Source organism: Abramis brama, assembly GCF_963993115.1.
Source record: "Abramis brama genome assembly, chromosome: 4".
In the NCBI taxonomy this organism is placed as follows: domain Eukaryota; kingdom Metazoa; phylum Chordata; class Actinopteri; order Cypriniformes; family Leuciscidae; genus Abramis; species Abramis brama.
Genome location: NC_139966.1, coordinates 53,149,334 through 53,293,512, shown reverse-complemented (window position 1 = coordinate 53,293,512; position 144,179 = coordinate 53,149,334). Strand labels below are relative to the sequence as shown.

The 144,179-nt window shown below is 39.7% G+C and overlaps 4 protein-coding genes and 2 long non-coding RNA genes across 15 annotated transcripts in view; 3 read left to right on the top strand and 3 right to left on the bottom strand.

Moving 5' to 3' along the window:
• The window catches only part of erc1b (ELKS/RAB6-interacting/CAST family member 1b), a 201,136-nt gene extending 171,037 nt beyond the window's left edge, over nt 1–30,099 (top strand). For 5 of the 7 annotated variants that reach the window (XM_084112709.1, XM_084112708.1, XM_084112707.1 and 2 more), the window contains 2 exons: nt 6,226–6,411; nt 23,992–30,099. In XM_084112709.1, the coding sequence (XP_083968835.1) occupies nt 6,226–6,411; nt 23,992–24,129 (324 nt within the window). In that variant the 3' untranslated portion in view covers nt 24,130–30,099. Of the gene's footprint in view, nt 1–6,225; nt 6,412–23,991 lie in introns of those variants that run through there. The other 2 variants (XM_084112711.1, XM_084112710.1) reach the window with 1 other exon arrangement.
• A 4,749-nt stretch (nt 30,100–34,848) lies between these two features.
• On the top strand, nt 34,849–112,789 carry wnt5b (wingless-type MMTV integration site family, member 5b; the record flags this gene model as incomplete). Of its 4 annotated transcripts, none has more annotated exons than XM_084112001.1 (5): nt 34,849–35,638; nt 99,529–99,659; nt 100,206–100,453; nt 102,974–103,266; nt 110,977–112,789. In XM_084112001.1, the coding sequence occupies 4 exons, from the start codon at nt 99,568–99,570 to the stop codon at nt 111,433–111,435; spliced, it is 1,092 nt and encodes a 363-aa protein (XP_083968127.1). In that variant the 3' UTR covers nt 111,436–112,789. The 4 variants fall into 4 exon arrangements, with proteins under 4 accessions (XP_083968127.1, XP_083968128.1, XP_083968129.1 ...); XM_084112002.1 differs by lacking the exon at nt 34,849–35,638 and adding an exon at nt 75,644–75,756; XM_084112003.1 differs by lacking the exon at nt 34,849–35,638 and adding an exon at nt 86,620–86,889.
• On the bottom strand, nt 79,665–82,789 carry fbxl14b (F-box and leucine-rich repeat protein 14b). The gene has a single exon (XM_084111999.1). The coding sequence runs from the start codon at nt 82,156–82,158 to the stop codon at nt 80,956–80,958; it is 1,203 nt and encodes a 400-aa protein (XP_083968125.1). The 5' UTR covers nt 82,159–82,789; the 3' UTR covers nt 79,665–80,955.
• Nucleotides 112,790–115,606: 2,817 nt separating the features above from the next.
• adipor2 (adiponectin receptor 2) lies at nt 115,607–142,770 on the top strand. The gene is made up of 8 exons (XM_084112005.1): nt 115,607–115,755; nt 125,289–125,572; nt 136,175–136,318; nt 137,833–138,004; nt 138,671–138,857; nt 139,137–139,324; nt 141,210–141,403; nt 141,510–142,770. Exons 2-8 carry the CDS (start codon nt 125,525–125,527, stop codon nt 141,636–141,638), a joined length of 1,062 nt encoding a protein of 353 aa, XP_083968131.1. The 5' UTR covers nt 115,607–115,755; nt 125,289–125,524; the 3' UTR covers nt 141,639–142,770.
• Nucleotides 138,671–139,914, bottom strand: LOC311081469. The gene is made up of 2 exons (XR_014605888.1): nt 139,234–139,914; nt 138,671–138,848 (listed from the first exon to the last, which is right to left on the bottom strand). It is a non-coding gene; the product is annotated as an uncharacterized lncRNA (long non-coding RNA).
• Nucleotides 139,965–141,624, bottom strand: LOC311081470. The gene is made up of 3 exons (XR_014605889.1): nt 141,485–141,624; nt 141,187–141,399; nt 139,965–140,132 (listed from the first exon to the last, which is right to left on the bottom strand). It is a non-coding gene; the product is annotated as an uncharacterized lncRNA (long non-coding RNA).
• Nucleotides 142,771–144,179: the final 1,409 nt, after the last annotated feature.

Genomic DNA, 144,179 nt, shown 5'->3' with positions numbered 1-144,179 from the left:
CACCAAGAGCCCCATTCTCAGCCTCTCTGTTTCCTCTGCCCCCTGTCTTTACATGCGTAGCGGCGTAAGTCTTCTGGTGTTGAGTGCTACACAGGGGAAACACTTTGACCTCAGGATGTGGTTCTCCTTAGATCTCTCCATCCACAGCTGTTCTCAAAACTCTTTTTGGCCTCTTGTGGAGCACTGACAGCAACACGAGAGCTATCTTAAAAGTTAGGGCTGTTTGTGCAACAAAACTGCTCCAAGTCAATTATAATACCTGGAGCAAGTTATCTGTTAACATTCCCGTTTCTCATAATGGCAGTTGCTCGGCTATCCAGGCAAAGGAGAGAAGTTGGCAACAAAACAACAGACTACTAAAATAATACAAATAGCTGAAAGCTTTTTAAGACCTCAGATGAAGGATGCCATTAAAAGAAACAGACTCAAGTCAAAGGTCTTCCGTGCATCGTAAGGTTAAACTTAAATGTGACACGTTTATAGTGTTGATTTAAATCTTCCGTTCATGATTTTCTAAGCTCCCTCTTGTTATGTGTAGATCTGGCTTTAAGTCATTAACTCGTCTGGTTTGCCCTCACAGTGGGGTAGATGTTCTGGAGCTTTGCTACATGTTCACCCCTTCCTCTGCTTTCTCTTCTAAACACCCGGTTAATGATGCCCCTCAACCTCAGTTTGAAGAGGTCAGGACCTTCTTTCACCCCAACACCCCTCACCTTCAGGGTGACAACCCCCATGGTCACCCCTCCCACCTCATGGAGTGAAACTACAACCCACACGACAGCTTTACTTCCCTTTTCAAGAGGCTAATTTCTTCTTGGCAGTTTTAAAGTATTTTTTTGCTCATTACGGCTATGGATACACACACACACGCACAAATACACAATGAATGGAATGCTGTCCCTAGACTGCAGCCTTCATGGTCTGTTTAAATGGCGCTATGATGGTGACACTGGGAGTTACTTGGTGTAAAAATTCCCTCCGTCTTTCTCCAGAGTCAACAGTAACCTGCCCTGGCTTTTTGTCCTCCTTTCCCCCACCCTGTGCATTGGCATTGACTGGGCTTTGAGTGAGAGCTTTGGCATGTAAGTCAACAGTCATAAACCCCCCACCGGTATAAATCTAATGGCATTTATATAAAAACCTGCGTAAATAGGTGACGAGGCACTAAGTTCATAAAATGCTGCAGCAACAGAGTCCTGACATGCATAAATCTTGCATCTCTTAAAACATGAGTGCTGTTGTAATTTTGTACCACGCGAGAGAGGAAAAAGTCATTGTAGGACCTTTTTGGTAACCAACTTCAATCTAAAAAATATGTGTGTGTGTTACATAATTTTAAATCTAATTACATTTTTGGTTTTCTTATTAGTAAACTAGTATTATAATTGATTGGAAAATTTGTGAACTAATAATCAAATGACAGCACAAATAAACAAATATATATTTGTTTACAAACAAATATATATTCAGTTCTTGTGTCATGTTGGCAAACCAAGTGATTATTCTGTAATGCTTGAGCAAATTATGGAATTATAAGACTGTGGTTTGTGTGTGTGCGCGTGCGTGTGTGTGTGTACACAGGGGTCTACCTAGATATATTGAGAGTTGTGGATGGAGGTAGTGCGGTCAGACGCTTATGAAATGACAGTATGGAAAGACAAACCAACTCACCTGCTCTTAATCTGCCATCCGAATCTGCTCTCCGCGCTCGGATTACATATGTTTCTGTCTGTGCTCTTTGGGGAGGTATGCGTGCATGTCTTCGCCCCCTTACCCTTTATTTGACAGTCATTATTCTCTCATGTCAGTATTTTTTTGCATGCCATGGAGGTGATTTGTCTCTTTCTTGAAAAGCACTTTACGACGGCAGGCCCACCGGCCTTGTCAGTGTCTTGCAGGTTTGAAGCTTTGCAGTCCCTCCTTATCTTTATCCCCTTAACACTCATGGACGCGTAGCGCAGTGAGACTGAAAGAGGATAGCCCAATAAAACTCTCAGCCACGGGAAAGGATGTGCGCCAGGGCCCGGCTACTGTGAAGAGAGGCTTGTGATCTGCAGATCCTCCCCCACCAGGAGCGAGCTGTTCGAGCTGGGCTTCGAGGCCGCGTCAGGGGCTTCCTGTGCCGCCGGGCCTCCGGAGTCTTTGAGGAAGGAGCCAGTGGCTCGTCTCTGATGGACCGCCTGACTGACAGCATTGATCCAGTCTCCTGCCTCTCAGTGTGGGTATCGAATGGCGCCCGATGAGCTGATAGGTGATAAATGAGAGAGGGAGAATGTGAAGGAGGCCGGTCATTGTTGAGGGGTCTGACTTCTCTTTCCCCCTGGTCTTTTTGAGGAGGGGTTCTCGAGCTATGAGAGTGCCAGGTAGGAGTAGAAATGCAACACACCACAGCATCTGGTGAAGACAGCTTCTTTTAGAGGAGACGTAATGAAAGGGAGCAGATGGACAGATTCCTCGGTGAACCTTTTCCGAAGTCTTTTGGCAGGAGCTGGAGTGTGAGGTTCAAGAAGGTGATCAATGTTGCAAAGAGCAAGAGAACAGCCAAGGGTCTTTGTGGTCAACACTCCCAATCTATTGGTAATTTTGTCCTGATAGGTTCAGTGGAGGGTCCCAGGAGTCCTGACTCGTTTGAGCTTTTTGTTAGAGGATCCACTTAGCATTGTTCTGATTAGGAACCTGGGATGTGAAAAATCAACTACAGTATATATAACAGTACAATTAGTTTTGATGGAAAAATTTAGCCTCAAAATTATTAAAATAGTGATGTCTCTTTTGTGTGTGTATGTATATTTTAATATAAATATGATCATTTTTTACTTAATGGAGGTAAATCAAAAAAATATTTATAAATGAATTAATAAATCTGAAAAATTGTGTAACACTTGAGTTAAAACAAGATTCATAACACTAATGCATTATAAAATTTGACTTCATGTGCCACATTTGAAGCTAAATAGCCAATATATGAACAATTAGATGTCTTTGACAGAGAGTCAGAGAGTGGATTACAGACTGGTCTTATGTTCAATAATATGGAAATAAAGCAACCAATATGTCTGCATTGACTTCTAAAGCCACTTAAGCTGTATTCAGTGACTTCATCCTCCACAATATTGCAATGGCTTGAATTATCTTAATTGGGGGCTTTCAGCAAATATTAATATATGTGATTAAAATCCATTTGATTAATTAATCGACCTATGTGATAACTTAGAAACATTTTGGAGAATTTGAAGAGCTGTTGAAAAGATCATTTTTCCGAGACGTCAGGTAAGGCATGATGGGTAAACAGGGACCACTTCCATCCATCGTGTGCGTCCAAAGCAAGACGAGACAAATGGCGCTTTGAGTGGAAAATTCCCCTGTTGTAAATCTGTCACCTGGGCATGATATTTGTTTCTGTTATTGTTGCATTATTTATGATCTCAGTCTACCACAGGACTTAAAAAAAAAAATTAAACAGCAACACGGCACAAGCCAAACAGTTATGACAGCACCCAGTTGACAGAAAACATCACCAGCTACGACAAGACGGATGTTAGCGCTGTGCTAACTAGCATTGGGCTAACTGTGACCATCCACGAACCTGCCATCCCCATTTCTTGACTATACTACTAATGTGATTACAGATGATCATGCGGGACACTCTGTGAGGTTTTCATGACTGTTTATCAGCATTCTGTCACCAGAGAGGTATTGACTTAGCCTTTAAAACCAGAGGGTGAGGGATAGCGCCGTGTTTGGGCATTTGTCTAAGGCCCAGAACCGGAGTCCATTCATCTTTTTTCATAGCAGATGGGGAGGAAGAGAAGGAAGAGAGGGGAATAAATGTCAAATCCCATCATTGGTTAGGCATTTTAAAAGCTTATTAGCGCACAGCATGCTTTCAGTCAACCATATACGTAGCAAGTCTCTGTGTAATGGTGTGTGTGCACGTTTATGTGGCACCATTGCTAAGGCCGGGTTTATTTTAACTCAGCTGTTTTTCCGAGCATATCCACCCAGCCGTTCTGTCACAGCGGTTTGGAGGGCTTCTATCAGACCGCCTTTTTAAGGCCTCGTCCCTCTTTTTGTGGCTGCCAGTCAATCCGGAGGCCCCATATATCCTCCAGCAGCGGCGCTTGGCTGAGATACAAGACCTGACAGAGATGCGGAAGGAGGTATCGCCCCTTACAGCTGTTTCAGATCCGACTCTGATACAAAAGACTCCGCTATTGGTCTGCTGTGTGTCACGTAGATAAATGTAGACTTTTTTTGTCACAGCTGATTCAACAGATGAATTCCTGCCTTATTATTCATTCACCATGAGGCAGGGGTTTGAATTTTGGCACCCAAATGTGCTTTAGTAGGTTTTGGAGACGGGGCTGCGCTAGACCATAGACTAACGAGAGCATGATGTAGGTCTCCGTGCGTCTGCTGCTCCGGTTCTTTGCAGAGACCCAGTTTGCGCCGTCTAATTGTTTCCAGAATCAGGGAGAACCGTCGGCCCATTTTATACATTCCTCTATTCCTTGACTCTCTCATCCTCTCTTTCTCTCTTATAAGCTCTTCAACCTTGGTCTTCCTCCACCTTCCTCCATCTCGTTCTTTCACAGTTTTGTTTGATGGCGCTCTGCGGCCAGGGTCCGCCCAAGAGAGCCTTCATTGCCCCCGGTGAGCCAACGAAAACACAATAACATTCTGCCCTGGAAAGATACAGATGGGGTTAATAAGAATTAATAAAGTGTGGGGACACAAATGTTCTTGCAAGCTCAGGCTGCTTCAGACCAAAGCAGACTCTGTCCCTGTCTTTTCTTACATCTCTCTCATCACTCACTCTTTCTTTTTAGCCTCTGTTTCCTCTCTCCGCTTCTTGACAATCAGGTAACTGTATTTGCTTTCTGCTATTGAGCGATGAGGAGTGTTCACAGAGCTCCCTAAGCCCTACTATGTTCTCGGTCCTCTTTGAGAGGGTATTTATATGGGAACATTTCAATAGATCTTCTGCTGTCTTGTTTTGTACTGTAGTATTTCAAAAAACATTGCTCACCTCTCCCTTCCCAGAATTTATGGGTCCACCATTGCAGCCCAAAACCAGCTTATGTAACATCTTGATTCATACAAGAGAATGTGACCAGGAAAGGAAAAAGCCAGCCTTAGATTGAGACCTGTCCTTTCATTCAGCTTACTCAGCTTTGCATCATTGGGCATTGTATATTCCCATTGATAATGGTGAACACTTTTTGAGAAAAATTGTTTTTCAATTTTACAGTAATGTTCAATGCATTAGCTTTCATGAGCTAACAATGAACAGTATTTATTAATCTAGGCTAATATGTATATTTTTTAATAAATTATATAATTTGTTAATTCTTAATACACAAACTGATTTTAATTTTATATAATATAAATATAAATGCATCCTATTACCCTTTAATGATACTGTATGTCATTATTATGTCATATTGTAATTCAGGTTATTATTGTATTTATATTAAACATCTTACTCAAAGCACTGCAGTGATAATTCATGGATCACCTCTTACCAAGTTTTAACCTTTCAGTTTCAGTTTAAGCAATGGCATGCAAAGGAAAGCACTCATTCGCACTCACACACAAACCGCATGTTGCTATTTATCATATTTTTAGACTTACGTGAAAACAAATGTGATGGATCAATCTTGTATTGTCCCAGAACTTTTTGTTGAAGCCAGTGAGATACACAAATGACACAGAGACATATTGTTTTTGGATTTGATCCCACACAAGTGCATGTATTATTTTGATGGATACGAAAAAGCCGTGTGAGTGTCTGCTGTGTGTATAGAGATGTTGTGTAAAGACTGGGCATCTGTCGGCAGCGGTCCAGGTAACTGAGATTGTTTGTCTGTGTTCCTGGAATGGGAATGTCTCCTGACCACTGTTCTCACTGTGATTCATGTGTTTCAGCTGTGGTCTATCATCCATAATCGTCCGCAACCTTTCACTGAATATTGCTCTTTTTATATATTGCCCCCCCCCCCCTTTCTTTTTGAATACAATCATTTGTGACAAAGCAAAATTTTACATCTGTGTTCTGGCTTGCTAAATGTGTTGTTTGCGTGTCATTTTAGCATGCGTTTGCATACCCGTCTTTTTATCTCACTGGCTCGTTTCCAAGTGTCTAATTCTTGAACGCTAGAGGAAAACTGAGATTGAAATGGCTCTTTATCTCTAACCCATTTCCTCATTCCTGTTTTTGGACAGATTATCCCCCCACTCATAGACCTCAATCAGAACCGCAGTAAGCTGAAACTGTACATCAGCCACCTCACGACCCTCTGCCACGAGAGAGACCCCCACATCCTGCAGGACCTGGCCCCGCCTTCCGCATACCAGCGCAGCCAACAGGACGCCTGGGAGGAGGAGCTTCAGAAGATGAGCCATGAACAGGTAAGACAGGGTGACATCCATGTGGGTGTACTCTTTTCTTTGGAATATATCACTTTTCATTGTATGCATTCATTAATTATGGTGACCTATCTAGTGTTTCTCCATTCACATCTGTGATTTTGTTATTATGAAAAGGTTAACACTTTACAATAAGGTTCAGTGCATTTAACATGAATTAATGTTTTAGCTTGCATGAGCTAATAATGAACAGCATTCATTAATCTAGGTTTATATACTTTAAGTAATAAAAGTATTGTTCATTTTTAGCTCATTATTTAATGTACCAAATTTAAGCTTATTGTAAATTGTCACCATAAAAAAAGACTTGATAGATGAAATTGATGTAACCTTTTATGCATCTTACCTTTTTTTTCATGACTCGCTAAGCACAAAAAGTATGCCTATTTCTGTGAGTATGTGCGCTCAAGGTACCGTAACTTTTCTCGGGTACTTGGATTTGTCACCCATTGATTATTGGAGCCATCTGGCCTGGCCCGGCCCGCACGGCCCTTAGCTGACGCTAACGTTCACTGTCTATAAATCTCCTATTGGCTTTGAGAATCAGTCCGGCTCTGTGTAAATGCCATTAGTCCTCTTTATAGAGTGGAATGTGTTCCTACAGAAAATAAATAGTCCAATATATTGTGTTTTATTAGCTTCATTTACTGTTACTATAACAAAAGAAAACCAAAAAGCTACCCAAGGCTCACTTAAAACACGGGGGAGAGCCAAGAGTGGATGAGAGGGGGGTGAGAAAGACGTTAAAAAAAAAACAGAAGAAGAGCAACTGGAATGGCGCGATAAAGAAAAGGAGTGTCAGCATTTGGACTGCAAAAGAGAGAAGCGTTTGAGGAGGTAGTGGCTGGATTTAGTCTCTCCATGATGAATGATCCCCTCTCTGTAATAAATGTATATGTGGATCCATTTTCTCTACTTCACTTTGAACCCATTGCCATACCTACCTTAACAGTAAATTGTCTGCAAACGGACACTGGGTTTAGTCCCTGCGTCGGTGCGTCCCAGTTCTGCATCCATCCCTATGCTTTTTGTAACATCAGAAAAATAAATTGTCTGGAAGTCTACATATACATTATACTCACTTTAAATCGACCCCATTCCTCAAGAGGAGAGGAGAGTGATCTGCTGTGATGGTGCCAAGGCTTATACAATGCTCATGTGTTTCACTGCATGGGGAACTATCTGCTTGGCAGGTTTTTGGCTCACTCCAACATTATTGAAATGCATTTTTTTATGTGGGCTGCCTGATGACAAGCCTTTGGCCAGTGAACAAATAATGTTTAAGATTTTTAGTTTGCTGCAAGTAAACTTTGTTCCAAAAATTGGCACTTTCCAAGGGACTTCCCCCCCCACACACACACAACTTGTTTAATATGAAGTAGGCGTCTGTACATTTATTTTCCTTTGAGAGAAACAGCTTTCATCAGACTGTACGGACGGACTGAGAGGTTGCATGGCCTTTCAAACAGAGTGTTGCCACTGGTCAGTCGAGGCTACTGCACTATGTAAACATCAGGTCTGTTTTGTGGTTTTCGAATTGAATTCTTGCCTGCAATGTGCTTAAAAGGGCCAGAATTTCCAGAATAATGCCCTGTAATACCTAGAGAAGATACCCGTTAGCATTCCTGCTCACCTTAATAGCAGTCTCAAGCCCTTCAGTGGTGGCTATCCTGAAAAGTGGTGTCAAATGCAGCAGACAGAGACTCTGTTCGCTGAACTCTGTTTTTGCTTGGTCTCACCAAGCCGTTATTCCTCCTCGACCTCCTCTAAGGCCAACGATTCTATGTTTATGTTGTCCAAACTATCAATGACAGTGTTTAGAAAGCACCGCTGTTGTGGAGGGGGGGATAAGAACTCCTGAACCTCCGCGCCAGGTTTCTGACTAAAAAGGGTTCTCTCTGAGACAAATGTGTCCTCTTTGGTGACGTCACTTCTGTGAGAGTGAGAAGCAAAGGAATCATGTAGGATTGTTCAAGAGCGTTCAGGTTTGTGCCAGGGTTGCAACACTTGGCAGCCTTGTTGGCTTGGCCAACATGGCGATTTCATGTCGGACACATTAAGGCAAAGATAATGAATATTTCAGGCTTCACCGGTTAGGCTTTACCTCTCAAACGTTTACACATATATCAGGATTTTTCCTCTCCAAATCCAATAGCTCTGAGATATTTAGCGTTTCACATCCATATGGTATCCACATGTACAGGATCCTGCTCATTCTTCAGTTACATGTCCTACATGTAAGACACAATCCGCTTGAAGACACTTTTGGTCTTTCTCTGATGGTGGAATCACTTGCAGATGGTGGATTGGACGAGTTGCCGGCAATCACAAGCCTGTTTGATTGATGTCTTCTTTGACCTCTCTTCTTTTCTTTGCGTTGGGAGTGTAGCACATTACATTAGCGTTCTCTCCACGCTGCAGTTCGCCCATTTAGATCCCTTCAGCACGGAAGATGCCAGAACGGACCCGTTTGGCCATGACAGGCTCAAATTGACGAGAAAAGTCTGGGCTCATTATTGGCTTATTTAGCCTGTTCTGTTCAGTCCATTATTGTTAGTAACGTCCACATGAATTTACTTGTGGTGTCTTTTGATGGCACGTATGCCTCTCCATAGACCCTAAAGTGGCTCGATTTGGGTGGAGGCTCTTTGCTAATCATCATTCTTATAAACCAAATTATTAGTAACTAATTGAATGGCCCTTTGTGGCACAGTCGCCATCGAGCCTGTAGAGGAATTGAGGTTGATGTCCGCTATGCCCGGTCCTCTACTAATGACAAGCTTCTTGCATTCAAAATGTGCTTTAGTATTTATGAGGGGCAGCACACTGTTTGAGCCCTTGCCCTTTCTTTGAAGCTAAACATTGATCTTTTAATTAACAGTTTTTATGGGCTTCCTTTTTACTGGCCTGGCACTCTAAGCTGGCACAGAGTTTGGACTTTGGGGTTTCTACCCTGATTTCCTTTGTCTCCCTCGCAGTTTATAGCATATAAAGACAGTGTTTCCTTTTTGTTTCTTTTCTTTTAAAGGGATAGCTCACTACAAAGATACAATTTTTGTCATAATTTACTCACCCTAATGTTGTTTCCAAACCTGTATGACTTATGAAATTCAGACTTATGAAATTCTGACTTTCATTGTATGGACAAAAACAGTTCTTCAAAATATCTTCCTTTGTGTTTGTTTCACAACACTTCTTGGGCTCTTTTCTAAAGCTCTTGTCCCTTTACTTTTAATGGCGACTGGCGGAGTTACTCATATAGGAAAATTGAAGCTTGCACAACCAAGTTATACATAAGCCCGCTAGGCATCAGAATAGACTAATCAGGACGCAAGACAATGCAAACACACAGGAGGATCATAATTCACACAAAAACACACTCTTGTGAACTCGCACTCGTCTATTACTTGGACTCCGCCAGACCGCCCCATTAGGCCTTGCTGCCAGCTTGTCTTCTGTTGTGGTCAATGCTTCTTTTATTACTCGTCCTCCCTGCCTGTTTTTTTTCTCTGTTTATGGCGTAATGTTGTTTTATTTGGTTTGAGCTGTTCACAGGATGTTACTGCATCTCTGTTTAAACGGCTGGAATGCAGGAAGGTGATTAAGCCGGTGCTGAAAGAACCACTCAGTCATACAACCCACAGAGCCAACAAAGACAATAGACTCACCAAAAACGCACCCCATTTAGATGAAGAATTGGTGTTTTCAGGAACAAAAACAAAATTATTGTGCATTGTACATCTAATAGGGCCTTTAGAGTTTAACTGAAGGGTAATTGGGTCTTGAGTAATAAATATGCCCTTACCTAAATATACTGTGGTACAGATATCATATAGATGGATGGATGGATGGATGGATGGATGGATGGATAGATATAGATAGATATGGATGGATGGATGGATGGATGGATGGATGGATGGATGGATGGATGGATGGATGGATGGATGGACACAGTCACACACATGTATATATGAAGGGTTCAGATGTAAAAGCCTCTAAGTGCCATCTGAAATATTCTTCTAGAATGATCATTTTTATGAAGCTCGTATATTTAAGTTCAGTAATTTCACTTAAATGACAATGACAATTACCTATAAATTGTCATTTAAGTGAAATTACTGAACTTAAATATACAAGCTTGATAAAAATGATCATTCTAGAAGAAAATTTCAGATGGCACTTAGAGGCTTTTGCATCTGAACTCTTCATATACAAATTAACATTATATGTATAACATGACTTTTTTTGCTGGTTTCAATACCCAATTATGAATAATTCCTTGAGAAAAAATCAATCATCTGTGACACTGTTTGCAGCTGTGAGACGCCCCACTCCTGCACTGCACATGTGTCTCTGATGAGCAGTCATTGTTTGATGAAAGTTACTGTCAGTTATGTTCTGTGGCCAGTTTCACCTCCACTCTCATAACGTTTGAGTCTTCTGTTTACTTTAGAGACTGCTGATCTTAGATCAGTATGTAAAGTTTACAGTCTTGGAGGAAAGAAGCGGAGTGCTCGACCGCCCTTGGCCAAAGTCATCTGGCTGTGATCTGGCAGCACAAAGCCAGCTGTATAAATAGGGGAGAGTCTTGCATTTTACGGGTCACTCTGAATAAAACATGAACTAGAGAAGATTGATTATTAATGACCTCAGGGCTGGAACAGAAATAATCTGTTAGGCCTTGAGTCCTCCATTCTTTTTCCTTCCCTCTTCCCTCTCTTGTTCTCGATGCACCCTCATCTGTCTTTCGCTCACTTCTCCTCTCGGTTTCCTTTCCGATTGGCACTCCGATAGATGTTTACTTTAGCCATCTGTTTTCAGACGTTCCCCTTCGAATAGATCAAGAGTTCAATAAGGATTCATGCAGATTTTGTGATGATTCACAGGCTCACACCTGTCAGAGCTGGCATCAGATCTCTGTGTGGGCTCCAGTGGCGGTCCGTTAGGGAGTTTTCCAAGGAGGTTGATATTTAAATCAAAAAGATTGTAGTAGGTTATGATAATCATTTTGTCTTTCTGGACTGTGACAAATGTTCCATCCTCTGCTCCTTATAGTTTATTTTTTATTTTTTATATGGCACGTCATTCAGTCATTCTTTTTTATGAGATCCTTCAATAATTTGTCAGTATTTTGGCTAAGTTAGATAATCTTTCTTCACCTGTTGCATATGAAAGTGAAACAGAAAACTAATTGGGTTGAAAGGTTGCCAATTTAATTTCTTCTCTGTTTTGCCTCTTTCGGTCACATTTGGAAACATATTATTTGGATTGGTCAGTTTACTAATCGGCCTGTTTTGGCATTCGTGCAGTGATTTTTCTGGATTTTAGAACAGAAAGAAAAACAAAATGAATATCTTTTTACAAGAGATGCATCAGTACACAAAAAAGACACATATTAAAAAAAACTCTATGCATTACAGTACCATTTCAGTTATCAGCTAATATTACAGATTTTTTTTAAACTTATGGATGTGTCATTTTTAATTTATCGGTATTTGATATTTAATTGTTTGTTTCAGTTACCTTTGATGTAATACAGTATAAGGCTCACTTAATAAAATAATAAAAAAAACACTAATTTAATAACACTGTTAAATTTAATCTTTAGCAAATCTCAAAATAAATATTATTTTGTCATACTGTACATTATAATGTTTTTATGCCTAAATTCACTAGTAGCATTTACAATTAATTAACTTTATTTGTTAACTTTTTTGTTTTTTAATATAGGATATTTATTGAAAATAATTACTGGCTTATTGTTATCGACCAGAATTTTAATATAAGTGCAGCCCGTCTTATTTTATGTCACTCTAGTTCAGTGCTTGAAGTGGATAAAAACTTCCTCGGTAAAAGGTCCCCCTCGGTTGCGCACCGGCCCACTTCGAGCACTGCTTTAGTTCCTACATTTATTTGAATAAATACTTGAGGAGACTCCGCCTCCTCTGATGCACCACCACCGGTGGGCTTTCTCTTCCCAAGGACTGCTGGTTAAAAGCAACTGGAGCTGGTCCTGGATCAGCCCCTGATGTGCCGTGTTGGCGACTGCAGTGCGTCTTTGCCCAGTGGGGTGGGCTGCAGGCTGACAGGACCATGAATCCAGGGCTGCGTAAGTGCAGTGTAATTTAAACGGGCAGGAAATGGGGGTAAACATAGTGGAACAAGCCCACAACCCGCACAGCCACGATTAATGAAAACACATGGAGCCGGCGCATATGTCTGCTGTAAGTGGGCCTTTGTATTACGAGCGTCTCTGTCTCTTTTTCGTTTGCTCACATCCTTGTTGAAGTCATGCCGTGTATCAGTAATAGCAGTAGTCATCTATAAGTCATAAAGGTGTGTGGGTGCAGACAGTGTAACGTAGTTAAAACATCTGAACGGCAGTTGTATGAATGAACACTCCTTAAAGCAAACACATCACAGAGACGGAAGGTGAGACATAGAGGCGTCATAGACTGACCACTTATTGATTTTTGTTCTGTTGATTGCAAGCATTACTAGTAGTATTTGAACTAAATCTTTGATATATAACCCATCCCTCACCGTATGTAAGACAAACTTGTACGAGATCTCGATTTGTGGCATTTCCTTTACAGATTTTACGTGGAGGACAATAAAGTGACAAGAAATCGCATAGACTTAAAAACTGCACAGACGGCTCTAATGTGAACTGAAGTCTTGAGCATGTCCTGTTGTTTTGGGTTCTTTTGTCTTGTGTTTTCTAAATCCAACTCTCAAACGCTGTTTTTGTAATACATCGTTTCAACGAGTGCTAATCCTGAGGGGGTGCTGACCGACTAAACCAACAAAACTTCTCAACCGACCCCTAAACATCCAGAGCGAGGGAAAGCGCGGCCCCGTCTTCAAAGCAGTGTGAGATGAGCCCTCTGTGCCCCGTGCTTGTCTGTTAGAAGAACTCGCTTCTCCTATATTTTCCCACCCACCGAATATATATGAAAGCACCTCAGACTCCGGGGCTGGAACGAGGGTACGTCTCGCAACACATTTGACTCGGGGCGAGAGGAAGAATAATATATGAAATAAATACCCCCAAATGATGAAACCATAAGCGCGATTGAGCCTTCTCAGCTGGAAGCCGCCAAGGCAAACAGCGAAATACCTCAGCAGGTTTATTGTGATTTTCGCGCCCTGACGAATCGGGTTTTTGCGTTCCCGAGCTCGTTTGCTGGCTTGGGTTACAGCGACAGAGCCACAATAGCATAAACTGCACCAGCTGACGTGCCATAGAACCGAACATTTCAGTCGTTGCTATGTTCAGATTTTTAATTTATGTATTTATACATGTTTATTTGTTCTCCCGTCCTTTGAAAGTAATGAAAACCGGGGCTTCAGTCTAAACACAAAATATTTCTGAGGTTTGTCACTCTCTATCGGCCAGCTGATGAAGTATCCTGCCAAGAGGGGAGCTGTCAGTCTGTGGCACTGCTTTCCTGATGGCTTTATTTGCGTGTTCACATGCGACAAACCCACACCATTCGTAGTTGTAGCATCTGTTTCAGATTGAACTTTGGCTTGGAAAAAGATACCCTGATGTATCTGACTCTTTCCTCTTTTTGCTCGCCGTCTAAGCCAGTAGGCAGCCATATTACGAGTCTTACAGCTCATTCAGGGCCTATCAGATTAATAAAAGCAGTTAAGAATTGAGAAGGGTTTTATGAAACTTCGTTTTTGAAAGTGGGTTATTTTCCACAAATATTTAATACCCTATTGGGCTCTTTTAAAGGCTGAGTGCTTCCATGCTAACCATTGGGATGGTTTGTTTAGGGTGGGGCCTGTTCCATTAAGATCCGTTACCACTGAAAACCGATTGGCGCGTTGACGTTGCTGTGTCTTGTCTCCTACAGTGGTGAAATTTCACATAGTTCGGTCTCCTGTGTGTTTGCAAACGAGGATTCACAACAGTCTAGCCATGATCGTTAGGAGCAGCTAGGAAAGTTTGCGCCGCTCGGAGCCTGTGGAGGAATGTGGTTGTAATTTATCCCTATGCATCCTGAAGGCCCTGCGGCAGTTTGGGCTGAGTCATTGGAGGGGAAAAAAAACAAAACGAAAATTATCTAAGCAGCGCAAAAAATCAAAACTTGGGCTTTCATCAACTTGTGGTGGGTGTTAACACTGAAGTTATTTCAATCTGGGTTTTGATCGTGATTGCGTCCCTGACTTGACCACATACTTCGTAATATGTGCCCCCCTCCGCTGAAGTCCTTCAGCCTCATTCAAAGTTGCGGGCAGGGGTGCGACTCGTGTGTGAGCATTCCCCCCTGAAACTCAATTACACTTGACTGATGGGGTGCACAGATCCGGCCGCAGATGAGGCTGAGGGCGGTTCTAATCAGATGCGGTCGCTATACAGTTGCTTTTTATAAACGGCCACGCCCTCTACATTCTAATTGGCTCAAATCGGACAGTATGCATAACAGCACTGGGGCTAGTCGAGTTCAAGTGCTTAGTTCAGAAATTGGGGGAGAAAATGAGGGAGAAATGAAAGATAAAATGGTGTATTAAGCCACTAGGATGCTGTAAGTACAGTAAGAGGATAAGCAAGGGAAAGACAAACAGAGAAAGGGCGAGAGAGATCCCAGTTTAAGTTGCTCTTATAAAGCCGCAGAGGCGCTGCTCTAACGAGGAGGAAGTGGGGAAAGAGCTCGTCATGAGCTGAACACGATCCAAAGAGACCATTTTTAGAGATATGTTTGTGTGCCTGCTAAGAAACAGGACGAGCCAAAGGAAGGATAAGGCTAGAGTTAAGAGAGCATGGAGAATAATGAAGGGTTTAGTCTAACAAAGATGAAGCAGATTTCAAAGATAAGAGCTTGTAGCGTAGCCACCCGACCATAGCAGCCAGGATGGAGCATAAATCCTCTTCTTAAAACTCTCCATTAAGAGTTTGCATTCAGAGACCTGCGTCTGCAGTGGGAAGAGGGACAAAAGTGGACGGTTTATGCTTTTGCAGTTCATACTAATAAAGACCCATCCGGTTAGATGGGTAGAGACTGTTTGACTGATGGGTGTAGATTTTGTGATCAGAATTTCTTTTCATCCAAAATAGTATGGATATCTAGTTTACTTGCTCCTAAGTGCCACAAACAAAGATTAAGGGTGTGCTCACACTTGGCAGTATTAGTTTGATTGAAACTAATGATGCGATTGCTCTGTTATTTTGGTTCATTCGAATAAGTGTGAATGCCATATGAACCCTGGTGCACATTAAACAAATGGTCAGCTCCCAAATGAACTGCTGTTCGACTGAAATATGAACGCAACATGGACCAACGATATCTAAATGCACCAAAAACAGGATGTGATGTCACAAGAGAAAGTTCAGTATAGGCTTCGGTAGCACGCCTCCTTGCAGCAGATATTTGTTTGTGTGCAACAGAGGAATTCCTGATGCTGTTTTGACTCCTTTACACATTTTCTAAGCTCTCTCTTCTGAGCTGGTAAAAATACCATGCTATGTATACAACAAGCACGTTTTGCGCAGCATACAGCATTGTTTTGAATTTTCTAAGTTCCGTCACAAAATATTTGTCATAAAAGCTTCTTTTTTTTTTTTATATATATATATATCTTTAGGTTTGTTCTTAAAAATGACAGTGTACGTTAAGTGAACCAGGACTAAAAGTATCATTTCCTTTTTTGGTTCGGACCAGAAGAACCAAGAGAACCAAACTACACGAATGAACACACCCTAAAATTATTCAGTTATTTGGTGCTATTAGCTTGTTTACCTTTGGCAAATACAGGTTTTAGTTCATCCACATCTTGAGTTTATTTCCAGGTTGACTAATGCACTCTTGAAATTGTGTAAAGCCAATCAGATTAGAGTAATACGTGCAGTATGCATTGTCAATGGGCGGCATGCCATCTGAGACCGAGACTACAATTCAGCTAGCTCATTCCTGTGTTGTTGAAAAATAAGTGAATAAAAAGCTCCATCCAGGAGTTGGGATGGCAGGAGTACTGTAACTGCACACTAGATCCAACAGAACAACACCAGGGGGGAGCATTTGAAGCTTGGCCTGGAGAGAAGAACCTTCAAGAAAAGAGCTTTGAGTGACTTCATCTTACTTTATTAGAAGAGAAAGGTGGCCCAAAGGTTTTTTGGGGGGATTTTCTTAAAAAATTAGGAGTGGATCGCTACCCTCCTCCTTCTCGAAAAATATGAGGACCTTTTAATATGGTCCCGTGATAAAAGAACGCCGTTTCCTGCTAAAGGAGTCATTGTTTTCTCTCAAAATACTGTAGCCGTGTCACATTTAGGGGAAAGGCTAATGGCGTTTTTCTTTATGCAGATTTATTGAAGAAAGACTTGATTGCTTTAGCAGAAGGTCAGTTCCCCCAACCCCAGTTCCCCCTTTACTTCACACTCTCCCTTTCTCTTTGATTGGAGCTTGTTTCCAGCGCTAGCCAAGGCCTGGGACCCTCCTGATTGCCGTCTTTTCCTCAGCGTTGAGACCTGACTAGTTAACATTCCCACAAAATAGGAGGATCTGGTGGAGAACATGTTGCAGAGATGAGGCTGTGTCATCTAGGGTGATGTGAAGAGCGGATTTGCTCGAAGGGTTTGAGTTCAGCCGTTTGATCTCCATGTGCCACTCCAGGCGTAAATGTGCAGCACAGCATTTGTTGAAACACATCCTCTCTGAGTCAGCACAGTCCAGACTCTACTGTCATTGTCTGACTGTGATGGTCCGCTGCTGTGTTTGTTCTTCTCTCATTAATGTAGCTGTTGTTTATCAAGACAGGCAGAGGAGGCTGACCATGCGCACACAATAACACCTGATAATAATCTGCAATGATAACAAATAATAATGCGCTCTTCCCTCGCCTGTTCCCTCTTTTCTCTCTCATCTTCTCGCTTTTTCCCTTACGTTTTCAGGTCAAGGCTGGCGTGGGGACCCATAATGAGATTTTTCCCTTTTTCCTGTTATCTTTATAGCTCTGTTTTTGGACGATTTCTGCTAAGCACACAGTCATAAAATAGGAATTGAAAGTTCTTGTATGCTTTTGTCACACAGGGGAGCTTATTTTCTTCTTTATGTGTCTTTGTTGCACCTAAAGTTTGTTCAGGTATTGATTGAATATTAGATGCATTAACATTTTTACATAGAAAATCACACAGTGTATTTTGTTTTAGCTTCAAACGAATTTAGAATAAAAAATAAATAATTTCTTGCGCATCTCCTAGCAATATGGCGCATGTTTCTGCATCAGTTTGTTGTGTTACAGATGATGTGAAAGTAGTGTGTGAACCTCAGTTGTTTAGTGTATGATGCGCCGTTTTTCTCTGTAACATTTACAAGTTCAGCAAATGTATGATGCCATTATGTTTTAAAATCAGTTCAGATTGTTAAAAGTTGTTAAGTGTATTCCAGCCTTTAATGTAACCATTTTACGTTTTGGAAGTTGAGTATGTTACTTAAATTACGCCATATAAATAGCATGTTGCTTCTCTATTAATTATACTATAATATTTGAGCAATAGAATTGAATCCCTTCTCTGCAACATAGTCACGGCATGTTTAGCTCTACGTGACAACAGATTGCTCCCATTATAATAAATGATTATATACGAAGCTGTTTCAATGCACAGTGTCTATACATGGGCAAAGTAGTTGCATGTAAACTATGAGGAGTAAACACTGCATAAAATACTATTCAGGAAAACAACCACAAGCCAGGTGTAGAGCTGCTACTCTGAAAGAGAGTAAGAAACAGTTACACAAACATAAATCATATTATTTTCCATAAAATATGTGATTTTTAAGCCTAGACAGTAGGGCTATACGATTTGGGGGAGGGGGACTCTCTATTATTAAAAATCTACTACTATTAAAAAAAAACAGTGCCGTGCTTCACCCTTGAATCACGCTGTGCATGTATTTATTGAATTAACCTTTTTGATTTGATAACCACTTTACGCCATATTGCGATTTCAGTTTTAATTTTGATTAATACTAGACATGATCTGCCGACTTAAAAAGAAATCTGTAAAATGAATTTTAATAATCCGAGCTGTGTGCGCTGCACTGTTGTTGGTTGCTGAAAGCCCAAATTTGCCAAAATATTTAATAAATGACCACGCATGGGATGTGTAAAATGTTGTGAATGACAGGTGTTCCCACTGACGTTTCTGTGATGTAACTGTTAACGTTGATTGCCAGCACCCTAAAAGCAGCATTGTCTTCACTGACCTTAGCTTGCCCGCTCAATTCTTCTATCCCTGCTGCAAGCAGGCCGAACGTGTGGCAGCGTTAGTCCTTCCCTCTCCTCCAGTTCTCCACTGTCTACGCTTAATGGGGCTTACAGCAGCGGCGCTCTGCCAAGCAGCGCCCTCACGCAGGCCCATACATCAGCCCCCGATGAGGCTCATTAACCCTCCTCTCATGACTCAATACACTCCTCCTCTCTCCCTCACTCGTTCGTCTCCATCACGTCTTCACTTTTCTCCAGGCCAACGTGTCAGACTCCAGTATCCCAGGAGTGTCGTCACAGGTGACGAGATCATGAGAAGTTAAATCGGGCGGCCCTCACCTAAACCCGCCCCTGACACTGGGCGTTTTCACTGCTCTATTAGGATGTGATATTTTTTTATATACTCCTTCTTGAGGAATGTGCTCACTTTTTGTATGAACTTGCATAGTAGTGATATACTGATATATTGGCACGGTCGATTAATCTATCAATTTTTGATCATCGTTAGCTGTTTGTGCCACAGTCTGTGCTTTTTGAGTAAACATCAGAGGTGGAAAGAGTACTGAAAATTTGTACTCAAGTACAAGTACCGTTACATTGCTGAAATAATACTCAATTACAAGTAAAAGTACTGGTGTCAAAAAAGTAATTAAGTAAAAGTACAAATTACTCTTCTCAAAAACTACTCAGAGTACTAGTTACTAATTACTTTTTAGCTGGCGATAGTTAATGCATTACCAATAAAAATATTCAACAAAATCATAGATTTATGTAGAAAATAGCTACTTTTAACACGTTTTTACCTTATTGTCAAAGGACATTAATTAGTGGATACTGGAATTTCTAACTTCAATATGACACCTTGAAATATGTCAATATTCAGTAGGCCTAGCCTATAATTTTTAATACCATCGGGAAAACTACCACATACTAAATATTTTAATATCTACATTTTTGTCCATCCATTTTGTCAAGGCAATCATTATTTTCAAGCATTGAAAAGCACAACACTCATTGTAACAGTAATCTATTTGAATGGAAAAGTTTAATTCAAGTCTTCTAAAGAGACACGTCCACTTTATAAGGTGAGATTTTAATTTAGGCTTTTGTTTACATATTTAAACATTGATCAATAACCATTACAATAATCTAATATTTACTCACTCAGTGTATTTGTCTTTACAATAGGGTAACGTGAACTGTTGCAATAGCTCACACACAGCACAAGGAAGCTTGATTTCAATTCAAACTGAATTTAATTTGCAAAAAGACTAGATTTTTCATAACTTTTGACAGCGAATTCAAGAGCATGGAGAGATTGGAGCTGGACGTCATTTGAGTCTGCAGTGAGAACCACTTGGAGAGATTCGCGATTGCACATGATATGACACACAGTCCGAGAGCGCACACTCAATATCCGAGTCCAGTTCGTTCGTATATTTGAGAGCTCGCGTCCAGTTTTCTGCGATTACATGAATGTGCCCTCGCGTTATAATATTGTTCGTGACATTTGGCATTAAAATATGCCATAGAAACTTGCAGGTATTAATAAAATTATGCGTAATAGGCCTACCTGCAATCCCGCGCTGAGAGGAGGCGGGTGTGTCAAACTCGCTGTCGTTGAGATGAGAGAATGAGAACGCGCAGCTGGTAAAATATAGATATTTTGACAATACTACTATGTAGTTTGTTGTTCCAAACTTTCAGTCCAGCCATTAATCACTCTGAGCTCCTCGCCTCCTTCATGATCAGCTCTTCAAAACCTGCTGCGACTGCGGCGGCTTTCATTCAGTCCAAATATCAGGGGTTTTATTGGTCCGTTTACGATCGAATATTTTTATTGGCTACCGAAATGCTATTCAAAGATTTGAATATCAATTCAAATTGTACTCAGTAACGAAATGTGATTTTACAAGTAGCGAAGTAGATTACTTATCTTAATATGTACTTGAGTACAAGTAAAATTACAGATTTAAAAATATACTCAAAAAAGTACAAGTACCCAAAAAAACTACTTAATTACAGTAACGTGAGTAGTTGTAATTCGTTACTTCCACCTCTGGTAAACATTGTGCAACATTTGCAGTCATTAGTAGCGCATATATCTGCATTATATTGAATATGGGCATCCCTGATTTTTCAGTATTGATGTTGACCAATAATCATAAGCTTTTCATCTACTTTGGTCATCATATGTGTGTTTCTGATCTACGTCTTTGTCTCGTCTCCTTTTGTGACCTCTCAGGTAGCTCCTTTCCTTCTTGCATAGCATTTTGTGACATAAGTGTCACTGTTTTGCACTGTTATGCCTACTTAATTCCTGGCCAGGTCTGAAATCCAGGGTTTGACCAGCCCCCTCGCTCACTCAGAGGCCCTGAGATGGAAAGACTTTCGCTGGCATATCCGTCACCTCCCTTTTCAAAGCCTGAAAGCACCTAGCGTAGCATTAGCACTAGCTCGTGAAGGGGCAGGACTTCTCCTCCCAGTGTGTTTGCCCTACAGTTGTGCAAACACCCGTCTGACGGATCGCCCCGCCTGCCCCCGGTGACCCACCGTGGCATGTTTTGATTCATTAATTATGAAATAGTTGCACGATCCAAACCTACACAAAAACACACATGAAAGGGAAACATATTTTATGATGTATGAATATTACTTCCAGTTATTGTTACAGATGTCTTTATCATTAACCTTGTTAAAGTTGGCGTTCATAGGCCAGGAGAGCCAAAGAAAATACTTTTGTGGGTTTTTGTGAAATATTCCACTTTCTATGGGCTTTGGTTCAGTGGCTCGTGTTCAAATCCGAAAAGCAATTTAAAAGCAGTACAGAGCCACGAAACACTGATTTGTCCAGATAGGGCCAAACAGAGGCCACGGACAGGGACCCGGGACAGTCTGGGTTCAGTGGGCTCTCCATCAAAAACTGAAACAGAAGCTGGTACACAGCTTAAGTAGGATCTTCTTGTTTTCCAGTCATAAAAAATCTAAACTTTTATTTTAAGCTAAACTGCATAAGACATGAAGACGTAATTTTAGAGAATATATATTGAATCACATTCATTTTTACATTCATGCACATACCTCACCCCTTGAATGTTTGTTTATTAATTATGTTTTCCGCTACCGGGAAATGTCTAGTACTCATCCATTTAACACACATTACCATATTTAAATCCATTGCACAAACGTCCACAGATTTTCCTCCAAAATCAGTACAGAGAATGCAGAAAAAGTTTGCAGATTCCCTTGGCCTGCCAATGGGATAAGAAAAATAAACATAACAGTTACATTCTCGATTATCAAACAATGATTATCTTAGTATCCTATGCTAGTTTATTGTGTTATGCAATTTTGCTTCTCAAGTTCTTATTTTAAAGATCTTTAAATGTTTTTACTGGAAAACAAGACAAAAATAGTGATTATGGTAATTGATAAACCACACACATGCTTCAGCTCCCTTTATTAATCTTTTCCTACTCTCTTTGTCTCACACTGTTTGAATAATTAGTCCTCTTGATGAGAGTATATTTTTGTCTTTTTAAATCATTTGAATGAAAATAAACATTCTGCTGGCCACATTAGCATCTGTTTCCTGTGTGCCTCAGTGTGTGTGTGCGTGTGTGTGTTTTAGTTAGTTAAGAGGCACCTGCTTCTGCCATGGCATATTTCCTGGCGTGCTTGGCACTGCCAGCACTAAGGAATCCCCCTTCCCTCCTCTCATTTCTCCACATCCCTTAGCCAAACCTCTACGGAAATCATTTGGAAAAAGGATTTGAGCATTAAAGATAACCACACCTGTGATTATCATTAGACAGAGGTGCTGTAAAATGTTAAATCCCTCTCTTTAGTTTAAGTTTCTTTTAATGAGCGGAAAATTAAACCTTTCGGGCAAATTCCAAGTGTTGAATTTTATATAACGATTTAAAAAGAAGTGCTTGGTGAGGTGATTTGTTTTCAGTAGTGTTTTAAGGGCTAGACGAGAGAGACAGAGAAGGACCCTCTTACTAGGGTCTCAGTCCGTATGAGCTCACATGTCTGCTGTCTGCAGCATCACCCCCACAGCTTTCTCATTTCTCATTGTCAGTTTGATTCGTTTGACTCCCTTCTCTTTGGGCTATTTAATAGTTCTCTGGACGCTTGTTACCTTTGAGTTTTCAACACCGGAGGAGAGTGGAACCAGTGTGCTGGATGGTACATCACTGTATGTCAATCTTACTGTAGTCTCACTTAGCCAGATCTTCAGACTGACTGCAGAAGGTCTGGACTCCATCACAGCTTTCATTGGCCAAGGACCGCCCAAGAGGTGTCTGAAAGACATGTAAAGCAACCAATCACAGTTCGTTTGGTTCCGCGTCATGTTCAGTGGCGTGGAAATGTAACATCGATTTCCTTACGATAACAGACCAGCGTGCATCTAATAAATTAGTCATTCAAGAACGTGGTGCAAGTTTACTGCAACAATGGCGCCGTGAACTTCACATACTTTTGAACATCCAGCGTTTAGTTGATCCTGATAAGCTCTTATCGTCAATGACAGCTTTCTTCTTCCATGAGGGGGTTCCATGACAGCTTTGTTTCCAGGCAGAACGTTAAAGAATGCGACACACATGTCTCCCGGAAACCCTGACGAATTCAACCAATCAGCTGACGACTTTGAAACTCCAGAATTGTTTCCCGTTTTGTGCGCCTTATGCATCAGACGTCGAAAACTGAGACTAGTCTTGTTGTATTATATTAAACAATAATAGTGGGTTACACTTTATTTTAAGGTGTCTGTGTTACAGTGTAATTAAACATTTAAGTACTGAGTAATAATAATTAACTACATGTACTTACTATAGGGTTATGGTAAGGAATAGGAGTTGTTTTAGGGTTAGTTGAATGTAATTATGCATCATGTGTAATAATGACACTGTAAAATTTAGTGTTACCTAATAGTGCTACTATATTGTCAAGATGTAAGGGATGTTAGGCTTAATGCAAAGCGGTAAAATCACTGTAACACACGTGAAAGTGAAACCGCAGAATGAGGAATATTATAGTATTTATTTTGTTGATTATTTTACAAATGTTGAAATTGGAGTCTAAAATTAGCATTCGCCAAAATTGGCTTTGAGTAAATGAAACATTGTATGATTCCAGTTGAATTGTAAGAATGAAAATATGGTGCATCTTCTAAGAATTTTTTGTCAGTGGAAAATATACCACTTCACCTTGATGCTTTAGGTTTTTGCTTTAACTCCATGCTTGGTCATTTTACAGTCAAAAAAACAGAATGATTTAGGATGCTAGATTTATAAAATGTATTATTAATAAACACTTTTTTTTATCTCTGTGTTTCCCCAGCTGGAATCTGAGCTGGAGCAGTGTGAACGAGAGAGCGCCGAACTGCAGGAATACGCAAACTCCGTCCTGCAGCAGATCGCCGATCACTGCCCGGACATCCTGGAGCAGGTGGTCAACGCTCTGGAGGAGTCGTGCTGACTGGACCACCGTCCTGCCCCCTCCTCTCTTCCTACTTCTCCTTCCCTTTCTTCTGTTGTTCACTTCATTTCACAGGATGCCAGAACACAAACTCTCTCACCCTCACCCTCATGCACAATTCAAAGGACAGACACATACGGGAGAGAGTGACAGCTCACAAGTCAAGTGCACGCTTGGATTGGCTTTTGGGGTGTGGGAATGGTGGGCTTTCCTTCTGCCATCCCCTACCACCACATTCATCCTCTCTGCACCTTCAGAATCCTGTTTACACTCACCTAAACACGGGAAAGAAGGAACCGAAAGGAGGAAATGAGCAACAGAGAAGCTCAGTATTATAAGACATGTTCACTTATTTAGTCTGTCTCTGAAAAGCGTCCTGCAGGAGGTGGTTCTCTCTGTGAGGGGCAGGAAATAGTCTCCTTATCTTGATATACACTATTGCCACTGCTCTTAAAAGCTGCAGGATTTTGAAAGCGTTTTGAAGAAATTTAGACCCCCCCCCTCCTTTCCCATTCCCCCTTTTTTTTGTAGATGCTGTGTTACTGACGTTAAATTATGGGTCATTCGCGCAGGGCAAAACTCCTGCACTTTCAAACCATCTGGTTTCACTCAGAAGTTGGTTAATGCTCCGGTTGTGCCAGCAGACAGTCCGTGAGGACTTAAACATACTTTTACTATCGTAGTCAGTAGCAGGTTTAGATTACTGCAGCCCCCACCATCTGGGAATTCACTATTGACTTGGTTACTGGCCGATTTTCTCCCAATGTCTCGTTCATAAAAGTTATGAAACGGACAATATGGGTAATGTTATCCCGTATGCACCTGTCACCAGCTAAAGAAACCACAGCCCTGGTTTGTGTCTGTTAAAGGTGAGAGGAAGAAAATTATTTGCCTTGGAAGTTGTAGGTTTATTGCTGCTAACATTTGTCTTTGCATGTGGCAGGTTTGGTTTGGTTATGTTTTTCTTTTTTTCCCGTGGCCGGCTCTCTGATGCCGAGGGCGGTAAAACAGTGGGTGTATTGCCGACGCAGATGTTGTGGACGTAGAAGTGCCTCGTCATCAGAGAGCAGCTGCCACACATCACTGGAATAGGAAAATAGGCACCTATCACTCATTCCATACTCTGAAAACTATGTGGTCTCACACTGGGATGAAGACTGGCGGTAGTTTCTCAGTTTGCTCGCTCTTGAGTTGAAGACTACAGGGTTGTTCTTCTTTTTTTTCTTCTTTTTTTTTTTTTTGATGGATAGGGTCAAATAAGAGGAGTTGTTTAGATAACTTCTTTATTCCACTCTCTCTTTTTTTTAAACAGATGCAACTTGTTTTTTGCGGTTGCTTTGTGATCACCCCATCAGAGATAACATCAAGCTTTGATTCCAAGCATCTTGCATGTACCATCATGCTCCTCTCTCTCTCTTTGCTTGGCTTCATATGATCATCCTCAGACCCGGGCGTCTCTGTTAGCACAGCCGGCAGGTGTATCCTTTTTCACTTTATGGTTATATGGGTCTATATTCGTTGGCATTGGGTGTCCATCTCTGGACCGACCACAGAGTGTGAAGACACAACCTAGTTCAACTCTTGATAACCGTGGTTGCCTCATCGTGCGGATCGGCCAATGCTTTAAAGTCCAGAGTCAACTTCCCCTCCCGCTGCCCCTGTGGATGACACTGGGCGTAACATGCCCTCTGCTCCTCTCTCTCTATATCTCCTCATCCCTCCCTCATTCATGCCTGCGTGTAGTTTATGGCTCTGACCTGCTGTGCTGTGTTAGTCATACTCCTCTCCGCACGATAAGCTCGACAGACAAGACAAACAGCACGAGTTCACAGCGAATATAATCATCTCGCTCCCACATGCTCCCATATCACCACACCAGCTCTCCTCATGCCCATTCTCACTAGCAAACAAACATGTGATGTTGGGCCAGACTTTACCCAGATTTGATTGACCTCCGAGTCATTCTGTGAGTCACACACAAATGTCCTCCATGATTCATGTTTGTTTGTCTCTTTTAATGATTTAGATTAAAAGAAGAGTAGTTGGGTGAATCTCATGAAAACACATTTAGGTCAGGTGTTACCCCAAAATCATTAGGAAAATGTTTTGCAACCTTATTTTCATGACAACAACATTTCCCCTTAAAAGAGGCATTTGCATTGTTTTTATTATTATTACTGTTATTAATATTGTAATTCTCAATGGTGTTGCTCATGAGATTCTGTTTACAAAAAGTACAGCATTACAGTTAAAAAAAATCCTCTGCAAATCGTAAATATGAATTAAATGAATATTCAATATTTTATTTAATTTAGCATAAATTAAAATCAGTAAAACAAATACAAAATTGGTGTAAATTTGTGAAAATATTCTTGAAACAACTTGTTTTCATAAACAATATATAATTTTTGATTTCTATGTCCCTAAACTGTTTCATGAGATTCACCCAAATGCATTTATAAGTAAACCAAGCTAAATTTATGGGTATATGGGGCCACTAACATCATATTCCCACGCTTATGTGGGCAGTGCCAAGAAAACGCCCGTTCGCGTGCCATTCTCACCTTTGGCACAGTAGATATTATTGCAGTCATATACAGTGCATCTCTATAAAGTATTTTATGGTTTTATGCTCTTAATTACCACTGATGGACTTCCTTATGAGGACTTGAATGTGAAGAGCAGCTCTGTTGCTCTTTTAAAATGAAACAGCTGATGGAGGAGGCCCATCCTGTTTTTCATCTGTCGCTTTCTTTCCATCTGCTATCTCATTCACACACAAACACAGTCTTGGCCGTCACCCGTGGGTGTCTGAAACGTGGGGCTCAGTTATCTCCACCGTGGCTGAATCTCCCCGCTTAGACTAAACACAGACCCTTCGCGCGCACACTCACTATCACAGAGACGCTCTGGCGATTTATGTCCTTCAGTACAGGAGCTGGCCTCTTACCGCCGCTCAGCTTAGAGCACTCCGGAGAATTCACTAAGAAAACAAAAAGAAGGAACGCTGTGATAACCGGGATCAGATCAGAGAAAGAATGACCCGGCGCTTTTGCAGAGGGTGTTATTGTGTGTTGAGTGAGTGTCTCTCTGGAGCTCTGCTATTTGTGTGATTGCTGGTTATAGGCAGACCTAATCACACAGAAGAGCATGGAAATTCCCTGCAGGCTTCGGATCGCTCCGTATGTTCGGAGGCTTCCCTGTCTCAGTGATTCCTCTGTGTGTTTTTGAAGAATTAAAGAGATCTACACCAGCGTTCTCTGCTCTAGCTAATCACCAAAGCTACACAACTGTTCTGTAGCACTTTATATGAAGCCTGTATATATCACAGTATTTTGAATGCTAGTGCATTCACAATACCTTAGAACACTGCGTAATTATAACAGTTTTATACATTATAAAACTTGCGTAATCGTGTTTGCACCTTTAAAGACTGTAATGCATTATTAAACAACACATGAAATGTTGTATTTATCATGTTAATGCTTTTTATTTTAAGGTGTAACCATTAGACAAGTATTATAGTGCATTAAAACTAGTGCTTTTAAACTGATAAGTTCTATGAACAGAATGTTTTATAATGCATTATATAAGCTGAATTGTTAGAAAATGGCCCAATTCTGTTTGTATAATGCATTATAGCACTATATACCTGAATTCACTCTATATAATCACCCTATATAACCTTATACAGGCTTCATAGAAGGGTATTATATTTATTTTGTGACCGTGATGGTGCATAACTGCTTGTAGCGTACGTTTCACAATTTTTTTTTCGCACACCACTCCGGTTAATTTATAGCGGAGCAGCTCATAGGATGTGGTCAGCTGACTTTCCATAGCGTTTGGCTTTTTACATCTACCTGGCTTGAAAGTGTGTTCAGCCACGAGTGTGAATGAGCATGAGGTTTTGCTTCATGTTCTAGCATGAGCATTTTTCATCCTCATTAAACTCAGCGAGGCATGTCTGTGGAGGGTGAGAGAGAAAGAGCAAGCGTGGGACGGTCAGTGAGGGCCCGACTTCTAATGCGTATATTTTCCAGACTCGAATTTTGATGTCTAGATTTTTATTCAACCCTATTTTGTCCTATAGCATAGACATTTATCACAATGTCCTTTTTTTTAAAGTCTCTCTATGTCCCATAATTCTTAGCGTTAATCAGTAGTGCTGCCAACCTGGCCTCCTGAGTTTTGTCACACAGATGCTATAATCCCATTTTATTTGTTACTAAAGACGAATACCTTGACACAACTGCGAGAACACTGCTAGAAGACGTCTTGTACACACATACAGAAATCTATATTTATACATGTTAATGGCTGAACAATTTGCACAAGCGTCTGGGGAAGAGAATATATCCGTCTGAACAAAATGGCTGTCTGCCTTTTAAAAAGAAAAAAAAAGAAAAAGAATGATCTAGAAACACTAACATTTGTCTTGAAATGAAAATTAAAGAAGAAGCCTTTCTAAGTGTCAAATCAAAGCTGTTAACAAAGATTTTCAAAATTGTTACCATGTGGTTGATGATGTACTGTTGCTATCTTCTCCGCATCTCGCTGGGTTTTGATTCCCACTCACCTTACAGCTGTTATTCTTTTCCCTTTGGGATTGTTTGTTTTTGTTTTGCAGTCCTTGATAGTGTGCGTGATTGCAATGTTGAAAACTGCAGCGTGTTTTATATTACAAAACATGTATGTCTGTTCTCGAGGGCTGGAGAAACATCTGTGACCGTGTTTCGAGGGGACTGAGAGATGCCAAGACCTTTGCTTGAGAACTGTGATCCTAATAGCACTCTGGGTTGCTGGAAAGTCAGTGTTATTTTAGGTTTAGCATCGTTTATGTGTTTTCAGGAGATAATAAGCATGTTGCGTTGACCTTTTTGGTCAGATGATCAGCATCACTCGTCACGAAGCCTCATTCGTCGTTCGTAGTCATTTATTGCACGCGTAAACACACTCAGACTTTTTATGGCCTCCTAAGTAGATCGCTTATTAAATTGTTTACTTATTAACTCATCTTGAATTGTCATTATTTACCCAAGCGCTCCGTCAACGCGTCCACATTTTTCATACATTACTTCCCTCCACTTAGTGTGATGGACTGAGACTGTTTAAAGCATGAAACCACATAAAACATCCACTGAAGGATTTGGCAAGTTTATGTCTGACTTTCCGTTCTCCATCTGAGCGAATTCAGTGCCAAACGAAGCTAGTCAGCTCTAGAAAGTGCCACAAATAATAACTTGCCTGTCGTTCATCAGCAACCAAAGCCAGGTCACATGACCTTTTACTGTTTATATCATGTTTGCTTTCTATTTAAACCTTTAAACCTTAATTGACACAATAAGAGGTCAAACCGAAACCAACTCCAGCTAGATGAGACACCAGAACAGACGCCTTTATTAATTGTATAATAGAGTTGAATGAAGCAGCATTATTCACAAGGACCTAATCTTCATTTCAACTCAATGTGGTAACAGTCATTTTTTAGACTGTTACAAAAGTTCTGTGTGCCTATAAGAGAATATGTAAAGCTTGAAGTTGGCGCTTAATGTGGTATCTTCTTTTTTCCTCTGGATTTTGTCCTAAGAGTGTCAGACCTCAATATCACCCCATTCACATCATGTTCTCTTGGCTCCAGCAACCCTGCCTTCTGTCACAGTAAAGGTCTGTCTTTTCTAATGATTCATGCTCTTTTTCTACGCAGTACACTGAAACACTGTCAAGGAGGATTCTCGCCCTTTCCCCTTTCATTTAATGAAGAAAAATAAATGGAAACATGTCAACTTTAACCCAAAGCTGGTCATCTTTCATGTCTTTTTTTTTCTTTTTTCACATTCACAAAAAATACTGCCTTATGTCTGTGTGGAAAGATGAAAAGATTTCTGTAAAAAGGAAATGAAAAATAGCAAAAAGGCGTATTGTATTCAGCTTTTGCCTTTGTATGTATATAAACTCTATCATTCAGTCCTTTATTGTGTTTTGGTCTTTTCTGTCAATTACGATGCACTGTTATACATTCATATTCTACGGTTTGTCATTCTTCTCTGTTCCAAACTTAGTAAGCTGCCTACCTAGACTGTGTTATATAGGTGCTCCTATGGAGGCCACGGTTGATTCAAAAGGTAAAACGTATGCTGCCCTCATATTCTAATGTAGAATCACATGTATCTTAAGAGGTAAAGATGTTCCCAGAATGCTTATTGGTTATGAAATCTGTTGATTATTGAATTCCATTCAATACCAGCTAGCATCCATACAAATAAATTGAAAATTGGCCATGTTAGCCATGTGTTTTATGCTTTTAAACAGCAAAATCTTTTTGGAATCAATTGAGTCATGTTTGGTGGCACTTTTAGAGCTTTCCAAATGAGTCACATTATGACGTTAGGATGCCGCTTCAAAGAGTGGCTGCCTATGTAGACAGTAAACAGCAGGATCGCTCACTAAGTTGTGGATCAGAGCTAATGTATTCTATAATTACTCTGAGTCAACCCATAAGAGTCATATCTGTGTAACCTGTATTGTTGCAGTGGCATCCCCAGCGTTCAGCGGGAGCCTCCCGTCAGACTGAAAGAAACTTTTTTGATACCGATTATCTCAACCCACAAAAAAGGAACACAGATGGCCCGTTGAGATGTCTTGGTTTCCTCCTCCAGCTTTTTTACAGACCCCCCAAGGACTGGATTTATTGCCGATTACACATCAGCACTTAGGCCACCCAGCAGAGTTCCTGTTCGAGTTTACACTCCTCATTTTACGATATACAACTTGCATGCAGTATACATCAAGTAGCGACTAGAGCATGTAGAGTGGGAAAGATCCCATCGCTTTAGGGAAAATCATTGGCTAAACAACAGGCAATGAGAAGAATATGACCACTATTTAAGCCACCATTTAAATGTGCCAATTTCAAGGGAATTTCCCCCTGAGAAGGCCTTACTTTTGTACGGAGCCTGGTCCAGAAATCACAGGAGCTGCGTCCGGATTCATACTTTCAGAGTATGTGCTGTTCCATGAAGAATTAACTTCTCAACCATTAATGAGGTACAAGGTATGCAGGTGTGTAGTATAAATACATTACCAGACAGGCCACATCCATACTGCAACTGCATAGAAGGGAAGCAAGCATATTCTGACCAGGGTTGTGCCATTCAGAGTTGAATTAAGTGTACCTTTATATTCCAGTTCGGTTCCATATTTTGAACTGAATTTGAATTAAGGAAGCAAACAGGATGCAAATTGTTATAATAGCAAAAAATAGCATTGCTAATAATATATAAATAATAATATTGCTATAATAGCAGATTGCTATTGCTATGCAACTTTCCTGTGACTCAAACAGTAGAGCGTTGGCACTTGCAACACTAAGGTCATGGGTTCAATTCCCAGGGAAAGCAAGAAATGAAAAGAATGTAAATCTGTACCTTGAAATTCAATGTAAGTCGCTTTGGATAAAAGCATCTGCCAAATGTGTAAATGTATTTGAATTGAATGTCAGAAAGTATAATTAATGGCCTGTTTGAAAGTTTTTCAATACGTTTTAAAAGACTGATTAAAATGGATAGATAAATTGATATGAAAAGAGCTGCTCAGCTCTAGATAGATAGATAGATAGATAGATGGATGGATGGATTGATAGATGGAAAGATTCCAATTCAGCTTCCTATAGATTTGACCAATTTATATTGACACTCATGAATCAAAAGCAAGCCCATTCTAATTTTTGCGTGACCCTGATTGTGATGCGGTGAGAGTTGGTGCACCTCAGGAATGAGGGAGTCTGGAATCATCACGCTGCTACTCCTGGAGAAGCACACCAGCCAATGATTGGCAACCATCTCTATCCCATAAAGCCCTATATCCAAACAAGAGTGGCCTGTAGAGCTCTCTTTCTGTTTAAAGTGCATGTATATATAGAAATACTTCTGCATATGTTTTTACAGAGAGGCACAGAGGATAAGAGGTCCGTGTGTGGGTGTGGAAATGATGTGGTTTCAGCCGTAGTGGCCAAAGGAACACTGATTGCAAAAAGCAAGCGGAGAGAGTGAAAAAAGAACAGCAAGCGCCTAAAATAAACGCCGTGTCTATAGGATAGAGAAACATGGAAAAAAGCGTATTTTTTCACATCATGAAGGTCATAAAGAAAACAAGACCCGTCACTTACATGAATGCGGTGCATTGTCTGGGTTTTGTGGTGAGTTGCACTCGACAATTTGACCGTGTTACTTGGAAATGGCATTATCATAAGCAAAGTTTGCTTTAGCGCATATAGATCTGCGCTAACTGTGTGACAGCGCATAGGGGAAGGTTATGAGAGAGATATGTGAGAACTAGAGTGTTTTTCACCCGTGCAAAACTCACTGACACAATGCATAATGGTGGTCTTAATTTCTCTGTGATAGTCTGGACCCTGGTTATGAATCATCTCCCTCCCTTAAAACAATTATGCTTTTTTTAAATCTTAAGTATCAGCACACTTCTCTTCTTCAAACGCTCGATTTGAGGTGTCATTCATGTCGGTGCTGGATGAGTTACGGCCTAAAGTTTCATACTTAAGGTTGGCAGTTTGTTGAAATCCCTAACCTTTAGTGTGAGCAATAGTTACAGTGATACTTGCCTTAGCAAGCAGAACTAATGATAGATTGAACAGAACGCAGAGAGTTTCTGCTGACTAGCCTTTTTTTAGGAAAACATATTAATAAAAAAAGATAAACAGACAGAGCTGCGCTGGGACTTTACCTGTACTGTAAATCAGAAGCGATCTTGCTGAAATTAACAGGCTTGTTGAGAGTTAAACAACTAATTACAAGGCCATTATTAAGTGCACACGCACGCACACATGTACAAAGAACCAGACATGTAAGAGCCATTACAAGCTCTGACAGGTTTCTAGAGGATGATCTTACCTGGAGCTTCAAAAACAGCCCTGGATGAAACGGCAGCTCGAAAGAATGTCTGTCTGTCCCGATCCAACCGCTGAGAAACGGAACAATGTCAAGACAAACTCTGGGAAACTGCTGAAATGGCTTTATTTCAGTGAAGAAGACAAGCTTGCACTCATTTTATATATAGGTAATGAATGGAGCAATTCTGAGAAGGGTTTTGGAACCGAGTCAGAGCCTGAGGATGGGAGCTGGGTTTGATTATGTACAGGAGTGATCGGGTCCTGGGATGTTTGTCAGATAAAAGCTGCATCACGTTTTTAGCTCGTCTCTATCGTGGCCGTTTCGACATGCTTACACTCTGCATGCATTTGATCTGCCGTGGCAGACGAGAAGGAGAGGGTTCAAATGCCTCGTATTCCCATGACAATCGCCGTGTCAGTCAGCTCGCCATTTCCACTGAGAGACCGGTTCGAAATGAAACTTTAGAAGGTCCCTTATAATACCTTCATCCCTCAATGTTGTTACAACAATTGGGATGGGAAAAGGGCTCAGCAGATTGAGATGTTATCGATACTTTTGTCAGAATCTTTCACACTCATTGCCAGCAGAAAGCTCCAGATGTCAGAGGTGGGCACGCAGCGGTAGATCAGGTCCATATGTGCGCCGTGACTCAGGAGTGTGTGTTCTGGAGGAATGGAGCTGGGTCTGACCCGCCGGCCCCTCCACGCTCGTTAAAGCAATGCCTTCACATGTGGAAACCCGAGACGCCTCTCCTGCGTGTTTGTCCTCCATTGTCATCTGCCGTTGGTTCAGTCGCTCCATATGGAGCTCAGAGCCAAAAGTATGATTGTTGTATTTATGCGTTTAAGCAATCTGTGTGCAGCATGAAAATGATCAGATTCGAATTACAGCGCACTGTTATTCAAAACCGTGTTGTTAAACGACATAAACGTTGCATATTATTGTGTCATGCTTATATACATATTATTCCATTTTATACATTATGGGTTGATGTAAAATGTGACAAACTATATGAAACAAATGTTACCATTCTCCTAAAATGATATATTTAACCTAAAACGACTTTTTTTTTTTTTTTCATTTGACATCAAGATTGTAGGTAAAAATACTTTTATATTTTAACTATATTTACTATTATGTTAGTGCTGTCAAATCAGTTCATCACGATTAATTGCATCTAACATAAAAGTTTATTTAATATGTGTGTGTGTGTGTGTGTGTGTGTGTGTGTGTGTGTGTGTGTGTGTGTGTGTGTGTGTGTATATACACACACACACACAGGTACACATGTGTGTGTGTATATACATATACATATACTGTGTGTGTGTGTGTGTGTGTGGGGCGTGAGTTATATGTATTTATACATATATGATATATGTATATAGTATATACTGTATATGTATACTGTATGTACATACACACACAAATATATAAACAAACTTTAATGTTAGATGCAATTAGTTGTGATTAATTGATTTGACAGCACTAATTTATGTATATATGTAAATATATTTATGAAATGTTGTTTAACTAAAACTAAAAGTGTGACGTTTTCTGCCCAGTTGTATATGTGTGTTTTATAGAAAGTTAAACATTGTAAATGAGTATTTCAAAACTCTTGAAAAGTTTTAAATAGGTTTCCCAAAGTACACCCAGGCCTGCCACAATAAAGATCATCTCTCTTATAAAAACTAATTACTACAACTTTATTGTCTGACTAATAGGAGCAGTGGTTGGGACGCTGTTCCAAGTGTTCGTCGAATGGCAGGGCGCTGTTGGAGGACTGTGGTTTCTCTCCCTCCCCTGTGTCGAAGCTGGAGAGATGGGGAGGGCAGGCCCATGAGGAGGCAAAGCGCAAACTAGTCAAAACTCACTCTTTCACCCCCCTGCCTGCGGACTGAAGCAGTCGCTGGAGTTTCTTCGTCGTCTGCTTTAGGTTTTGGGTTAAGAGCCCGAACAGCCTCTGGAAAGAAAAGAGGGGGAAAGTTTGAAAAGGTTTCCGTATTTCCTGCGCAAAAGGAGGATTTAATGCAGAACTGAAGTTTTAAGCGCAAAAGTTGTGAATGCATGAGCTCTGTGAGGTGGACTGAATGACTCCAGACTGCTTTTGTCTGCTAATTTCTTTAATAAGGAGGAAAAGGCTTTAGTCGCCCCTGTTGCGCACCGCACGCGCAGCGCGTTTGTTTGCGCTCTTGTCAAACTATCGAATGTTTAATTGACACCTGTTGCGTGACGTCGTAATGCACTGTAGCCCGGTGAGTGTATCAAAAGTTTGAAAAATTTAAATCGAGTCATTTTCGCGGAACTTTTTTTCTCTCTGTGTGTGTGTGTGTGTGCAATGGACAGCGCCGTGTTTTGGAGTAGCTATGTTTTTGTTGTAAGTGAATGAAAGAGAGAAAATCACTGGAAACTCGAGTAGCCTACCAATGTCCAATTGATCGGAGGTGGAATTGTTTCATGTTTTCAAAAGTAACTAAGCGCTTCAAAAGAACATAACGGAGAGCAGAAGACCAAGTTAAACTGTCAAGACTTCAACTCTGGAACTTTGGAGGATCTTTTGGAGACCTACACTGAACGGATAGATCGAGATCTGCAAACAAGTAAGCTCTATCAAACCTAAAAGATGTAGCATACATTGTTTGGAAAGGATGTTTGTTGATGTTGCCTGGAGCGTGTGGTTGTTTCAGAACATGCCTTGAGAAAAGTTTGTGCCGGCCAGCGAAACGTACTGGCTTCATAAACCCGATTCATCTCAAGGTTCCTGCAAAAGTATGTTTTTGCTTAAGGCATGAGAGAGAGAGAGAGAGAGAGGGGTGAGCTGCAGCACCATCGGTTTGAGCAATTACAGAAATTAGCTACAGGAGGAAAGTCACTGTCACCTACCTGAGGTCACACTGCTAGTTGTAGGACTCTTTGTCCTACAAATATATGAAATATATAATATATAAAAAATATATAGAACTTCTAGTCTCGTTTAACATTTGATTTGCGTTCATGCTGAGGGATATTAAATGACAAAACGAGTAGGCTAGCCTATTATCTGAATCCGTATCTCTTGTTTGACGCCCACAGAAGCTTTCATGTACTTTTTAAAAAATAAAAAAATAGTTTTAAAAAATGGAAATATTGAGCAGACAGGGAGTGTTTTAACACTTTGCACATAATGGGACCGTGTGTAGGCCTGCGTTTGACACAGCCGTGCAATTCACTAACACTCTCACAATTATGTTTTATGTATTTGTTATCCCTTTTTAAGTGTAGCTTTGCCTGCAACATATTCCTGTTTGTTGACCATTTGGATAAAAATAGCATGGAGCAGAAGTGAAATTATTTTAGTATTTTATTCACGCGCATAATGTTTAATGCATGTTTTCTATTAGCGTTACAACAGGCTTGCATCCCTGCGCACTCTTTGTACTTGGCATTAAGCTAATTTACGTAAATTGTATATTTATGAAGTACGTAAATATGTAACAGACAAATATGGAAATACTAGCTAGCTATAAAGTTGGAGACGCACAGATAAAAACAAATCTAAATTTAAAAAAAATGTTTTCATCACTCCGTTCTCCCCTAACGAGTCTTATTTAGGCTAGCAATCGTTTACATAAAGAACACTCATATCCTGATAATTTTATAATGGCCCAATGTTTAAAACGGCTCACTTTTTTACAGTTAATTTTAGACTGGGATACTAAAATAATCTGAGTCACTTACCAGTCTTTAGTCTCAGTTTGGGGCACAAATGTTTGAAATTATTATCTGGATCGACTTCCTTGCGAAAATAGGTTACTTCATGTAATGTGTTGAAGCTGAAAAATGATTGACAGTTGCTGACTTTTGGTGCAGCTTTTAAATAAGCCATCTGTAGTTTGTCAATTAAAAAAAAAATTCTCGTGCATTTGAAAAGCGCCAGGTACAAATTATGGGGGTTGATTCTTGAAGCCAGGATTTTTAAAGTGTCTATTCTTTTACAACAGATGTTGTTACATATTTATGTAATTTAACAGTGTTTTCAAACGTTTGAGTAACCCCAGAAATTAGATTACAAATTAGTCACAGCGTGTGTAGGCTCGCGAACGGAAGTTGTTCACCATGAGGAGGTAACCATAGCAACAGCACGGTGCTCGAGCGTTTGCCGTTAAGATCAATACTGGATAGCGACGAAATCATTATTTATCGTGTTATTATATATTTACACTTAAAAGGATAGTTCACCCAAAAATTTAAATTATGTCATCATTTCATTTACTCACCCTCAAGTTGTTCCTAACCTGTATGAGTGTGTGTCTTCTGCTGAACACAAAAGAAGATATTTTGAAGAATGTGGGCCCCATTGACTTCCATGGTTTTTTTTTTTTCCTATGGAAGTCAAAGGGGCCCATCAACTATTTGGTTATACCAACATTCTTCAAAATATCTTCTTTTGTGTTCAGCAGAAGAAATAAATTCATACAGGTTTGGAAAAACTTCAGAGTGAGTAAATGATGACAGATTTTTCATTTTGGGGTGAACTATCCCTTAAAGAAATATCACAAAGTAGCCTGTAGTGTATTTGTGTGAAACGTCTTTAAGACGGTTTAACTATGATTGAAAATATATTAATATATTGTATAATTGTTAGGCCTATGTATATTAACATTGTTTGAAGATTATCAAGCAATAATTATCTGTAACAAAACAGACGTAATTAACTTTTTTTTTTTGCTAAAGTAATTCTCCATAAAAATTGCTTTTACTACAATACTTGACATTTTTAACCCTAAATTATTTTTTATATCCTGGGAGATTGTCATGGATTCCAAATTGTGAAATATTGTTTAAGTCTTAATGTGCTGAAAAATAGAAATCCGTTTTGAAGGGTTAACAAACATTATGCAAAATGTTGCGTGCTTCTGTTTTGTTTGATTATTATGGATATTCTTTGTGTTGCTCTCTCCACAGTTTGTGTTTGTGTAATGTAAAGCTACCTTTTCAGTGCCTCTGGAATGATAAGAAGATTCTTGTCTGCTGGGCCAAAATAGTTTCTAACCACAAAAATATAAACAGGTGTCGTTTAACCAAACACGTGAAGATTTAGATGTACTCTGAGGCTCTCTTTTATCAGCTCCAACTGAAGAACAGACAGTGGGAAGCAATATCTCCTGTTGTGTGTATAAACGCTGGCTGCGGGTTTCGTTCCCCTATATATTTCATGTATTTGTGTTTTGCCTTTTCTCCCTGCCAGAGACTGTATTTGTGCAGGATTAATTGATATGCCAGCCTTGTGTTAAACGTATTGGCCAGATGTGCTGTATGCAAGTCCTTATCGATACTTAAAAACGGTCATTCTTACACATGCACTTCTTTCCTCTAGCTGACCGCTCTCTGAGGTTAAGAGGGTCCACGGAGTCCTGTACTTCAATTTGTCGTTTCGTGACTAGCATTCCTTTTAATGCTCCTTCTTTTTGAGCAGGACGGTCCGTGTAAGAGCAGACGGGCATCCGTCTTGTATTTGATTATTCCCATTTGTTCTGCAGCGATGTGGTGATTTAAATCAACATGAATCTGAAAATGTGTTATCCACGGTGTGGTAAACATCTGAGGATGTGTATGGAAGTGCGTTTGTTGAGGTTTTCCTTTTCTGAATTAGTTTTAAAAGAGTTTGCGGCTGTTTTCTTTGATCACACAGCCTAAAGCCTCGTTTTTGAAGGGAAAAGGGTCGGATATCTGATCAAGAGCTTGCTGTTTAGCTTTCAGATGTTTTTTTAGCCTCGTTCCTCAAGGGTTTTCCCCTTTTCTCCTTTATATGTGTCTATCTGTTTTTCTGTGGTATTTGGAATGTGACGGGGGCTGGGTTGATTAAGACATTGATTCATTTAATGAAATGTTTGAGTTCTGGGGTGGAATGAGAAGCTGCAGACACCAGTCGTGTTTCTGTGGCCAAAGCTCTGGGAAACCTCTCAAAAGCTGATTCAGAGAGATAAAACCGTCAACAGCCCACCTGCACAAGCCAACCTGCCTCTCTTGCCTGAGCACGCGCTTCACACACACACACACACACACATCCCCCATCATCCGCAGCACACACACTCTTTGGCTCTCTGTCTGTTTTTCTCTTTCTCCTATCACTTACCTTTCTTTCTCTCGCTTTCAGGAAATGCATACACACAAACCTTCATGCAATCTAACATCATGTACTAGGAATCAAACGCGATCTGTGAGGTTGTTCTTTGTTGTTCCTGATCACCATGAACCAGATACCTCTCACAAGTGTGACAATACTCCCCAGCAGGCCCTGCAGTCCATTGAGAGGTTAGGCCTCTTTCTTTTAAGTGCAAATATTACCACCCCCTGCTCACAAGCACTTGTGCTGGCCTCTGACTCTATCATGTAAGCTTTTCTCTAACTGATTTAGGGACTGATAAACGTGTAGAAGTGCCTACTGTCTGACTCGAGCCTGATGTGTCTAGCGTTGATGTGTGCGCATGACCCTTACATCCACATGAGAGATCAAACGCAGTGGCGGAGCTAGTCTTTTTTTTTTTTTTGGATAAAAATTGCGTAAAGCCAATAGCAAACAGATGCAATGGCCCTGAAATAATTTGACACTTATTTTATATATATATATATATATATATATATATATATATATATATATATATATATATATATAAACATTGTCAAATGTGTTGAATTGAGAAGATAGAAAAGCATTCTCATCTCATGCATGGCTAAAATCATAAATTAGCCAAAACATTTAATAAACAACTGCACATGGGGCGTGTAAAATGCCAATTCTGCAAAGTTCATGCAGACTCTTCATGGGCCTGACTATAGGTCAGACGTCATGTGAATATCGGGTTATGGGATCATCATTTTCCCAGCTATCCTAGACTTATAATGCAGCGTAAACTAAAATCTTGACTTGCTGAGCAACTATATAACAGTTCTGCATTGCACTGCACTTATTTTTCGCCAGAGATTATGGGCTTCTGGCTGGAGATGTTTTCTAGCTTGTAATCATATCAGAGCCAGTGTTATTTGTTCAGATGCTCACAAGAAGCCCCAACACCAGGTGTGCTCTCTTAAAAACATGCCACTATTTCAACACCGCCTTGAGAACAGCAGGCTGCGTTCATCGATTAGAGACATCCAGGCTGTGAAATGCTCACGTTTTGGCCTCCTGCCTTTCTCCCGTTGAAGGGCACAGAGTATCGACATCATGTCTGAGTGTGAACGGGCTTGTCTGTCTGTGTGTTTACCTTCATCACCTGTACCGTGTATTTTGACGTGCGTCAGCATCTATCGCTCACACACACACACATGCGTATTGACGTACTGTCCAGACACAGACAATGATCAGCAGAAGTGCTGCGCGCATCTCAGACACAACATGAGTAATGCTGAAATTAGAGAGCCACGATTGTTGGTGCGGACTTAGCATGACATTTATCAAGTGCAAAAGAAGCTGTCGTAAGCAGTGTCAGCTTAAGCGTGTTTATAGCTATCTACCTGAATAATAACACACAGTTTAATGTCACAGACATTTGAAGGAAACTCTATCGCCCCCTTGAGTCCACTGCAATGTAACGTTAAGTATGTACAACAAAACATGAAAACAAAAGCTTGCATTCATGCTTGTTTGCTAGTGTGGAGTATCTATATGGCCTTAAAGTTTCTTCCCACTTTGTATGCATATTGAAATCTTGCCGCAACCACAATGCACCTATGAAACAGTGGCTGTGGATGTTACCGGTAGAATAATTCATACATGATGTTTCTCCCCACTAGGATGTATTGTCAGTGCACCATGGCATCGACCCAGTGTAAACACAGCTGTATAAGACACTTCTGGCCAGCTGTTAATTTGTGAGTGTGTGTGTTCACCTCTGGGTGTGAAGAGAAGATTCCCCGTCGGCAGAATTCAGGGATATTCCAGCACATTAATCAGCTATGCAAAAAGACTCTGCTTCTTCAGAGAGTTTTTCATGAGAGAGAAGAGATTTTACAGATATAGACGGCTGTTTTGTGCATATGTGTGAGTGTGTGTGTTTTTAAACACTTTAAGGCCTGTGGATTCCTGCTCAAGATTCAAAGTGTAGTAATAGATAAAAGCCATGCATGTGAATCTCTCCCCCTCGCTGTTAGATAATGATGTGCAAAATTGGTTGTCTTGATGGTGAGTGTTTGAGTGTGGCCTGGGCAGCAGGACGGGTTTGAAGCGCAGCAGGGTTTCTAGAACTTGTTGAAGGGCGCAAGAATGGATGATTTGCCTCTTTCTCCTGGTTTTATGCCCTAATTGAGCTTTGCTATGGTCCAGAGTCTGGCTCCACACTGTTTACTGTCTCCTCTGTAATCTGGATATTAGCGAACTACGTGTTTGAATGTTTGTGTGTGTTTGTGTATTCACATGTACATATTTACAAGACATGTGCACCAGAGGCTTTTTTGGATAATATATTTGTCTCGCTTATATCCAAACGTTCTTAAATCAAGAAATAATTACTTCAGATGATAAATTGCATGAGATACTTAGTCTTGTTTTCTTGTTTTTGAGGTTAAAGCTTAAAACAAGACAAAAAATTCGAGTTAGGAAATTACTTTTTGCAGTGTAGCAACTATAAAAATAATCCTCATATGTATTTTGGATGATACTATGTTAAAGAGACCTATTATGATTTCCCCCCCTTTTTTAACATTTTCAACTTTAGTGTATAATGTTGTTGTTGTTTGAGCTTGAAAAATCACAAAGCACAGTCACTCATAGGCAGTTATTTTCTATATCAGAGCGCACTGTTTCTGAACTCCCTGAAACGCCTCCATTGTAGTCTTGAGTTTTCTTCCGGGAACGAACACTTCACAACATTACACATTTAAATAATCCCCGCCCAAGTAATTTCCCGCAAAAAAGGGATGAGGCCTGGTTGAGTTAGTTAGTAATGTGTTGAAATTTGTGGTTATGGTAAAGCAGTTGACGAATCACGTCTTACTGGTCCAGCCGACCAATCAGAGCACATTGCACCTTTCTGAAGGAGGGGCTTCATAGAGACAGGAACTAAACCGAGTGTTACTGACAGACTGGGAAGAGAGGAGCTGCAACAATGTAAAATATTTCAAAAATTTCTTTTTTTAACATTCAAACATGAAAACGTATTCTAGTAGACCCTAAAATCTAAATCAAGACCTTGCAAAAGGGCATAACACAGGGCCGGGCAACTCTAGCCCTCGAGATCCACTTTCCTGCAGAGTTTAACTCCAACTCTGATCAGACTCACCTGCCTGCAGCATTCTAGTAATGCTGAAGTCCTTGATTAGCTTTTTCAGGTGTGTTTGTTTAGGGTTGAAGCTGAACTCTGCAGGAAAGTAGATCTTAAGGGCCGGAGTTGCCCAGTTGCCTGGCATAATTGGTCCTCTTTAAACTTAACTAGACAAAACACAACAGAATGGAGTATGGTTATAATGGTTTAATAATAGTTAATAATTATTTAAAAATATTTAACCAATTCTAAGACATGGCATTTTTTTTGCATGCTTATGCTTCAAGACAATGGAAAAATTGAGCGATACAATGCAATGGCTAAAGATGTCCATCTGCAAGCTGAACTCTTTTGACCTTCCCCTGGTGCTGTACTGGTTACGCTAGTTCGGAAACTGGTAATGATGATACCAGCACATTAAGATACCATGCTGGAGATCAGCATCGACAACATGCTGGTCTTCTAACCATGGAATGATCAATCTGTCTACCTGTCTATACTAGTCTTGCGTTCATGCTAGCTCACAAATGGAAAGATTTCCATTTAAGTATTTGCCATGAGATCTGTAATGCAGTTTGCATTGGCAGGGTTTCAACGAGCTTTACCTCATTAACGCATTGTGTAAGTCACTCTTTTTACACTTAACTCATTCTTTTCCTGTGATTTAGTGGAAACTAGAACATATCAGATATAGAAAAATGTGGTTTGCTGTTGCACACAACTGATCACATTCTGCCTGTAGTGTTTATTGTAGATCTAAACCAAAAAGTCCTTCTCCTCGCACTATGACTTCAGGCTGCATTTCATCATAACCGATTGTTTCTGTGAATACTGTTGGAGAGATTCAGGTCTATGTGCATTCATGAATGTTGCTGTAGAGCAAATGAGTATTATTATGCATTATGCATTTGTCTTTTTTTCTGTAGCGATGTGTTGCAATCGGAGGGTCTGACAGGGGCAGCACTAAAGCGCTGCCGGGGGATTTAGGTGAGAGCGGGCGGTTCTGCTCTGCACATTTGAACACATTGAGTGAGGAATAGGGTTTAAGGAGTGAGCTAAGGAGATTGCGAGGGCACTAGCAGAGCGCCGGTAATAGACTGGTATAATAGCTGTGTAAATCCTGCTTGAGCCTACACACACACACACACACACACACACACACTCACATATGGCCACGCTTTCTCTAAAACACTCTCATTTTCTCCTCTCACATGTTTTCTTGTTCTTGCACCAATTGAAACACAATTTCCCCACAGTTTAGCTTCACACACATACACTCGCTAGACGAGAGACTGACCTCGCTGCCCCGGCCCTCACAGCAGCCTTAATTGGTGTCATTAAGAGCTCTGAAAGCTGGGAGATAATTGGCCGGGCCCACTTGAGCAAACAGGACTTCAATGGAGTCATTTACCAGCGTGATAGGGTGAGGGTCTGGGGAGTCCTGGGAAGAGGGCTGACAGCGAGAGAGGGGGAAATGGGGTGTTTGGGTTAAAAAAGGGTTTCTCTTAAACAAGATTTTTGGGGGCAAATGGTGGGAGTTCACCTAATCTAGCGCTGTGACCTAGTAACACTGAAACACAATGTGCTGGTATTGTTCCAAATTTGCCTGCATTTTATACAGTCTGAGGCAATACAGATGTTAAGAGTAGTGCACCATTTTCTTATTAGTGATGTTTATTAAAGCACTCATCACTACTTAGTGTGAATGCTACCTCAAAACATGCAGCTTGTTGAAGATAGGAATGCGACATTGAATTTAAGGGATCGAATTTGCATTTTTTATTTTAGTATAATTACTATCATTTAATTAAAGTTATAATTTATAATTTAGTTAAAGTTTTAGTCAGTTTGTTGTGTGTTTGTCAATTTTTTAAAACAAATTTTTTTGTCGTTGTAATTTTAGTACTTAAACCTAATTTATTTTACCATAAATGGTTTTTAGTTTTATAGTTTAAGTTAACGATAGAAACTCTGGGTTGGACAGATTTTACTTTCGACTGTGAAGCGTTTAGTGGTGGTTTTAAAGCCTAAAATTGCAGGGGTATTTTTACTTTATTTCTAGTCATTTAAATGTGATGTAAATGCGAACTCTGTTTCTCATTGTTGCTATTCCAAGTGTAAATAAAGGGTGAATGAAATGGGTGTCTCAGACTAAACATGCAATAGAACTTGTGGTTTTGTTTGCTAAAATTCAGAACCAGACCCTGAATGGCCTTTCTAAAGTGAAAGGAGACCTGCGAGTGCTTGGTTCTGTGGAGTCGTGGTGGGCTCTGTGGGGGCATCAGGATGTCTGGAGGGATTCGAAACAGCAGCAGGTCTTTTGTTGAATCCATTGAGGTTTCCCACTCCACTGCCACAACATTATGGCTTTTATTAGAATCCCCTCACGTGTTCACAGCCAGATTCACACACACTGTAAAACCCAACAAGTTAACTCAACTCAAACCGATTGAGGAAACTGATTGCGGCAAACCATTTAAGTTTAAAAATAAATACATATGAGTATTGTGAACTTATATATAGAGTCATCAATATATATAAGTTCACAATACTCATATGTATTTATTTTTAAACTTAAATGGTTTGCCGCAATCAGTTTCCTCAATCGGTTTGAGTTGAGTTAACTTGTTGGGTTTTACAGTGCACTTGGGAAGTTCAGGTTTTGTGGGGTTGGGGGGGGGGGGGACCCTAAATGTGCCTTCTGTCAATTTCCCTTTTAGTCTATAACTATAACGTGCTGATGTGTTGTTTTCATCTCTTTTATTCCTTCTTCAAAGCATCTTTCTTTTTTGTTCCTTTTTAAAAATTGTACTTTTTTCGCTTTCTAACAACACCCCTAATAACTCCCTTTCTCTTTCTAAAGCCTAAAACCTTTGCCTCAGGCGCATTTCACGACTGATTTCACCTCATTGTGAGCTAGTTTACAGAAACACGCCGACTCCGACGTTCAAATGGACGAACAGAATCTGGGGATCCATTAGCATTTGGGAGCAATTTGGCATTTTGCATCATCACTTTCTCTCAGCTCTTACCACCTCTCCTGTCCACTCTTTTGCTCGGATGATGAAAAGATGGATTCTAACCCTGCCATTAATGAGGATTAGCGGGGCAGGGAATGTTTGTCAGAGAGCCAAGCAGATCAAAGATGCTGCTCAGCGGACCATGAACTCCTCCAAACCCGTGATACCAAGAGTATGTGGTCTTTACACCAGCAAAACAAACAACCAAGCAGCAACACCCCTGGACAAAGAGCCGGGTGTCGTGGCTCGTCTCTAACGCTAGCGAGGCACATCTTTACCGTTTGACCCCAAATGACACAGCAGGGGCCCGCTCTGTGTGTCCCGGGCCGGACGGCTGTGTTGATCTATTGTAAATCACGCCTCTTTCAGCCGGCCAACCCAAACACGGCCTCGGTGAATGGGACTCGTTGGACTGCTGGTGTGGTCCTCCACATCCACGGAGGCTCTTTTAAAGAGCCATTTAGAGCGTGCAGAGGCCTCGAGACGACGTTTAAAGCAGACGCTGGACAGGAGGCTCAACAGGTGCTGCGTTGTGCCTCTGTGTGTGTATCCGAGCATGTTAAATGTGAGTTAAGGTTCCCTCGGTGGTGTTCTGCATTCCAGTAGTGTCATTGTTATTACATGGCAAACATACAGATGTTTAGATAGATGATGAAATTGATTTGCAGTCTGTAAATCAGGAGGAATAATTATTATAAATGACCTATGTGAGTTTTGGCTGATGACAGATATATTACATTGTAATATATTCTATTTAAATTGTTTAAAATATTTGGAATTTTCATATTATTAATATATTATTTAATAGTATTATTATTTGAAATAAAATATATTAAATATCTTAGTTTAATATATACATATATGAATTTGCATGTTTTGTCTATATTATAATAATAATTGTATAGATAATTATATATATAATTCTAAAAATATACATTTTTAAAAGAAAAGTTCTCCTTTCTATTTACATAACTTTTATTTTAAAAATTAATTATCTAATTTTTGGATTTATTTATTTATATAACATTTGGGAATACAGTAATATTGTGAGAAAAATATTACAATTTAAAACTGTTTTCTGTTTACTACATTTTAATGTATTCCTGTGATGGTTCAGCATCATTACTCCAGTCTTCAGTGTCATGATATGCTGATTTGCTGCTCAAGAAACATTTCTTATTATTTTCAATGTTGAAAACAGTTGTGCTGCTTAATATTTTTTTTGAAAACAGTGATGCATTGTTTTTCAGGATTCTTTGATGAATAGAAACTTCACATGAACAACATTTATTGGGAATAACTTTTCAAAAACATAAACGTCTTTACTGTCAACTTTGATTAATTTAATTTGATTTAATTTTGCTGAATAATAAAAAAAAACTTTTGAACTGTAATGTGTGTGTCAAGCCAAGATGTCATACACACAATTAACGCAACATTAATAACAGAAAATGTCCATTATTCATTGTCAAGGCTATCAGTAGGGCACAGTTATCAACCAAAGCCAATAATCTCAAAATGACCAAATATTGCTGATGATTTGGAGTGGACAGTGAGTTTCATTAGCGATGGATTCAGACAGTGATGGGACAGGGGGAGAACTGCACAGATTGGACGATGGTACAGACAGACGGATGGTTAGCAGTTTTGAAAGACAGTCGTTGTAGGCAGACAGATAGATGGGCAGAGCCGTGATGTGAGAGTGAAGCCTGTGGGAGCGCAGAGAGTGCGAGTGCCCTGCAGGCCTTTCTGCCAGCGTGACAGCTTTTGGTGAAGCTCTATGCCCTGAGGTCCTCTTCTTCAGCAGTGAGATGGTGGAGCAGCGTGTGTGTGTGTGTGTGTGTTAGAGAGAGAGAGAGACAGTTGTGTGCAGCGCATGCCAGTTATAGCCTGGTGATTGTCAAACCGTGATAGCAGTGAATATTTGTGTGTGAGAGAGAGGGAGAGAAAGTTGAAGTTTGTGTGTTAGTGCATTTGCCATTGTTTATGTGACATTGCAGTTTGTGTGGAAACTCTGCAACTTTTCACTGTTCAAGAGTGAAAAGAGGAGTGAATGATGGCGTTAGAGGGAGGGATAGAGAGGAAGATGGACACAAGTCATATCTGGTGGGAAATATCGCCCCTCTATGGCAGCTTAGTGTCACTGCTCCTCCGCCTGTGGGAAAATGAACAGAGAATTGATTTCTGAAAGCTGGAATGCATGAGAAACCGCACTGAGTGAATGCGTGTAACACAACTCGCTCTTTTTTCTGTCTCTTTGCTCCAGCCAAGATGTCAGGCAAAAGATGAAATTATTAAGAAGATGAAAAGCACTATTGATCTAAGGGTTTTTCCTCTTTGTCACCTTGTCCCATAGATCTTTGCACAGATCACTCTCTGTATCATTGTTTACGTGAAGGATGGAGGGACGATGGAAATGAGTGGAGGAAGTGTAAGCTCTTTTATTGATCCGAAGCGTGAAGGGCTTTAACACCCAGAGAGGTGTCTGCCTCCGCATAGCACAGCATAAATCCTTCAGATTTATCATTCCTACACATTCTGTGTGTTAACTTCTTCTGCTTTAAATAAAATCTAATGTAGAAATGTATGGTTGGTGCCTGACATTTTTTTTGATCATGTTTTGTTTTGATGAAGTTCAGAACACATGCAGCCTTCTTGTGTTGTTTGGTGTCTATGAATGTTTTCTTTTCAATGGTTTACAGATTTAAAGGTTAAACTGTGATTTCCTGTGCTGATATCTGAAAAAGCATCTTAAACCAGCCTAAAGTGGTTACATGGTCTCCCAGACTGCTGGGTTTCCCCATATGGTCTCCCATGCTGGTTTGACAAGTCTGTCCTGCTGGTTTTAGAGGGGGTTTTGGCACTTGTAAGCTCGCCAGACTGGGAAACCAGCTGACCGACCTTCTAAAATCCAACTTATCCAGACTGGGAAACTGGCTAGACCAGCCTAAACCATATAAGACCACCAAACATTTGGCTGGTTTCAGTTGTTTTTCAGCAAAACTGAGAGCAGTTCTTTGCTTTGCGTCTGGTTTTGTTCAATTTTCCCCCTAAACATTTGTCCTCCTTCAATTATCACCATCATCTCTTCCACTATCAGCCCATTCTGCATCGGGAGGATAGAGATGCTGCTGCCGGAGCGTTTCACGCATCAAGGTGATAACTCACTGTCAAGGGAATTGATTTGGGGATCTCTCAGAACGGAGGGCCTTGAATTGTTTCTGATTGCTGGTACTGTCAAGACAGATACCTTGAGCAAGATTAATTCCTTTGTCATCGTCTTTCCTGTCTTCAGAGCTTATAAAATGATCTCATGCTGGCAGATGTTCTGGTATGAAGACAATGGCTCGCGCTGAAGAGTCGTTCCTGCGGCTGCAGACAGAGGGCGCTCTCTCCTTTAGAGAAAACATATAGGGGAAGATTTGGGGAAGACAGATTCAGAGGCAAAGATCTGCCCGCGAAGGAAACAGTGGGAAAGCAGGCACAGAAGGAATGCACTGAGAGAGTTATCTTGAAATCTTTTCTGATTTTGTGCAGAAAGAGGGTTGGAGTGAGAGAGACAGCAAGACATGAAAACTTAATGAGACATTAAAGGGGTTAAACCAAAAATGAAAATTCTGTCATCATTTACTACCCCTCAAGTTGTTCCAAACCTGTATGAGTTTCTTTCTTCTGTTGAACACAAAAGAAGATATTTTTGAAGAACGTTGGTAAGCAGACAGTTGACTGTAGCCTTTGACTTCCATAGTATTTTTCCCCCAATACAATTGAAGTCAATGGCTGTTTGATTACCAACATTCTTTAGAAATATCTTCTTTTGTGTTCAACAGAAGAAAGAAACTTAAACTCATACAGGTTTGGAACAACTTGAGGGTGTTGGAGTGATGACAGAATTTTCAGTTTTGGGTGAACTGTCCCTTTAAGGTCAGGTGATATTCAGTACAGCACAACTCTTGGTTATTGTTATATTGCTTGCATTTAACAAATGACATAAATTAAATGGAAATCTGTTAATCAGACAAGCAGGTTTTCCCCCATTGCCAATATATCGGCCTGTCACTCTCCTGAATTTCTCTTCCTTTCTTCCTCACTTTCATTGCTGTAATTTACAGCATGTTTGAGAGGCAGATTGTGTCTGTGGCGCGGGCTGGATGATGCACGGAGAGCTCAGGCAGCATGTGTGCATGGGGATTTTTGCAGTTTAGTTAATAGTACATATCATATCTGGATTTCACACCAGCGCTCCCCAGGGATCCGGCTACACTCGCTGCAATTAGACTGACAGTGGGCAGGCAGACAGGGCTCCCAGCAGAGCCTCTGAGGGCCACTAATCAGCCCTGAGAGCACACTGCGGGGCCGAGGGGGTCACACCTCAAGGAGGACAGATAGAGTGTTCGTTTTAAACCACCCCAAGTTGTCCTGACAGCAGATGAAGATAACTCGAGGCAGAGAATCCAAGGTTGGCATTAGAACAGGGCATTCCACTGAATTTCATATAGTATAATTGACTATGTGTGTATATATATATATGTGTGTATATATATATATATAGAGAGAGAGAGAAATTGAGAGAGAGAGAGAGACCTCTGTCATACAAAGAAATCATGAACACATGCAAAAACAAGAGAGAACCAACTAAATATTAATAATTGATAATGTTGTAGTCAATCTATGCTATTTCGTCAAAGTTTTTTGTTTTTCTATGCGGTTGTTTTTTTTGTGTGTTTTTTTTTGCCAAATAATTTTGTAAGAGAAATACCCCCCTAACCAAGTTTAGTATTTTTGTTCTTCCCTCATATTTAAAATATTTATAATATTTGTTCCTCATACGTTAATGGTTTAATCAAACTTGTCATTCACTGGTCATTGATATATATAAATCTAATTTAATTTATATATTTATATTTTTTAATATATTTATAATTTACATTTAAAACATTTACCATAAATAATATTTGTAATTAATATAATATTTGTAAAAAAAATAATATTTTTGAAATTATTTTAATTGCCATGTTTTTTTCTTTTTTGCTAAAAGAGTATGTAGTGTAGACAATCGGACATCTTTTAGCAAATTCTTGGTATTGTGAATGTAAATGCATATTGGTCTGTCATCACTGTTTTGTCATATAGTAATATAATTTAAACTAATATTTAAACTATTTAATATAATTAAACAGCACAGTCAGACAGTCGTTCTCACAAAATAAACAGATTAAACTTAATATTTCCCCTTACATAGCTGTTCACTCCTATGAAGTACTGATTCAGAAAATGAAGACCGAAATTGAATGCAGGAAGGACAAAATTCAGCTCTGGGAATTTAAATTATGTAAGTGGCCAACGAAGGGGATTTTAGCCAAGCTCAGGAACGGCCAAAGAGGATTCAAAGCATCTCAGAAACATTGGGGAGAGAATCCAGGGATGAAAGATTTGAAAGGATTTGGGAAATATTAGGTCTCTTCTTTTTCTTTTTCTTTTTAGTTGCAATGATTATTTGGTAGAGCAGTTATGCATGGGGATTTGTGGCAGCAAGCATGCGTCACATGTTTTCTGTAAGAAGCATGTATAATGCATGAGTGCTGATGCTGATAAACTCCTGTAGTGCTATAGACTGTGTTTGTGCTCTCTCTCTCTCTCTCTCTCTCTCTCTCTCTCTCTCCTGTGTACTTATAGCTGGGCGTTTGAGAGGCAGTCAGAAAAATGCAACGCTTCAGCATTTCCAGTGTCCGTCATGGCCCATGTCTGTCCTTCAGTGCCATACGGCTCAAAACACACGCAGCCCTCCAGACTCTCTCTTCCCCTTTCCCATTTACCTCTCCACACTCAACATTCCTGTACGCACCACTGTGATCAATCAGTATCTGTGCCCAGCTGTCTGCTCTCTAGTTCTGCATGGCTACAGACAACACTCGTGTTCTTGGTTTGGGCCCAAACACCAATTTGGGCCGTTCCATTAGTATCCTGTGAAGGGGGTTGTTCTCTGCGTGTGGGCATTTACCAGATGCTGTTGCCGCTGCGAGAGACGATCATCAATCTGGGTTCAGCTGGCAATGGATTTCCCCCCATTGCGGCCCACATTTGCTCTAACACACTCGCCCCTGGTGGATCGCTCAATAACTTTCAAACAATTACAATTTTTTGAAATATTAATGAAATCATGCAGTTTATAGCTTCCTTCTGTTTTCAAGTCCTCGCTGTTGTTCTGTTCTGGAATATACACCATGAATGTATATCAGTTGGTAATATTCGCAATCACTGAAATCATACTGTTAGAATATATCTATCCAGTACCGTTAAAAAAAATGTGTATTCTTTTATTTTGCAAGGATACATTAACCTGATCAAAAGTGACATTTATAATGTTACAAAAGTAACAAGTTAATATTTCAAATAAATGCTGGTCTTTTGAACTTTCTAGTCATAAAGGGTCCCTTAAAAAAAAAGTATCACCGTTTCCACAAAATTACTAAGTAACACAACCGTTCTCAACTGTGATAATAAAAGTCTGTTTCTTGAGCAGCAAATCATCATATTAGAATGATTACTGAAGGATCATGTGACACTGAAGACTGGAGTAATGATGCTGAAAATTCTGGTGCTTGCAACATCAAGATCATGGCTTAGTACCTTGAATGCAATGTAAGTTGCTTTGGATAAAAGTATCTGCCGGTGCATAAATGTAAATTTATCGTTGTAATTGTGGCATTTTGATGAAAACATTGCTTACCGGTAGTGGCAATCTCGCCCCTTTCTTTCTGTCTAACTCTGTCTCTCTCTATCTGTCGGCCTTCAAACTGTGTCTTGCCCACCTAAGCGGCGCGGTATCGCCCGCTGTGGGGTTGAGGGAGGGTGTGAGTGAGCGAGCGAGCCGGCTCTGGGTGTCTGCCAGGTCTAGATGCAGAGGGGAGGGCAGGTGGAGACGAGCCAGCCTCCCCAAGCAAGAGAGGTCAGAACTCTGCTTCTCCCGGGAGCTGCGGGAGAGAGAGCCGAGCCTGTGTGGAGGAGGAAGAGGCGGGCAGTGGAGCGCAACGCTGCAGAGAAGAGTTGCAAACATCCTGACACTCAACACACACAGAGAGAGAGAGAGAAAGAGAGAGGGTCAATGTGTGTGTGCTACTCTGAGAGAGAGAGAGAAGCACTTCAAAAAATGCAAAAAATTGGGATTGTGTAATGGCGATAAGACCTTGAGAATGTAGTGATGCCAGAGTAAGTGTTTGTGTTAGAGACAGAGAGCCTGAAGGTCTGTGAAAGAGGGCTGCTGAGTGCAGTTGCTTCTGGAACAGGCCGTCCACACTCTAATCTCACTCTGCTGGAGGGCGAGAAGACAGGAATGTGGCGAGAATGATGCGAAAGAAGTAGAGAGGATGAGAGAGCGAGACACGCAGCACATACAATCAGACACGTGAGAATGATCAAAACCTAATCAGCCCGGCTCATTAATATTAATGAGGTGACGTAGCATTAGCCCAGAAGTGCAAACTTAGCTGGTGAGGTAGGTGAGTATACGCTAGCCATATAGGATTGTGTGTTGCTTGCAGATTCATTTAGTCCACAGGTAAAATGGTTTATATGAGTCTTCGAGTTGTTGTTTTTACACAGCCACCTACTTTTTTGCACCACAGACGAGCAAAATGAATCTTAAAATATAACGATTATTGATTTAAAAGTGGAGCTGAGTGAGAGATCGCAATGATGGCCATTCACAATTCAGTATGCAAATATTCCCATGATGTCATCACTATGTTTTAGATTTTGGAATGCTGAACATTCTTTTAATGTCACTGGGAGATTTTCAAACTTTAATTCTTAAAAGTGTAAAGTTTATAACCAAAAAATAGAATGTTCACACATTGCGATCACATTTAAAAGGAAATGGCAGATGGGATGAAAGAAAATGAGGATTATACTACATCACGCATCTCTCCGTAATTTGGAAACTCGTATAGACTTCCTCACAGTCCTTATGTTTGCTGTCATTTGTCCCTGTATCTTCTAGAGGGAATTTAATATGAAACTTCTATAAGTCTGCTGTCACATAACTGTGCTTGATATCTGCATGTGGTCTTTCTGTGCGCGAACAAACAGACGGCCAGGAGGCAGTTGGACATAAACACATCTGTTGTCTGTCGTCAGGCAGAACTCTGCAGCGTCTCTCCTTCTGCTTCAGTAGTCGGTGTACTTTCATTTAGATTTTTATGTGATTTGTTGTGTTAGACGTAGACATCAGGAAAGGAAATGTCTCTGGTGCTGGTCATTTGTTTTCTGTTTTGCCGTTTTTTTGAGTGCTTTGTCAAGCTCAGAGTCCAAAACATGTTTACTGAAAGCCAAATAGCTATTTAGGCATTGATTTAGCAAATTTGCATTCTTTCTGGCTCCAGTCTGATATATAACGGCCACTTCTCAATTCAAATGATTCCTGACAGATAAAATCAAGCACCACCCTACAATACCTTTCTTGCTGAATATCTTATTTTACTTGGAAATACATCACATTAAGGCAAGAAAATGGGCTGCAAACAGCATTTCACGTGGACTTTGACATTCATCTTTGCACCCTTGCAGAACAAATATCAGCACTCAGATAGCTGATTATAGTTATTAAACCCGATTTGTCGGTTAGATTAGCTACCTTTAAGAATGTTAACAGTAACTAACTTGAACTAAAACTGTCGCTCTGCCATTACAGTAGTTGGATGAAATAGTTGAACTGACAATGTGTTACAACATGCATGCCACCCTCTTTGGCAATGCTGAAATGTACATGTAGTTTGAATTGCTTTCTGACACACATTTTACATGTAAAACTGAGCTTGCACAGCTGGAAGCGACTGTATATTTGCATATGTTTTGGGTCTTCTGAAACACTCTATTGTTTTATAAGCAGTCATCATAAAATACTTGTTTGATTCCCATCAGCTGTTTTAGATTTAGAAAATAATATTTTTGCTGTAAAATCACACATTTAATGCTGCATACAGTCATTTTAATTTGCATTTAACCATCTCTTGCCTTGATGGATGCCTTGCTTTGACGATTTGACGATGCTCTTGCCTTTGAGCCTTTTGAAGTGGCCAGAGCAGGAGCGCCTGTCCGTCAGCTTCAGGAAGAGGGTTGAGCTCAACCTCGCCCTGATCATGGAAAACTGGCCGGGAAGATTCAGTGTTTTTCTTCTGTTGGCAGAAGTGTACGTGAGCCAGCAGGGAGAAACTTAATGACCTTGTGGTGCTTTTTTCCCAATCTCTGCCCTACCCATTGAGACGCACATCCAGTTTTCTGTGTCAGAAACCAGTTTTTTGAGTTTTCATCAGAGTTTTTTTGAGCACATCAGAGGTTTTTTTTTGTTGATGCTTTTTACGTTTGACATTGTTAATTCTCAAGAAAGCAAGTCATGTTTCTTAGCTGCAAGAGGGGAAACATGAATACAGAGACAGAGGGAGAGTGCTGGGATCTCATCTGGAGGTGCGAGCTTAGAGGAGTGCTCATGATGAAGTGTGGGAGAGAGTGATGAATGTGTGTCAGAATTAAGAGTGCCTCGGGGATCTGGGCGGATCAGACCGGCCGTGGCCTTGGGCTCTCTGTCTCTCTTTCTCTTTCTCTTTCTCTCTCTCTCTCTCTCTCTCTCTCTCTCTCTCTCTCTCTCTCTCTCTCTCTCTCTCTCATAGCTAATCTGTTCAGAGAGAGAAAGAGAAGGACAGATGCTCCAAGCAAAATGCTTTATTTTCCATTTATTAGGCCTTGTCACTTTTGTTTTGAGTTGTTTTCCTTTTTCGCAAACACTCACAAACTCTTTTATATCAACAGTGGCCTTGAAAAGTATCTAGACACTTGAGCCGGAGATGTCTGAATGTCCTTGCATTTAATAAAGTATCTCAACAAGTAGCATTTATTTTAATGAAAGATAGCTCAAGCACAGTTTTCAAGCATAACATGGTAGCACTTTACTATAAGATCCCATTAGGTAACGTTAGTTAAAGGTAAAAATGTGTAACAAGTCTACTAAAAATTACAATTCTAAGTTAAACAAAATTGGGCATACAAAATTGTCAACATTTACAAAAAAAAAAAAAAAAAAAAACTTAGAGTGAAGCATGGTTATATATATATATATATATATGTGTGTGTGTGTGTGTGTGTGTGTGTGTGTGTGTGTGTGTGTGTGTGTATATATATATACATATAAATCAGAAAAAAATTGTTCTGAGTAAAACAGCATTTTTTGCAGATGCCACTTGCTTTGGTATTTTGTCATCAAATGCAATGACAGTCATATCATTTTAAATTTGATTATGAGTCCAAATACTTTTTAGACCTATACCTGACATTCCAGCATTCCCTGTTTTTTACCCACCTATTCTCTCCTCCTTTAATCACTCTCTGGATACAAAGACAGTCAGTCTGTCTAGTGTTTGTCAGGTAAAAGTGTGTGTGTGTGTCTGTGTGTAGCTGCCCTGCTGTCTGTGCCCAACACACTTTAGGGAATCATGGGTTTGTTCTCACAGGGACGACACACACTGTTCACTGTTACTGCGTTTGCAGCGTGTTCTGTCAGAAAAAGGTGCTCTGATCGGACATAGTCTTCTCAGTGGGAAATAACAGCGTGAGAGAAAAGCGATGAATGTGTGTGAAAGACAGAGCGAGAGAGAGAGAGAGAGAGGAGGAGGAGGAGAAGAGAGAAAAACAGAAGCAGTGGGTGTTTGGAGAAAAGTCACCTTGACGGCTCTATTTAAAAAGAAGCGTTCGGAGGACCTTGGGTATTGAGCAGTTTTAGTCTAATTGTTTTTCACAGAAAGAGCTCGGCTGGAAAAACACAAGGGAGGGCTTACGTGAGAGAGAGGGAAAGAGAGAATCACACAGTTTTGTTCATGTCCAGCATTTTTCCTCAGCAGCATGGCAGAAGGGTCTGAGGCATCGAGGAACACACAGCTAAAGGTCAAAGCCTTTGAAAAGAAGGTCACCTACCAAAGACTCACTAAGTACAATTGCATGCAGTTTAAAAGTACAAAAAAAACCTTAATTTGTATTTTTAAAATGTCATGTAAATTCTTTAGTCCAGTGCTTCTCAACCTTTTTTAATCGAAGGCTCCCCAATGTCCAACACAATATTCAAAATGTAAGTTATTGAGAGAGGTTTTTTTTTAGCGCTCTAATTTAGAGTTAGATTATTTTAATATGTTAATTGGCCTGGTTTCACAGACAGGGCTTAGAATTAGGCCAGAATTAGTTCAGTTAGGACATTTATGTAGCTTTTATAAACATGCCTTAGAAAAAAAAACATTACTGGTGTGCATCCTGAGATCAAACAATAGATCTGACATATTTTAAGACAAGTTACTTTCAGTTAAGATATCTCAAACATGCATTTTAGTCTGGGACAGACTAAGCTTAAGCATTGTCTGTGAAACCAGGACATTATTTAGTCATTTTTTCTAAAACACATCAGAAAAAAGTAGAAAAAAATGTGTTCTGTCTGAACGCTCCCTTATTGTGTCAGCTTGTCTTATGTTTTGCAAACCTAAATCAAGTAGCTTCACTTGATCTGAGATATTATACGGGTCACATGTTTTTGGCCATGTTGACACTGGTATTAACATCCATCTCGGGTTCAGCCAAGACATTGCTGTTTGCACCTAGTAGCGACATGCTTCTCAAATGTGTCTCCTGTGACCATGTGTGATCAGATTTCAAAAGCAGGGTCTGTAATTTTGTGGCTGCATACATCACGTATTATATCAGCTTGTTATTTAAGCACAACAACGGGGGGAAAAACTCTAAAGTCGCCACACTGTTGCCTTCCAATATACTTTCAACACACTGCATTTTCATTATTTAAATCGTATAAACTGAAGATATTCTGTGAATTTTTGCACATTTGTATGTAAATGTGTTTTATGTACCAGATTTTCGATCAGATGGTTGTCTTCTTTTATAGTCGTACCTCGTCTAAAACTCTTGTTTTGATGCAGTGATATTGTGTATTGGGTATTAAGTAGGTCCGTCACTGTTGTCTGTGATGCATCGGGATGCATTAGCATTTACATCTGATATGGTTTATGTGACCATATCACAAAACATTGTTCAAACATTTTATATCCGTTCGTTCGTGCCAAGCCAGACCGCTTTCCCTTATCTGCCCTGGGCATCCATCATAAAGCCCCAGCATGTCACTCCAGTGTCCAGAGCGGATCTGTTCTGTTTTACCACAAGCTTTTCCCATATGCTTCAAGCCACAGGGGGCTGATGACAGTGCGTAGGCTGCGGGACAGACAAGTGTCCTGCCTGCCCCAACCTCCCCTTAGCGTGAAATCGGCAGACTCCACGGAGGCTGTGACATTGGTCATGGAGGGATTGCTGGGAATGAGGACGTGTGTGCAGCAGCCGTGTGGGGTCAGGTGGACAACAGGTGCTGTCTGACCCACAATGCTGCGTTACTTTACTTCTAATGTCTCTGTTTCTCTCTCTGTTTAGTTTGAAAGGAGGGAGACTGGCGTCACCCTTCCGGCCCCTGGAGCTGGCCCTGAGCCGTGGCTCATTAGCACCTGGTTCTCCCCTGACCTGGAGCTTCTTTCGGCAGGGAACCAGCAGCCCGATCCCCTAGTGGCCTAAAGTGCTAAACACGCATTTCTTCTTTCCTATAACATTGCAGAAATATGCCAGCTATTATGGATTTTGATTCATTTTGCTTGATCAAAGAGATTTGGATGATTTAAAGTTCACCCAAAAATAAATAAATTAAAACTAGGGTTGTTCCGATTCCGATACTAGTATCGGAAATGCCGCCGATACCAATAAAAATTCTGGCATCGGTATCGGCGAGTACATCTACCCATGTACCGATCCGATACCATTTTATTAAACAATACCTAGTTATGCACGCTAGCTTTGCTTAACGCTGCAAATCGGAGATCAATTCTTCTTCCATGCTCTAAACAGTGGTTGCTTGTGGCAACACAGGAAGTTGTGCTGTTGCCACAAGCAACCACTGTTTAGAGCAGCGAAGAAGAAATGAAAACGAGCCGATCTTGATCAAGCTACACTGTTACTACACAGCGCTAAGAGATCCAGTAAAGAAAGCATTTGAATTCGCCACTGAAGTTATAACATCGCTGCGAAATCTAGTGAGAAGCATTCACATTTCTCCGTTATTAACGGATCAAACAGCGCTGACGTGGAAACCAGAAACATTGTGCTTTCAAGTAATGTTATGTCGGTTTTATTTTGACATTATGAATAAAATTGCTGCCCTCAAATGTTAATCAGAAATAAAATAAACCTTTGTTTATAACTACTACAATATTACATTTCATTTTTTTTATAAGGAGCTGTTTTTGTTTTATATGTCAAGTATAGCTCCATCATTGCTCAAAGTAAAAAATGATCATACTTTATGATTTTAGTTTTAATAAAAAAAAAAAAAATGTAAATCAAGGAAATTTCTCTGCCATTTCTTTCTTTTTGCTGTATTGAAAACGTACCGAACCGTGACACCAGTGTATGGTATCGAACCGAATCGTGAATTTTGTGGACCGTTACACCCCTATTATTCATATCTAATTTTTTAGATTTCTAGATTTATTTGTTGCACTTTTTTATACAGTTATATTGTAAAACTAAAATACCTTTTATAAAATAATTCTATCAATTCATACAGGGCTAGTATGAATTGCAGCTGTATAGATACACACCCAGGTATCGGATTAGTACTCGGTATCGGCCCATACCCTGAGTCCAGGTATCGGAATCGGTATCGGGAAGGGAAAAAGGGTATCGGAACATCTCTAATTAAAACTATATAGAAATATTTAAAAATGACAAAAGCACTTATGAAATCTATAAAATAACTTTAAATCTATAAAATAATTATATATCCAGATGTAGCACATCCGTATGCTAATATGCTAACTGTGGTCGATCTGATCGATATCATTTTGTTTGTTTGTTTTTTGTTTATGGCCAAAGCCAGTAGTCAAGTCAAGTCACCTTTAGTTATATAATGCTTTATACTAGATTGTTTCAAAGCAGCTTCATGGTGATAAACAGGAAAATAATGATTCAATGATGCAAACAGACTTCAGTTCTGCTGTAAAGCAGCTCGAAAAAGACAATAGTATGAACATTCATTAATCAGGTGAAATCAGTTCGGTGTGGATTCATTTTGGTTCAATAACTATGTAAATTTAATCAATTATGGAATGAGTTTAATTAATCTATAAAGCAGCTCTGGAGAACATCTACAGAAAGGGGCTGATAGCCAGTATAATAAAACTGACATTATAATATTTTAGTAAATTAACGATAAAAGATAAAATTGCTGAATTTAAATGCACACTAACATCTACTCAATATCCACAAAAAATAGAAACATTTATTTGAGTCACTTTTCATTTAGACCATACAACCAGAGCACAGATAATCTTCCAAACTCCACTAATGAAGCAAACTTTTCCCAGGACAAGAACGTTTATGTTAAGAATCGAGAAACCCTTCTGAATATGCAGCGACTGAATATGTTGAGCCGCATCTCAGTTCTTGTTTTATTCCTGCAACATATTCTGTGGTGACTTCAACTCAGGTCACGGCACGCTGAGCTCTCACAGTGTCTCGGAGAGAAAGTTTAGCACAGGGCGTGTGGAGAGGACCTCTCTGGAACATGAGTGTGCCAGCAAGCGTGACTGAGACTGACAGCTTGATTTATGGCATGGCTATAAGTAGCCACGACGTCGGCTGCCTTCAGCGGGGTGGAGTCCCTGCAGACACCTAACGCTGGCTCCTTGTGCCACTGAAGCACAACACACTGACAAAATACTGTGTCTGTGTGTGTGTACGCTCTTAAGGTGGATGAGCAACAGTGCCCAGCCTAGATGCCAAATCTACATGTTTATCTGATCTTGTGCCAGCTGCTAATCAATTAAAACCCTGCAGAGTGGAGAGAAGCAAATGATTCCTCAGGCTCCCCTGAGAGAGAGAGAGAGAGAGAGAGATAGAGAGAGAGAGAGAGAGAGAGAGAGAGAGAGAGAGAGAGAGAGAGATAGATAGATAGATAGATAGATAGATAGATAGATAGATAGATAGATAGATAGATAGATAGATAGATAGATAGGTAGGTAGGTAGGTAGGTAGATAGATAGATAGAGGGATGGGATCAGATGGAGAATGTTGGCAATCAAGTTTTGATTTCCATTGACTTCCATTGTTTTTTTTTGTCTGTACAGTGGAAGTCAATGGGAATCAAAACTATTTGGTTTCAAAATATCTTTCTTTTTTTGTTCCACAAAAGAAGGAAAGTCATACAGTGTTGGAACAACATGAGGGCGAGTAAATGATGACATAATTTTTAATTCTGGCTGTATTTTCCTTTTAAATATTTTAAAAGAGCTGTATGTAAGAAATGTATTTCAATTAATCATAAAATGGCCCTGATATGTCACTAGACATTAAGAAATCATGTTCATTTCAAATACTTATATCACTGACAACAGTAGTCTGGCCAGGATATTGTCATTTAAAAGTGATAGTTGCAGCCCTCAACTGATGTTGATGTTGTCATGTTGTGTTTTGGCCTGATGCCCCACCCTCCACCTATCTACCAATCACGAAGTCAGTTGTGTTTCAGCATCCGGGTTGCCAGCTCTGCTCTAGTTACCACAGCTGCAGCTACAAACGTGTCAGCCTACGTTCCTGCTGGATCCTGCAGCCTATCTGGCAACCTCGAGTCAGGGGGGAGGGGGAGGGGATACACTGCTCTACAGTAATTTGAAAGTGATTGCAGTACCAGTTTTGGCCACAATCTTACATACAGTTCCTTTAAATATTTGAATATAGATAAATTTGAAAGAAATCTCTAATATCGGCCGATAACCAATATGGTACAAATATTTTGTGCATCCCTAGTTAGAAGTTGTCATTTGCTTAATTTATCAGTGTGTCCTTAGAAAAAATACCATGGCAAGCAGAATTGTAACCTGGTTTAATACTAGGCCTACTTACAATAGTTATTGTTACTACAATTCACTTCTGATTTCGTAAAGAATGAAAAAGGCAATTCTGTTTTATTTTATTACAACTTCATAGTTGTAGCAACTCCAGTAACCATGGCATTTTGGCGAACACCACTGCGCACAAACCATTTTTCATAACCTGATGAACAGAGCTGTATCTCGCAGGCCAGAGCGAGAGCATTTCCTCTCAGACGTATTGTCCAGTGCTGTGGGAGGCTTGTGTGACCCGTGTGGCAGCCGTCTCATTGGATCGTGGTTGTCATGGGGATGTGCCCTGGCGGAGGTGCTAGTGGATGGAGTGATTTTTTGCTTTGAGCAGGTGCTCAGCATCTTCCCCAAGCTCTGAAAGGAACGGCACATCCCTCATTAGACATTCAGAATCTAATTACGCGTATCTACGTCCTCATCAAGCCAGCTATCTTTTTTCTCATAAAATCTCCAGAACCATCTCCACTGCCACATCAACAAAAAAGAGGTGTATGGTGGGGGGGGGACTTGATGGTGGCAGTCTTTGATCTGATAGAAGGCCCCTGCAGGGATAGAAGCCTGGGCTGGTGCCAGAACCCCTCTTGGCTGACAGTCTCCTCTGCTGGTTGGCAGCTTGAAGGCTTTGGTGATTAATTCTGCTGGGAGGATGAAAGCGGCTCTAGCCAGCGGCTCCCTGCCTCAGAAGGCCATGGACAGGGTCTGAGCCCAGCCAGGCCCAGCGCGGACCAGACCAGCCGTGCCTTTCCCTGTCTGGCCAGCTGCCCGCCCGCCTGCTGCCTCAGGACCAACCGCGGCAGGTGATGGACCAGGGAGAGTGATGGAGAGGGATAAAGGAGGAGTGGAGGGAAAGGGGGAGGGTGGAAGACACTCTGATCCATATTGAACAAGCTTTTCTTTTTGTTTCTCCCCCCTTTTCTCTCTCTCTCTCTCTCTCTCATGCACACGGTTTTATTAGCCAGCATCTTTTATGTTGTGCCGCTATGCCATGATAATCCCCTGAGACGGTGCAGCACCCTGTTTCAAACAGTGTAAGGCACCGCTGACAGCCACACTGCACCAGTGCAGCGAGCCCTGGAGAGAACCAGAGAGAGAGAGAGAGAGAGGATTTGTGACAGATGCAGAGGTGTAAAAAGAAATGCAAAAGATGAAATACGTTGTCATTTTACCTGTGCTGGTCCGCTAACCCTGTGCACTTTTTTAATATCTTCCCCTGGAGTTATAGTGTTGGTGTGTGGACTCATTACAGCCCATTGTGTCTTGTGCATGAATACCCCGCCTTCACAGGAAAGGCCAACAGGCCGAACAGCTGGGGTAGATAGTTGTATGCATGTGTGCAGATTTCAGCTGCGCTTGCAATAAAATGCTAGGAAACACATGTGCGCTCGTTCGTTTGTGTGTAACCTTGATTTAAACAGAGTTGGGAATTTTAAAGAAATTAATTCTTAATCACACAGGATGCATTAAACTTGATCAAAAGTGACAGTAAAGACATTCATACTGTTACAAAAGTGCTGTAAAAATTGCTGTTTTTTATTCATCAAAGAATCCTGGAAAAAAAATATATCATGGACCACATAAATATTTCAGTCATGACAACTCTATGGATAGTTTATAAAATATTTTATTAATGGAATAGAATGTACATAAGTTTGGTCTTGGCGGACTAGATCTGCTAGCAGAACCTGATTTCACCAAGTGCAACATGTTCCTGGATCATTATCTTTGTTGATCCTGAAACAACATTCCAATCAACCAAGTTCAGAGTTTGTCAAGTTTAGGCTTACAGACAGGGTTAGGTGCTTCTACATCAGTGTTATTCACCTATCATTTCCCTCTGATTTTAAGTATAACTTATAGATAGGGTTAGGTTTAGGGGTAGTGACTATTCATTAAGCGGCACAACTGCTTTCAACATTATTGTTAATAAGAAATGTTACTTGAGCACTAAATTTCTGAAGGATCATGTGACACTGAAGACTGAAATAACGGCTTTTGAAAATTCAGCTTTGCCATCACAGGAATAAACTAGATTTTAAAATGTTAAAAATAGTCATTTGAAATATTTCAATGTAAATATTTGCAATAAAATATTTTTTTTACCATAATTTTGATCAAATAAATGCAGCCTTAGTGAGCAGAAGAGACTTACAAAAACATGAAAACAATTTACTGACCCCAAACTTATACTGTACTCTGTAAGGTTAGGGGCAATATAGGGGCATTAACTATTTGATGACCATTTTCTTCAGTCTAAATTAAAGTGACAATATTAATATGAACAAATAGCTACATTTAGACTAAACAAATAAACAAAAACAAAAAACTAATGCTAAAAAACTAAAACATGACAGGACTGAAATGTAGTGATACACAACAGCATTTAACTGAATCGATCACTATAGAAGTAACTGTCAAACTGTATCCAAGCATAGGATTCAATCAAAAGATCCATAGACACAAATGAGACCCTGGCTCTGTTTAATCCATTTAGCTAATCATTTGATCTAACTTTACAACTAGGCCCTATTGACCAGTTCATCCCTTGAATGTCTTGCATGTAATGGTGCTTTACAAAATTACACAAATCTTTATGCACTCCTATTGAACTTTCTGTTGGTCACACAGACACACACACACACAGACACACACAGACACACACACACACACACACACACACACACTCTCACACACACACACACAATACACACAGCAGTTAAAGGCAGTGTCTAGAGCCCTGCAGTTGAATTGTAAAGGGACCTTTATAACCTCTGACCCAGTAACAGTACCTCAGATTGCACATGAGAGGAAGACTGTAATCTGAATCAATGCATGCCATTTTACATGCCTTCTTATTAACCTTGTGTATATTTCTAGGGTAGTGAATTCTTCCATTTGTGCTGTCTTATTATACACAGATTTCAATGAACGTGTAACCCACTGCTGATTATTAATCTTCTTACTAGCAGATTATCACTGGAAAACCGTTATGAACAGAGGCTCATTTCAGATGTTTTTAATCTTTAATTAGAATTTCCGGTTTTGAGACAATTAATACATAATAATCTACATATTTCATAATGAGCCAGTCAGGCCTAAAGAAGCCTTAAGTGTAATTAGACTGATTTAGCCTACAAACTGATCAGACAATGAGAGTTTTTAGGGGAATGAATTTAAAAACTTCTCTGAGAAAGTTTCAGGAGGTAACACTATTTTACAGTGTCCATATGTTACATTGTGCATAATTACATGCAACTAATCCTAAACCACACCTTATTCCTAACATTTTGTTAATTAAGTGTATAATAATTACACTGTAACAAGGACACCTTAAAATAAAGTGTAGCCTTTCAGGATGCTAAAATTCTGGCATCTCTCTCTCTCTCTCTCTCTCTATATATATATATATACACACATTATTATTATATTATTATTATTAAAGCTATGGCTAAAAAATGTCTAAAGTGGACTGTTGAAATAAAATGTAAACATAATTTTTGTTTTAGCTTTAATATTCTTTATATTCAATAATCTTTACCCGTTAGTAAGTAATATTGAATAGGCTGTACTTTCATTTTCATTTGTGTAAATTAAATATTGCATCTACTCTCACATACGGTGGTCTTTTGGTTTACATTACAGTGCTTTGGTATGGTTATGTGTGTGTTTATGAGTGTTAGGTCCACCTGGACTATATCATTCTGTATTTATGAGGTGGTGGGTCAGACAGAGTGACTGTATACCACCTTTCCTCTGTTTGTGTGTGTGTGTGTGTGTGTGTGTGATACAGGTCTGAGGTGCGCAGGCTGGATATGGCTCTTGTTAAGGCCCAGTGAGCAGCCAGGGCAGCACAGCCTGGTCTCGAGTCGAGTGTGTGTTACTCTCCCACCCTTCCCCAGGAATATCCCTCGCTCTGCAAAAAGGAAATACCAGATTAAAGCTACATTACTCCGAGACCAGTTTTCATGCTAGCTGCCCGCCTCCGTCTGTTCCTCGCGTTTTCTTTTCCACACTCCCTCCATCTTCAGTTTCCATTGTGTTTTTTGCCTTTTTTGTCCCAATAGACACCCCCTTGTTTTCTCTTTTGGCCTTTTTCTGCCCTCGTTCTCTCCTTCTAGTTTTTTCCCCCTCACCCTGTGTATGATTCTCTCTCTCTCCGACTCTCTTTTTTCCCTCTCTCACACATACCCTCTCCTGGGTGTAACATTGTTGGCAGTCTGTGAGAGAGGCAGCAGCCAGGGCTGTAAGCATATCCTGTGGGAGATCAGTTTTCAGCTGTGTGTTTGCGTATGTGTGTGTGTGTGTGTGTGTGTGTGTGTATGCATGCCACCGTTGAGCTTTCTCTCTCTCTTTGTGGGGCGGTGGGGAGTTTTTTCACCTGCTGTAGGGACAGACTCCCTGGTCTTAGAGAGGGCTTTACAGTGGGCGTGGAGAATGCTGCTAATGTTTCTATGCGCAGCTTGGCTTTAGCCATCTACTCTCAATGTCCTGCCTGTGCTGAGTCCATACGGCCCCGCGCACACACACACACACACACACACACAGCCACGGGGGCCTGTCAATGATTAATAGCTTCTCCCTGAGTGGCATCTTGGGAGGCCCTGAGAGAGAAAAAGGCAAAACAAGAGCTCTGTTTTCCCCTCGGCTCTCCTCTCTTCCTCTTCTGAGAGAGTATTCACTCTCAATCCACTCCAGAAAGCTAGATTTTAAAGAAGATGAGGACATTATGTGTGTATATGATCTGGACAAATCCAGAAATCCTTAAATACAAAGGGGTCCAAAAGCTTGATCACATTGGCGGGGTTCAAAGTCTAAATTAATGTTTAAAAATAAATTTAGAAATACATTTTTAATTTGAACTGAATTTTTATGCTTTAAAATATTATTTGAAATTCAGCAATGCACAATAAAAACAGTTTAAATTCTGGGAAATTTCATTTTTAGTAGGCTAAAATAGATAAAATAGTAGGCCTACTTTCTGAACATTGTTAACTTGATAATGTTTTTTCTGTTATTTTATCTTGTTCTTTTTAATTGTTATGCCCTTAAATACTATTTGTAAAGAAAAAGAATGGAAAAAAGAATTTTGGATTCCACTGTTTGATTTCTCTGTCTGGTTGTACAGCAGTTGCAGTCCCGAACCAAAGTCAAGAGTCTTATTTTCAAAGTCAGGTCATAATGAACTCGACGACTCTGCCATTTTCTGTATTTCATCAGGTCCAAAGCGCTGCGTAATGCAGTCGGAGACATGAAAGAGTCTTTTATGCAAGTTTTATCAAGGCTGAAGCACCAGGGCTTTTCAAGTCGCCCAGGATGAGCCTGTATGCAAAAACAAGTTGATAATGATGATAGTGTAATTCCCATCTCAATATGGTGTAAAGTGACTCTGTGAATATCCTTGATGATTTGTTGACAGGACAGGGATTGTATCAGAATTGTACTGCCTGACAGCCAATTTGATTATGGTGATATAATAATGAGCACTGAAGCGTAGTGAATGTCCTCTACATTGAGTTTTTTCATTTGCTGAGTAGGTGAAAACCCGCATGTGTCACAGTAAATAATTCTCCACCAGGAGGAAAAAGGAGACTTAATGTAGTTTATGGTTATGTAGCAAATTTGTCTCCTTAAATTCCTTGGGAGATATAAAAAGTGTGTTTTAGACAAACAGTATAGAATTTGACAAACAATATAAAGCTGATTGCCCACAAAAAAAACCCACAAACATCATGTTTTCAGGCCATTTGAAGTTTGATTTTGACGTGACATAGAGCAGTGATATATCACTGAGTTGTTTACTTACTTTTTAATTAGTCCTTCCATTAACGCCATCATTTTGTTCATTCAGACCGATTCACAAACACGCACAAAAACAAGAGGTGGGATTTATTTCACAATCCAGTCATTAACAGTCATATCCAATCATAGCGCGATGGAGGCATTGCCTCCTCTCATGTGACTTTCCCCCATTCATTCTCAATTACCCCCCACTGAAACCCGCCGCAAGCTTTAGGGGGTCTGTTAAAAGTCAATGGGCTCAGGGGAGGCAAGAGAGTCACGGACTCCCGCTGCAACTTCACCCCCCGCCGGTGTCGCAGTTGGACAGTTACTTTAGAAAAGCGAGCGATTTATATACTATTTAACGTCACATTTTGTAATATTTGTATAATATGGATTGTTTTTTGCCTCCCTTGCCCCCTCAGAGGAAACGCCCCTGGTCTGATTTTTTCATTGCAGATTTTGAGCACAGTTTAAGACGTCAGTCTTTTCCTTGGGGAACATGGCATCCAGCACACAGATTTTTATTGTGGTTATATTGTTATGGCATAAGTAAATAGAGCTGAGCAGAGGGGTCTGCAGTCAAAGGTGAGGCTAAGAGAAGACAAGAGGATTGAGAGAGTTCAGCCGAGTCTCCATCTGTAAGAGCAGAGAGAGAGAGAGAGAGGGAAGGGTGGAGGAGTGGGGCCAGGAGGTGAAAGCCGAGCTGGAATTTGTGCGGTATGCAGAGAATGATGGGATTTTTCCTGCTGGGCGGCTGAGAGCTGCTGCACTGCTGTGCATTGACCAGCACACACACACACACACTCACACAAAGAACTTAGAGCTCTATCACCATCACACTCATACCTCACACAAACTCTCTCAATCTCTCGCGCCTCCCTCTTATTCTCTCTCTCTCTTACACACACACACACACACACATACGTTTCTTCAACTGTAGGCACATTTGGCCCTGTAGACTTTTAGAAAAAAAAAAAAAATCATGCTTTTCACATTTGTTTAATTAATTTGTCAGTGGACATATGTGACAGATGTAACATCATTTTTTCTCAAACATTTGTACATTTGTACAGCATAACTCAAATTATGTATTGTTTTATGATGTTATGTGGTCAGAGTGGTCAGCTCCTTTGTCTTGCCAGGGCTTTTTATGTTTCCTATGTTTGTTTGTTTCTTTTTTCTTTCTTTTTTCACACTTTTTTTTTTTTTTTTTTTACCAAGGTTGTCTCCTTGGTAACCAACTTACCTTTGAAAAAACTTTATCAGAGGCAAAATTTGTGGTTGCTGAAATTGCTGTTTTTGGAAATCATCTTTAAAAAAATAAAGAAAAGAAACTGATTTTTAATAAAGATTTAAATGGTTTAACTATTTCACTCTTTGTTGTTTTGTTATATATTTTTGGGAATAAATTTCCATAGTTTAAGATTGAAAATTAAATTAAAAATGTAATAAAAAAAATAAAAGAAAGAAATCATTGGAAAATGTTTTGTGATGAATGTGACCTCCATATAACAAAAAGAAAAAGCTAAAATGCAATAAAAATCAACCGAGACCAAATGTGCTTGAAGAAACACCCACACTCTCTCAAAAGAAGTGTACATCTCCAACAATCTGCTGTCTCATTTTTTTTATAATTTTTTTTATTATTCCTGTCTGTATTGTCCTTCTCCTAAGTTTTTCTCTCTCCCTTTCAGCGATCATACTATCTAATATTCATGCTTTTTTTTTCTTCTCAATGACAAAAATACCCACACTCTTGTCCTTTGTTCTCCTGTCTCAGTATCTATCGGTTTGTTCTTTTCCCCCTGGCTCTCTCCCTCTCTTTCACAGTCTCTCTCACTGGCTCCACCCCCTCACTCTCTCTCTCTCTCTCTCTCTCTCTCTCTCTCTCTCTCTCTCTCTCTCTCTCTCTCTCTCTCTCTCTCTCTCTCTCTCTCTCTCTCTCTCTCTCCTGAGCCGCCTCCTCTGCTCCGGCTGCTGGCACGCCTCCAGTGCCTGACAGTCACAAGATTGTTATTTCATTTATTTAGTCTTTTTCCCCCTCATATTTTCTCTCTGCTGTGTCTCTGTAAATATGTGCCATTGTTCAGAATGACCTTATCGTCATGAGCGATTTCATTTTAGTTACACAAAGTTGGAGAATTTAATTTATTGGGGATCATGAGGTTTGGATTTTCCTTCTAGTTTGGTAGGCACAGTTATAAAAATGTGGAAAAACTGTAATCTTTCTTTTTCACTCATGGCCAAAGGAAAAGATTGCATAGCTTTTTAAAAGCTGAAATAATGTCCGCAGTCATTTGCACTGTTCAAAACCGTAGTGCACTGCCTCCAGAGGCAGCACTTTAAAGAGGCCATATTATGCCCTTTTACAAAGTCTTGATTTAGTTTTTAGGGTCTTAAATGTTCAAAAACTAATTATTTTTCACATATTTTACATTGTTGCAGCTCCTCTCTTCCCAGTCTGTCAGTAACGCTCTGTTTAGTTCCTGTCTCTATGAAGCCCCTCCTTCAGAAAAGCACAGTGTGCTCTGATTGGTCAACTGTCAAGGCACTTACCATAACCACTAGTTTCAACAACTAATGCAACTCAACCAGGCCTCGCCCCTTTTTGGGAGGGAATATGCCTTGGGCGGGAATTATTTAATGTGTAATATTGTGACGTGTTTGTACCCAGAAGAAAACTCAAGACTACAATGGAGGCGTTTCAGGGAGTTCAGAAACAGTGCGCTCTGATAAAGAAAATAACTCCCTTTAGAGTGACTTTGTGAATTTGCAGAGGTTTTTCATGCTCAAACAGCAACATTACACACTAAAGAAAGTTGACAATGTGAAAAAAGAACTTGTCTTCAAATATACTTTTGGCAAATAAAAGGTATCTTCAGATATATCCTTCCCAGAATGGATGCTATTTATATAGATAGTAAAAATACATTATTTTACCCACTATATTGTATGCGTTACAAAACATTTATAGCATACAAAGTTGTTGCCTATGTACAGTGTTACAAATCAGTTAGGGTGCTGCCTATGTAGCAAGTGATGCAGTTCACTAGGTTTTGGAAACAAACTATTGCGTTTGCATGCTTGAATGCAACAACTGTACCAGCATTGTTCACTTTATTTTCTTAGTTCTCTTTCCCTCTCTTGTTCTCCCTCTTTTTACTTCCCCTGGTTTTCCGGACAGGTCATATATTATGGTATGGGAGCCGTTTTTGTTCATTCTTTTGTCTGAGACAACTTTTGAGAAATTCCTGACTTGACTCTCAGCCCCCCCACCCCCACCCCCACCCTCTCGCCTCCTTGAATGAGAAACTGTCAGTTTAATTGGCTGTGATCTCGTATGCAAAGCTGCTTTCACTTATTGCACTCAGGTCTTATCCTTTAAATATGGATAAGATGATTTGAAGGAGAAAAAGCACAGGGTCCTCTGCCGCCTGTATGCTTTGAATTAAAGCCAGACACACTGGGGTTTGTCCCATATGATTTTTTTTTTTTTTCCTCAAACCGTGATATATATATTTTTCCTCCTTCTGGTGCAGGAGATTTCCACTTATTAAAAATTCTGCTCTGTCTGAAAGTCCCTGTCCGTCTCTCCAAAAGTCTGTAAAGCATATCAGCGGGCAGAATATTGCAGGAGTCGGAAATGGGGAGCAGTGAAGTGGCAAGGCCTTTTCAGAATCACTTAACGCTCATAAACAAAACACATCTGCAACAAAATCTGCAATCATGTCAGCTCTAATCCTGAGAGACAAATCCGTTTTAGAGAGACGTAAGACAAGAAACAAGGTACAAAGAGAATGGGACGGCAGGAGATACTGTGTTTGGTTACATTTATGGAGGAACTCTTTGTGTGTATTAGTTCATACATAAAAATGTAATTCGCAACCCATTTTATTTCCATAATTTGACGTTTCCAGTTAAAATAACAAAAATAAAACACATTTAAATCATTTTCATTCATTAAAATAAAGTCATAAATAGTATAAAATAACATTTTTAATATAAATATTTTAAAAATTAAATATAAATAGTAGTAAAAGCTTAAACTTAAAGGGATCGTTCACCCAAAAATGAAAATTCTGTTATCATTTACCTACTCTCAAGTTGTTCCAAACCTTAATGAGGTTGAACTTGATGGCAAAAAGGCATTTTGATTTCATGTTTTTTAAGTGGTCAGATGTATGCCGAATACCTTTAGCTTTAGAGCGACTCAACTGTAGGGAGAGAAATCAAGGCAGAGAGTTGTCGAGGGGCCGGTGTGTGAATTCCCCGCCTGGCCTGGGTTTAATTGAAGTCTTGTGTCATCGCTGTAGTAACACGAGCAGGTAGATGTTGCTGAAATGTATTAACATTGGTTCCCTAATAGGGTCAGTCTAGAGCAACCTTTTTTCTCTCCTTGTTTCCTCTAGAGTGCTTCTCTGGCTTCATCTCAGACTCCATCCATCCAAACACCCTTACAGATTCATAAATATGGCTGTGCATATTTACAAATTTGTGTGGTTTTCTATTTAGCCACTCAGATGTGGAGATCTCTTGTGGAGCAAAACAAGAAGATTATAATGAAAAGTATTGACTGTGTATATCCTCCTCTCGCCTTCCCACGTAATGCCATGGAGTATGTAACAACATTAATCAAACCTATCTAAAATCAGGGGCTCTGATACACTCTCAGATAGAAATGCAATGCAGGGCCTGGAATGGGCTGATAAACATCAGCACAAGACTGAGTTTCCAATTCCTGCCTCAGAATAGACCCTGGGCTGAAATAAGAGGGAGGAAGAGGGAGATTGAAATGTGGGGGGAGAGAGAGCACTCTCCGGCCCTGTGACTGTCGGAGTGAATGAACCATGTGACAGGACATGTCGTGTTGAGTGACAAAGCAAAAAAAAGAGAGTGAGAGAAGTGGCAGCACAAAAGTAAAACACTATCCACAGTTTCCCAGCATCCAGCCTCAGCTCAGATAGAGAAAGAGAGAGAAAGAGGAAGGGGGGGGGGGGGGGGGGGGGGGGGGGGGGGGGACAGATGGAAAAAGTTGCAGATGCACAGCAAACAGGACATTAGCTTGGCATACATGTGGGTTTTATGAGTAAAATATATGCAAGTACATGAATTTCATAAAAGTGTGTGTGTGTGTGTGTGTGTGAGAAAAGTAAAAACTGTCATCATTTAGTCACCCTCATGCCGTTTCACACCATTCGCAGGGCCTGGTAACAATAAAAGCTGATTTTGGACTAACAAGGACGTTTTCAGTTCTGAAACTTTCAGGATATTCTTATAATATGATGATCTCTTATATGTCAAAACTCATTTCTCAGTTCATAACCCCTTTAATAATTGATGATCTTTATAATGTAACTGAATCAACACTGAACTGACTTCAGCTTAACAATGACACTATTTTCTTTTAGAGCTGCAGAACTTCCCGGTTCGAAATCCCCTATTCTTTGGAAAACCCAAAATGGTTCTTCTATGGCATCGCTGCAAAAAAAAGCCCTCTTTTGCTTTTTGTCCTATTCAGAGCTCGACGGCATCCTTGTCCATTTGCTTTCATTGTTTCTGAATGCTCTTTTACATGCAATCTTCTAAATTTCTTCTTAGTGAACTACCCCTTTAAATACGTAAAAGCAAGTGGGGAGTGCAAGAAACACTAGAGGGAGAATGTTGGTGGTTACAGTGTTAGAGAACAGGGTAGAGATGACAGTAATGTAAAACGGTTGAAGATTTGGTGAGTGAGTGAGAGAGAGAGAGAGAGAGAGAGAGAGAGAGAAAGAGAGAGGGAAGGGAGAGAACGAATGCTCTGCATACTGCATGGAGATAACGTCAGACACTTTATAAATTTCCCCGGCTGAGTCGGACCACTGCCTCGAGGCAGACACAAGCTGAGCTTCTCCATGTCACACTCAGAACCTCTAAATCTCAGAGAGAGAGAGAGAGAGAGAGAGCATGGCATTTACAGTGGGCTGAGAGAAAAGTGATGGATGGTCGGTACAGAGTGAGAAGGTTTCGTCAGAAAAAAAGGAAGGACAAAAAAAAGAGAGGAAATGGGATGGAAAAATGGGCTCTGTTTTGCCCAATATGTTTGGTTTCATATCTCCCACAGCTTTTTAGGTCGGCCCAAATGGCCTAAAGCAATATAATCATCTTGTAAAGCATTTATTTTAGGAACAGAAGTACCGCTTCTGATCTCTTTTCTAATTTAAGTCCCTCATAACAATCCTCTTGAAATACAGTAATTCTGCTTTGTCATTATACAGGACTTCATATGGCGAGTGTCTTCTCTTGAGTATTCAGCTGTGAGGGAGGAAGTTAATGCACCTTTAGTCAAAAAGTTACAGTAGTCAGCTGTTAAGGAAGGTGCAAACAAAATAAAAAGTTTGACATTTTGGGTGAACTGTCCCTTTAAGATCAACCATTACATTTTATTTTTAATTCTGTGTATACCCACCTTCAACTGCTCCAGACACTTCCTGTCAGCAGTCCAATCTATATGTTCTTTTGAAAAGCTGAAACAATGGTTGCTCCCTTTTTGCTGACACTACTTTAAACTTACTTGTGCTGGGCCTGGAGCATGTAGCCCTATGGGTGTGCGTGCGTTAATAAACAGCTAACTGCTAAAGCAAGATCCTAATATGACTCACTCATCTATACTGCATCCTGTTTTTAGTTATACTTTTGCCACCACTTGAAGTCATGCTGTCCATTTTAGTAACAGTTTTACTGCTGTTCTTGTGCTCAGGTTCAGATAGATAGATAGATAGATAGATAGATAGATAGATAGATAGATCCTTCCTTATGTTCCTTCTCCCCTGCATTCTCCTGTTTGTGCACTTGAGCTGGTATTGAGAGGTGGACTCAAGAGAGCCCGGCACTAAACTTGATCAAACCGGTCTATTTGTCTTTAAAGCTCCAGAGACATGCTTCACTTCCTGTTGTGTAACACTGCCTTTTCTACATCTCTGACAGAGCCACGCAATACCCAGGGCCGAGAGAGAGAGAGAGAGAGAGAGAGAGAGAAAAGTAGCACAATTCTGTTGCTGCTCAACACATTCCACTTTGAACATGTGGCACTCTTCCAGAATATTCCTTGCTTTCAAGATCTGAATGTTTGACAAACATTGAATTTGGTCTGGAATTGTAACAGAAGTTAGTATCGTCATTTTTGAAATAATTATTTTACACAAATTTGAAGTATTATCATTTTGAGTTTTGAGTAACGTCATGTTGAGCAACGTCATGTTGAGTAATGTCAATTTGAGTAACGTCATGTTGAGTAATGGCATTTTGAGTAACGTTATGTTGAGTAATGTAATTTTGAGTGACATTCATAGTTCAGTTCAGTTCATAATTTTAATCTTATGGCTTCAGAAGAAGTTGTTTGTGGGGTGATTTAGAAGTACACGGAGCAAAATTGTAATTTTTGGAATGAGAGATCCTTAAAAAAATGTATCTTTCAAATAAAGATCCCATTCATTCTTTTAAATGTCACAATGACGTTTGTTTCTGTCATACACTTTAATGCATGTCATCAATCTGTGGTATGGCGGTAAAGTCAAGTTTCTTGTAATGGCTATAGTGCCATGTTGGATCTACTAGATTTATCTAATCCAGATTTTCTGGTCTTGTTGGCAGCATGTGGGTTTTTTCTACCTTGCTCAGGATACATCTTTATTCCATTTCAACCAATAACTTTGATCCGACTTCACTCTGAAAAAAACATCTGGCAAGCAACAAATTCCACTGGATTTACAAACCCATCAGACCTACAGTGCTTTTTGTATATGTAGTGCTTGAAAAAGTGTCTACCTTACCAAAACATTATGGATGAACCTCTTAGATAATTCCAAATGCCACAGTGGTTTTAAAAATATATCCTCCTGTGGAGAGCAGCTCAGCTGGCTGTGTGGGGTCTCGACAGATGTGACGGGCAGAGGCTGCTGTATTTCTGTGAAGAGGTTTTAGCTACAGTAGTGTGCGTCCCCCCGTCATCCATCTCTCATCCACTTTCTTCCTTTTAGCACTCTCCCCCTCTCTCTCTCTCTTTCCATCGCTTCCCTCTTTGAGTGGATTCAGAGCCCCACACACAACACTCACGCCCTCTCTACCACCCACACTCGAGTAACAAATCTCCTCCTGTGCAGTCGGCCTGTAGCCCGGACACGCACACACACACTCGTCTATCAGCTTTTACCTTTTAAAGGTAGGGTAGGCAATTTTCGTAGCGGCTAGAAATTGCAAGTTAGCTTTGAAAGCATGAGGTCCCACCCTCCCTTCAGCGCATCTCCAAAGCCACGCTTCCTAAACACATGAACGCGCACAGCAGAGTCTGCAAAGCATTAAACTACCTCATGTCTCAAAGCACATAACATTACAATAATAATGAACGTATTTGCCTTTGCCTTTGCCACCTGACTGCTGCAGATTCATTTCGGCATTGATAATGTTGACATAGAAAAGCATAAATTCGACACCACTCTGAGCATAAATACACAAACCACTCCGAGTATAACGTCACAGGTTTCCATCTCTTCCAAATTACGCTAGTTATGGTGTGAACGCAGCATAAGCTGGTTGTTGTGGTTCAGGAGGAACTATTAAAAGTGGCTGCAGTGCTCTGTGACTGACGTCTGTCTAACTCTGCATAGCATGAAACGTGCTGGTGACGTGCGAGGAGGAATGAGAATAAGCTGACAGGCAGGTAGGACATCGTACATTCAGACCGAATGCAAAAATGTTATGGTCCTACACCTTTCACAGACGAGACGATACATATAAATACAGACCACTTAACTTAGTGATTGCTATTAGGATGTGAAGACACTCTCAACCAGCATAACAAAAAAAAGTTTAAATTTGGCCGAGCCAAAGAAAATCAAAGCGGATAAGAAATAAAAAAATGATTGTCTTACCCAATTTTGTATGTTCGCAAGCATTTCTTCCCTTTTACCTTCCTGTTTCCCAAGCATCTCTTCCTGTTTTACCTTCCTCTCTATCTCATGCTGTGCGGTGAAAAGGTTTTTGTCATCTTAGCTTTTACTAGAATGTGTATTTTAGCACGTACTGATCAATCAGCAGGCGGGACGGGTGCTATGCATTTATTTTATTTTATTTTATACATTGTATAGCAGCTATTCAGTCCGAACTTATATTCTTGACTGTCAAAAGGTGCGCCTGACAGTTTGAGGTCAAGGATTAACGCTAAAATGGGTGGTTTAGACGCAACAAAGCTTCCAATCACTGGTTGTCTTTTTTCCCCCATATCGTTTTTTTGTTGTGTGGTGTGGTTTTCAGTCTCGCACTCAAGTTTCTTTCATGCACAGACCTCCTGCCTCCAGAGTGCTGCCAGAGAGCTGCATTTCACTGCATATGAAAGCAGATACGATCCAGAACATGTGGACCCGTCACCTAATACAATCAGAACAAAGGGGAAAACTGGTGCAACACAAGCCTGAGTCCCATTTTGTTCAGAGAAAAGAAAAGAAATGCCAAAGAGAGAAAAATAGTCTAAGATAGAGTTTGTGTGTGTGTGTGTCTGAGAAAATACAGCCTCCAAACACTCCCTAACAAGACTGAGGCATGCACAAATCAGACATAGTTTTCCTTCATTTTCCTAAAATTTGCCTAGAATTTGGACCGTGTTTGTGGATTTTGCACCTATGAGGGTCATCTTTGCAAATTTGTTTCCATCCCTGCATGTGTGTGAAGGGTGGGGCGAGAGGGCGACAGATTGGGTCTTCTGGCTCTGGCCCCTCTGTACTCACACTTCCAGCAAGGTCACATGACACCAGTCAAACTCTGTCACAACCTCACTGGGGGAGAGCTGGCAACAACAAACCAGAGCAAGCCTAGACGCTACACACACACACACAGGAATCGCCTTCACTCACAAACCTACCTTTTCATCTGGCTTCTTCAAAAAAAGCTTTTGACATACAGTATGTGCAGTAAACCAGTTGTCTGCTTGTAAAAATGCCATATGGCCATCATCCAGCCCGCAGTGTGAAAAGACCGCTGTGGATTAGTTTTAATGAGAGCTATGACTAAAACCTGACAGCCATGTGAGAAAGTTAGCCATCATACGCACTTTCACCACAGAGTTAATTCCACTCTTTTTTTAAACCCAAACCCGTGAGTCACAAACTTCTGCATCAGAATTCGCTAGCGGACTCGGCAGCCGCAGAAAAATCTGTTTAACCACCAACACGCGACTCTACAGTTGTGCTTTATAAATCCTGTTTCAAAATTGCGAATTAAATTCGATTAAATTAAGCAATTTCAGTACAAATTAAGCTCAATCAATAGTATTTCTGGAATAATGCCGTTCCTAATCTTAAAAAAGCTGAAATCTGGTTTACATGGACGTAAATGGGGTCAATACAATGTTAAAACACTGTTTCAATATCATAGAAAAAGACAAGCAATATGCACGTAAACATGAACAGTTTTAAACATGAACATACAGTTTTATACCTTCATTGTCATTACAATGCAATGCCACAAACAATAAATCAACAGTAAAATTAATTTAAACAGCTTTACAGCTCAAATGATCCACAAATGTTGGTCCCACTTTATATTAAGTGTATGTATAAATGTACTAACATATAAATGAATCATTGAATACAATGCACTTATTGTGAACATGCATGTTTTTAAATTGTACTTATATTTTAAAAAGAAAAATACCTGCATGTAATTACAGCTGTAATTAATTTCTGTAATTACATCTATAATTACACTGTGGAGCCTTCCCCACTCCCTTAACTCACCTTAAACCTGCCCATACCACCAAACCTGTCCCTAAACGTACCCGTATCCCTCCTCAATAGCAGAGAAAGTGTTTTGCAATACAGTATGAACACAATAATTTTTAATGTAAGAGCACAAAGTGTGACCCAAATTTTAAATGCAAGTGCTTTAATACATTTACAAACTATTATTTGAGCTAAACTTGTACTGAACCCAGAATATTCCTTTTTAAAGTAAGAAAAAAGGTTTTCTGTTGCTTATATCACACATGGAGAGAAACTTCAATCTGAAGTATTTTATCCTGTGCAGAATGAAGCAACAGATTGTTCTCTTCGCTCACATTTGTTCTTTGCATTTGGCCTTATCCAGTTGTTCTGAACGGATAAACAGCAATGCCACACACGGAGATGCAAAACTAAAACACCTCTCGTGAGCCATGTTTGCTATCCGGTGCCGGTCTCCTGAAGTCAGACAGGGTTCTTGCACCGCACACTTTTTTTTTTTTTTTTTACAGAGCAAAGTCAAACAGTGACTCACAAATTCCTGTCCATTTTCCAGCGATGTGGCAGACACAGCTTTCAACCACCTTTCCTCTAACACTGCCTGCAACCAAATCAGATTTCAATCGTGATTTTGAAAAGTGACTTTTAAATTTTTGATCTGTGCTTGATTTAGGCTGTCTGAGCACATCACATGGGCCTTCTAAAATGCCTGGGACTTTAGACAAGAGCAAAATACCCTTCAACCCCTCCACCCCCACCTTTCTGGAACCTTCTGAAACTTCAAAGCGTCTCACTGTAACCCAGAAACACCTTCAACCACAGGCGCTGGGAGAGCTATACAGGTTGCTGCTAATGTTCCAAGTGCTTTGTTAAAATTCCCAGCAGTAAAAACAGGCCGTATTTGTTTTTTTTTTGTTTTTTTTATTCTCACATGTGTAGCAATGTCTGTTTTTTCTGCTTAGGCTGGCTCGGTTCAGCAAAATCATACAATAGTGTAGCTTTTATAACTTATGTGAGCAAGACATCAGAATGTCTGACAAACATTTCCAGTTGTAAAAATGCGAGAATATATGTAGCTCCAGGGAAAGAAAAAAAATCTATGAACTCAGCAAAGTTAGGAAAAGAGGTGGCGGTAACCTTCAGAAGGGCTTAAATCTCTCGCTCTCTCATCAAGCGCCCCCCGTTTAAATCCTCCACCCCTCCGGACGGTGGAGGGGAGCAAAGACTAAAGCTTAAATGCTTTGAATGATGGTGAGGAATGTTTAAAAGTGTCTGTTTGAAGAAAGGGGGTGGGGGCTGAGGGTTTTTTTTTTTTTTTTTCTTAAGGGGGGAGGAAGACTCCCGTGGGACAAACCCCGTCTCTCAGATCTGGTATGCGTGACTGAGCAAGGAGAAGAAAAAATCCTAGACCTGGCTTCTTAACTTAGGGAAACAATGGCAACTGTTGAGAACAGGATTTATAATATTTTTGGTGGGTGAAAAATATCCAACGTTATAGTCACTAAATTAATATCAGATGCTTTTACGATACATATATTATTGGACTGGATGACCTCAATTGTAATAAAGGCAGCATTGCAGTTTTAACACCCTCACTAGCACAATTAAGGGAAGCATCCATTTTGTTGCGCTTCATAAATAATGTAACAAACATGCATGCCCTTAACACACAAATCTCACTTCTATTCCATCGCCCTCTAAAACACTAATTTCTCAAATCCACTACATTGGCAATGAATCAAATATAAACCCCTAACCCTATTATAGCAAAATTATCCATGATGCTGCCTATGTAGCATCAAAAGGGCACAAAACCACACTGAATGCATGAATTATCATAACTCAAACTCGTAACGAAATTCCAAGTGGCTCTTTTATTTATATAAATATCAACTTTAATGTTTTTACTGTAAGAATATAAAACATTTTAATTTGGGATTCTTTTTACAAATACATTTACAGTACATTAGAACACAGTAGCTTCTCAGCAGGACTCAATACATGTTGCAGGTCGATACATCATGGTACATATATAGGCCTGACATGCATTTTTGCGTTACCCTCGTCGCGACCATGTCTTTTATATGTAAAGTTGAATATTAATGTATTTAAAACAGACAGATTGTTTTATAACACGATGTTCCCTGTTTCAGCCCTGTTGAAGAGGCAAACAAGGTGTCAGTGAATTGCAAACAGGGTTTTTTCTTTTTCAGGGACAAAATTCACTTCAATTTGAAGTACAACGCTCTGAATCACAGCCATTAATTAATATCTGCTTACATAAGCATAAATACATCAGCAGAGGCAACCTCTTATTCAAAGCAGGAATTAAAGGCTTTCAGGCCTGTAAAATTGAGCAAAAACTAAAAGCGTTTGGAAATATAAAAGCTTTAGTGTACAAACCCAGTCTGTCTTTGCATAAGGGCAGTTGACATGTCCATGAACTTTTTTCTTTATCAATCATCGAGATTTGAGTATATAATTTGTGTCAATAATGGAAAATGCGTATTTTGGGGTCCTGGGACTGGTAACTATTTGTTTCTCATTTTTAATCCACTTAATTTTAAATGATCCTGTGGGTGTGATAAATACATTTTAAGAAGAAGTACAAAGACTGCTGTAGTCTCTCACAAAAAGTTACGAATTCAGATATTTTAAGGTGAACTGTCAAATCACAGGACACTTGAAAAATGCTTGAAATTTGATATCAACTAACGTTAACTACTCATAGACTTGTTTTGAAACCCTTTGCTTTTTGTTGACTAGCTGAAGGAAGGGAGATAAAAAAGGTAGTCTGAATCCATCCTTTTTTTTTGCTTTCCTTAAGCCAAAGAAGAGATACAGGGGGAGGGAATTGTTTTTCTAGGCACAAATTTTCATTCTTGTTAAGAGTAACAATATAATGTAACATCTAACGAGGTAGCCAAAATATCGCGATACTTGGGGAGGAGGAGGTTTAATATTGCGATTTGTTAGGGAAAAAACAACTTTTTGTGTGTGTTAATAGCAATAACTGACACATGTATCACATTCAGCATTTTAAGCCTCTTTTATGTACTTTGCTCTATTGAAATCCACCCATCCCCCTCCCGCCCTCCTTCCCTCTCCCTCTCTCTCTCTCTCTCTTTCCAGAAACCCCCCAAGTTTCACCTCACTTTCTCACTTTCAGTCATCTGCCAAAGGCCCAGGTTCAAAACTTTAAGGCAGGGGAGCTGCGTGATCCTCTCCAGTCCCCTCTTAGTGATTTTCGTACATCCATACAGATCGATGCCGGTCAGTTGCGTCAAGTGGTCTGCGATCAGCTCCAGTCCTTTGTCTGTAATCCGCACGCACTGACCGATGTTGAGCGTCCTCAGCTCGTGCATTTGGCGCACCATCCTGTTGATGCCATCGTCGCTGATGTGGCACGAGCACAGCGACAGAGACTTGAGCTGGTACAGGCCCTGCGCGATATAAGCCAGACTCTGGTCGCCTATCTTGTCGCAAAATGATACGTCGAGTCCGGAGAGTCTCAACGTGCCCATGGCGAGGTGCATGATGCCCGTGTCGCTGATGTTGTCGCACGAACGCAGATTAAGGCTCCACAGGCTCGTCATGTGAGAGAGGTGGATCATGCCAGCGTCCGAGATGCCCCCGCAGAAACTCAGGTTGAGCACTTTGAGCTTAGTCAGACCTTTTGATATATGCTTGAGGGACAAGTCCGTCAACTTTTGGCAGTCCTGCAAGGTCAGGTATTCCAGGCTGAGGCAGCCCTCCGCCGCGCTCCGGGTCATGCCGGCCAAGTGCCCGATGCCCACGTCCGACACATGCCGGCAGCTCCTCAGATTAAGACTTTTGAGTCTGTGCAAACCCCACGCAATGAGCAACAAGCCCGTGTTCGTGATATTACTGCAGCCGCCCAGTTCCAACACCTCCAAGTTCTTCAGATACTGCGCTATTCTGCCCAAACTGGAATCCGTGATCTGCTTGCAAAGGCTCAGGTTGAGCACCCTCAGGGATGGGATCTCCTGCACGAACGCGTGCCCCAGGCCGTTATCCGTTAAGTTATAGCAGCCGCTCAGATTCAAGCTCTCGATGTTGGGCATCCCCTGGATCACGTAGCTGAGGCTGCGCCGCAGGCTGAGGATCTGCACCCGCCTGATGCCTCGCGCCTGGAGGCTGGGGAACAGGGACGGGTTCGCCCGCCTCAGATGCAGCTTGGCTTCCACCCCCCTCCACACGGACTTGTGGTAGGACGCGTCCCTCCACGCCGTGCACACTTGAGCCACCCTGCCTTTGTCCCTCACGTCCAAGTAGCTGAAAATCATGGCTAAAATCTCCGGGAAGAGACACGAGATGTGCGTCTCCATCTTCCACGCGCGCTCAAGAAAACAAACGGCGGCAAACCCCCACCAACGGTCACCGTCGCGTCTCGCAGTCCCCTTAGGAGGGGAAAAAAAGGCTTTTAGAAAGCTCCTCAAGCTTTTCTTTTCACATTTAACTGGGTAAATCGACAACTCTCCGTCCCGAGCGATCCTTTCAGTGGCGTAGGAAGGATTCAAATGCAAAAATGCCTCCCAAAAGACGCTTGATCCGATTCAGACCGACAGCGAACGGGCGGTCAGACAGCGCTGCTGCCCGTTTGGCGCTTTGATAATAGTCTTCGCTCGACCCGGGGATCCAGACGGTCGTACATTTTCAAAAGATGCCTAAAACTGCCACAAACCTCGGGAGAAAATAAATTCAGTCCGCTATCTGATAAAAGAGTGAGGTTTCGTTTCGCGTTTCTGCTCCGCTCGCACTCATTGCCAAGCCGAGGGGCTTCCTGCTGCCTTTGTCTGATCTTTTCAAACTGACTTGGCAGGGCCGCCAGCACAGAGCGGCTGCGGGGGAGTCGCGCACATTAAAACCTGCTAAAATGGAGCAAATTGTTTAAAAAGAGTCTAAAACTTATAAAGCGGCCCCACATATGTGTGTAGTTATTGTTCTACTCCGTGTTCTGTTTTTCTCTAAACTGTTATGAAAGAAATTCGTGTTGTGTGTGTTTATGCCACCCCTTTTTGAAAGCAAAGTGGTTCAGCCCAACTCAGCTGGAACAGTAAGAATAGTTCCCCTGGAAACCAACTTCTTACAATTCAGTTCACTTTACTCTTAACCCTTCAGCTTCCGTGTCAGATGGTGGTATTTTTGAAGTTGTTATTTCAATTTTATTAATTATTAGAGTAAAGTGAAGCTTCTTTAAAGTGACATTTTTCTCTCAGTGTGCAAATAACACAGTTTTGTCTGTGTGCATATAACAAAACAAACAATAGGAAGGCCTTATTGTGAAATGTTGAAAAAATATACTAGGGCTACATTTAATATACTTTAGTATATTAAAAAATCATTTTTTTCCTCCTTTTTCTTTTTCTTTTATTTATTTATTTTTTTGCATTGATGGCATTTCTTAATTTGTAAAAAATTGTTATTCAAGTACATACTTTGAAAAGTTCTGTAGTACTGTAGATTAATATCATGGTTTTTAAGCTTTTATAATATGATAGATCATTTAGTCATACTGCCGTTCTCTTCTTGTAAAATAAACATCATAACCCTAACAAAGGGGCACATAACGTTATGCTGAATCTGGCGGTAATAGCCTGTTTGCCCCGTCAGTCTTACGTAAGGTAGTTTTTATTCCACCTTTTGCATATTTCCCCGTCTTTGGGCCTCAGGCCCCCCTCTGTGGGCTCTTTGGCATTGTTAGCCGATATGACGGGAGCATTTGCAGAAGGTACTGGAGTGTAGCAGAAAGAAGGAAGAAAAGCAGCACACACACGTTTGTGTTTACAAAAGAAAATGCAGCACAGCACAACTGACAGCAGAAGTCCAACCCTCCCCTCTCCGACTCTCTGTCTGTCTCGAACCTTCTCTCTAGCTCACCACATGTCTCTCTCTCTCTCTCTCTCTCTCTCTCTCTCTCTCTCTCTCTCTCTCTCTCTCTCTCTCTCTCTCTCTCTCTCTCTCTCTTCAATAAAATGTCACTTTTTTTCTTCCCTCTCCTTCCACTCTCACTGGTTCAGGTTATAATTGTGTAAAGCACAAAACTCTATCCAACATTATTTATGAAGCAGCTCAGTCCTGCAAGTTCACATGAAATCAAAATGGAACCTGTTTGCTTTCTTAACACACATTTCTGGCGTTACTATTATTTATAGGGTATGGAAGCTTGTTTCTGCCACTGAATAAGAAATAAAAATGGTAATTGTGACTTTTTATCTCACAATTTCTTCTCGCAATTACAAGTTTACACCTCGCAATTCTGACTTTTTTTCTCAAAATTGCATAATATAAACTCGCAATTGCTAGTTATAAAGTCAGAATTGTAAGATATAATGTTGCAGAAATAATGTTGAGAAATAAAGCCATTGTAAAGGTTATGTCTCACAATTCTGAATGTAACACGCAATGGCGAGAAAAAATCATAATTGCGAGAAAGTCATAATTGCGAGATATAAACTCGCAATTGCGAGAAAAAATTATTGCAACAAAAAAGTCAGATTGCGAGAAAAGTCATAATTGTGAGGGGGAAAAACTCATAATTGGGAGAAAAAATGCCAGAATTGTGAGAAAAAGTCATATTTGTGAGATATAAACTCACAATTGCGAGAAAAAAATTAGGGTTGCGAGTTTATATCCCACAATTGGGACTTTATATCCGAAGAGATAAGTCACAAATATCTTTAAAAAAGGGGGGGGCACAAAAGTCTTGGTTATGTTTAATAAAAACTCACTTCGTCTCTGAAACAACTTTCTGCTCACGAAACCCTCTTATTTTGTATTGTCCACTTAACCAGTGAGCCTTTAGTCTAATAGAATATTCTCTTCAACTCTGATTACTGGAAGAAAAACACGCTGCGGACGCCATTTCATGCTGACGTCAAGTTGAATTCATGCGCTCTCTCTGACAGACAGGTCCTGGGCTTGTATGGTGGACAGATGAAGGGCTCTAAATGTGCGCTGCGCCCCGATGCCCAGCATGTAAGGGGGCGAGAGGTCTGTGACAGCGGCCCCTGTCCCTGGCTCCTCCAGCCGGCCTCACCGCCAGAGAGGAGGGCCGCTCCAGAACTGCACTGCTGTGAGTCAGAGACTCTCAAAGCAGGCCTGCGGAGCCAAAAGCAGGACTCAAGCTGCTCCTGGAAATAAGCAGAGAGAGAGAGAGAGAGAGAGAGAGGGAGGAGGGGACGAGTGAGAAAGGAAAGGGAGGGGATTGAGTTAGAAAGCAAGCGAAAGCTAACAATTAAAAAACATGCTCTTGCAACAGAGCGACGGCGCTATTCATTTAACAATTTATGATCATTCAGGCTAAATTGAACCGAGCGAAAGCAAAATAATCAGAGTAAACAGGAAGCATATAAGGATGTTGAGATCATTTGGGGAAATAAAAAACAAAGGAAACAAAAGATTCCGGTGAAGGAAAGTGAAAATGAAGCTGCTGAGAGACAGTGAGAACTGGAAGGACAAGTGCTACGTGCAAAAGCAAAGGTGTTGTAGGACCTTGCAAAAAAAAAAAAAAAAAAAAAAAAAGATCTGTCATGTGATTTGATGTGCTGATTCAGGGGAGGGAGATAATTGGATAATTGCATGCCACAGAACTGTGCTGATAACTGCGCTTGGGGCAACCGTTTCCTAGGAGACGTAGGCATGTGTCAACATGCTGTTGAAAGCTGACACCTCATGAATAGATTTTAGGCTACTTTGTAGTTTCTCTCTCTTTCTCTGCATCGTGTATGACTCCAATCTGCTTTTTTGTTTTGCAAGCGGTGGCAGTTTGAGGAGAGATTTTGGCGGCTGTAACTTGCACAAACACTCACATACATCCAGCTAGCTGAATGGGCTTTTCATGAAATCAGACAACAGTTTCTTCTACGGCAGGGGAAGCCACGTTACTCTATTCAAATCAGGTCGAATCTCCCTAGGAGCTGCACCCCCGTTGGGGTTCTACAGGGGAAACACCAGGAAGCCGATGCTCTCGGTGCCTGTGTAAAGAACAGGAGATGATGTAATACTCTCCCTGCATAATGCATTGTAATGTTAATACCACTACTGATATAAAATGAACAAATCCCTTTATATTCCCATAACAATTCATTTCATTGCTCTGTATGTGTCATATCCAGCACTTTTCCTTTATAGACAGTCTGATGGACTGAGGTGTTTGCTTTCTGCTGCAAGGTTTGTCTTTCAGAGTGTGAATCTTTGATGCTGGTGCTACAGAAATACAGCAATAAGTAGTGCAATGTAGAAGGCAAGTTGTTTGACGTTTTTGTTTGCATTTTTTTATATAGATATAAAACTGTATTGGTTTTAAATACACAAGTCAAAATGTCTGAGACTTATATAAATGCTTGTGCAATCTTTTCTAATTTTCTAATTCAAAAAATTTAACCACAAGTTATAACAAATGAGTTTCAGTTACCTAGAAATAGTGCAATATATTATAATTAAAAAAATCTATTATTATAAGTTGTATGTATATATATATATATATATATATATATATATATATAATTACAGTTTTTTGTTCTTTGTATTTTTATAATAATCTAAATAATACATTAGATTAGATTCATATATCTATAAAATTGTATATATATTCAAAGTTTTACTGCCTTGCTGAGCATAATCGTTTTCTTTTATAAACATTAAAAAATGTAATTATTCCAAACTTTTGAATAAACTTTTGGTAGTGTCCTAACAGTGGCAGTGGAAGTGTGCATACATAATTTTTTTATTATAATTATTTTATTTATTTAAATATTTGTTTTGTTTTTTCCCCTCATCTCAGAATCAGGCCCCACTGTATTTTTTAACGTTTCACTCTCTTACCCCACCTTTTCTGTCTCATCTTCTGTTTTTTCATGTCTTCAACTTCTTTCCTTTTCTTCCTCTCTCTCTTCCCTCTGTATGCCTGGAGCCCACAGCCAGGTGAGGCCCCTCCAGAGAGTAATTACAACCTGAAACAGAGATCGGAGCCCTGCGGCGCTCACCATCAAAGCAGTCGTAGGGAACAGCCCGTGCTAATGTGGTGAAGAGGAGAGACACTGACAGGGCAGAAAACAGTGGGTTTCAAAACACACACTCTCTCTCAAACTCAACCTCTCTCTCATTGCATGACCGACAATAACAGGCCGTTTGCCTGCACAATGGTCACATTGCTCTCCAAAGACCTTCGGGAGACAAAATAGAGAGACCGAAAGAGCGAGAGAGCAAAACAGACAGAGAGATGACTGAATTAGTCTGCTGCATGTCCGGGCCTGGAGAGAGGGAGGAACGAGGAACGCATTGAAAAGTGTTCTTCAAACAACCGTGTGACTCAAGGGCAGAATACACACATCAGCCACCCAGATAGTAAAGCCCTCAGCATCAGGAGCTTTTCAGATCCAGTGCTAAGAGATGTCAAAGGTCCCGCACCCACGAGGAGAGGTTACTGTTAATGCAAGTTTCAGTGGTGAGGTCATGAGCTATGGGTGTTAAGAGGCCCGTTTTATCAACAAAGACCGTTTCTAGCATTTGGGAAGTCTGTGAAATGTGCTTTGCGAAAATATTTAGGCCCATAAACCAACCAGGTTATTTTTATTGAACAGCGGATCATCCATAAGCCCAGGGCCTAAAAGAACACTCACCAAATGCGAGTAAATATCGCCGTTGGCGAGTATGTGAAACGGTGTCACTCGCCAGTTGGTCAGCAACATTTTTAAGAATAAAAAAAATGATTTTCTAGGCTGATATGGCTAGGAACTATACTCTCATTCCTGAGTAATAATCAAGAAACTTTGCTGCCGTACCATGAGTCCAGCAGGCGTAATGATATGACGCAGTGCCTGAAAATAGGTCTAATAGGTTAGACAAACTTAGTCCCGGTCACGTTGGAAGTTACCGAGCTGGGGACTATTTTCATATCAGCCTAGAAAATCGCAACTTTTCATTTTCCGTTGGTCTTAGTACACGATGTAACTACAGAAGAGTCAAGTTTTAAATAGGAAAAATATCGAAACTCTTTGGTCATTTTTTTGAGAGAGATGCTAATGGTCCTGTCCGATTCAATGATCTATGCTAAGCTATGCTAAAAGTGGTACCGCCAGAAAATGAGCCTATTTCCAAAAAAGTGGAGTATCCCTTTAAGCCTTGACGATTTATTCAAGGGTAAGAAGACGGTACAATATCTATTAGATCCGTGCATTCACTCTTAAAGTGACAGCCGCCTAATATTCCTGCTGCTGTCTGTGTTTTTGTTGATCAAATAACAAAGGACAAAGAAAAAAATCAGTCACTGTTCTTGACTGAATAACTTATGTAACTTTAAAAAGGATGTTTAATTTGTACAGTGAAGACTATGCAGTGTTATTTTACATTTGCTTACTTTATCACATTTCTGTACCTGAAAATTACTGTCGGGCCTGCCTGAAAAACCTGAGAAGCACTTTGGTATCTTTGTTATATTGTGATTTGATTATTTGTTTTTATTTTAGTACTGACTTTTTACTTGTCTTTAATAATATAGTTAAGCTAGTAGGTTTAGCTATCGAAATTGGAATAGGGAATTGGTATCTAAAATTTTGGTGTCAATACTCCCTGTTGCCAAAACATTTTCATGGCCGGTAAATTATCTTAAGTCACTGGCCATTGGCAGGTGTGGCAAAAAGGTTAGTTTTAGGTCCTTTCCATTTTGCATTCCATGCAATATATTTTACAGTGTAATTTACAACAATATCCTCTGTGCTATTCTTTTAATCACTGAAACTTTTAATGCGGCATTGTTTTATGATGAAACTGTAACAAAATATGCTGGTTGCAAACGTATACGGTTGTTTTGCACTTGGCCTTTACCTGTGAATCAATAAAGAAACTTTCATCTTTTCTAGATGAAACCCCCACAGTTAAGGCATCGTTATTCAGGTTGTGAACCTGAAGGACAGCTGTGAAAATCAAGGCTAATAAGCGTTCCAAATAAGTTAAAGTAAAGCAAATGCATATTAGCAAATGGGACAAAACAATGTTGCAGCCTACTGTTGGTTCAATTATCAAGAATTAATCCTTTCTTAAAATATCTGCACAAACAAGGAAATCTGACAAGAGTTGAGCTCAAAAAGAACCTTGTGAAAGCAAGTGTAGAGTTTGCCAAAAAAAAAAAAAACATAATTGTGACCCAGTTGCAATGTAGGAAAAGTCTGTCGACCAAGATGAAACTTTTCAGCTAAAATCTGAAGTAATACGTATGGTGCAAATCTAACACTGCCCACACTGGATAGAACATCACATTTACTTTGAAGTGTGCTGGTGATAGCATCACACTGTAGGGCTGTTTTTCATCAGCAGACACTGGGCATCTTGTTAAAATAGAAGAATGGATTGTGGGGGAAAGAATACAGGAAAATACTGCAGAAGAGCCTGTTTCAACTGGACTATTTCTAAACAAGCCATATTAGCAGTGAGCTCAAGAACGAAATTGGTGATTGGTTCAGTCTGATCTTAATCCAATTGAGAATCCCTGACATTATTATTTTTTAAATTACGGCGCTCCCATGTCATCAACTAACCTGAACAAACCTGAAGCAAATCTTCCTAGAAAAATTACACCTCAACTGAAGGCAAAGCTAATATATATTCATGCCCTACAAAATAGTTTTGTTTTTTTTAAATAGGAAGTATATTTACTATATATATATATATGCAAAGCCTCTAAGTGCCATCTGAAATTTTCTTCTAGATAATTTTTATCAATCTCATATATTTAAGTTCAGTAATTTCACTTAAATGACAATTAATAGGTAATTTTCATTGGCATTTAAGTGAAATTACTGAACTTAAATATACGAGCTTGATAAAAATGATCAATCTAGAAGAAAATTTCTGATGGCACTTAGAGGCTTTTGCATATGAACTTTTCATATATATATATATATATATATATACCACAATTATTATTTAATATTCTATTTAACATTCTTTGGTTTCCGCCTCTGAAATAAGAATTTCACAGTGAAAATTTATTAGGATTTTAAATTCACTATTAGTCTGAATACTGTGTGTTTGTGTGTGTGTGTGTGTGCCTGTTTATTTTTGGTTCATCTCGCCATAGCTGTCAGAGAGTATCTCTTTTAGAGAGTGTTGATTGTGTAAAAGAAAGCCGAGCTGTTTGTCTCAGAGACAGCCGTCTGCTGACAGCGCACCGAGCAGCTGTGCTGCCCTCATAATAACAATAATGAAAACCTAAATAATTGATACATTCCCGCAGAAATGCATTGTTTGCATTTGAATTAAACATTACAAGAAGGTGTATTGTGTTTGAGAGAGCAAAGAGAAGTTTTAAACATAAAGGGCCGGAAACGCAAAACTTGAAAGCATGTACACCGCTGATGTGCAAGTCTGGTCTGGTTTGCTCTCCTTCTCTTGCTCTACAGTCCCTTTTTGCCCCTCTCCCGTTCTGTCTCTCTTCTTTCCACCTCTCTTGCCCCCTCCCAACCCGTTCCTGTTCCTCTCATCCACAGGAAAGTAGGCTGCGCTCGCATCCCGAGGGGTTGATCCGATACAGGTCAGGTTAATCAATCCAGGGGGAGTGAGAGGCAGTGCTGGGAGTTTTAATCAGGCCGAGACTGTGGAGACTCCGACCTCTCCACCCTCCAGCTGCCTGCTTCAAGCCAGCGTGTTTGTATGTGTGGTCACGTTTGAGGACTTGTCCTCTTTGCTCTCCTTGTGTGCTCACGTATGAGCAGTGCTGCAGTGCACTTCTGTACCTCCAGGCAGTGGCTCTGTTCACACAAAAGCACATTTTGAGTGCGAGTTTGATTCACCTTTGCTGTTTGATAACTAATTGTCTGTATAGTGAAGCTGCCATTTTTGATGTGCGATAAAACCTTTTCCTGTGGTCTTGTTTCTGAGGGTCATGTTGTGTTGTCCCAGGATGGTGAACGGGGGGGGGCTGGGGAGAGGGAGGAGAAGAGGAGGTGGTAGGGGCTCTCCAGGGCAGCGCAGGAGGACTGATGGGCAGCCAGCGGCCTGTCAGAGTGCCAGGACTGAATTGGGCACGGTGCCCAGGCTGGCGGCGTCCTCCGAGCTGCCTGGGGAGAGAATGAGCCCCCCATACTATAGTGAGATAAGAGTGAGAGAAATGGACATGAAGAAAGCAGCATCATATATGAAACTGACCTGTATACTCAGACTCGAGACCATTTCGTTCAGGGTCAAAATGAGCAAAGTGCATCCATTGACTTGTTTGACCCCCCAAAAAAACTAGATCCAGCCTTTTAGTTGGCATGCTTTTTAGCATTTAATCAATGCCTTTTCACCCAATGCATCTGACAAAACTCTAATTGTGACTCTATTGTAGAGGGCGAAGTGAGTGTTGTAGTTAGTGAGCAGGATTGTGCTTTCAGACACTGGTAACCACGTCCCGGTCACATTTCTCTCACAAGCAATCTTATGATTAGATATGAGGTGTAACATGGCTTTCAGGAGACCTTTTTATGATATAATACTGAATATGCTAAAACTTCCAGTGTAATCTTGCTGTCTTGATCAAGAAGTGCTTGTAGATCATCAATGAGTGTGTTGGCATGCACAATTTCATCGATTGTCAGTAATAATACACACTAAGTCATGTTTATCAGTTTCACATTTTTGTCTTTTGATGTAAAGAAAAACCCAAAGATTTCAATGTAAACATGGTTTTCTTGTGGTCTCGTTGTATTGCTTTGCATGTACTCCTGTAAAACGTGGGTTTTTAATGTGCTGATTTTTGATAGTTACGGCACACAATGAGTGCGCTGACATGCATGATGTTGCACCGATTATGCTTAATAAGCTGACAGCATGTAAGGTCATGTATATACCTAAATCTGTGTGCTTTCATGAGGGAAAGGTCATAAACGGTGTAAGCTGAACTTGATCGTAGTTAGATTTTTGTCCATTATTTTTTGCATGTAAAAGCTTTTAACTTATTCACTGTAAGGCAATAAATTGTAAATTAATTATATTTGTTGTGGCTCTATGATAGTTTTGATGTTGTCAGTGTGTTTTGTGATTGATTTGCTATAAATTCTTTTTTGAAAAGCTGATTTTTGATAGTGATCAATGCTGATAGTTATTAGCAAATGTTTGTATTTTGATGTCAGTACCTCAGAAAAGGCAGATCATTTCAAAATATCATGTGAACATGGTGCTTTTGCGTTGTCTATTTTTATAATGAATTGTTCCAATAGTTACCAGTGTTTTGATGTGCGTGTAAATGCATTTGATGGTCATTTCGGTTTGCTTTTGGAAGAACAAGAACAGGACCCAAACTCTTCAGTGCCATCACCCCTCAAATCTATAACATGTGCTGTGTCCCCCACCGCCCTGGGGGGACTGACCCCAGACCCGTCCCGTCCCGGTGAGGGCGTCCTCTCCAACCCCCACCATCACGTCGGGAACCTGGCAGACACATGGCTTCCTCCTCAGCTACGTACAGGCCCCTGACTGCTGCGTACATCTATTTATTAGAGAATAAAGTAGCTCTAACAGCCCCTGCGCTTTTATAGCAGGATCCCTGCTGGTTCTCCACACTACACCAAGTCCTATCAGACTTCTTACTGGGAACAAATTGACGGAGAGGAAGGAGGAAAGAGAGAGTGAGAGGGGGCCGTGTGCGTCATAGAAGAGAGAGAGAGTGACTGATGTGTGGCCAGTTTGGCCTGTGTCTGGTTTCCTGAGCTGTCAGTGCAGAAAGCCATATGGGCTCGGAGGAGAGAGAGACATGCGTTCACTTTCAGAACGAGAGCAGCGTGCATGAGTCATCTCCCTCCAGCTTTAAAGAGGGAAATGAAAAAGAGTACAATCCCATCTTTACCCAGCAAAGGCGGCACAGAAGCTGCATCTGAAGCAGCTTAAATATACCCCAAAAAAGGAAGAGGCAGATTATATTTAGAAAAAACTAATGTCATGAGTTATGGAGATTTTAAAAATCGGAATGAAAATGAAATAAAAAATATTTTTTTCTAAAAATGACATTTTTAAAAGTGTATAAAATATAAACACAGAAATTTTATAATCTATACAATATACATAAAAAAATATATTGTGATGATAAAGTTCAATGCCTTGTTCTTATATCACCAAGTGTCATAGCTATTGAAAATCTGATCAAATTAATGCCAGTAAAAACAATGTTGTTAATTTGACATAGGTCAATATTTATGCTAAAAATGTATTATCCGGAGGGAAAATTATTGGATTATGAATTGCAGTGTTAGCCTATATAAAACATCATATAATGCAGTTGTTTTCCTCCTGTGGTCCTTGGAAAAGTTTGGAGAAATGTAATAATAATAATCATCATCATCATTATAAAAAATATCTGCATCTCTGGAAAAAAAAATACATTTGCACTTAATTTTTATATATGTAAGTTTAATTAATATAAATATATTTGTATATAATTCTATTTATTTATGTTTTTTATTTGAATGATTTATTCTGGTACAAAACATCAATGATTGAGTCCTAAGCAGAGTTTAAGGAAAAGAAAGAAACGAGGGAACTGGTGTGGGTGAATGAAGAGGGACGGGGCATGAAACATCTGAGAAGCAGGTGTAGGATAAGGAAATAAATGCAAAATGGCAGAAAAGAAACAAAACAAGCCGTGGGAGAGACTATACGCTGAGTAAAGAAAGTGGAAGGCAAGAGGTGAAGGGCAGAACGAAGACAGAAAGATTGTGAAACAGGCTAAAGGAAAAAGAAGAGAAAAAATGATGGAATTTCAAGAGTGCACAGTAGGAACGTCAGGGAAATGTCTCGGAGTGAAAGAAAGAAACATGGGCTGGGAGTGACGAAGTTGACAGTAAAAGAGAGCATGAGCCGTGAGAGGCATTGTGTGTGTGTGTGTGTGTGTGTGTTTGTGTGTGTGTGTTTGTGTGCAGCCCACATGTCTTTGATTTGGGAATCTGCCTGCTATCTGGGTTAGTCACAGACAGCGTTATGGAGAGACGCTGCAGTTTTAATGATATACAGCAGGCTGCTCCCTCAGACACCTCAGCACACAGATCTGTCAGGCTTGCCTCACCATTGATCTCCCAGCGGCTGCCGCAAAGCACCCTGGGAAACACAGCTGGACCGGTTAACCCCGCCCCCAGCACGTGTAGAGCCCCTCCCCTTCATTTCAACCATACCCTGAACCACATGGCGTTCTGTGTGTGGAAAGAGGGGGGCATTTACAGTACGTGTGACTCAACGGGGAAGCAAGGAGTTTTACAGACTTGTGAACACTTTGGTTATTATGAGTGCTGTGAATTCACAGCCAGAAAGCTGCTTCACATATGAGTGTTTGATGCCGTCTGATTAAGAGCTTTTGCTTTTTATTTCATGCATTTGTTTTTCTCCGCATGCAGAATCCAAGGCCTTGGGCAGATTGTTTTGATTAGTGGCTGTTTTCATGTAGTGGGGATCTTTGGTATGGGTGGCATCTTTTCTCTTTCAGTGGCGCTGTCTCTCGCTCTCTCTCTCTCTCGCTGGCGCCGGAGATCTTTGTGCACCGTTGTGTAACTGGAGGATCATCACAGAGTTCAAGAGCTCTCCTGAGCTTTAGCCAGGTTGTCTTCATCTTCGCTCGCTCGCACATTCTCACACACACACACACACACACACACACACAGTCTACTCGTCTCCAGTGTTTTTCTTGTCTTCTCTCTCTTTCTTTCCTGTTCTGTGTCAGACGATGAGATGTGGAAGCTGTTAACATAAACGCTCAAAACCAGATCCAAACCTTAAAGCGATAGTTTACCCTAAAAATGAGCATTTCTGTCAGCATTTACTCACTCTCATGTCGTTCAAACCCCATATGGTTTCATTTTTTCCTCTGGAACACAGAAGGAGATGTTTGGCAGAATGTTTCCGCTGCTCTTTCAATAAAAGTGAATGGTGACAAAGTGCTGTCACGCCACCAAAAATGACTAAAAAGACACTTTAACAGTAGCAGATGCAATCATACGATAGCTTTGTGTGAGGAACAAAAATCAAAATGAGCTCTCAAGGCTCATTTGTACTGTTTGACTATGGATATTTTGTCAATGTTGGCTTATAATTTGGTCTTCGCATATATGAAAATAGTACACAAGTAATGGGTCAAACGTAACGAATCAAGTAAATATGTAGCATCTTTTATTGAAAAATTAAACATTTTATCAAACTTTGATAATCTTTTTAACAACTGAGAAGAAAGTGATCAAACTAGCCTACATTTTATAAAAAACAGCTGTTAAGTTCCCAAATCTTACATCAGCATAACAATTACAGGGACTCATCTCAAGATCACTCATGTCGGAATCAGAATGTGCAGGTCGTGCATAAAAAATGTCTGTCAAAATATAACATACAACACGTTTACTGATGTTCACTAACTTGGCGTGGCGTTTATTCTCTTTAGCATGCAGTGTGAAGTATTTCACTCAGTTCCCTGATCATTCCGATTCAGTTTCAGAGAGTGAAGAACAATTTTATACTCACGTGCGTTATGTATTATGTACGTTATGGTCTCTGACAGACAGCATGTTGAAGCCGCTCAGGCCGTCATTTTCTCCCTCTTCTCGGAAAGTGATGTCATACTCAAAACATCCGGTTGTGTGGGTTTTCCAGGAAATGCATGACTCGCTAGACCTCTTCTCGTATATACTACCGTGTATTGTGCACGTTATTTTTTTTGACAGACATTGATGTTGTGATATTCAAATTATGTGGATTTGAAAACATATGTATCGTAAGATAAAATTATTTATTTCTTAGCTGGCAAGTATTCAGTGAAGTGATTGATGCCCATGAGTGTGTTATGTCCATGTTTTTGGTTCTAATAACCCAACTGACAGCCAGCCCAAGTTTTTGACAGACGTGATAACGTGCATGAGGGGTGAACTAGGTTTGATTTTTGGGTAATTATAAAACATGCTGGAGATGTTTGCTTTTTACAAGTTACTCAGAGACTTACCTGTTTGGCATGTCCAAAATGTTACATTCAGCTGTCGCAAATTTGTTGACTTTTGAACAAAAAAAATAAATTACCAGTAAAGGAGTGGTTTTGATGCACAAAGTTGTTTTTATTTTCACTGTAAAAATAGTTCTGTAAAAAAACGGTAAACTTCTGGCAGCTGTGGTTGCCAGCATCATACTGTAAAAATACGGCATGTTACTGTTAATGTTTAAACAGCTATATGCTGTTAAATTACACTTTTATACTGCAACTGAAAAAACGATATTTAGCTGTTAATTTCAAAAACAGGAACATACTGTATTTTTACGGTATGATGCTGGCAACCACAGCTGTCAGTAGTGTACCGTTTTTTTACAGGATTATTTTTACAGTGTTGTTTTTATTTTTTCTTTCATAACAAATTTTTTTATTTAAACCCACGAAAATGCAGATCCTGTTGTAAATGATAGTGAAATCCCTTTTAAAAGCTGTTATTCCATTAGGCCTATTACCCCCTTGGCAGATTTTGACTCTCATATAAACTACTTTTATGTTGCTTACGTGATCGTTTTGTCATTATTGGAGATTGAGTCAAGAGAAACATTACAATTCTGCTAGACATCTTGTTTTGTGTTCCATGCAAGCAAGGAAATAATGCGGGTTTGGAATGACATAAGGGCGAGTAAATAATGACAGAATTATCATTCTTTAACAGATCTGCCAGCACTAGCAACCCAAGTCTGTACAAATCTGCAAAGCCCATATGAAGACAGACTCCAGATTCTGAAAACGAGCAGGATGCTCAGATTCTATTCATGCGTGCCAGTGATGTCATCATTTACCAACGATAGCTGGCAGCGGCACAGATGGCATAGAATAGACCGACAGAGAGAGAATGTGTCCATTTAAGGTCACGCTGGAATGTGTATTATTAGAACCAATTTCAGGCAGAATAAATCATTTTTAAGCAATGCATATGTGATATATGTGAGCACACTTATCCCTAAGACTCAGCTTCTTTTACAAGTTTTATTGCTCACAGTCAGATGTTATCTACTGGAAAGCATTTGTCAGGTCGAAATGGCTCTTACCTCAAAAGACCTCGCAGGACAGGATAAAATTACAGGAAAGAATTTATTCACGAGCTTTGACAACTCAAAAAAAAAAAATTGGAATCTTTTTCTTGTATGCATGTTTTTCATAGCACATACAAAGAGCTTAATGCATTCTGATAAGCATGAGACATCAGTCGTGTATTACACAGGCATTGCGCTGGGTTGCGCTGCGATTGCATATATACCTCGTGAGAAACTGCAATTGCTAGTTTTGCTGTCTCTATTCATTTCTTGCTAAAGTGCGCCACCATGTGATAAGATGCAGTGACACCGTCAGGACATTCAATTGTGAATGTATGCAATAGAAATGGACTCTTACAGAAACTTTAGTCAAGTTATAGAAGAGGGTTTTAGAAATTAGAAATGTATTCATGATTGTATTATTCATAATTAATTGTAATTAATTAATAATAGTTGTTGTTGTTGTTTTGTAATCATTATTATGTACGTTTATGCATTAAGTTGATGACTATTCAAAACGACTTCAGAGATGCATTTACTCTACTTTATATTGATAATTGCGTTTAAATTTCATATTTCTTAATTAAATTTCTTACTAACAATAAGCGTGGTAGCTTACATATGTAAAATACATTTTACATTAGTTTAATAAGAAAGATTTTAAAAATATTGATAATTATACATTTAGTTTGTTCTGTGTAATAAGACTATTACATTTTATTTTGTTCTATTTTTAGACTCTAATTGTGTTGTAATAACGTAATGAGTACACCAGGTGGAGCTCCTGACTACTAATACATGTGAGCTCAAATTAACCACTAACCACATCATTCATGGGTTTATGTGCATTATGGTCGGTGTGTTGCTTATAATTACTGTAAATGCAATGTCAAAATTAGCCTGCATAATAATGTCATTGGACTTATTTGGCAATAGTAGGCCTAACTAGGACACTGGTTGAGAGGGAAATTGTACACACACACACACGGGATTTTGGAGTATGTGCGTGCGTGCGTGTGTGTGTGTGTCATTTCCCCTTTCAACCAGTGTCCAAAGAAAACCTTAGAAGGCCTATCCTGCATTGCCAAATAAGTCCAATGTCATTATTATACATGCTGATTTTGACATTGCATTTACAAAAATAGTAATTATAAATAACACATCTATCATAACGTAAAGTAAAATAAATAGGGTTTATTGCTCTCTGTGCGTAAGTGAGGGAGGGAGGGGCATGGAGACGTGCCCAGGTCTGCGATGGGAGGCGTAAAGGTGATAGCTGGGCGTGTGGATTAGAGGAGATGAAAGGGTCCGGAGAGGCGCTTTATCATGCACAGACTGCTCGGAAATTGAGTGGCGTCTCTCACACCAATTCTGACATGTCTGTAGGACGGCACTCAAAAGAGAGGTGTGGGGGTGATGCTGGAATGGCACAGGGCTCTCTATATAACTCCCAAACCTCTCCAAGAGTCTGGAGCTGTAAAACACTCATTGTATTTGCATTCCTTACACACCGCACTTCTGAAGGATAGGGTGCAATGTGGCTGTTTATGTCTGCAATGTTGGTTATCAGCTGTAAATTCATCTAAAACGGGTGTGCTGATAAAAATTTCCCCACATTATAGCACGGTTTAGTCTTGGTTGCTTTCAAGTGTGAGTGGATATCTCATGCCCAAGTGCGTTTAATGCAACTGCGTCTTTTATGTGCGAAGTGATTTAGAGGGTATCAGGAGTTGAACTGCCAAAGATCACATGCGTGGCTTTTATTCCCCATGTCAAACTGGGATTTTTTTGTTTCCCCCTTGTTCGGATTTATTGCGGTAAACTATAGAGCTGAAAAGAATTGAGTTTACACGCATATGAACGTTGATGGAAGAATGATATTTTCCAAGCCGTTAACTCTTTTATCCATCTCCCGCTTTCTCTCTCTCTCTCTCTCTCTCTGTGTGTGTGTGTGTGTGTGTGTGTGTGTGTTAACTTTTGCCATTATGACTTTTGTCCGAAACAGTTTTTCATATAAATGGCTTGAGGTGCGCAAGCATTTGAAGTATATCCTCCCAATAAACGCATTGTGGCTTAATTTACCATGAGTCCAAAACGCGCTCTTACGCACCGGAGAATCAAAGCACTTCTTGTGAATCGGATTCTCTCATCTGCTGCCCTCTTGTGTTGTTTGGCCTCCCCAAATTCCTCAACGCGCAGCGGCTCCCCTCGCGCTCCTCCTCCTCTCCATTGTATCCGCGTCAAAACGAAGGGGGTGCGGAGAAGTGCGACAGAAGGAGGGAGGGTTAAGTTGTGCCATCGGAGCGCAAATGTGTTAGTTCATATCGACAGAACCGGCAGAGACGTAGGGGGGGAGAGAGTTTGGACTATCACCACCACATAGATGCACTTGTGTCTTTTCTTCTTTCGTTTTATCTTCCATCCATGCTGCTTATATCCATTACACACCGACATCCACTTTCGTTGCGTTTTATGAAGCGGAGTTTGAAAAGAACATTCTCAACAGATGTCAGACTCCGTTAGTGCCTCAGGTCATCTAGGTGTTTTACGCACAGCTGGTGTTTAAAACTGAGCTGGGGCGAGATTGAGGGGATTCAGAGGCACTGCACTTCAAGAGATTTTTTAGTCAAGTTACTAAAGGAAGCAGCTTCTCCAAGTGGATTACTATCATTTCCTAAATGTTTCCCCAGAGGAGGCTCTTCGCATTTCCATTTCTTGGCCGAGGAAGGATGGATGTGAGAATGAACCCAGGACACCTACTTCTGGCAGTGACCCTCATCGTCTGCAACTCACAGCTGCTGGTGGTCGCCAACTCATGGTGGTAAGATCAGATTGTAATTGCAAACTATTCTAAGTTGCAAATGTATATTTCTAAAGAATACCATATTAAGTTGTGTGTGACGGATGAAACAATGCATAATAAAACTATTCACTGAGAACAAATGTGGAGGCTTTGTCACAATATTTACCTTGGGCAACAAATGGTCAAACTGTTTGTAAATAAGGGCATTCATGTCCTGAGGACAACAGGTTTTTCTAACAGTTTTCAACTTGATAATAAGTTCCCCAGACACCAATTACGCTGTGCAATCCTTAACTTACTATCACAAAAACGAATTTGCTTGAATTTAAATTGCTTCATAATTATTTAAATGAATCACAGGTTTATTGGCAAAAGTCTCAAAAGTCTATTGGCATATGCACAAGAACAAAACCTACTGCTATCTCACCTTGCATTCTCCAAAAAAAAAACACATGCAGTCCAGATTCCAGTGTGTCCTAATGAAATTTTACACTATTTTGTGTCATGTATGCTGCAGGTTAGTTGTGCATATTTGATGGTCGGTGCATTGGTCTACTTTCTCAGGTCATTAGCCATGAACCCCATCCAGAGACCGGAGATGTACATCATTGGAGCACAGCCTCTGTGCAGCCAGCTGACAGGCCTGTCTCAGGGTCAGAGGAAGCTCTGCCAGCTCTATCAGGATCATATGGTTTATATTGGAGAGGGGGCGAAGACGGGCATCAAGGAGTGTCAGTATCAGTTCAGGCAAAGACGATGGAACTGCAGCACGGTGGACAACACTTCAGTGTTCGGCCGCGTCATGCAGATAGGTGAGTCACCGTGATGATGCTTAAAATCTACATGCAATTTAAAACAAATTGATCAAATGCACAATAATAAAGCATGCAGCTTTGAAAGTCCCTCTGATAGCATTTGAGCCCACCATGTCCTCTTGAGTTTGTCTTTAAGGAAGTTAATGTATTTTGCTTAGAGTTGTCAGCTATAAATAAAAGTTCAGATGTCTTGATTTGATGTAAATATCACATGACCAGTTGTTTAATTCCAGTTTGCCCCTCTGAAAGATGATAAAAGGAATACATTAAACGTGAAAATAAATGTACATTTGGTATATTATTTAAAGGGGTGATTGTTCATGTTTTTAAAGTCGTATCATAATCACAATGTATGTAAAAATATAAGTGGTTATAAGATATAGACTCATTTTCAATCACTTGATTGATGTTGTTATTTTAAATGAAACATTTATATAGAAAAATGCATATTATTTGATTATCATAAACAAACATTAATTTATGGTAGCCTACTTTATTGTTTGCAACTTTTTATTGAGCAACTGAACAATGTTGTCCCACTGGTTTTAATTGTGAAAAGAGTAGGAATAAGTGAAATTGTGGTAACCACATTTGTAATATATATATATATATATATATATATATATATATATATATATATATATATATAACGCATTCTTTTTGAGTTTTTGATAAATGTATTGTTTTGAATATTTTTTATAGCCTATATAGCCTGCTAATGGAGGATCGCTCTCAGCATGACTCGAACCACTCCCCGTGAGATTTACGCTTTGGTCTCTTGACATCACTTTGTTGATTTTCATATAACATTGCTTTTTATTTAAATGGGTGCTCTATATTATTTTGCATGTTTAGATGTATACAGATCTTTTATACAGCATATTTAAGTGAAGAAAGTTGCTCTAGATATGGTCAATCTTTTTTCTAGTATGTATGAAGCAGTGTGTACTTGAATGCATGCTCGTATGCGTGTGTGTTTCTCTCACAGAAGACAGCGCTCGTTGCCTCAATTGAGTGTTAGTTCCGCTCATCAGTGAAACAAGGTGTAAGACGCGACATGCCCCCCTCTCATGCACCCCAAATAGCACGGGACTTATTTGCAGTCAATCGCGAGGTTTATATTGAGGTGTTAGTCGGGCCATTGTCCAGAGTCGCTTTTGAAATGCAATGACACGATGACACAGAGTCGGGATATCCGGGACTCTATTTGAAGTCCGGGCACCAAAGGCCAATAAAAGTGGCCCTCCAAATTCAATAGGCGCATCGCTGGAATGCAGGTTCACACCCGTTTGCACGCGACGCATTGAGAGTTTGATGCCGTGAAGCACCGAATTTTTACGTTATTTTAAAATATTGCAATTCTTTTCTCTGTCTTTGTATATATTCCAAATCTATCTATCTATCTATCTATCTATCTATCTATCTATCTATCTATCTATCTATCTATCTATCTATCTATCTATCTATCTATCTATCTATCTATCTATCTATCCTAATCTGTCTATTTCACTGTAAAAAAAAAATTCAGCCCCCTAAAGTTTAGCCCTAAAATGTATTAATTAACATTGTAAAATCGTTAAAGTTGGTACTCTAAAACCCACACAAAATCAAGTAAATTATTGTAAAATAATTTATTGTAAAAGTCCCTAAATCCCTAACATTATAAGCTATATGCTCTTGTGCTACATTTATTTTAAAAAAATGTATAATGCACAGAACAGTTACTTGTGGTCCCGTCTAGTCAGGGGCAAGTTGACTTTCATTAAGGCATTGAGGAAGGCCGGATCATTAAAAAGGAATTCTCAGGGCCTGCAGTTTAAAAACGTTTTGTGTGACAAATTTCCTCTTGTAATTATGCTGTTGCTGAGCATTGATACAAACTGCTTATCTCTAAATATGGTTGTACTAGCACTTTTTAACATGTTTAAACAGCTTTTAAACGTTAAACGCTATTAACTGTATTGCCTGTGCTGTTGAGGTATGTGAAATCTGCATTCCAGATGGCTTATTAGATGGGAAAAAAATCAGGTAACACATGCACAACAGATGCGAAAAAGAGCACAAATTTTTATAAACCTAGCGCCTCTTTGGCAGGAAAGCTTTGCAGGTTATCATATGCCTCATGTGAATTATACCAAAACTGGAAAATCTGTCAGTCCTCTTTTTGCTCTTTTTTTAATATACTTTCATTGAGATAGATATATATATATATATATAACAATGGAACAATGAATCAGTGCTGTCTATGATGCACACGTTTCTGATAATCTTATCTCTCACTGCAGGGCTTTCCAAAAAGATTGTTACCATCTGTGGGGTTCTGGAAATGAGTTGTTTTACTCTCTGCCTTACTTCCTAAGTGAATAATCAAGAAAAATAGTATACTGAAGAGTTGTGGATGATTTAACAAAGCGATTTGCAGCCAGTGGAATGTCGTCCATGTCCTAATTATGTGTTTTTCTGTGCTTGTCTTCTGCATGTCCTAATTATGTGTTTTTCTGTGCTTGTCTTCTGCAGGCAGCAGAGAAACAGCTTTTACTTACGCCATCAGCGCAGCGGGTGTCGTGAACGCTGTGAGTCGAGCGTGCCGTGAGGGTGAGCTCTCCACCTGTGGCTGCAGCCGAGCGGCTCGTCCCAGAGACCTCCCGAGAGACTGGCTATGGGGCGGCTGCGGGGACAACGTCAACTACGGCTACCGTTTCGCCCGGGAGTTTGTGGACGCCCGTGAACGCGAGAAGAACTACCCTCGTGGATCGGTCGAGAATGCACGCACGCTTATGAATCTACAGAACAACGAAGCTGGGAGAATGGTGAGGAAATGAACACACACATAGATGACTGACCAATTGATACATGGAAATTATCGGATAGTAGCAAGTGTCCCGTACTGAGGGCGTTAAATCCACCATGATCCACCTAATTTAATTTTGTGCAAGAGTCTACAGTGCATTGGTTTGGTTAAAGGTGTGTTTCTTCAATGCGTAGCGAGTGAATCACGGCTGTTGCAACCTCTTATTGTGATACTGAGAAATAAGAGGCCAGATGTACACTCGGACGGATAAACACGGCTTTAAATATGTTTGTGCGTGAATAAACCAAAGCCAGCCCTTATGTCTCCTGCAGATCACCACAAACACAATAACAAACACGGTTACTTCATCCTCCCTCTGTTGTTGAGTGAATGTGTTTACTTAGCTAAACATTGGGGACACGGTTGTCTTTAAAAGTTAGCTAAATCTGACAAAGTCTTCTTTTGGAGATGTCCTCGAAGGTGTGTGGTCTACAGTAATTATATATAACTTTTAGGGATGTGCAATAACATATTTTCAAAATTGACTAGCCAATGTCAGGTAATTCATCTTAAGGAAGCCCTGTATAGTTAAGATTTACAATTGTCCTGCAAGTTTTTGCTGGCGAAATCCAGTCAGTTCAATAGGAATCCATGCAATTGGGAATTTTGCGAGAGGGCGGCAGATTTCCTCATGCAGATTTCGGTTGACCAACAGACAAGTGTTTGAGTTGTGCTTCATACATTTCACCCATATGTGACCGCTAATTTAGGCTGGTTTGGATTCACCTGCCACTGATTGGACGTGTTACATGAGGGTGTTTGTTTACATGAGACAAAATCAGCTAGACTGAATGGAAACAAATGCAAGGGTCTGAATGCACATTTTATTTGCTGGACTATCTTGAAATGGGTTGTAAAAAAAAACGTTACCCTTGTGGCAGGACACTCAGAAAAGCATGAGAAACAATGCAAAGACATTCAGTTTTAACTGGATGAATTTAAAGACACAACTTTTGTGAGAGAGTTCCTGTAGTTAGAGCATGCCATTTACATAACTTGTTAGATGATTAATTAGTCATCATAAATGGCATAACTAAGTGGAAAGAGGATGGAATCGGGGTGTGGTATGACAAAGCATGCCATTTACACAACTTGTTAGATGATTAATTAGTCATTAAGACTTTAGCTTTATATACAAATAGCAGTGGTCTGTACGGCATCTATTTTAGATTACAGACTAGGGAGAGAGCTAATTTAATGAAAGTGACCAAATGGCGCCTGTGCTAGGCCAGCGCCCATAGAGTCTGCTGGGGGTCAGGAGGTCAAAGCACCACCGGGGATGATGGGACCACTAAAGCGTCCCATGTTACTCATTTGCTCTTACTCTAGTGTCCTATTCAGCATGTAGCTCAGATTCCCATCCAATCTCCCTTTTATTCATTTAATGGAGTAGTCGATGCCAGAACAAACAGTTTTTGTGTTTTTTTTTATAAGGTGATGTGTAGCAAATTTGTTTAGTCAGGAACGCTCTGACACTGCACATTTTCTCGTTGAATGGCTTCTTGCTGTTTTATAGAACAGCTATATGGTGGAATGATTTTTGGAACGTTTCCAAACTATGCGAGTGTGTGTGTCTGGCTCCGGCAAACTGTGGCCCCCCTGCCACGTTCAGGTGGGCATAAAACCGGAGCGGAGAACGCACTGCAGAATGTCACCACATCCTGCCAAAACACACCATCAAACTGGAATGCGTTCATCCGTCCCCTTGCGAGTCCCACGCTTTGTCATACCACACCCCGATCCCATCCTCTTTCCACTTAGTTATTTGAGTGCTTTTAAAACGAAGCGGCCTCATAAAAAGTCCATTTGCCTGCCGACGTGGGTGCTTGCCGTGCGCAGAGCTCCGCCACACATGTTTGTCTTAGGGAAGATGAGTGTATTTAAGGTGTTTACAGAAGAGAGGGCCTCTTTTCTGGAGTTACGGCACATCTGAGATCCCTGGCTCTTCTCCTGGAGGTTCCCTGAGGTGAGGAGGTTAAGGTCTGGACATGTTCTGTACGTGCATGCTGGGGAGATTATATCTTTCGGTGACGCCGAGCAACTCGACCACCATCAACTTGGTCCTTTTTGTTCTGTTTTGAGTTATTGGCACCTGCTTTTTTGGCGGAGGTGGATTTGAAGGTGTGGTGTGACCCCCGATTCTCCCGGCGTTCCTTTTTTTTGCTGGAGATTTGTCTTGCTTGGAAAGGCTTGGTGTTGGTTGGCTTTTGTGGAGGTGACAGAAGCGTATCGGATGCCCCTCGGTGTGGAGTCGGGGGGATAAGACCGGTTTAGTGAAAGATGGTGCGTGTGGTTCCGGTGCTGTGGGTCACAAAGGCTCGTGACCCAGACTGTACAGAGAGAGGAGGCCTCCACCCTCTATAAAGATCACCTGCTTCTGTGTGTCTTTCATTTGAAATCAACTGCAGCGGAGACAAACACACACACACCTTAATCTAAAGCACTTTATTACTCACTCACACACACGTAGGCGTGACGTATTTTAATACATTGCTAAGGCTTTCTGACTCAATTTATCTGCATTACTAATGTTTGAATGCTTTTGTATTCACAGACACGCATATTTACTTAGCTATCTAAATGAGGACGTACCATATACTTTTCTCGTCTTTATCTACTCTACCAGTCAAAAGTGACTGAATCATGTTTCTTATGATCTTATTAAACTTTTGATCTGAAGACATATTATTAAGTTCCTTAAATTAGCTTCGTTGACAGATAGACATGGGATTTCTTTACAAAACTTCACAAAACATGAGTTGGACAGTATTGTGAAGGAAAAGCTGCTATCTAGGAAAATCAAATAAGATTAAAAGTAAAATAATCAACTAGCAACAGCAAACACCAACTATGTATGTAGTATGCATGCAGCATAATAACACTTTGATAAATGACTATGAACTAAAGACTATAAAAATCGAAAATGAACGAATAAACATTAAAAAGTTCAATTAAAATAGAAAAGAAAATAAGAAAGTAAATTGAAAAATAAAATAAAATTGTTTTCACTAATATTTTAATAGTTTTGTGTGTGTGTGTGTGTGTGTGTGTGTGAATTATACTTTACTATTATCTAAAATGTAAAACAGTTATAATAAAGATAATAAAGAATAAAAAATAACTTTTTTACATTTTACTTAAAAAATAAACAGATTTAATTGTAATTTATAAATGTTTCTGTGGGTATATATATATATATATATATATATTAGGGGTGGAGCCGAACCCGAATACGGTATTCGGAAAGGCACAAATAATGTGTTTTTTACGAATACTTATTTCGAACAAATACTTTAAAAATATTTGTATTCGGGAACAAGAAAAACTTTATTTCAAAAAGCTGCGTTTCCTGACCGGCGGTGCTGCTGATGTGGTGGCTGTAAATCCACTTGTTGATAAGAAAGGAGGAAAGAGCCACATGGAAATATTTTGGATTAGGCTAATGTCACGTTGTCATACAGGGCCGTTCACATAGCGCGTTTTTTGCGCGTGCAGATTTCAAATGAGCGGCGCGGTTGCATAGCAACAACAGACGCCACGAGAGAGCAAGCGCTTGTGGAAAGTGGAAAGGGGAAAGCGGTGCGAACTCATAGTGCGAACTGCGCTCTCCATGATGACGAGGAAGTATCAGCAAAGAATTAATTGATTTCTAGCCCTTGCATTAGCTTTATATTTATGGAGATGAGAAATTAAATAAAAAGCCGTCATTATGTTATTAATATCAGTCCGGCTTATTCTTGGCTGGATAACTCTTAGCAGGTTTAAAAAGCCCTTTTAAAATGAAATATGAATGCAGTTTTGGATTAAATAAAAGTACAGTCAAGTCAAATAAAACACGTTTTATCTCCTGTATAGTTTGGTAACACTACAATAAGATACCATTCATTAACATTACTTAATGCGTTGTCTAACATCAACACATTGAGTGAACAATATATTTTTACAACATTAATTAATGTTTTGAATGTTATTTAATACAAACACTTGATTGGTCATGTTTGTTCACTTCATTCATTGTGCATTAAATAATGTTAACATAAATAATGTTAACTTTTGATTTAAAAAATGTATTTTTAAATTAACCCCAAGGAGAATAATTACGACAGTAGCCTATAGCCTAACTATTGTTTTTTGTTAGGTCATTTTATCTAATGTTATCTAACAAATGGAATCTTATTGTAAAGTGTTTTTAATACTACAGTTTCCATCTTTGTAAACGATACACTTTAATATATGTAAACTTAATCTAAATTAAGCTTTGGTACCGAAACTGGTACCGAGAACCATAGATTTCCACTGGTATTGGTACCGTGACAACACTAGTAGCTCTGTTAGCTCGGTAATTTAGACAAGGCTGTTGACAGAGTAACGTTAACGTAGGTAATGGCTGTTATGTTATTATTATTTTTTAATGACATTCGTTGTTACATGTTCATTGCTGGATTTAAGGAAAAACATCAACCAATATTGTATATCCATAATTATTATAATTAAAGAATACTTACACTATAACGTAAATTAGAAGTGTAACGCAAATAAATGGATTTTTACACCTATTTAGAATTTTACTCGAATACAAATACAAATACAAATACAAATACTTTTCCCCCCTCAACAAATACAAATACAGATACAAATACCGGCTGCTTTGCACATCCCTAATATATATATATATATATATATATATATATATACACCCACACAAACATTTAGAAATTACAATATATTTATAAACATTTTTAAATTACAAAATGATTAATTAAGCATTTATCATTCATATATATATATATATATGAATGATAAATGCTTATTTAATCATTTTCTACTACTGAGAATGCCCCAAACTAAGGTTTTGCCAGAAATGTTTCCCAGTTTTGTCCCCAACATGGAGCTGATTAAACATAATGTAAAAAAATATATATATATAAAAAAAATACACACATATATACAGATGTTTTAAAAAGTCTTGTTAACTACAGATACATTGTTGTGGCCTTGAAAACTGCTACATTTCCGTAGCATAGCTCAGAGAGATTTGTATTTGTTTACTTCAGATTCCCGCGTCTCTTATCTCTACACCTCCAGGGATGGTTGTTTGCCGTCTCCTTGCTCCGCCCCGACCCCGCCCAGAATAGCAGTGACCCTGACCCGTCTGAGCGCGCTCCATTGTGCACAGCACCGCATGCGTGTCCTTTCCACGCACCGACGAGCCTGTCTATCCATCACACCTTGGTCACTTGGGCCGAAAAGAGAAAAAAGAGAGACAGAGAGTGAAAAGGAGGGGCGCGAAAAGGAGGTAGATGAAAGTGAGGACGAATAAAAGAGAGAAATGGCAGCCTTTATGTGAACACAGTTTCAGTTGGGCGCACATGTTGCATAGAAAACCCTTTTGTGTGAGATCATTTAGATGAGTTAGCGGAACTGCAGCTTGACACGCAAGATAGTAAATAGCCGAGAAGGGCTTGCGTGATGTGGGCCGCTGCTGTGTGGGAAAGTGTGTGTGTGTGTGTTGTTTCTGGATTGCAGACAGGTATGCAGGTTGGGCCGGTGATGACAGAGACTTGAAAGGTGTTGGAACTCCCCTTAATGTCTGTGTGTGAGCAGGTAAAAGGAAGGGGGCTTAAACAGCTGCCACCGGAGGGGGGTTGAAGAGTCGGGGCAGCACATCCTCAAAGACGACCGTTAAATGTTCTCACGTGAGGTGTTAAAGGGAGGAGCACTGCTGGGTCTTAAATGACAGAGAAACAGAAAGAGAAATGTCTTTAATGTTCCCTCGTTCAGGACACTAAACAGACACAAAAGACACAGCAAACAAGACACGTCACATACCGAGGCGGAAATACCCACGCTGGCCACCCAACCTTGATTGAGCCCAGACGTGGAACAGAGATTGCACTCATTACCTTGTTTTTGCGTTTGTCGGGCGAAACGCGACGCACTTGTATGAAACGTGTTTGGGGCGCCCTGTTGTGTAACCGGGTGGTTAATGAAAAGTAATAGTCTGTTAATGTTACATGTTAAATAATTAAAAAGGAAAGGGAAGAACAGCCGTTGGTTTAGCAGGACAATATGTCGAGCGTTTCTTTATTGATTCAGCTGGGGGGTTCGTTGAATTTAATCAGCAGGAAGTCAGTGGACGCGGGGCTCTCTGTGTGTTCTAGAACAGAATGACTATTCATCCCATTGTTCTCCAAACGCTCTCACTGCGGCTCTCTGTTTGTAAAGGGACTGTAAACTCAAAGGCCTCTGGAGGCCCCTTCAACTTCAAACAGGCTAGTGCACTGAACTCATTTGGCCTCTAGAGGGAGCTGTTGTCTCACCAGGGCTTATTTTGCAGCTTATTATAGAACTATGGCTGTGTACCTATAATGAAAAATGGTAAATGTTTGAAGAAAAAAAAAAAGTGCCAAGAATAGCAAGCTGTGTGTTTGATAGGGTGTTCTGAGTGATTGCTTCCAATCCCTTAAAAAATAAAAGTAATAGCATAACTATTATTCATGTTTGTAGCACTTAGCTCTCTGTTGCACTAAACCAGTTTCATTGGCCTCAATTTTTTTATCAAATTTTAATTTATCATTTTAATTTGTACTTTTATTGTTTAATTTTGTTTTAAAATAATGTTTAAAATATTATTTATTTTATTTAATTTTTCACATACCCACTAATTTTAAATATATATTACATTTAACATTTTATTGTTTAATACCTTTTATACTGTTTATTTTTTTATTTAATTTTTTTACAAAATAATATTTATTATTCTTATCCTTATTATTATTATAACTACGTCTGTGTACCCATAATGAAAAAGAATTCATGAAATGTAAAAAAAAAAGAAAAAAAGATGTGTGTTTGATAGGGTGTTCTGAGTGATTGCTTCCAATCTCTTAAAAAATAACTATTATTCATGTGTGTAGCACTTAGCTCTCTGTTGCACTAAACCAGTTTCATTGGCCTCAATTTTTTTTTAATAAAATTTTAATTTATAATTTAAATTTTTACTTTTATTATTAATTTTTCACATACCCACTCATTTTAAATATATATTACATTTAACATTTTATTGTTTAATACTTTTTATACTGTTTATTTTTAGAATTTCTTTTTACAAAATAGTATTTTTTATTATTATTGTTATTATATCACACATTCTCACATTATTTTCCCCTATACTTTTTTTTTAATTTAATAAAAAATGTTTAAAAAAAAATAATTGTTTTAATAGCTGGTAATTATAACATTTTTATACCATTAATTACACAGGAAACTTCAAGACAGACATACTGTAAATTCGTAAACACTTTGTGGGGTAAAAATTATGGCATGCATGGCAAAGTATTATCGATTAGTCTGTCATTTTCAACCCATTCCTACTTAATATTCCAAACTATCACAAATCATCCTTACAATTTAGACAAGATCTATGTTTACCTGTTAGATAATTTTTACCTAGCTGACCAGTTTGAAAAACAAGGTATTCCTATTCCTTTAGTGCTTGTTTGTATAACTAACAACATGTCACCAGTCTGATGATATAAGTTGTATAAGCATATCTTGACTGGGAACGTTTTGGTGCTGGAGATAAGTTTGCATTATTCTTTTAGTGCTGATTCTTTTGTTTCAAGTTACATTGTCATATTCTCACAGCCGTTTCTTTCTCCACTCACAGGCCGTGTACAATCTGGCCAACGTCGCATGCAAGTGTCACGGAGTCTCCGGCTCATGCAGTCTGAAAACCTGTTGGCTCCAGCTGGCCGACTTCCGTCGCGTGGGAGAGTTCCTGAAGGAGAAGTACGACAGTGCCGCCGCCATGCGCATCAGCCGACGGGGCAAGCTGGAGCTGGTCAACAACCGCTTTAACCCCCCGACGAGCGAGGACCTGGTCTACACCGACCCCAGCCCGGACTACTGCCTGCGCAACGAGACCACCGGCTCTCTGGGCACCCAGGGCCGCCTGTGCAACAAGACCTCGGAGGGCATGGACGGCTGCGAGCTCATGTGCTGCGGTCGCGGCTACGACCAGTTCAAGACCTACAAACATGAGCGTTGCCACTGCAAGTTCCACTGGTGCTGCTACGTCAAGTGCAAACGCTGCACGTCGCTCGTAGACCAGTTCGTGTGCAAGTAGCAGCCTAGGGAACGGGACAGACGCCCTGGAGAGGCACTGAGCAATTAGCGGGAGAAGAACGGGGACCCTTAACGGACCCAGAGGGGGAACTTAGAGATAATGAAATGTAAAATGATATATTAAATAGCAACAAATTAAAGTATATAAGTAAGTGTACGTGTGCCGTTGATAGTAATTTAATGACCTTTTCTGACTCAAGAATCAAAAGTTGGACGTCATTGATGAAAAGGAGGCACCGGTGTGATGCATTCTGACTCGAGCTGTTGTTCTCTCCGTCTTTGAATTCAGAGACACATACTCAGAGGCGCGTACTCTTTGCTTGTTCTAATAGGAAGAGCCTACAAACTCTTTAGAGACTCTAGAGGGATCAAGAAAAGGTAGAGATGCAGAAAGAGGACGGAGAACAACAGGGCACATCACCCATTGCCTTTCCCAGACCTTCGATTCGCCGCTGATTCCTGAGCGCACCTCCACAAACACACTCCACCTTGCCCATATTAGAGCTCTTAAGAACCTTGAGTCAGAGAAAGGCGGAATTATTGGACATTGTGTTCCATAATGTCATAATAATCTTTGAGATATGACAAGAACAGAATGCTGCCTGTTACCCTTCACACAAGCAAACCTGGAGAGACGTGTGAAAGATGAAACCAGGAAGGAGTAGGACTGAACACTTTTGCCTGGATCGGAGCATCAAGCAACACATGCACACACAAAACTCCCCTTTATTCTTACAAAATCGCTGTTGTATCCTTCTGTTTGATGCATTTCAGGGTCTTCTGTACGCCATATCTGGGAGTTCCATCTAATTTAGAGCAGAGAATATTGTGTTTGTTCTGTCACTGTCTTTTGTCATTGTTGGTTGAAACGGTTTAAAGCCTCACAGTAATGAATGTGTGTCTGGTAACTGAAAATAGGAAGAAAAAAAAATCAAGGCTACATAAGGACTGCAAAAACTATTATTGTAACCAAATACTAGTGGTTCAGATTATATTTTATTAATTGCTTCTCATTTTATACATCATATGTATTGTTCTGATTATTATTTTTTTGATAAAGAAGCTGGGGATTTATATGCTAGCAGAGAAGATATTACTGGCCACTGGATGGAACGTGTGATCATAGCCGAACTCTCCCACTGTCTGTCGGGCCGTGGAACGTGACAATAAGATCTTTTGCTTTGGAGGAAAACTACACTTGTAAATAACAGTCAGTCATATATGCAAATAACACTTACGATCTCTTTGACACGTCACTCCACAGTTTTTTGCTGCCCTGTGATCATATTCATGTTGTGTGTATTCCCCCTCATTCAAACCAGTAATATTAAAAATATGAATAGTGATTATTATTACCTACTTAGCTGCTTTATTTCTGTTTTGCTCTCTGTGTTCGTTCTGTTTGCTTTGTGTAATGACTTAATACATCAAATTTATAACCAGGGTTAGGTATTGCGTAAAGCAGGGCTTTCTAATTCCGGTCCTCCGGTCTCTCTTATCCGACGCACATGATTCAGATGAGCTCCATGAACTCAGGTGCGTTCCAATTGACTGGGTCCCTATGCAGTGTTCACTGCGCCCTACTCCCTGAGCACGGGCTATCTGTTGAAGTTCACTTCACTTGACCAAATGCATTCATTCGCAACACCATGCAATGACATCAAACACAGACAAAACACAAGTCAGGCATATTAAAGGAGTTTAAGGCTTGATGCCACAATGTTATTCTGTAAATAAATATAATATAAATTCCAACACTTTCATTTAATGTAGCCTACATCTGTGTAATACATCTAGATAAAAAATATAAATTTCACTCAAATTCAAATGCCCTAAACTGAATGATAAATTTGTTGCGATTGTTATTATGAAAATAATTTGGTTAATTTAAATATTCCTATACCTTTTTATCTTATTTAACCCGTAATCATGATAGCTGACTTGTAACCATTGCGTCTCACGCACTTTACACCCGTGAACAGCCCGATAATAACACACCTGCTTCGGTTTGAAATCTCCCTTAAGTTGGTGAAATACCCTTTTAAGTGCACTTCGTAGCACACTTAGGGTCGAATGAAACCCACCCCTGAACTGAGCGTGTCAGATAAGAGAGACACACAAAATGTGCTGAGAAGTGATAAAGTAATATGTGCATATAAGTCATAAAAATGATGCATATATGATCTATTCTACTGATACAGACTTTTTGGTACTTTATCTATGTGTTGTAAGCTAAACTAGGCCTATAGTAACCTTTACACTCACTCCAATATTCTTCACAAGGCAGGAACCACAAAATAATGGATGTCAAAGTTGCTCAACTGGTCTTTTTTGGAGAGTCGCTGGGTGGGGTGGCGCTTGCTTTTCTTTAATCCTAAACCAAACACAAACATCTCAATTCAGATTTCAGTTCCTTGGCTCACACACCCTCTTTTACACTGGTCCGGATTAGTTTCACTGCTGTTGATGAGTGCCGTTCCCACCGCATGATTAGTAGATCAGTTCTCTTGTTTTGTTATGCAATTAGTAGACAGACACTGGCACAAACTACTTGTGAACCAAGTGCAGATTGGGAGAGTTTCCAGTGACTCTGGCTCAATATCAGGAACAATAAGTATTGACAGGTGGGGATCTGTCTGCATGCATCTAACATCTGTTTTGCAAGTAGGTGAGAGTTTTTGTTTTTTTGTTTTTTGGATGGCTATCAGTTTTGTTTAATATTGGGCTGAAGCACACAGGCTTATGTTCCACTTCTTTGGGATCTCATTGGGTGTGTATGGTCAAAGGACAAACCATGACCTGAGCTGTTTAGACTGGAAATACTCCAGAAAGCTCATGTAGGTCAAAACACCACAGGAAACAAAACATATAACCACATACAGCCTGAGACCACTATTGAAAATAGAGCTTAAAGTTTGCATTATATATATATATATATATATATATATATATATATACACACACTACAATTCAAAAGATTTCCTAATTTTTTTTAAAAGAAGTCTCTTCTGCTCACTAAGGCTGCATTTATTTGATCCAGCAACATACACTACTGTTCAAAGGTGTGGGGTCAGTAAGATTTTTTTTTTTTAATTAATACTTTTATTCATCAAGGATACATTAAATTAATCAAAAGTTACAGTAAAGACATTTATAATGCAACAAAAGCTTTCTATTTCAGATGAATGCTGTTCTTTTGAACTTTGTTAATCAAATAATCCTGGACAAAAAAAATGTACACAACTGTTTTTCAACATTGATAATAATAATAAATTTTCTTGAGCAGCAAATCAGCATATCAGAATGATTTATGAAAGATCATGTGGAAATGACTGGAATAATGATGCTGAAAATTCAGCTTTGATCACAGGAATAAATTGCATTTTAAAATATATTCAAATATAAGAAAACAATTATTTTTAATTGTAAAAATATTTCACAATTGCTTTTGTGTGTGTGTGTACATACAGACATACAGACATACAGAGTCTTGTAACCAATATACAGACTTAAGTCTTGCTTCATGATGATTGCTAAAGCCCAGTAATACTTTCACAATATGGATCATAGTGCATTTGATTTCTAACGTTTGCCATTGATTACATCATTATCAAGTAGGCTACCTTCCAACATTGCACAACTGAAGCTGTTAGCACTGATATCATATCTGAATAACTGATAAGAGGGATGTCACTGCATATCCCAACTTTCTTTATTGCAAATATTTGAACCTGTGCAATAGTTTATAAAAAAATCATTACCTTCAGTTCATCACAGGTTCATGACAGCAGTATTGTAACCATTAGTCTATAGGCAAAATTGATAATATTCACAACTGTGGTCGATCAACATGGGTTTTTCCAGTTATAGATTTGTAAACTTTTTACATTTGATCCCCCCCAGTCTTATTAATATTTGTTTATATCTTCAAATTACAATGGTTGTGAATGAATGTCTTATTTTAATGAACATAAGTTATTATTAAAATAGTTCATATTTAAACATAAAATAACATTTTATATTAAGAAAATACTGTGAGTGTGAACATAAAAAATAAACATCGAGCATGAATCCCACAAACAAGTCACCTGCGGACTACAAATCCCGTCAAACCCGTAATCCTGAAACTCGATCACGAGACCACATGGGCGTATTCTGATTGGCCTCTCTTCCTCACGCGAGGTGCGTCACACTGAAACGCAACGATATCCAGAAAATCCAGCCAGCTCGTCTCGAGTCAGTCAGTCAGCCTTCTGGAACGGCAGCTCCACTCCGACAAAAACACTCTTGAAGGACAACCGCCCGTCGCTTACATAAACAGGTGAGCAAAAATCTGACATCCACATGTAGTTGTTAGAATATATCCGAAGGTGTTCTGACTGTATGTCTGCGCTAATTAAGTTGTTTGTGTCAGTATTGCTAGCCGACTAGCTCTCGTTGCTACGTTGCCTGAAACGGTTCTTCTGTTGTTTTTAAGCTTTTTCTTAAGAGGAATTTGAATTTAAATTATTCAACAGACCGGAATATTATCATGGACGCGTCTTAAAGCTTACAAAGAGCGCGACGAACGCGAGGAGATTGAAGTACGTAGTCTAAATCCCGTGCATTAGTCACTTTCAGACTTGTTTGTGTCAGTCTTTGAGAGGTGAGTGTGACCACTAATGGGGCTTTTGTTTGGAGTTTTCATCTTTCTGTCTTGTATTATCCTCATTTTTGTATGCTCGTAGACAGTTCTGGTCGAGTTTCACGTTCTTACTAGAGAGATGACAATAGAAGATGTTTTTGTTTGGGTTGTAAACAAAACCGCTTTTATTTAAAGGGACCGTTCACCAAATTTTGATATTCTGTTACAACTCGTTCACAAGTTTTTGCAAAAATATGTAATCTCAATCGCTATATGTTTTTCCAACACAAAGAAAGCGAATTGTGAGTACTGCTGTCATCCTGCCAAAGATCTACGTTTGTGTTTTTACAGAAAGTTATATGAGTTTGGGACATGAGTGAGTAAATTATGACAGAATTGTACTTTTTGGTTTAGCTTACTTTTTTAAATAACTGGATAAAACTGGGAGAGGTCAAATTATGATGGACTTTAGTTGATACATTTTTGGTATAAAGTTACTGGTAGTGGAAAAAATAGTTAAAAATGATGGCAGATAATGTCTATGTTAAGCATCAAAGTGTGAAAGTGTTTTGACAGCTCACTGCTGATCTTATTGACTTGTCATCATCACCCCTGGCGTTTCTGACCTAGTTTTCTCCTGCCTCCCGTCCCATGAGTACATAAGGTTCTTCTTAATTTATTAAACATTTTTAGGAGGATAAGCTCCTTCAGTCCACTTCACTATTTCAGATCCTCTTAAATGTCATATTGCCATCCAGTCAGATGCTGGCTCGTATAGATAGTTATTAATTGGTTTGACCAATATAATTGTATGCACTCAACTGATATTTGTCATTTTCAACTTTAATTGGCTATATGATTATTGTTTTAATAATTCCGGGTTTGGTGAGTGTCTAAACACCAGTTACTTGTATTGTTTGAATAATTTCTAAAAAAAAATTAAATAACCGCATATTGTTTTCAAGTGATATAGCAATTGCTTTACAATTTGTCATAAAAGCAAATTAAGGAGAGTCTTGTTCACAAAACAACTTTCTCATAATAAGTTCTAAATGCATGTTTTTATTGTTGTAGTGAAATAATCATCGAGTTATTATTGTATCAAAAAACAGTAATAAAAACGAATCATGTACATACATTAATGGACGCTTAAACATAAAAAATGTTGTCTGTATTGTATTGGTCATAAAAAAATCATTTGATCTCTATAGTTGCAACCAGCACGTTGTTATTTTTAATAGATCTCCCTAACTATCTGTATTTTTTGTAGTAAGTTTGTCACACTTTTAATATGTGTTCCAGGACAGGTAGTCATCTTAAAATAAATTGGTTATCATGGGACTGAAGTCTTGCCCCAAGCCAGTTGTACTTTCACTGACAGCTCCGCTCCCAAAGCAGAGTTCATGCATGGGATGAATGCTAAAGATAGCATAGGGATCTCTACTACTACAAAGAGCATTTGCTTTTTTTTTGGTTGTTGGCAAGGGCACCCAAATAGTGTCACATCAGCTATAAATAGAGCCCGTGCTTGTCAAAGCTGCCTGCCATCAGTTAAGCATCTTAGACCAAACACTTGCCATTTCAAATTGACTTTGCCTGTCTGTGCATCAGGCAAGTGAAAAGCACTCTTTACTGTCGTCTCATTGCCAATCACTGCGTATTACATCCGTGCACCTAACTTAAGTTTTAAATATGGACAGATAGATATGAACAGAAAAGAGGTAGGGTTCACTGGATGAGATTACAGCTGCACGATTCTAAATAGACAACTTTGACAAAATGTTAATTGTGGCAGTCTATTTAAAATGTTTAGTTATTTTGAGTGAATTATTTAAAAAAAACATCTTTATGAATGAATGATTCAATGACTCGTAAATATTGAATTTGTTTGTTTCATTACTGGATGAACAGCGTTTTGAACAAATCTGTTGAATGAATGATTCAATGACAAATACATATTTTTTTTTTAACAGTCACTTGTTGCCACCTAGTGGCCTAACAGTGTAATTTATACAATCGTTTTTTTAAGCGACAAGTTGCCAAAAGTGTTTATATCCGAACTATAAACTTTTATCCCAGTACTTATTTGATATTTTGAATTTATGTAAGAGAAATAATAACGATACTATGTGGTTGAAAAGGCTGTTTCATACTTCTACATGACAACTGCTCTCTCTCGGTCAGCGCAAACGCAGATTTGAGTGTGATTTTTGACAAAGGTTTTAATAGGCACAGGTGAATCGTTTTCATTTAGGAATTAGATTGTGATGTTTTGAAACTAAAAAAGAACTCGCAGCTGTTTAGACAGATAATGATGTAGTTTGACATTCGCACATTTAAAATGTTTTGTAAAAATGTATATAGAACAAAACCAGTAGGGAAGCACCGTACACGATTTTTCATGGCAGATTCCGATTGACGATTTTTTACAAGCAAATGGACGGTTGTCTTTTTTTTTTTTATCTCTAAGGAAACTTTTTTTTTATTTGCTCAAACAGGTCAAATTGGCCTTAAACAATATCTGTAGCCATTTAAAATTAGAGGCGACCACTGCATCACGATCCAGGATCCAAACCGAACCGTCCGGTTCTGATTTATGGCTGTTTGATTGGTGCATGCCAAATACCAGACAGTGGTCTCATGTAGAGACTGACCTATTTATTATAATTTATTTTACCATTTAAAACTGTTTTTTGGTGGTGTTGCATGCTGTTTATTTTGCTATGCAATTTATTGCTATACACCAATAACATATTAACTAATAACCTATTAAGAGGAAAGTGTTCATGTAGGTCAGACCGATTATCAGTCTGTCTCTATTATAGTGTCAGCAGGAGTTGTGGGCCTCTGCAGTGTGGAAAGACACCTTATCAGAGAGGCTGATAGTGTGGCACTGATCGACAAAACAAACATCTTTTAAATGCCATGTAGTCGGTATGAGGCCATAAACTGTTTAAAACCAAAATCCGATGCGCTGTTCAGCACATCAGCATGTCATTCCTCACTTCCCATAATCTGAACAAGGTGGGATGACGTTGCCAAGACGACAGTCTCCTCTGGCTCATCCTGTTTGTGTAGATAATATACTGGAAAGCTGCTCAGTAATCCATGTCATTTTGCCTTAGTTTATTCATTGTGACACCAGCGTGAATTGGAGGTTTAGGCAAAGTTCTCAGTTTGACCTTGGTCACACTGGTTTGCACATGAGCTGGGCCTGTGTCAAAGCAGATGAAGCATTTGACAGTCTGGTATGACTGTGGCACATGGTGTGGTGTGAAGGACAGGTTAACCTCTTTCTGCATCATGACTTGTTGCTATTATTATTCAGTGTCAGATAGTGATGCACAGAAAATTCTCGGCTGAAACCAAAAATATTTTGGTCTGATATAGCATTGGAGGGGCAGAGGGCTGATGTGGATTTTATATGTTTTAACTCGGATGAATGTCTATAACATGTTCTTTCTCGTGTGTGTGTGTGTGTGTGTGTGCACGTGTGCGTGTGTGTGTTATTAAGCGCAATAAGCCACGGAAAAAGATCTCAATGCATTATTTGCACTGAGGACACCTGAGGCGCCAAACAGACAGCCGCCTAAAGGCCGCATGCGATCGTTCTCTTTAGTGGCGTATTGCGCTTGAGTGGTCTGATACGCACAGATTTATTTCAAAATATCTCTCTTGGCATGTATTCACGTAAACGCATTCAGTTTTGCATTCAGCTATATATATTTTCCTCTTCACCCTCTGACAGACGCTCAGTGCTGCGCTGGTGTTTAGCCCTGGTCTCATGACCAACAGACGGCACACCCCCTAAGCTCTCCGTTCTCTCTCTTACACTGTCACATGACACACACACACACACACACCCCCAACTGCTGGCTCCAACAAATGCTTTTGTTTGGGTTTCTCCGTTCTCTCACTTGTTTTGGTTTAGACATTTTTTTCCTTCGGTCTATAATCCTCAGGAAAATGATAATCAGATGTTGCAGCTGTGTATTTATTTATGTGTCTTGTAGCAACATGTTAGTTTTAGCTCCAGTGTGGTCTCTAGGTTTTGAATATGGCTGGAGGGTGTCACTGAACACAATGTACATTTCTGTTGTGTGGTATTAAAATTATAAAGATTTGTTTATGTTCTCTCACACACACACACACACACACACACACACATATATATATATATATATATATATATATATATATATATATGTGAGAGAACATAAACAAATCTTTATAATTTTAATACCACACAACAGAAATGTATATAAAATCTAAAAATAATAAATAAATGTTAAATTAAGTAATATTTAACATTTATAATTAAATTTAAGTAATATTCTCATTGAAGTGAGAAAACAAATAGCTGTTTGAGTGCAGTTCATTTTAAATTTAATACATTGATTAAATTTGGACCCAGATTTTTCAGGTTTTCAGATGAAAGCATGTTCTGTTAAAATGTTTAGGCCTAGATTATGAGAATCGATTGACTTTAGTGTGTGTGTGTGTGTGTGTGTGTGTGTGTGCTCCCCTTGAGGAAAACCACTTATAAAGTAAAAAAATTAAAAAATTTAGGTTGGGTTAGAGTCGAGACAGGAATATACAATTTGTACTGTTTAAAAATCATTATGTCTATGGAATGTCCCCATAAAACACAAAAACCCAATGTGTGAGATATTATAAATGTAATATGTACTCAGAGGCGGACAGAGTACACAGCTTCATTACTTGAGTAAAAGTACAGATACCCCTTGCTAAATTTTACTCAAGTACAAGTAAAAGTACTACAGTCAGATGTCTACTTAAGTAAAAGTACTGAAGTACTTGTTTTTAAAAGTACTTGAGTATCAAGAGTACAAGAGTACATTTTCTAAATATTGCATTACTACTGCCACAGTGCTTACATTGGTAAACACAGCAAACACTTGAAGCGAAAACTATCATTAACTTTAACAGAAAATTGAAATAGTCTGGTGAGGTGGGGCCACGGGTTGGCACATTCCCGGGATGGGACCTACTCTTATCTAAATTCGTCTCTGACCATGGAGTTGACTTTGGCGGAAAGCTGAAGGTGATTGCTGATAGGCTGTCCCAATCAGTGGCGCCTGCACAATCCAATCACGTTTGAGAGGGAAACAACAAATTGAGGGTTTCCGAGATTTTTCTTTTTTCCTTTTTTTTAAATTTTTTTTAGAAGTAGTAACGGGTAATCACGGTTATGGATAGAAATGTAGCGGAGTAAAGAGTACAATATTTGCCTCTCAAATGTACTTGAGTAAAGTCATGAGTACTCCCCAAAAATGATACTCGAGTAAAGTACAGATCCCTCAAAATTGTACTTAAGTACTGTACTCAAGTAAATGTACTCCATACTGTCCGGCTCTGTATGTACTATTATTAAACAAATGCAATTCTCAGAAGCTGGCGCTACACAGATTATGAGTCACATGCATGTTATCATCATACGTGATTCTCACGGTTGGCAAAGCTCTGTGGTGTTCCTGAGGTTCATCTACTGCCAAAACATTAAAGCTATTCTATGCTACAATTCCATGAATCACCACTTCTGCTTTGAATTTCTGTGTGCGCGCGACCTTCTGTAAACTGAGAGGTGGATCCAGTAGGCTATAGCATTTCACGAGTCAAGCGTAATGCAATCATTTCTCTGTCCAATTTAGTTAGTCATAAGTAGCACATGTGATGGTGTAGTGTGCGACATGTCTGGCAGCCAAGTGCTTGTGTATCTGTAGGTTTCTGTCTTAGTCTCTCACTCCTTCCAATGTAATAGTGACTCATTTCCTTCATGCTCACACTTGAACAATGGCTGATGTCACAAAGTACATCAAGTGGACATGGATATTGAGACCTGCGACACATAACTTACTATTGTAGTCCTGCAAGCTCTGTTTACTATTCTTCTTTTTGCATCTTACTATAGACCAGGCATGCCGCACAAGCCCTGAAAAGTGAAGCCAAAGCGGCTCGATCGCCCCCCCGGTGACTGGTCCTAGTAAACCCCGCCTCCCCGTGTTATTCAACGGGACGTGAGACCAACTAAACAATTAAATTACACTTCAAATATCTTTTTTCCAAAGGTGGTTTCTGTCATTTGCTGTCGATTTTATCACGCCGATGTAAGTTCTAGTGTCTGTTTTTAATAAGTTTGTTTTTAATTAGTTACGTGATGCTATAAAAACGGTGGTGTAACGTCATGATTGACAGCTGTGATTGACAGGTTCTCTGACCGAAGTAGTCACTGAAGCACCAACGGACTTTTTTTCAGGATCTTTGGAGAACTGAGGACTCGGAGATTGTATTTACTTTATTTGAACAAGCCTCTTGTCGTACTGTAATCAACAGACATCAAAATTGGAGCAGAACGGAGCAGACATAGGCCACTTTAAAAAAAGTGCAGGGAGAGTGCATTCTGTGAGTGAGGGCGGGGCCTTGATTTCGCGGCTTTACTTCCTGCTCACTACTGCGCAGGTCTGGTCCTGAGATCGCTACTGCGCAGACTCAAGTCCCAAGATGTCAGCGCCATATCGGGACACTGGCGGCTTCAGTTCTCACCAATGGAAGAGAGCGAAGGGGCGTCGTCCATCTTTTTTTACAGTCCATGCTATAGACCTTTGTAGCCTGTCCCTTTTCAGTTCTGCACTTGTTGTGTTATGTTTGTATATTCACAGCAAGAAGTTAAGATCTTACGGATTTATGAACTAACCGCTTGTTTTAAACTCTTTCCGTTCTACTGATGTTACTGATCTAAGTATTAATGGCAAGGAAAGACCCTTATACTGTGAGCGGCACATATGAGGTGTTTCTGGGTTTTTCTCACTCATTTCTGCTCCGAGGTCTTGATTGTGAGGTTTAGAATCCAGTATTTCTGTCATTCTTTTGTCTTTTATGAATTTAATAAAGAACTCGGTCTCGTATTCTGTCCAAACACACCGCGCCTTCTGAGTCAGGTGACTGTAAATGCGCAAAAACTTTCCATTTCAGTTTTGCGAAATATTCCTTTTTCGAATTGCCTGAAAAACCACCTCATGCGAGCGTAAAAACTTTTTTGCGATAAATGGGAGTTTTTGCAAAATTGACTTGTTTCCATTGGGTGTATTTTCAATTCGCAATTTCAATTTGCGCATTTTAAAGGGTAATGGAAACGCGGCTAGTGAGGATGGGCACATGCCTTTTAGGTTCTGTAGAATCTACACTGGATCTAAGATTTCTAGAAAGCGAGATGTAGTTTAAGGTCTGGTGTCATGAATCAGTGACACTTCTCTGGTGCGTTTTGACAGTTCTTGCCGGTCCAAAGCACAGTGTGAAGACTGCCTCCCTTCGAGAAAGAAACTTGTCTTTGCAGATATGGAATTGCTGACATTCTCGAACTGTGACAATTTAGAGCTGAAAAGTCAGATGTTGGTCAGATGTTGGTCAGCTGTTTGAATGGCAAACGAAAATCAATTTCAAATGTCATTTCCTTTTTCCCTGCTTCCCTGTATTCTCTGGTAAGCACTTTTGCTGACTGGTGTTTCAATTGATTTATTTCTTTCTCTGGTTTGTTTCTGCGGGAAAAGTCTTAGCTACACAATGGAAATTGACTACCTGCCTCTTTGGAAGTGTGTTTTGCTCATGAATATTGTCACCGATTTCTGTGTAAACTTTGTTCCTAGGAATAATTGGATTTTTGTGCAACACAGTCAACAAATCTGCTTTTTTATATCCAGACTTAAGGACTGACTGGCTGCAATATAATTTTGCAAGTGATGAAATTATTTCAGAATTGTTCAGACTGTCTGAATACAAATTTCAAAATCACTTTAATCTCATTTCAAACCCCTTGTATGCAGGTTTAAACATCAGCTATCATGTTTTTGACATTTCGACTACAAAAAACAAATTCAGATAACATGATACATTGATTCTGTTCACTTTCGAGTCTCAACAGCTGTAGGATTGCATGCGAATATGACACTCATGTGGGAGTTAAATGAGACCAGAGCCGTTGAACAGGCATTTATTAAGTGAACATTATGAATGAGCTGATAATTAACCGATAATGACTTGTCGGCTCCTCCCCACCCTATGGATAGATGGTTGTATGGAGACATTCAACCTATTTGTATCAGTTTTCTCCTCAGGCACAAAAGTGCGCAGTAGTCCATGGGAGCAAGAGGGGTCAGTTTCACACTCCTACTGTCACACGATACCGAAGCAGTTGATGTGACACCAGAGAGTGCTGAACTTGAGAAGAAAAGGGCATCTTCATGTTTTTACCAAACTGGACACGGACCACCGTGCAATTAGAGTTTCTAGCTGAATCTGATTTCATGGCTTGTGAGCAGACTGCTGTTGTCACACTTTTCATTTACAAAAGGAGTGAAACTCTAAGCAGACGGATGCTGTCAGTTTCACAGCTGTGACTGTGAAGCCTCTTCTGTGAGCTTGGCCGACTGTTCAAGGCTTGCAGCTGAGATCAACTCAAATTAAACGCACTTCAAACTGGCAGAGAGAGTTTGAAGGAGAGGGCTGATTTTTGGTCAAATACTGTAGATGTGGCGTAATAACCAAGCTAATCTCTATTTCCTCAGAATGTGGATGCAGATTGCTTAGAGATCATGACTGGCCTTGTTAAAACATTCCCTTTATCATACAATGCTTAAGCTTTGGGATCTGAATTAGCTTTCTGGCATGGCTTCAGATATGTAGTGATACTGAACCTCAGGTGACCGGTTTAAACTCAAGTGCGCTTGCGTGGCGCGAGTACCCTGGCAGGACCGCAGGGGTTGCAACATCTGATTGTGGTAGTCGGATGAAAGTATTGCATTTTTAGCTTGGATTAAGGTTTTATCGGTTCTTGCAGAGACGTTTTTGAGTGACAAACCCCATTATGTACTAATAGGCAGAATCGTTGAGTTCAAAATGTGTCGTGAAACAGGATTTATGAATTTTTTGTAGTGTTATTGAGATCTATCTTTATCTAGAGTAAGCCCATCAAGAGGTTGGTTTATGTAATTAACCAGATGCATAACTTTAGTTCAAATAGTGAGCTCTTTGTGCCAATTACACAAGCATGATGATAAACATGGGCTTATGTACACTATGGTTTAAAAGTTTGTGGTCCGTGAGATAAAAAAAGAAAACTCTCTTTGAGAGTCCCTGAACTTTTGAATGGTAGTGTAAAAATCCCCCAAGCATTTCACTTAGATATTTAATGTTATTTCTTATGTCTTCACCAGGTCCAGCAGTGAGTCTCGTGTTCTGCTGTGAATCCACGGAGGACAGTTTTGGAGTCAAGCGTCCTCTCGGTCCAGTGTGGTCCAGTGGTATTGAAAGAGCAGAAGCAACAGGAAGCAAGCTGGACAGGGGGGAGGTGAGGGAGGACAAGGGCGCCGCCTTTGTCTTGAGACACAGAGTCTGCACCAGCAGCGATACCGACCCCACCCACACATCGACCTCCGATGACCAGGACACCATGAGTCCTAGTACAGATCACAGATCAGACGACCCCGCACAGAACAGGGTGAGTGCAGCACACAGAGGCCACTGCTATATATTAATGATAAACTGATGTATCAGCTTTTATTAGACTTAGACTTGGCCAAGCACCCTGCTCCTAGATATTGGCATTGATATAAAAACGATGACTACAACTAAATGACTACCATCCTGTTTGCATTGGTAGTATAACAAAACAAAAAGCTAGTGCATTACTGTGATTTCTATGTCAATTAAGGGGTGTTGTTAGGCACAATGCAAAGTGGAGTGCATAAAACTCCCTTAGCCTTGGTAAAATCATGAACACACAGATTTTAGTGTTTTCCAGGAGTATGATCAAAAACACTAATGTTCAATCATTTATATATTAAAAGTAATAAGCAATTCCGATGACAAGTAATGCAGTTCATTAGCCTAACTAATCATTTTAATGGTTTAAATAATTTTAATGGTAGCAATGTGGCATATTAAGAATTAATTGAAAGTGCAGTCACAGGTGTTTGTATGTAGGCTGTTTCAGTTTCATAAAGGTTTATAAACTGTGGACTGCACTCATCTACGTCAAAGGATATGAAACCTGCATTTCTGCCACATTAAAGTGCATGTGTTTAGAAGTATGGGATCACAAGTAGCTTATACTGGTTGCTTAAATTATTCTCAATCAATACGATAAGTGCACTCACTTGAGAACTCAATGGACTGTTAATAAAAGCTAATGAACTATTAATGAATGCTTTACAATGACTGCACACAGTCTAATTTGCATCTATAGTCCATTATGGCCCCAGAGACCAGCAGATTCATTATTTGAGGTGTAGTGTATAGGAGAATGGCATAGGGATCATGTACCTGTGTGTCATTTGTTTCTGTGAGCTATGATTACTTGTCACAGTCCAATATAGACAGAGTCTGTTACTCTCACAGGAGTGTGTACGGGTTTAGAAGATTGTCGAGAGAAATGTGCTTGGGGAGAAAAAGACGGTTACATTAAACTGTGCACGATGTTCATTTATTTTGATGTTGCTTGTTTATATTACTTGCTCGGTTTTGAATAATTCTTATCCACATCTACAGCTGCATCTTATCAGCTACATTACACTGATACGCAGATAGCTGTAACAGTGTTTGCAGGTTTAGAGAGGACTCTTTTTGTATTTGCATGCCGGAGCTGTCACCCTCTGTTATTTGCATGCATTCAACAGAAACTTGCACAATGGTTGTGTATTGTGCAATCTGACTCTGACAACATTTGTGTCCGTCATTGTGAGCCATGTGGTGGTTGGCTACCAGGCTGTGGTGTGGTCAGACAGGGCAGGTGTAAAACTATCCCATCCACAGAAGGGAGCAGACGCCCCACTGGCTTTTTGGGTTAAGGTTGATCCATGACAACAAGGCCAAGCTGATGAAATTTTAAACAGGCCTCAGGACACAGTAATAGACACTCTTCTGTTTATTTTGCATCATGTTTCTGGTAGACGAGGTTACATTTTTGTGTCTGCATAGTGCAAACACTATTTAGGACTCCCCTTTTTGTGCAACTAAGAGAAATCGTTGTTCAATTTAATGAGGGTTTGATTGAACTAAACATCGACCTATACACAGGAGAGACTGTGGCGTGTGAGCATACCTGGAAAATGAGAATCAGCTATCCCCTGAGTGTGCCATAATTGTCCACGTTCACACACCGTAAATAATTATTATGCCAAGTTGTAAATAAAACTTATTATTGGAGTATGTTTTTACAAGAAAATACTATTTTAGATTTTCTAGTTGCAGTTTTTTCTTTGTAATTGTTTGTGCAATTTACAATCAATTTCTGAGTGAACATTATTTCTACGCTAATTTTTATATGTTCATAACCAGGTGTAGATTTTACACCTTTGTGCATAAAGTTATCATGTTTTTTTTTCTTAGTTGTTCACACAGAATGCATTCTTAAGCTCCATCTGGACAATTAAAAAAAATATATTGGTTAATGTAAAAATGCGCTCGAGGAACGTATTTGGCCTTACTGGACCAATCAGATGAATCTTCGGGTGGGATAAGTATTTAAAAATGGGATTTTAAGAAAAATGTGTCTTAAATATCTTACTTTTCACCAGGAAAATAGCTGAAGAAGCTGGCATGGTGTTAAAAACTCACGTGTGTGGCCCATTACTACCCTAAAGAAATATTTGATGTTCCTTATATGGTTTACATTTTGACTTACTGCTGAAAAACATTGGTTTATCACTGAATGCAGTGGACCATACATTGAGCCTGTCTTTTCTGCTTAGCAAAGCATACACTGAAGCTCACTACACTAGTACAATTACACCTGTTAACTTTGTTATAGGTCAAAGAACAACTGCCAAACACACCTGCTTTCATGCAAGGCCGAAATATGCTAGGATAGATGATTTAAGTTTCATGTAAAGCTACAGTGCATTATGTTAGTTGCATTGAAAATACTGTTCTTAATGAAAAGGGGGTTGATGCCGTCTGTTTGCGTTATGCTCTTTGGTTCTATCGGCTCCACAAGGTAAATTTTTAACCAGGAACTACTTAATTCTGTTGATTTGGAAAACTGTTTTCTATTAATGGAAGTAGGATAAAGTTGAACATCTATCACTGTAATCACTCGTTTGTGATTATGTCATATGTGTCCTCATGACATAGTTTGCATTCCTCCATCTGGTGAACTATAAACAATTAACTCTTCAGATGACTGACCCTGATAACTAGTCTCCCCATGTAGTCAGAACTTCCCCTGGTGCTTTCCAGGTTGTGGTATTTCTGTGGTACCGCTTGTTCTTCTCTCTAATCAGAGACACGCAATTCATTTCACCATCAACGTGTAGCCTTATTGCAGTTTGTCATTTCTGAGGAAACCAATGTGGAGGAGTGCATTAGTAAAAATGATCTCAATTAAAGCCTTAATGTCTGGAAGCCATGGGTTTGGAAATTTGTAGACATTCCCAAACTATTGAGTTCCTAAATACAAATATTTGTATTTGTTAAGGATGTTTTGGTAGCCAAAGTAACCAGTGCTATTGTAATTAGTTTGATCCTTCCCGTTTCTGGGACTCAGGAAGGGAGATGTTTTTTGGATAAAGAGCTTCATTAATTCCAGCTTCCTGTCCCTAAGGATTTGGGAAGGTTGAAAATCTGTTTTTGAGTTCTGTCTCTGTGCATACGAAACGAAAGTTTGAGTCAGCGTCACATGCAACACTGGTGCTGGGGTTAGTCTGTATAAAGGTCAGTTCCCGATTGAGCAAGAAAATGTGTTTTCACTGTGCCAAACATGTGATGTATACTGTGGAAGGTAGAGGGCTGAAGACGAAGGAGGATTAAGAAGAATGGATGGCCAGGGGTCTGCCGACTCTGTGGTCTTGAACAGGTTGCTATAAGGGTTCGATGAGAGCAGGGTGACCGAACAGCACATACAGTAGGATTCTTAGTAAGCGAAGACGGGCGGATGAATTACTCCCGTAGTGTGTTCGTAGTGGTGCTGGTCACAGTGACTTGAGGGCATAGATGGCACAAAATTAGTGTGAATGCACACAGACTATGTGAATTGTAAGCTTTGTGAGTATCAAGGCAGTGTATATCAGGTCAATCTTACTGTGACAAAGGCTATCTATGTCTAGCATGTAAGAAGGTATTAGAGGAAAATATGTCCTGAAGAAAATTAAAACATTTAAAAACAAGCCAATGTTGCATTTAAACACAATGTTGTTGTTCTAGGTCATTCCAGTATTTTTGTGCCAGAGATCATTATTATCAGTCGCAGATAGTGCTGGCTAAACCTGCTTGGCTGGATTGCATTCTGCTTTCAGTGAACCAAGGACAAATTGTTGTTTTGCTGGACAAATCTGTGTAGGTTTGGGGCAATGTGATTCTGTACAGAGAGGGAAATGAACTAAACATGTGGCTGTGGACTTTAGGAACTTCTCAAGACGCTTGTACAATCACAAGTCCTGGGGTGCACATGCTTATCAATAGATTTTGCTTAACGTTCAGTTCTGTTGATCCATGACTGACCTTCAAACCCTTGATATGTTGTCAATGCTGAGATATGGGACAAATGTCTATCAGATGGAGGACTTTCCTTTTAAAAATTACACTAATGTTCAAAACTTTGGGTTTAATAAGAACTATAAAATAAGGATTGATTCAAGTGACAGTAGGAACATTTTTAATGTTACAAAATATTCAAGTAAATGCTGTTCTTTTGAACTTTTACATTTTATATACATATATTCAAATACAATTTAAAGGGTTACTTTAAGTTGTAAAAAAAATTCCACAAAATAACTTTTTCTACAGTATTGTTTGATCAAATAAATTCTGCCTTGGTGAGCATAAGAGACTTCCATCTAAAACATTAACTTTTTTTTTTTTTGTATGTGTTCATGTGCTTAGCATCTGACCATTGCTTAGCTTATCGAATGTACTGTGTACAGTATGTATACTTTTGCGGGAAAGCGAGGGGAAATTAAATAACTCACCCATGTAATAAATGTTCTGGTTCAGAGAAGCGTAGATGTTGTTGCTGAACTATTGTAGCCTCTGAACTGTACTAAATGAGACTCGTGGCCCTCCCACTGAGAATAGGCAATTCCAGAGGACGGCAACAGGATGTTCCTGGAATTGAAATGTACAGGATCATATCCCTACCAAACCTGTGCTACTGTGGCAGACTTTTGCTGCTGTTGTCGTCGAACACGTGCCTCTGTCTCAAAATATCTCATGAGGTCTTTCAAAGTCACCTTTGAGTGCTGTGCATATGTGCTACATTATTTTTATATTCCCCGTGATGAGGTGCCAGCATGCTTGGCATAAATATTTTGACTCCTCACACAGCAATAGCCTGTCTATTGATGTTTGAACGGCATTTACCATCATGACTGCTTACACTGTTGACTTAATGAGGTCATTTAATGATGGAACATGCCTTTACATGAACCTTCACACTGTGTCCACACCAGGCCCGACGTGATAAAGCACCAACCATGAGTTTTTGTACTAAGCATCAGACCCACGAGACTTTTTGATAGGCAATTGGTTTCTGTTTTAGTCATGTTGATAACATCAAATGTCTATATGGTTTTTGGCAGCAATTTTGCATTCAATGTTGACAGAATAATTAATAGATGTTGTAAACATATGTTGCAACTGGTTTAACACAGTGTTTTAATGAATCTATAATGTAAGAGGTTTGATGTAAAAAAAAAAGAAAATCAATAGATTTCAGCAAAGCAGTTGTGTCAGCTGTTTTGTTTGTGTTTTTGAGGGCCGTTTGAGCTTGGCTTAGCCCTCTTCTGTAGCTCACACGTGATCTGGCTCTAATTCGACTTCCAGACATGAGCTGGAATAGAATATGACCTGCCATCTTCTCGCTAATCTCACACGAGACCCAGAGCTGACAGAGAGACCGGCTGGCCTTACCTTATCAGTCTGACTTTCAGACAGAAAAATCTTGCATTCATTCCTGTTCTGTATTTTGAAGTTTGTTTAATGTTTTGTTTAATAATTTACTGATGAAGTTTAACATTTTGTCGTCTTAAGGCGAGACACTACAGGTGAATAGGGTAAAATTTTAAAATAATAGATATCACTATGAAACTTCCTGAGTTGATTAGCCTACTTACACAAGTATATATATAAAAAAAATATATTACAAGTTTTAGAAATTTGTGTTTAATTATGCAAATTAGGCATCTCATTAAATATGCACAATTTTGCATATATTTTCGGTAGATAGATCTGAACATGATTAAGCCAGGTGCAAAATTTGTTTACACACAAGATGAAAAAAAAAAATTCAGAGGGATTTCAGGATATATTCTTTCATTATAGGAAATCAAAATATACTGTCCATAGCCTTAAAAAATAGATTTTCGCCATATTTTTGTGATTAAAATGTCACATAAATCAGGCCAGGAATGATTTATTAACAAATCCCTCTGAAAATATCTGAAAGTGTATAGCTGGAGAGTTTGGTGTACACAGGTGCTACATAGGCTGAGGTGTTTGTACTGGAGAATGACAAAAAACTCATTTTGATAAAACAGCAGTTAAAGATTTAAATAGCTCTAAATGAGATTTCATCGTTAGCTTTAAATCCCCCTTTGGACATTCACGATTGGTTACTGATGGAAAGGAAATGCCCATATTTGGGTTACATAGCGTTGTGCAGGAGACTCAGAGCTTTACAAGGATACTGGTCATGACAGACTTCAGTAAACAGACGGAGCTCAGCGTGTCGCGCTGGAATGCTAACTTCTTGGTAAATTCGGGAGAAACTTACTGCCGCAAGTAAACAAAATGTAATAAAATAAACATCTTAATGTATATTTTCAACGTTTTCTTTATAGCAGCTTGAAAGAACACATATTGAAGGAGTAAACTAGCCCAAAATCTCATAACTTACCACTGCATTAAAAATCTATGTTTTTGCCTGCCATGTCTCGCCTTAAGAGTGAGTCGTTTAATGACAACGCATGACTTTTCTTAATTCTTTGAAATGAAGGCATATGAAGTATTACGTACACCTACACTACCATGCAAAAGTTTGGGGTCAGTAGTGTGTGTGTAATGTACAGTAATGTGTGTCAGTATATTAAAAGCACTCCAGAACAGACTTCCCCTAACAGAAATGAAAGACTTTGCCTTTAGATTAACTTTATATTTTCTTTGACGCCATGCACCTTGCCACCTTCTTCGCACGCCGTCTTCATCCAATACGTTGGAAATTCGTCACATCCGGGGGGGGGTTTTAATCGCGAAATTAAACCCTTTACATTAGTTTAACAATTGATAATTAAGTATAGTGGAAAATGATACAGGTCAAGTTAATTAAACGCAATACAATAGTGGTTTGGTGGTAAAAGAATGTGTGTTACTTTAAAAAAAAAAGGGTTTTGTGGCACTGTTCTTTTTACCCAAATATTTTTTGTTAGTGTGTGTATATATATATATATAAAAATTGATCTTACTGACCACAAGCTTTGGAACGGTAGCATACCATGCCATATTTAATCATAAGCATGATTGCATTAATATATGCAGAGGTTAACAAATCATAACATATTTTATAAATATAGACGTCTCAAATCTAGCAATAACAGCTTGTGTAATTCTAAGGGTCAGAGAGACCTGGAAAATGGTGATGTGAAGCTAAATTACAATTGTTTTGGTCCTAAAAACCTTGACTAACATTTATTTATGGACACTTTTAGTTTGCTCAATGAGCTTCTCTGTTTGCTTGCATTCAGCAACTGTTCTGCAAGTGTAGTCTCAGATGCATCATGACCATACGTGCTGCTTTATTTTCACCATATGTGGTCTTTTGTTTCTGATCAGTGAAGGAAAAACATCTCCTAAACAAAGCTTTTAAGATGTTGGCCGTGTTCTTAGGTAGCAGGTGGCGGGGGTATTACAGCTGAGTCATGCTAAACCCAGCAAATCAGACAGACTGCATGTCATTTAAGCTTGGGTGAACATACTGAAGAGTTTAAGTGGACTAGAGTACAATGTTGCATTGAAGTAGCCTATTTTATTTAGATGTTTGTTTGTTTTTTTGTTTTTTGTTTTATGTTTCCCCATCCGGCTCCATAATAAACCTACATGGTTGTTTTATGAGGTGTTGAGCCAGTTCTTTTTCTGTATTTACTCTCCCCCTTCCCTTTACACAGACCTATGCAAGTTGTCCCAGCTGTGTCCCCAGCTAACAAGCAAACTGCCCCCCTCTTTCTCTGGCAGGAAAGTGATTATGCTACTTGATGATGATCTCTAGAGAGGGTCATTACATCCAACCAGTCAGTGCACCCAGTGAGCACAACACTGCAAATCTCAATTACTCAAGGATTAAGGCTGGGTGGGATGACAAATCTTATATTACAGTACGAGTCATTTTAGATCACCGCAACAATATCTCAATATAGATATTTTTTTTGGAAATTCAGTAGAAAAATCATTTTAAATATTAAATAACCATACAGTAAGAAATTGTATCTGATGTGGAGTCTTGCAATTTCCTTCCTTCTGGAAGATTCAGTTGGAAAGAGTGAGAAACTGGTCGTATGACTCTGTTCACGCATGCCTTTCTGAGGTGTGCACATCGTGTTTTGCAGGCTTATTTGGTTTTGTTTTGTTTTTCTTCTGGGTGTGTTTGAGTATTCCTTTTAGTGACCTAAGATGAAAACCATGGCTGAGGAGTTCATTTTATTTCACGCCCTGCCCCCCCGAACATACTCAAACTGGAGAATCAACTACAGCATGTATTTACAACAGCAGCTCACAAAGACGTTTAGATTGTCGAGGAGTCCGCTCACACGCTTTCTTTAGCAGTGTATACAAGACTCGTTGGTTTCTTTATAGGCTTTTTAAGCCCGGTGAGAGCTCTATTTTTGGCCCTTTTTAGGCATAAAGTACCCTAAAAGGAACGCTTGATGTCTTTACCTCACATTCACAGGAAGCAAGAGTGGTATTGAGCTATGAATAGCACCCTTGAATATTTTCTGATTTAAAGCATTAAGGTGGAAAAACTGTGGCAGACATCACGTTTAATATGCACACGTACTCTTGTAACGAGAGCAAACCGAACACTGTCACACTTGCAGAACACTGTCATGCTGGCAGGCATCAGAAGTAGGTTATTCATGCATTATAGATCCAGTTCTGGTTCTGGTTGGCTCCTCTTGTTGACAAGAAAGAAGCACAGTTAGCTGGGCGACCTTATAACCGTGACCTCTCTGCTCGCAGGTTTACTTGTCCATGGAAGTGTCCTAGATTTCCTAGATGTTAGACAGATAGTTTGTCACATGAAAATATATTTAGGACTCTTAAAGTCTGCTTTACTGTATTGCACAGTGACATTTGAGCCTTAGATGTGGCTCAGGTTTCTCCTTTATAGACTTGGCAGTGGATTTTTTTTTTTTTTTTTTTACTGAACATAAACTTAATTTTTCATGGGTAAATTAAATGAAAGGGAATATTTTATTATAATCATAATTTAATTCTGTCAATTTTTTAAAAATGAATAAAACAATGTTATTATAATTCATAACATTATTATTATTGTATTAAAGGTTAATATCAAAAATAAAATAAAAATATAGAATTAAAATATTTATTAAAATATAAAATTCAAATATTAATAATATAAAATATATTTTTTAATGTTTTGTTACTGTTCAGAATTGTTTAAATTGGTGTTTTATTATTCATAATTTACATTCGATCGAATTCAATCATGTCATCAATTCAAAATTTCATTTTTTTTATTTATTTTTTTTACTTTGAAGGCTTGTGCTGTATTGCTGAGATGCCTTGTTTGATGCAAAAATGCAATTTGTCTCTCTGCTAATCTGGTGATGTTGAATAGCTAAACTCAAGGTTGAATAAGTTTAGAAACCATTGAAGTGTGTCTATTTATGGACCTGCCTTAAAGCACTGCTGGGCTAAAGCAAAAAGTGGGTGCAAGAATGCAAAGCTTCTGTTTCTAATTGTATTGACTGACTACACCTAATTATATGGTGAAAAATGTGGTTCAGATGCGTTCACTGTTGAATCTTGTCTTCTGTCATCTGTGTGCATTTACACGGTGTCAAAATGGCGCTGAACACACTGCAGCAGGACCTCTGCTGGCTGTCCACTGGAAGTGACGCTGACGTTCCTGCGTAGGGCCTTCAAGGTCATATGTGTCCGTGCCTCTGCTCCAGTCAGACCCTATTCTGTTGAGGACACCCTCCAGCTGTGTGTGTTTCAGTATCAGCTGAAGGAAAGGGGATGGGGCTATTCACAAAGCTGCAAGGGAATTAGTACCACCACGCTAATGCCACGTCAGAGCTGATTACAGAGATGCTGATTGTCCCACTGCCCAAGTCTGATCTGCTTAAGAGAGGCTTGTTAACCTGTGCTACTGAACAACACCTTACACTTTCACCCTCTGCAACCCTTTCTCCTTCTATCTAATCTGTTTGTTCAGCAGTTTGGGACGCATCCTTTTGCCGCAGATTTGCTACAAGGCAAAGCCAACTTTCTACATATCTGTGTGTGTGTGTGTGTGTATCTGAGCAGTGGCAGTACCTGAGAGAATGTGTTCACCCTGATATTGTTAATAGTTTGTGTTAGTGATGTTTGCACATGCACCCTAGTGTGTTCAACATTGTATGTTTGATAGATGAGCATATATATGCCTCTTGGGCCTTATATATGCACTGATTGTTGGTATAAGCACATGCTGTGCACAGAAAGATAAATTGGAGTGAGTCAGCAGGGCTTTGCTTCTAACACACAATGTGCTGAGAACATGCCATAAGCAAGGTCGTACCAATCAATGCAGTATTAATTAAATTGAGTATGTCCGTGTGCGTTAGAGAGAATGCTTAAATGACCTTTTATTTTGGCCCTGAGTGTGATGTCTGGGTTAACTGGGTGTTTGGGTCAGGATAGTTTTTGAAAATCTCTTTAATATTTTAGTGCAATATTTATATTAAGATGCATCTTCACCAAGAGGATTATATGCTCAAATTTAGCCTAAATTAATTCTCAGCATTATTATTGACCTTTGCTTTATATGAAATAGAGAAACAAAATAAACTGAGTCTGAAACCTGACTTATTTGCTTTTGTGTTTTCAGTGCCTCGTTGCGAGGAGGGTGGTACATGAAAAGGAGGAAACGACAGAAAGAGAGGAAGATGAGGAAGAGGAGAAGAGCTCTGACGAAGGCCTTCTGCTACAGGCACATCACGCCATGGAGAGGATGGAGGAGTTCGTGCACAAGGTCAGAATCTCTTACGGTCATCTCTCACACACCAACACGCATGCATATTAATATTGCAGCTGAGACCCTGCTCACACTCCATGTGCATTATCATTGAGTTTATATGTCGAGGGTCATATGGTGGGATTAAACGGATGACATCAACGCACCTGACACGAGCTGAGTGCTCACAGCTGCTTCTGCACGAACATGCCAGTCCACCAATACGGAAAACATCCCTGCCAAACCATACGCCCATCTCCTGGCACCAGCAGCCTCTCATCTCTATCTTGCATTCAGAGTCTGCCATATGCAAAGGAACAGGAACTGAAAGCCGTCCTTTGTAGCGTGTGCTGCAATACTGTGCCCTATAAACCAGCGCAGGTTTAGTTTGCTTTTCGAGCCCCTTCTGCTTTAATGGCTCTTTCCTTCCTCTTTCCCTCTGGGGTAAAAGCCTAAGCTCTCTGTGTTGAAGAGCAAAAACAGTGCAAGATCCAATCAGTGCCATTCACTATCAGCACTCAGGTACAGAGTCTTGAAAGGAACACTTCTAGAAAGGCAGACTTTGAGAACACATCTTGACAGATGACTGAAAGGCTCGTCATGGTGTGTCAATCAAACAACCTGACCTAGATTCATTTGTTTTGTTTTATTTATTTAAAAGTGTCTTGATATACACTGAAAACTAAGACCACTTCAGAATGTAGACATAGGCCTCTGCCCTCTGCTGTAGTCACTGCATGTGTTCACTTATAGGTGTAATCCTGTGGCCATGCAGGCCTGTGACTGGTATGATTGCACTGGAGTGGTTTTCGTCAGTCTTGACTGGCAGAGCGATACTTAGAAACTAATGCTGCCTCTCAGCAGTCTCACCACAGCTGGTAAAGAGAAGCTATGCAACCTAGTTTTATGAAAACCACACAAGAGAAAAAAAAATCCAGATGTGGTTCAGCATTTAAAAAAAATATTCACTTCAGTTCATGAGGACTTAAATATAACAGCTTTTCTATTCCTCTTTTGGACAGTTAGAGTTAACTAACTTTGTTCAACCTAACAGTACTTGGTATTTGAGGGAGCAATAGACTTATAATCAAATGTCTTTTAAACTGTATGTTTTATTAAGGTAGCAATCTATAAATCGTCGCTCCACCATGACAGTAATTGACTTGCGCCGTTATGCTGAGAGTGCAGTTTATACTTATGCATGCAATAATACACAAGCTTGTGCACTAGCATACTTCTGTAGAGTATTTCTGGCTCTCAGTGTGTAATTTTTGCTTGCCCCTTAACTCATAATTACTGTGATGCTTATCTCTTGCTCTTGTCCTCTCTCACATACACGCATAGACCGTATAATTACTTTCTGAAGTTAAATGAGAGGGCTTTTCTCTTGCCAACCAGTAATGCTGACCTGAGCTAAGCGTAATGACATGTCAAAGAGTGGCCTGATATATCTTCTTTTTTTCTTTTTCTTTTTCAAAACTGCAGGGTTGCTTTTGAGAGCTTACAGTGATGCTTTTAATTTTGTGTCTTAGATGTGGGAGGGCAGATGGCGTGTTATTCCTCATGACGTCCTCCCTGATTGGCTGAAGGATAATGACTACCTGTTGCATGGGCATCGGCCACCCATGCCCTCCTTCAGAGCCTGCTTCAAGAGCATCTTCAGAATCCACACGGAAACGGGCAACATTTGGACACATCTTCTGGGTATACACACAACATATAATTGATTTACTTACTACTGTATATGTTATATACATACAGTAGTCAACATTTGAAGTGGATCAAAAAAAAAGTTAATCAAAGTTGTCCTAAGACAAGAACGTGCTTTGTTCAAAATTCATGTATAACTTTGACGAAAGGTTTTGATCCACTTCAAATGTTGACTAGTGTATATGGATACAATTACATTTAAATTAAATGGAAATGCATCAGCACTATAAGCACTCCCTTTCAGCATAGTCTGACTCTGTGCTGCCACCTAGAGAAATGTGAGCATATTTCACACAGCATGGGAAATGTAGATGACAGTCATTCTAAACATAATAGACTCTTGGCCTAGATAATGGTATTGATCATGAGGTGATATGGTAATGTGCAGATATTGATCTTCTACACCTTTGGACTAGTGGTATGACTGAACCATAATAGACAAGGGAGATGTTTGATGTTGGTCTACTAGTAACCGTTTAGCTTTCTGATGTACTTTGAGTTCAGATCGATTTTACTCTTTGTACTTTAATGCATTTGATTTATAGAATTGACCTGTAGCGGGGAGGGGCCTCTGTATAACTTTACAAATTATAAAATTAGATGTCAACACATTTATCTGCACATACATTACACTAACCAGTATTTCTCTTGTGTCTTCAGGCTGCCTGTTCTTTCTCTGTCTGGGCATCGTGTACATGTTCAGACCCAATATGTCGTTCGTGGCACCATTCCAAGAGAAGATCGTCATCGGCATGTTCTTCCTGGGGGCCATTCTCTGCCTCTCCTTCTCCTGGCTCTTTCACACAGTCTACTGCCACTCAGAGGGGGTGTCCCGTGTCTTCTCAAAGTAAGCACACGTAACACTTAATGATAAGATTCTGTACTTTATTATTAGTTGATGCACTATGATCATTTTTATATCATTTATTAATCTCAGCTGATGTTAATTTGTAGATAGTTCATTTTTAGTCCATAATGCACCACTAATGTTAGATGAACCTTAACCAAGAATATTTCTGTAAATGTATTCAGTTGTTAGTTCATGAAGGTTAATAATGGAAGTTCAGTATGTTTTTCATATGAATGAATCTCTCAGCCTCCTCTTTCTTGTTCACTCCTATCACAGGCTAGACTATTCGGGCATCGCGTTCCTGATCATGGGCAGTTTTGTACCGTGGCTGTATTACTCCTTCTACTGCTCCCCTCAGCCCTGTTTCATATACCTGATAGTGGTGTGTATCCTCGGGGTCGCTGCCATCACAGTCTCACAGTGTGATTTCTTCGCCACGCCGCAGTACCGCGGAGTCAGGGCCGGTAAGACGCTGTCTCACTCTGTTGTTTAAGAAAAAAGCAGACTGATCGGTCATTGTGGGTTTAGCTGCTGTATGTTTTAGATCAGAGTAGGCTACAATTTACTTCAAATCATGGTGCAACACACCATGACCTCTAGGAGCAGTGTAACAGGAATGTCCCAGGCAGAAACATCTAGCTTTCTGCCATTTGCCAGTGATGGGTGAATGGAGAAATTATTGGCCATAAAATAATATTTGCATTATTTTTATTGTTTTTCTGCCAAGTTCTGCTTGCACTTGGTGCTTAATGAGTGTTATTTTGGAGGTCACCTTTATTTGTCATCGTCCAGTTCAGTTCTCATACACCAGCGTCAGTATAGTCATATCAATAATATTGTTGAATATTAAGTGTCCCCAACTAAGCAAGCCAGAGGAAACAGTGGCAAGGAACCCAAACTCCATCAGGTGACAGAATGGAGAAAAAAAAGGCTCAGTCGGGGGGGCTAGTTCTCTTCTGGCCAATAAACGAATTCTGTGTCATTATGATTCAGGCTGCATCACAGGTCAGAAATCAGATCGGTAGCATTCAAATATTCATCCAGTTCCTTTTGCTTGAAGATAGATTCATCACGCTGGTATGGAGCCAAAGCTGGCCATAGGGTCTATTTGGAGGACCTGTCTGGTTCTCGCGGTCTTTGCTGAGGATCTGTGCCGACGGCTGTCGTGTACACACGGTCTCTGCTGACATTCAGGGCTGCGTTTTGGTCGTGTCTAGGTGCAGGTCCACCATCTGATCTGGATATGGACCGGATCCGGCTGACTACGGTAACCTCGGGATAAGGATGAGACAGACAGATTAATATTAGCGTAGCTGCTATTCTTCTTACGATGTAACAAGTACATCAGGTGTTATGGGAAGTGTTCCCGGTTCTGGTTAACCTAATTTATGCAGCCTAACAATCATTTAACTGATTTGAATAATAGAAATTGGTCATGTTCTATGTGTATGCCAGGTTAAAGAGATGTGTTTTTAGTCTAGATTTAAACTGACAGAGTGTGTCTGCCTCCCCAACAAGGCTAGGAAGACTATTTCTTCCTAGCCTTTCGAGTTTAGGTGATAGATTGGAAAAGGATCTATTGCCTGCAGTAGATTTTGATATTCTAGGTAGTAACTGGCCTAAATTTTGAGATCACAATAGACGTAAAGGACTTTAAAGCATTAAGAGCTCTCTCAAGTACTGAGGAGCTAAACCATAGTGTTTTGTAAGTAATTAGCAAGATTTTAAAATGTATGTGATGTTTAATAGGCAGCCAATGCAGTGTTGACAGAACCGGGCAAATATGGTCATACTTCCTGGTTCTAGTAAGAACTTTAGCTGCTGCGTTTTTGGACCAGCTGGAGTTTGTTTGAGCGTGCAGGGCAACCACCCAGTAGAGCATTACGATAATCTAGCCTTGAGGTCATGAACGCATGAACTGATTTTTCTGCATTTGTCATTGAGAGCTTATGTCGTAATTTAGATATATTTTTAAGATGGAAAATTCAGTTCTACAGATGCTAGAAATGTGGCTTTCGAATGAAAGATTGGTATCGACGACAGAGCAGCCATCAAGTGCTAGACGGTATTCTAGGTTATTACGTGCAGAGGTTTTTGGTCCACTAATTAGAATCTGTTTTTTTCTCAAATTAAGTGTTAAGAAATTACTAGTCATCACTTTTTTTTTCTTTTTTTTTTATCAACTATGTATTCTGTTAATTTGGTGAATTGGTATGTTTCGTCAGCGCAAAGAAATATAATCTAATTCAACAAATTGTAATTACTTCCAGTAATATTGCATTGCTAGAAGTGTCTAGTAATGCAATATAAATAGTTAAATTAATACCTGCTCTGGCTTGTGTGTCTCAGGTGTGTTTGTGGGTCTGGGTCTCAGTGGAGTCGTTCCCACGCTGCACTTTATGATCACAGAGGGCTTCCTGAGGGCCACCACCATGGGTCAGATGGGCTGGCTGTTCCTCATGGCCGTCCTGTACATCACCGGAGCCTGCCTGTACGCTGCGCGCATACCCGAGAGATTCTTCCCCGGCAAGTGTGACATCTGGGTGAGTGTGAATGTCCTTGAAAGTCATACACACAGTTCATAATCCAAACTGAATGCCTTCTATTTAAGATCTAACCTGTACCTTATCATCATTTTGTCTACTGCAGTTCCACTCCCATCAGCTGTTCCATATCCTGGTGGTGGCAGGAGCGTTTGTGCACTTCCACGGTGTGTCCAACCTGCAGGAGTTTCGCTACACTGCTGGCGGAGGCTGTGCGGAAGAGGGTGGGGTGTGAGCCTTGTCCTGCGGTGCTTGAAACGCACCACTAGAGGGAGAGAGCGTTCCTCTAACCTTTGCCGCCAATAACAGCTCTGTTCCTCCTGCCCATGAGGGGTAAACCAAGAGGACAGCACTGAATGACGAAGTTACCCACCTTTATTATTATTTTTCTCTTTCCGTTTTTGTTTGTTCTCTATTTTGCCCCTTAAATAAAAAGAGTCATGGGATAAGGTGGACAGGTTGAGGATGGTGATTCATATGATCATACATTTAGGAAGAGGAGACTTTTTGGCTTGGTCTATTGCTGTTTTTTCTTTGTACAAGAAAAAGCGTTGAACAGACAAAACGTTAAAAAAAAAACGTAAAAAAAAAAAAGTGTGAACGTTTCTTGGGGTGGGCCGTTAGCCATTTTAAACTTTTTCATGTAAATAAGATTTCTAAAATTTGGGTTATATAGATTTGTACGAAAATAAAGTTATAAAATGTTTTTAAAAAAATACATCATTATATCATATTGTTTAACAGAGGGAAAAGAGAGAACGTGTTATTCCAGGGAAAGAGACCAGATCAGTAAAAAGCCACTGTTTAAGTCAGGCAGAAGCAGCCTTCCAATGCCTCAGTGTGCTGTTATCCCAAGCACGGCTGGTAAAAGCTATAAAAAACGCACCTGTAGGACAGTAGAGCGCCTTGCACCCGATGGAGCCGCCAGGATTCAGCGCTCACGTACTCCACAGGCCTTCATACCTCTGTCAGTGCTGTTTCCTTCAACACACAGAAGGCCGCTTTCCCAAACTCCATAGTTTCCATCTTCAGTTACTCTCTCTCTTTCTCTCTCTGTTCTTGTTTGTTCTCATTTTATTCATCTTTGTGGATGTTGATTCAACCTGGTTTGGAAAAAAAAATAATAGATGAGAGACTTGCTGTTTGCGAAGTACACAAAATCATACTCGAGCAGTGCAAGGATGCGTTTGTTGTGTAACGTTCTGTTTCATCCTCTGTATATGATATAATTTATTAAAGAGTTTTCATGGAAACATTACGAGCTGTAATATTCCACATTAAACAAGAGCAATGTTTGTTTTCTCAGAGATTTTTACATTGATATTTATTTTAATTTTAAAATAAATTAAAAAAAATTAAAACACTCATGACAGTTGTGGTTTGTTTTTCTTTCTACTCTGGTTCATTTGTGCAGCACCAAATTAATGATTTTAAACTGGTTGCAACATTTAAATCATTTTTTTCCCATTATATTATAATAAACATTTTACTAGTGAGCCTTTTTTGAGGGCTCTCAGAAGTTGAACAGTCAAGTAGCCCAACCGAATAAGTCAAAAGTGGACAGTGTACCTACATCCTTTTTACACAACCTATAAGATTTATGCATGGTATTTAACAAATAGAAAATTAGCATAAAGTTATTAGTTTTACATTGTTTCATTATATGCTCTGTCATTAAAGAATGACAGCACTGAAATAAAAATTCACTACAGTCTGGGAGTAAAGCCAACTTCTTTTCCGCCAAGTTTCATATTATTCCCTTCCAATTTCACATGATTAGAAATGGCATCACCAATGAAATAAATTCTAACAGATAGCTTTCTAGGTATTCTAGACCTCTGAACATTCAAACAAATACAATTTTGTCAACCTATGAATTGCTTATATAGTCTATTCCTGTTAAACTGGCAAAGCATGACATTTTTAAATCAAGAAAGTGAATTAAATGTTGATTCTTTCAGCCATGGGATTCAAAAATCGTCCTTATGCAGGGCACTTGACTTTAGGTTGCATGATGGGCACTGACCCTCTCAAGATACGCTCTACATAAGTTGGATAATTAGGAGGGTGGCATTTAACTGCGATCAATCAGGATCAACCTCAATAAGCAGTGAGGCATTTTATGTTGCTTTGTTGCCAAAAGTTGATATTTTGCAAAAACGTGCAAATATTAAGAGACATTTTCCATTAAATTTACTGTTGGCTATGACGGAAAGTGCATCTGAGAGCACATCTACCAAACTTCTTGTCTGAAACACTGTGGTCATGCACATGCCGGAGGAACTGGGCTCAAATAGCATTGTGAGTTCAAATCTTCCTTGCCAAAGTTATATACTATGGGAAAAACGACATATTATAAAATTTCGCGTTGACGCGAAAACCAATGAGGTTTGAATTGAATTTGAATGCTGTCTTACTTGTATGCCTTCTCCTTATATGGTATAGTATAGACCTTATGCACCAGAGAAACGAGGGCGCCGCCATCTTTACAATATTGTCTTTTAACTTCCGCTTTTGCGGTCGCTGCTGTCCAGGAGTAATTAGCTTTTGAAGTGGATTTACTTAATGTAAAGTTAACGAAAGTTATCATGAGGACTGTTAAAGCAGATGAGTTAACAAATGTCAGTCGACCGGGAAGATTTTAAAACGAGCCGTTCATTCATAAACACGCAAAATGACTGTGAAAATACAGACCGGAAGTCAAAACGAGCGCAGCGCTGAAAAGGGGCTTACGTTGGAAAATTAAAGAAAGTGGATCATTCCTCCTCCATAGGCA

What these genes read in the sequence shown, in the direction of transcription:
- adipor2 (XM_084112005.1), top strand. Translation starts at nt 125,525, where the DNA reads ATGAGTCCTAGTACAGATCACAGATCAGACGACCCCGCACAGAACAGG. An exon ending in ACGACCCCGCACAGAACAGG is followed by an intron (nt 125,573 to 136,174) that starts GTGAGTGCAGCA and finishes TTGTGTTTTCAG; the next exon opens with TGCCTCGTTGCGAGGAGGGT. An exon ending in CCGGCAAGTGTGACATCTGG is followed by an intron (nt 141,404 to 141,509) that starts GTGAGTGTGAAT and finishes TGTCTACTGCAG; the next exon opens with TTCCACTCCCATCAGCTGTT.
- fbxl14b (XM_084111999.1), bottom strand. Translation starts at nt 82,158, where the DNA reads ATGGAGACGCACATCTCGTGTCTCTTCCCGGAGATTTTAGCCATGATT.